The 144,179-nt window shown below is 43.8% G+C and overlaps 1 protein-coding gene across 3 annotated transcripts; it reads left to right on the top strand.

Annotated features, from left to right (window-relative positions):
• The first annotated feature begins 42,365 nt into the window (after positions 1-42,365).
• TRIM8 (tripartite motif containing 8) lies at positions 42,366-111,512 on the top strand. 3 transcript variants are annotated; one of them, XM_035134111.3, is made up of 7 exons: positions 42,366-42,518; positions 45,626-46,312; positions 101,142-101,237; positions 102,057-102,290; positions 104,844-104,875; positions 106,127-106,242; positions 110,102-111,512. In XM_035134111.3, exons 2-7 carry the CDS (start codon positions 45,743-45,745, stop codon positions 110,707-110,709), a joined length of 1,656 nt encoding a protein of 551 aa, XP_034990002.1. In that variant the 5' UTR covers positions 42,366-42,518; positions 45,626-45,742; the 3' UTR covers positions 110,710-111,512. The 3 variants fall into 3 exon arrangements, with proteins under 3 accessions (XP_034990002.1, XP_034990003.1, XP_034990000.1); XM_035134112.3 differs by lacking the exon at positions 42,366-42,518 and adding an exon at positions 42,701-42,785; XM_035134109.3 differs by lacking the exon at positions 42,366-42,518 and adding an exon at positions 42,913-45,427.
• The last annotated feature ends 32,667 nt before the right edge of the window (positions 111,513-144,179 follow it).

Raw genomic sequence — 144,179 nt, 5'->3', positions numbered from 1 at the left:
GTTTATCAAGGGAAGGGACGGAGGGGTATTCAGCTCTTTCAAGACAGGCAGAGTCAGGATGTTGTCAATTGCTGTGTCAGAGACCATGTTTTCCCACAAGTACAGTTCTTAATAATGCTCTACCTATCACTTCATCTGCTTGCTATGGTCTGTGATGATCTTTCCAGATGAGGTTTTCAGCGGTGCAGTTTTCCTGACTGTTGGTCCAAAGGCTTTCTTCACATTCAACGCTCTTCAAGCAGACTGTGTTGTTTTGCTTGCAGTTAAACATCCTAGAGTAGGCCTTTGAAACCTGCTGAGAATTCTGCCTTCTCCTCTTTGAAATGCCCTTCCTCCAGGGCCTGGAACCACTGCTAGAGGCTAATTCTATATAAAGGAAAGCTAATAACGGATACTTCCAGACCAACTATCAAATTGTGATACTGAAATGTACAATTGCAGCTGTGCATATTCCTATGCCCACTGTAAGTATATTGATCTTCAGCTGATGATTTTACAGTATTCATTTTGGTACCTTTTGGCCTGGTTTCCCCTCCTCCTCTTACGTTTTTAGTACCTCACTGCTGGCTTTGAACATTTAAATTGCAAGCAATGCTGGGGTGACCTGGAACACAGCTGGAGCCGCTCCGAAAGCATCAGTTTTGCATATGAAATGCACAATCTCTTTCTCTTCCTCTTTGCTCTGCTGCTTCTGAGGCTGTCTAACATTTTGTCAAGACGGATCAGCCCAAAAGCTATGTTGCTGTTTCAGATTCTCTGAACGTCTTTCATAGCAACGGTTGGGTGTCCAGCTTCTTTGTATTGCAGGAGAAGTCTCACCCACACCTCATAACTCTTCCCCACTTCCAATGCAGAGTCTAAGAACCCAGCAGCCAGGAACATCACCTGACCCTTATCAAGAACAGCTTGATGCAAACACTCAGAGAATGCAAAATCCGCCAGGGCAGCTAAGATAGATAGGGGTGCCAGTGTCAGATTTTGAATGGACGTTTATCTTTTAAGAGATACATAAAAAGGAAAGCTATACCTAGTGAAACTTCCCCTGTTACAGTACTAGGTTGCAGTGATGGGGGAAGTTGCACATCATAGAATTTCTCCTCCACCTTCTTATATGCAACTCTTAAAAGAACAGGATGTCCTGTGGTGAGACAAGGCCCAATCTGGGTATAAGACGAGGCAAGGTTAAGGATTGGAGACAGAGCTCTGAAGTTGCTTCTGCGGATAACAAACTGAATCGAGCCCTACTAGCAGGCATGGCCAAACTTGGCCCTCCATATGTTTTGGAACTACAACTCCCATCATCCCTAGTTAACAGGACCAGTGGTCAGGGATGATGGGAATTGTAGTCCCAAAACATATGGAGGGCCAAGTTTGGCCATGCCTGCCTTATAGAGTAGTAGTAGTAGTAGTAGCAGCAGCAGCAGCAGCAGCAGCAGCAGGTACAGCCCAATTGTTAGTCCCACCTGAACTACAAGGTGCTGGTTTACTGAAGAAGGCTGGATCCCTTTAAGTCAGGCTTCCCCAAACTGCAGCCCTCCAGATGTTTTGGCCTACAACTCCCATGATCCCTAGCTAACAGGACCAGTGGTCAGGGATGGTGGGAAATGTAGTCCAAAACATCTGGAGGGGTGAAATTTGGGGATGCCTGCTTTAAGTAATCTACTGTGATGGAGCAAGGAGCTTCAGTCTTGTGCAGGGGAATCCTCCAAATGTGTTAATAATGGACATGCACTCTTACCCTTGGACCAGGACAGCACTAGAGAAGAGCTTGCTGGATCAGGCCCATGGCCCATCTAATACATGATTCTCTTCTTACATTGGCCAACCAGATGCCCATGAGAGGACCAAAAGCAGGTCCCGAGTACATACAACAGCACCCTCTCCACCTGTGCTTCCTAGCTACCCATCATCCGGCAAAGAGGAATATTGACTGTTGACACAGGAGCTTTCTATGGGGCCCGGGTGATGACCTTTCCATGCGAAGGTCAGACAGGCATCTTCCAGTTTGGCTCCTTAAGTGAAGAAACTTCCTAAACAGCATTTGGGGGGGGGGGGTAACCAATGATATGTCCACCAGATGTTGTTGGATTCCATAGCCAGGAATGACAGGAGTTGTAGCTCAACCTCTGACGGGCACCATATTTGGCTACCCTTGCTAAAGAGGAGATAGGACAGGAGAGCAGACTGCAATGAAAGTGGATGGTAGAACACGAAAACAGTGCCTTGGGGATCATTGCCTTTGAGAGCCCAGGCCCACCATTCCAATCATCCCTGGTCTTTCATACTTTAGAAGTATACTAACTGTTTGCAAAATCATACAGACTTTCATACAGAATTTTCGCCGTGACTTCTAAAAGCACTCTCTAAGCTTCAGCTATTTTGAATTCTTAAGAGTGCTACAAGGTAAAGTGTATTTAAAACAGCACTGGCAGATGTGGGAGAGAGAGAGAGAGAGAGAGAGAGAGAGAGAGAGAGAGAGAGAGAGAGAGAGTATAGACCAAGGGTGGGGAACCTGTGGCTCTCCAGGTGTTGCTGAACTACACCTCCTATCATCCTTAATCGTTGGCTATGTGGACTGGGGCTGATGGGAGTTGAAGTCCAACAACATCTGAAGGGCCGCATTGAACCTGAGTGAATTGCACTGTCCCAACAGTGTTGCTTTTCTCCATCTAATACACACACAACTCAGGATTACGCTTCGTACGCTTCATTTTTCAATAAAGTGGACTCTATTCTACAAAAGCTTATGCCGTAATACATTTGTTAGTCTTTCAGATGCAGCAAATGTGAATGGTCCCTTCACATATTCTCATTCTAAACAGGATTCATTTGCTTCAGATGCGCATAATTTTGTAATTGCATACAGTATGTGACCCCTGATTGGCTGAGGATCCCTGAGGAGGAATGAAATTCGGGGTGGGGGAAGGAATGACCATTGAAGCAGCAGCAAGGGCAGAGGAGATTTTGAATAGTAGTGAACAGCCATGAAAAAAGGTTGGATTTGGGGCAACTGCAATCTGGGAAACAGTAAAACATTTGGTAAAAAGCTAATGGGGTCTTGCTTATCACCCTGTTATATCTACATCTATCTCCATTTCCTTCCTTTACTGTTGCTCATCAAACCTGACCCAGGACTCCTGTTGTTCCACCCCCAATTCATGCCCATCAATTATTTTTCAGCATGCATGAACCCTGGTCCACCTTTTGCAACGTCTTTTCCTTTTGAGGTTTTCAGCACTGCCAGATCAGTACTGAGACTGACCTTTCTTCTTCTTCAAGTACTTGTAGATTAGATGTTGGACCTGGACCACGGGATTACTATTTCTGTACATTTTGGAATTTTGTAAGCTGTGCAACTTCATTGCTTGGTTCATTTGTTTTTTAAAACATGATCTGCGATATTTTATGCATTGTGACTTTGCTGCTATTTTTATTCATTATAGTCTAGTAGTGATTTTGTGTAAAGATCATTGTGGGGAGTGATTTTCTGTTTAATTATTTGCTGATTTTAACAGTTGCTTTTATCATGTAATAGATTTCAAGCAGATTATTGAATATTACTTTAATTGATTGACTTGCTTATTTTTATTGACTTGTCATATTTTTCATTATGATTTATTATATGATCTGATGGTTTTAGGGTGTGTGATTTTGGTTGTATATTTTGTTGTTTCTGTGGCTTGTACACTGCCTTGTGTTCAGCAATGTAGAAAGGTGGTATACAAATTAAGAATAAAATGAAAAGAGTCTTTGTTGTCGTCTATAATATAGTGGTAGGACCTGTGGGCTTGAGCTGCATTGTGGTGCTTAGCACAAGGCTGTGTACAGAAGCGAAGAAGATGAAATCTTTGTTTCCTAAAATGTTCATTTTCATCATGTATCTGCCAAGGTCTAGTATGGTGATTGATGAGATGAAATAACCAAGAAGCATTTCTGCTTCTTATCAGTGAGGGTTCTGCAGTGTGTACTTTTTAAAAAGCCTGTGCCTCCAAATCAAGGATGGGGAAACCTGTGGCCCTTTGGTTTTTGTTTGGCTAAAGCTCCCATCAATCCCACACTAGAATGACAGTGTGATAGGAGTTGTAGTCCAGTGTGATGCAGCAGCTAAAAGAGCCAATGCAATTCTGGGCTGCATCAATAGGAGTATAGCATCTAGATCAGGCATCCCCAAACTTCGGCCCTCCAGATGTTTTGGACTACAATTCCCATCTTCCCTGACCACTGGTCCTCTTAGCTAGGGATCCTGGGAGTTGTAGGCCAAAACATCTGGAGGGCTGCAGTTTGGGGATGCCTGATCTAGATCAAGGGAAGTAATAGTACCACTGTATTCTGCTCTGGTCAGACCTCACCTGGAGTACTATGTCCAGTTCTGGGCACCACAGTTCAAGAAGGATATTGACAAGCTGGAACGTGTCCAGAGGAGGGCAACCAAAATGGTCAAAGGCCTGGAAACAATGCTTTACAAGGAACGGCTTAGGGAGCTGGGTATGTTTAGCCTGGAGAAGAGAAGGTTAAGGGGTGATATGATAGCCATGTTCAAATATATAAAATGATGTCATATAGAAGAGGGTGAAAGGTTGTTTTCTGCTGCTCCAGAGAAGCGGACACGGAGCAAGAGATTCAAGCTACAAGAAAGAAGATTCCACCTAAACATTAGGAAGAACTTCCTGACAGTAAGAGCTGTTCGACAGTGGAATTTGCTGCCAAGGAGTGTGGTGAAGTCTCCTTCTTTGGAGGTCTTTAAGCAGAGGCTTGTCAGCCATCTGTCAGGAATGCTTTGATGGTGTTTCCTGCTTGGCAGGGTTGGACTGGATGGCCCTTTTGGTCTCTTCCAACTCTATGATTCTATGAACATCTGGAGAGCCACTGGTTCCCCATCCCTGTTCTATACAGAGAAGCAGCCCAGAGAGATTAAGGTAACCAAGGAAGTGGCTCTGTGCCAAACAGCAAATGGGTGGCCCTCCCTTCCTCAGTTCCCTGGTAGTTAGAAAGAACAGAGTGGAGAGTTTAGTTGTGTGCAAGCTAGAATCAGGCTGGGAAGCCAGGGCGTCAGAGCCATGCCTGATTTCTGCTTGAATCCAAGCTATGTGGCTATGGGAGAAGCAAGGCCCGCTTCTTGGAGTGTTAATGCTGTCAACCCCTTCATCGTAGGCTCAGGTTGTATATATGTGTAAATAAACCACATATTATAAAGACACCACAGTCTCCGCTGTCTCTTGTTCTAAAGGAAACACAAACCCTGGGTAAGCGCTTGGAACCTCTGGAATTTCACACTGCTCAGAGATTGGGGTGGCATGCAACGTTACTATCCTATAGAAAGAAGCATCTTCAGAGACAAGCTGTCATTTACTCCTGTCGGTTAGTTTGCCAGCAGGGAAATATACAGGTAATATAGATTAAAACAAATGAATGTTTCATACCAGTTATTGTAAAATGTGCTTGTTTGCAACAAGCTGAAAATTACATTTGAGGCAATAATAAAATCCATTTAAATTATGCCCTTTTGGATACATCCCTCCCTGGGTTTGGAAGTACACAGAGGTATGGATAGATAGCTTTTTTTCTTTACATGCCTGCTTTTTTATTATTCTTTTCTGTAGCAAATCAGGTGGTGGCAATATCCAGGTGTTGATGTTTTGTTTTTTGTTTGTTCGATAACATTAGCATAAGCAATCAATTGTATGCAAAGAACTATGGGAGACAAGAGTCCTAAGAGGAGAGGCAGCAGGAGTTGGGTATATCTATTCGGGAGAAAAGATTAGTAAAAGGTGATGTCATAGCTATCTTCAAATATCTGAAGGGTTGTGACATAGAATATTTGTTTTCCACTGCTCCCGAGGGGAGGACCCAAACTAACAGATTCAAATTACAAGATGGGTAATTTTGATTATACATTAGGAAGAACTTCCCAACAGTAGGGGAACAGGAGGAGGGTGAAAGGTTGTTTTCTGCTGCTCCAGAGAAGCGGACACGGAGCAATGGATTCAAACTACAAGAAAGAAGATTCCACCTAAACATTAGGAAGAACTTCCTGACAGTAAGAGCTGTTCGGCAGTGGAATTTGCTACCAAGGAGTGTGGTGGAGTCTCCTTCTTTGGAGGTCTTTAAGCAGAGGCTTGACAGCCATCTGTCAGGAATGCTTTGATGGTGTTTCCTGCTTGGCAGGGGGTTGGACTGGATGGCCCTTGTGGTCTCTTCCAACTCTATGATTCTATGATTCTAGGCTGCCTTGGAAGGTGGTGGACTCTCTTGTTCGTTATAAGTTTTTAAAGCACTGGTTGGGTGAGCACCTATCAGGGATTCTACCGTCCAGAGGAAGTAGAACCATTTGGTGACATTTGTGGTCCCTTCCATCTCTCTCCATTCTGCAATGTCTTTTAATGAGGAGTCATCTAGTCAACTATCATGAGAAATAGCAGGAAGTTTGTATACATGCATAGGGATGGAAACACTTTACTTTCAATATATGTTCCAGCCAACATCAAATCTGTCTCCAACAATCACGGGCCGTGGGAAAATACGGCAACTCAAGGGCTTTGGGGAAATAGTTGAGGGGAGGGAATGCCAACCAGTACATTAAAGAAGCTGAGGTCAGAGTGGAGGTTTTCAGGCTGCTTGCTTGGTGATCAATGTCAGGGCTGGTGCTAGAGGCGAGCAAACAGGGTGACTGCACTCATTGCCACATCACAGCTTGCATCTGTGTGCTGAGATGACTTTGGTGTGTGCTGAACCTCTACAGCAGCCCTAGCTATTGGCATCAGCACTGATTTATCCTTAAAAGATTCCAAATCCTGAACAATCCTGCTGGATAGGGAGGCCACATGATTTTACTGGGGGCCTTGAAGAGAGAAGACAGATGTGCGATTCTAAACGTGGCAGAAGCAATCTAATGCTGTTTCCACTGCTGTGAGGGCTGATCCAGCATGCAGTTTGTTAATATGCAGATCTTTAATTAAAGCTGCAGAACTTCACTCGCACAACAGATCGTCACTACAGCTCCCCCCCCCCACCGCCCTCACTGCTGGTAACACTTTTTAATGCCTCCCACACCTGAATTTTCTGTTCCATTGCAGCAACTTGGCAAGTGGCTTTGAACAAATGACCTACCAAGCTGCAGTTAATATGTGAGAACGGTAATACTGAATTGAAAATGACCTATTGGCAATGTTCCATAGGTGTTTCTATTTTACATTGTTATATTTTACCATTGCAGCCTGTGACCCTCCAGATGTTGCTGGCCTACAGAAGGATCAGGCCAAAGGCTTATCTAGTCTAACATCCTGCTCCCACAGTGGTCAACTAGATGTCTATGAGAAACTTCAAGCAAGCAGGGCACGGGTGCAAGAGCACTCTCCTCACTTGCAATTTCCAACAACTGGTATTCAGAGGCATCCTACCTCAGACAGTCGAGGTAGAACATTTCCATCCTGCCATCCATTATTGTGTCTAATCCTAGCAATTTGGTGTTATGAGCAAACTTTGCTGCCTCACTGTTAACCCCTAACTCTATAACTCTTATGAACAAGTTTAAAAGTGCAGGTTCCGAAATTGATACTTAGGGGACTCCACTCTTTACATCCCTCCACTTCCTCTTCAAGAAGGTTTAGACCTAATCCTGACAATACTGGTCCACAAGAGAAGTTCTCCTCTCATGCCACAACTGCTAAGATTATTCAGGTGTCTTTGGTGAAGGGCAATATCAAAAGCTTTGTGAAAGTCTTAAGTACACAGTGTCAACTGGATCACCTCTGCCTATCTGCTTGTTGACACGCTCAAAGAACTCTAAAAGGTTAGCGAAAGAGGACTTACCCTTGCAAAAGTCATGCTGGTTCCGCTTCCGCAAAGCTCATTATTCTATATGCCTGGCATTTTTATCTTTTATAATGCTTTCCACCAGTTTTCACAGAACAGATGTTAAGGTAACCAGCCAATAATTTCCTGGGTCCCTCCCCCTGCACCCCCCAAAAAACTAGTGTTATGTCCAAGTGCCTCCCTAGGTGATCTCCAGCTTCTCATGTATCTAAAGATTTGTGGTGGTGGTCTTTGTTTTTAGCAGCGTGCTCTTCTACTTTTTAAAAAGATGTATCCTTCATTGTCCACTTGCATTCTTTTGCTAAAGTTTGTGTTTCTTTCCTTTCTCATTTGGACAAGGCTTCCATTTTCTGAAGGAAGTCTTCTTATATGGAGAACTAAGCTTCTATTTACCGCCGCTGATTCACCAGGTGGGTGGAGAGGTTCCTATTTTGTTCCCATTCCCACCATTGTACACACATTTCAAAACCTCCCACCTGCCGTCGCTGTGCATCTCTGCTCCGCTGGTTTACCAAAGCCTTAATCCGTAGTTGTGGTATTTTAGACATGGTACAAAACCAGCCAGACCTGCTTTATAAGTAAATATGGGTGACCAAGAATTTCTACCCAGCAAGCGGATCAGAAGTTAAATTGTAGAATCCTTTAACATGGCATAAAAAGAACCCAGCTCTTCTGAGATCAGTTTTATGCAACTAAGCAATTGACAGCCACGAAGGGATACTTAACTCTTCATATAACCTCACATACACAAATGAACTCTTATATGTTGAATATAAAACAAACACTGCCCCAGTAAACAAATTTTAAAATACGATTTCTCTACAGCCTCCAGCAGCTTTATTGATGTGGCTTGTTAATCGCACTAACATTTTATTGGGCTTGGTGGTACCTTTCCTGAGCTGCCATGTACAGTCCAGCTGATCTTCTGTTACTATCGTTTTGAACAAAATTATTTAAAATTTATTTTAAAGTATTTGAAACTCCAGCTCACCCATCTTGGTTCGGGGGCTTCTGGTATTAGTATTTAAACACTTGCACATGGTGCGTCTTTCCAAATGTCTTTGGCACAATACATTTTGCTTTATGGCGCTTTAGCTCCTTTTAATTGCTATTGTGTGCCCCTGGGCTCTCGGTTATCATCCTACACCCTCCCCTATTTGAACCCGGTGTCTATAGCCCTAACTATTGGCATCTATATCCCTAACAACATCTAAATCCCTATTACCCATGCTGTCTGGGGCTGTTGGGATTTGCAGTCCAACAATACCTGGAGAGGCACAGGTTATCCCCCTCCCCAAGCACAAAACATAATAGCCACCTTTCTGAACTTCTAATCTTTTTAACGAATGCTTGTGAACCAGTTGCGTTTCCCCCCACAAATCGCTTTCGAAACTGTCATCCAGCAAATATGCTTTGATCTAATGGCACTTGAGCAGCCAACATCAAAGTTAAATTAACACCTCCATCCCAAGAAACAGCAAAAGTGATTGAATTGCTTAGTTCAGGGCTGTAATTCCTCCCGCACCTCTGACCACAAATACTGTGGTGCCTCTGTGCACCCAGATGAAAGGTTTCAACCAAATACATGCTGGTTTGCATTGGGTGTGTGAGTGTGAATGTGTATATGGGAATGGATGCCGGTTAAACTTTATGATGCCATTTATATGAAACTGATTCTGCGATATTTCAGCAATATTCCATGAGTGCAAGTAATTAGCGCACTTACTTAAAGATGATGCTGCCTACATATGTAATATACTAAATACTGTATAGGAACGCTTCTGGACTCACTGACCGCACATGTCTTCTCAGAAATAAGTCCCAATTGAGTTTAATGGGGCTTAGCCCCATGTAAGCAGGTATAAAATTGCAATCTGAGTCATCCCAGATACTGGCCATAAAGCCTATTCGTATAGTGTGAACTTACCATTTAAAATGTTATAGCCACTGTTTGATCCAACATTTTTAAAAGCGAATTTGTAGCCAAATTTCCACACTAATGGTGGGTTGCTGCAGAATTGAGAAAAGCTCAGTGGCTGTAGTCAGTCCCCTTATGTACCCTCATCTTCCTCTAGCCCAGGGTTTCCCAAACTTGGGTGTCCAGCTGTTTTTTGACTACAATTCTCATCATCCCTGGTCACTGGTCCTGCTAGCTAGAGATGATGGGAGTTGTAGTCCAAAAAAAGCTGGAGACTCAAGTTTGGGAAACCCTGGACCAGCCAATGAATGTCAGAGTTATGAGCATGTGCACGGGGATAGTATGTTCATGGCATTTTATTTATTTAATACCTAGTATTCCAGAATTCTGATCTTTTGGAAGTAGAGGAGATGAGCAGAGGAACTATGAGTCTGCCTGAGCTATAGCAAACCTGGTTATTGTGATGAAACTTTGCCTTCAGCTAATGATTGCTGTCACGGGCAGGACTTTGGCTCAGTGCTATCGTCTCTTGCTGTTCTCTTTCTCCTCTGAACTGAGTTTGCAAACTGACAGCTCACAGCAGTCAGGGGGAAGTGGCACGGAACAGATGCCTCCCAAGCCACGCCCACCACGATGCTTGTACACATGCCACACAAATGAAAATAGTGAGGATCCCTTCCAGATCTTTCACAAAAGTCAGGCGTTTTGCAGGACAAGACAAAGCAGCTTTTGTGTACATTATTCTTGAATACTACCTGAATAATGACAATGTCATATGACAGCATGCAATTTTTTATTTTTATTTTTAAAAAACAACATCCCAGGAACTATACCACTATAAATGGTAAGTGGGGAAAGGCCCTCAGCCTTTGGTGTGTAGAGGTGTGAGATACCTATGCAACTACTGCACATCAGGGGATGCTCCTGTTAAGCACTTTTCAGAGAGATGAAAGAAGTAAAGGCAATGCCCCAGCTGCCACTGTGGGGGAAGCCAAGGTCTAATTTCTGTTGCCTGTCTGTACATGCATCTTTCCCTAGGCCCTTCTTCCTGGTGCCCATGGATTGCCTACTGGAAAGCTATTTCCCTCTGGGGATTCTTTTAAGATGCAGACTTGATTAGTACCACTGCATCTGTGGCAGCAGAGTAGACTATGCTCACTGGGAACCAAGAAGTAAACACAAGAGCCTGCAACTTCCTGTCTCAGTTGCGTCTGGGAGTTTGGTAATGAACAGGAAGCAACAGTGCCACTAGGGGCATCTTACCCATAGAGGTTAGTGGCACGGGCACCAGGGCGCTGAGTTCTGGAGGACGCCAGGGAAGAGGCGGAGGCTGGACACGGCGCCTCCCGGCATCAGCTCACCCCTCTCGCCTGCCTCCACCATGCCGCGCCGAAGCAGCACCTCCCTTTCCTCCTCTTCCTCAATTCTGGTGTCGGGGGGATGGGTCTTCGGTCTGACCGATTCCTGTCCTCTCTTTCCACCTCCCTCTCTCCCTGCCTATGGAGTAGGGGCTCTTGGATGTTGCCAGAGCCCTGGCACTCCCTTTCCATTTCCATTTCCAGAGCCTCCATCTGCCGTGGCCACCGCGGCAAGAAGCGGCCAGCTGAGCCAGGAGGTGCCGCATCCAGCCTCCACCTTTGCCCCACCGGAGGAGCCGCCTCCTCCAGCCCTGCCAGCAGCAGCATCCTCCCTAAAAAAAACCTCTGGGAAACGGGGGGGGGGCAGAGCGAGCTTTGTACCATGGCACCGGATATGCTTAAGACGGCCCTGTGTGCCACCCATGCACAGAAAACATTTTCCACCCTGCCTGGGTCACATGTGGCAGACCACACCATACATGTACTTCTCTGCCTCTAAAGAATGAGAGGGGGGTTTCCCCTAGCTGCATGTACCATTGAATTCATGGCGGCAATTTAAGGTCTGGCTTTATCAGTTCTGTGGTGCACCACAGAACTCTATGCTCCCATGATCAGTGCACATTCCTGCAATCTGTGCATGAGAGGCACTGTTTTTCTCAGAGAGGCATCCTCGTCATATCTGTAATTAGCTGTTGAGATGGCTTTTGCTTACACACACACACACACACACAGGGCCGTCTCTAGCAGGTCGGGCGCCCTGGCGCTGAGGTGCGGAGATCGCTCCGGCCCTCACAGCGCGTGGCACGGCTTCCGTGCGGCTTTGCCGCGCAGTGCCCCCCCTGTCGGCCCCGCGTCCTGGCGCCCCGTGCCACCGGGACTGCACCTAGAGCCGGACCTGCACACACACACACAGAACGAACATACTGCTGTCACTAGTCTGGAGCATTCTGCTAAGCACCTCATGTGTCTGCAACACAATCTTATGAATGCCTTTTCAAAAGGAAGCCTCTTAGTAGTTAAATGGCTGCAGTCCCAGGTAAGGATTGCAGCTTTAACAATCTGCTCCTACAGTGCTTGGGGTGTATGAGTGAAAACGGGAGTAGGGAATCAGGGGTGAATGGCTGTGAAATGCATGACACAATGATACTGCTGTAGTACTGGGAGGGTAATAGCTGGCTTTTCCTCTGGCATACGGAAATGAAATTAAGTACAGTGCCTTCCATTATGTCTGTCTTGGGGTGCAATAATTGATTTTGCCTATTGATGCTGCATCTCCCTGTTCCTCATACTGGGGAAAGCAGCCAAGCAAAGATGCCTTTAACCTGAGTTGGAGGATGGTTTGTTTGTGACATAATGAGAGCTACCAGGAACCACTGTGGGCAAATGCAGGGAGGCACCTGGTGGTACATCACCTAGAGCTCATTGGAGAAAAGTGGAATATATAGACAATAGTCATAAATAAAATAAATCCCTGGCTATTGGCCATGTTGGTTGGCGCTGATGGAATACAACCACACCTGCAGGGACAGAGGTTTTCCATCCCTGACTTAGATTATATGTAGGACCATGCCACTGGAGCAAGCAGCATAGCAGAACAAGGATAAGAATCTCATTTCTTTCTTTTTTCAACTCAACCAGGCAGATACGACCGTAGGTGCCACACCATCCATTCAGACTGAGAGCCATTTCACTCATTAAAAAAATATGATGAGTTTACTTTGTCACATAAAGCTGTGTATTTGGGAAAGAATTATGGTGGTTTGCTAGAAATCCTCCTGAAAAGTGGCACTGCTAATCTTTTGCTTCTGTGCCATAAGGATAACACTTTATGGTGTGTGTGTGTGTGTGTGTGTGTGTGTGTGTGTGTGTGTGTCTTTGTCTTTCTATGGAAATAAGGTTTTAGAGTTGCAGGAATGGTGTTTGGAGTTCAGACACTAATAAATGCTTCCAAACACCATTAACCACCCAGTGCAATGGATTGGCATACATTCCAAGGTATAGCTATATAATATTCAGTCCTTTTCCAGGGCAAAGTAAAATCCAGGTATATCTGGACAATATCTTTTGGGCAGAAAATACATGCAGAAAATATTGCTGTCACACGCTTACTGATTTTTGTCAGGATTTGGTCTGAGCCTGTATAGAGACAAGCGCTGTCTGAAGGAACAGGAATGTCTTTACTGCTAATTATGGTGCTAGTTCTGATTCTGGAGCAGTAGCTTGATAACTGGACATGCATATTAAAAGGAAATATGATATTGACTAGTCAGTTTTACACTTAAGGAAAGAGTGCTGCTTCTTGTTGTTTTAAAGGACAATATGATAAAGGATGTTGGTGGGTTCCAGTCCTTTTAACATACACTTTTTTGTATAAAATCAAGTAAAATGATTCCAAAAGTGATCTGGAAATGGGAGACAGAGGGATGTATTACTAATGGACATTAGCCACTCGACGCCTGCAAATGTCACACCAAAATGAACACACGCCTATTGTTAACAGTGCTGATCACATGTTTTAGAGAGACACAGCCTGTTAACAGAAACTTGCAAATGGCCTGGCAGAACACAAAATGTAGAAATGCCATTGCCAGTGGTATACAACACTGCTAGCAAATAACTGTGTGCAGAGGGGAAAATATTACTGTCTACATAGCCCTAGTTCATTTCCCCACATTCTTTAGATCTGGGAATTTTGAGTATGGGTCTCCTGCTTCCGAGACTGTATTTTAAAACAGGAAAAGCACTGCTATAGTTGAGCATGCAGGATCTGTGAATATTAGTTCAGTGTTTAAATTTAGACAGCAAGTTGCTTTTCTCCTTTACCTTGCTGCTTTGTTTTTAGACTTAGAAATGTACTTCCAAAGCAAATCCACCCATCTTTGCCTCTCAGCTTTGGGCTGCTGTGACACTCCCCAAATGGAGAGGTTGCCTGGAGAGGAAAGATGATTTAATAATAAATTGTTCCTAGTGTCGGAGGTTGGGATTCCCCGCCCCCACCCCTCTTTCCCCCTGAATGTGTATGTGGCTCTGACGCAGTTTCCTGAAAGTCCTGCCTGGTCCTGCCAGGGACTGAACGAATGTAGATCCCAGCTCACCCAAAGGGGAGTGGAGTGGAGGGGGAGAGAAGACTTTGCCAAACTGGCTTGACCAGAATGTGACACAAGAGCAGGAAATGAGTCACTCCTGGTAGGGCAGCTGCTCTCAGCCATTTGCATAAAGAGAAGCACCAGCAGAGGAGGGGGAAATGACACCAGGCCTCTCGGCCTGTCCTGAATAAAATCTGCGCCACGTTCAACTAGCTTGCAGGCTTCTGTCTTGATATGTTGTCCTCTTCTTCTTCCTCCTCCTTCCCCCCTCGCTGCTCCCACCCCTGCCCTTCAAACATCTCTCTGCTATATCTCACCCTGCAGAACCCCAAACATTCAGGGTCTGGATCTTTTTAAAGTGCTGCCTGTAAAGTCAACATGAAACCTCTGTTTAAAAGAAAGCACACACGCATGGCCCAGCCACCCAGCCTCCCTGGCACATTAGGATGGGTCGGGGCAAGGCCATTGGGGGGCCCTGGGTTATTTCCCAGGAGGAGCCCTGCTAAGCTGGCTGCACAAGGACAAAGCTCTGGCAAGGGGGATGATACAGGCATAAACTGCTCTAGCATCGCTTCCATTGTCTCAATCGATTCCTGCCTGCAAAGGGATTAATTTTCCTCCTGCACTGAGCTAACCCAAGTAGGTCGGTCGGTGGGGTCCAGGGCAGGCTGGGTGGGAGGCCCTTTTGTGCGTTGGGATTTTGACAGAGAGTGGATTGTTTTGGCAGCCTCCAAGTCCCCTTTTATTAATAATTAGGGATGGGAGCCTGTCCTTTGCAGTGGTGACGCTTGCTCTTAAAAGGGCAAATTCGCAAGCAGGCTCAGCTGCAGGTAGGAGAAAGCTGAAGGGGAAACCGCTGGGGAGAGGGTATTGCAGTCCGGGATCTAGGACCCTCTTGTTTCTCACTGGGTGCCAGCAGTTTGAGGGGCATACGGTAGTTGTATGTATGTATGCCACACAGGATTAAAGTTGGACCTTGCATTCTATTATTTTATTAACGGATGTCCCAAACGTGTGGTGTTGGATATTAGGCCTCTTTTGTGTTCTGTCGTGCTTTTTATCATTTTCATTTGCTCTATTTATTTTAAAAGCCGTCCCAGCGTAGTATACCAGGACCTTGTGGGTGACTTGGAAGCAGGTCATCAGTCTGCCTAAAAGTGGGTTTTCAGAGCAATGGTCAGAATTCAGAGAACTACATCTGCCTAGAGTAGCTTTTGACTTGCTCGTCCAGAACATTGCCAGCACACAAACTGTTGGGCACATCTAAAAGAGCTCTTTGGACAGAGACTCAAAAAGCTCTCTCTCTCTCTCTCTCTCTCTGTGTGTGTGTGTGTGTGTGTGTGTGTGTGTGTGTGTTAGTGAGTAGCTTTCCCCTTGTTTATATCTCCTTCCTACCATAGCAGCCCCTTGTCAGGAAGGAGTGCCCAAGGGTTACAGCTTAAAAAGTACACATTTAGAAATATATATAAGCAATGTCGAATCTTACAGGCAGCTGCGATGTACTCCCGGTGCAGAAGTCTAATAATTGTGTGTTTTGTGTAAATAACATTTGAATAGGCCTGTACTGTTCACAAAGCAATGGCTGCTCTGCTTCATCTTCTTCTAATGTAGATTATGCTTACCCACATGAATTGGTGTGTTGGCAGTTTAGCTTTAGGCCCACATACTCCGTTTTAATCTGATTGGAGGATGGTGCTATTTATACAGGTTTAGTGGGTGGTTTGTTAAAGTGGCAGAGCAACCTGATCTTGACCTTCCGGAGCACCCAAAGATGGCCAAAGATATAGAGTAACTCTACTACGACTTCTGCTTCCCCACTCTGCCCTTTATTGAGCAGATTTCAAAGAAGACATTGTTGTGAGCAGAGCCGGCCATGCCGTCAGGCAGAGTGAAGCAGCCAGCCACCTCATACAAGGCATGTGAAGGGAAATGGCAGCCTAGTGTTGGGGGACGGGGCGTACCCAGGATCAAAACTAGGGCAGGGACAAGAGCAGGGAAGAGAGAGGGAAGGAAGGGGGGAGGGAGGGAGGGAGGGAGGGAGGGAAGAGAGAGGAGGAAGGGAGGGAGGGAGGGAGGAAGGGAGGGGTGAGAGAGAAGGAAAATAGGAAGGAAGGAAGGAAGGAAGGAAGGAAGGAAGGAAGGAAGGAAGGAAGGAAGGAAGGAAGGAAGGAAGGGGTGAGAGAGAGAGAGAGAGAGAGAAGGGAGGGAGGGAGAGAGAGAGAAAAAAAAAGGAAGAAAGAAAGAGGGGGGAAGGAAGGATGGAGCTCCCGCCCGCCACCCCCCCCAGCTCAGGCTGCTCCTCCCCCCTCCCCCGTTCCTGTCACTGGCTGCAGCCGCGGAGGGGGCGAAAGCAGCCCGATTTCCATAACCCGCAGTGACTTTTCCCCTTCAGTTTTTGGAGGGAAAAAGTGCAGGTTATCGTCCGTAAAATATGGTTAAAAAATTGCTTCTAGGGGGGGGCAGCTGCCCCCCTGCCCCTCGCTGGGTACGCCAATGTTGGGGGACACAGCTATAAGTGCCACACAGTCTGCCCTGCACCCCCTAAGTTAATCTGCTGCTCTCGGCTACAATAGAAGGTACTTTTCCGCCACCAGCGTTGAAGAAAGTTTCAACTGTCAGTTTGGCTGGCTTCTGTATGTGGGATGCCATTTTGCCCTTTGCCTCAGACAACATAATTTCTTGTGCTGGCTCTGGTCATGCAGCATATGCATAAGTCCTGACCGCAGCTATTTGGATCTGGACAGCAACTAGCCCTGGCGTCTCCAGCCACAACCCAATCTATAAATCTTTAAAGTCTTTTGTAAAGCTTTGGTTTAAACTCACACCACCCTGGGGAGGAAGGGAGAGGAGGAGTGATGTTTACCCTCCAACATTCCCCTCAGGCCAAAAAAACCTTTAACCTCTTTTTAGATTTTAAAAATAGTTTAATCTGCGTTAAAACGTGAGAGTCAAACTTGGGGTGCTAGAAAGCACTTTGTTTTTGAAATGTGCACATTTTTTTTTATTTTATTCCCAAAGGAACGTTTTTAGATAAGTGAGAACAACTGTAAGGAAAGGGTCTTTGGTCAGTGACTGAATTTTAGGGGGTGAGGAGACAGGTCAAGATCAGCTCATAGGCAGCTCCGTTGCTTTAATGAACCATCTTGTAAACCACATCTTCCTCCACTCAGAGGAGTCTGTGAAATGGTGGACATGAACATTGCAGCATGAGCCAGTAATTTTTTGATGCAAACTGTTATGTACTGAGCTGAATCCTAGAACAATAGGATTCAGAATCAGCGGGAGCTACCCAATCCAACTCCAGGTGGAAGTGAATCCGCAACCTGATTGGCCTGCTGGAGCAGCCAATCAGGCGGCTGGCAGAAGTGAATCTGCTACCTGATTGGCCTGTAGGAGCAGCCAATCAGGCTGCAGGCAGGAGTCAATCCACAATATAATTGGCCCACAGGTGTAGCCCTGAAGTAGCCAATCACGCAAGGCCCATTGTGTAAATAATGTATATAAGCAGATGGTTTTGGGAAAAGAGCGATTCGTCTTCTCTTCTCCTCCTTGATGACTATGAGCTGAATAAAGAGCATGAAATTCACTCTCGACTCCGAGTATATTTCACTGGCGACGAGGATGGGATCCTGCTGAGCTGACCGCCACCACGCACTGCACCGCAGCACTGCCCTCACAGTATTTTCCCTGGGCATGAAACAGTTCCCCCCCCCAAAAAAAACAGGGTATGCAAGCATTTGCAGCATATAAAGGCACATTTCTGGGACAGAAATGACTCATGGGGATGACTAAGAGGCTACGGGGTCTTTTGAAGCTACAGTGCCAGTTTGTGTCCAGCCCTGGTGGTTGATAGCTGCTACCGGCCAGTGGCCTGTGTGACTACATGCGGAAGGAAGCTGCTGGCTCCAATGGCTGGTTCCTTGGGTAAAGAATCAATTTTTTTTTTACACTGACAGGGAGGACCAACATTTTATGGACAATGGCAGCTGAGCTCTTTCTTTGGTTTTGCCGGAGGTCTCTTCAGTAGGATTAGGAGCCCCCACTGCAGGATGCAAAAATACGATATATCCACTATGTGCCACAGACCTGTAATGCAATATTAGAAACGTATCCTTTTATAATAAGAGGTGGAGTCTGTGAGTTTAGGCAGGAAGGCAGGTATGTAGATGGTGGTGTGGCTGTGTATTCAGTACACTGAGGAAAAGATGGATAAATAGTGTAATGTCTAAAGCTTGAACACAGTAATGACATAGGAGCAGCCTTTGGCTGCAGTCCTACACACTTACCTGGGTAAGCAGCTCCGTTGGACACAGTAAACATGAATATTATTATTAGAATTATTTATTTATACCTTCTCTCTCCCCCCCCCCAGACAAGGACTCAAGGCGGCTTGCAGATAAAAAATAAGAACAGCTGAAAACATTGTTTTCCAGCTGTCTGTAACACTAGCTTTTCTGCCCATAGGCTGTTTTGACCTTTTTGGTCCAGGAGCAACTGCTATGAGACTTTTGGAAGAGGCAATCTGTGCTGGAGAAAAATGAGCAAGGAGGTGCGTAACTCGCCCCACTCTTTTCTCTGAGCTGTCTCCCCACCCGCATGGGGGGTTCCAGATGCAAGGTAAAACATGTATGGAATTGCATTAGGAGAAAAGCAGTTTGGAGCAGGGAAGTTGTGGGGGAGAAGGAGGGATACTGGGAAAGCTTAAACACCTCCATCCCAGTTCTTTGGGGAAAATTACCCTGCCAGAAGTGCCTTGGCCTCTTCAGGTAGCATGCTGATCATTCCATCAGAAAACCATTATGGGAGTCTGGAAAAATATTATCCATTATCTTCACTTACCACATTTGAGTTGAGGGGATGTGTTTGCTTATTTACCTTTCTTTGTAAAATAAATCTAAAGCAATTTACCAAAAAATGGCAATAAAACACATTGGAAAAAACGGTTAAAATTACAGTAATGTAAGAAAACCAAAAGCAGGGTAAAACAATTCAGCTTAAAAGCAGGGAGCTAGAAGTTTAAGCTACTGTATTGTAATATAAAGTCCAGTGGAAGCACCTCCAACCTCTGGGGTGAAAAAGTTTCATGGCTTCACAGTTCATGCTGGCCCCAGCATTAGGCAGAGTGAAGCAGCTGCCTCAGGCAACAGACGATGGTGGGTGGGAAGATCTTTGAGGGCAGAGAGGTAGGTATGTGCCATGTGACCTGCCCTGAGCCAGCTAAGAGAGTGTGCTGTCCCACTGCCAAAACTAAAGTAAAATTCCATTGTTTTAATGGATGGTTTATTTTACACGGAGTGGGTTGGGGTCATGAATGGGGTCCTTTGCCTTATGCAACAAAATGTCCATAGTCAGCCCTGAGTTCACATAACTGAATGAAACCATTTTTGGTGTGATGTTGGTTTTTATTCAACATTTAAAAAACTTTTTAAAAACTGACAAAAGATCTATGCTGCTGCCCTTAAAATATTTATTTTAGTGCTCTGTTATCCCTGATGGTCCCTGTTTTTCTGAAAAATGTGAAATTATTATTGATACAGTAACTTCTGTACTGAAGCAAAATTCCCCAAACTGATGTGCTCCGCAACTTCTGCTGCACAGGAAATGTGGTGTTGGTATGCATGGTTAGAAAAAGATTGGAAGAAACTGCAGCTGGTTGGCTTTACAACAGCACCACAAACCTAAATGAAAGGAAATGGGTGAGATCAACCCTGTCAATGTAGAAGATGAAAAGGCAGAATTGGCAGAATTTATTACAAGTCATTGAGAGAATTTTCTGTTGTGATTAGAATAGGATTCAATGTTTCTTTTTTTGGGGGGGGGGAAGAGATCTCTTTGGAATCTTCTGGGCCATAAAAAGAAGACCATACAGATTAAATCCTCATAGTTGAATCTGTGAGGGTTTATCTCTGTTTCTTGTTCTCCAATCTTAAATTCAGCTCAAATTTTCTGCATCAGTTTACATTAAAATATTAAAAAAATATCCTCACCAAATGTCATTGGTGTTTTAGTGCACATCTCTTCTAATGTATTCTTGTATGCAATTTTGTGTAATATACAGATTTCGATAAGCGATTTCCCCATACGTAATGCATTTTTGTATGCTATTTGCACTTACATATTGTATGTACCATATATGCATGTTTGTATACATCTGGTAGAGAACCATATCAGAAAATTCAAAAAAGTGGAATTTCAAAGTATACCGTACCTATATTTCAATTTGTATGTTGTTTCAGGAAGAGGAAGGAGGTTGGCATTAACCTGCAAACTGGACTGAATTTCTCCTCCATCCCTCCATGCAAAGTAAGAGTGGACAGGACTGCAGCCATGCTAGATTAAGGATGCAATTTAACTGCACATCTGGGAGTTAGTCCCATGGAACTCAGTGAGAATTGCTATCAACTAGTCATATGCAAGATTGTGCTGTAAGCAGTTGTAGGGCTTTGATTTCTTTCTTTCTTTAACATTGAAATAATTAATTGGTCGCAGTGGCTTAATTTAATCTGGATAATTGTTAGATCCCGTTTGTATATCAGAATCTGCTTTTTATTTGGGTTTGTTCTTATAAATCTGCATGCCTCTGAGTGGATGACCAAACTGACAATATATTTAATGTTTATTGGCAGATGTCCTTGGTATGACTAGCCTGGAAGTGCTCTCTCTCTCTCTCTCTCTCTCTCACACACACACACACACACACTGAACTGCAGCCTCTAAAAGCCATTCTGCCTGTCTCTTGCACGCTTCCACCCCCAGACCCAGTTGCAGCTGTTTGAAGCATGGCTGGACACTTGTTACTTCACCTGGCTTTCACATGTGCAGTTGGTGTGAAGCATTCGGATGTTAAACGTATGGAAGGCTCTGTTGCAGCACTGCTTGAACACTCTGACTTATAAACGCAGCTAGAGCTATTATATACTGCAGGAAAGGCCCTGTACTCAAGGACTTAAGAATCCTGCACCCCAGAACTGCAAACAGTGCAACATGGTGTGGTTCATTCGCATTAGCACTTTACTGTTGGTCTTGCCCTAATTCCTACTTGGCAGAGCCCTTCCTGTTGTAGGGTTTGGCTGTGATGAATCAGTATTATAGTTGTGATAATAATTAAAGCCCGTGCAGGCATTCCAAGCACTGAACAGAACAAGCATTGCCTATTGCCTCCTGGGAGTGATCTTACTCATTGTTCTCTGTCATAGTCTCCCTTCTTCATGGCAAGGAGCACCCGTTTTCATGAGAAAAGTGGGAAGGGAGAAAGCGGTTCTGATGGGGAGTTGAGAGTAACTGCATCCCGTGGAGAAAAAAGCAGCAGTGTATATTGTGCAGGACTTGGATATAATAATTCATTGGGGGCGGGGTGGATGATAGTTCAAATGCAACAGATTGTGTTATGCAATCATAGGATGCGGAGCCAAACAGCATAATTTATAGAGCTCGGGCCAAAGAAGATTAGTTCCTTGGTTGTGAAATTTGGAATTTCCAAAAAGGAATGGAGTCATGTTGCTGGGAAAAGCAGCATGGAGGAGAATGCAAGGGGGGGGGGTGAGTCTGATACTGGCTCGATGGATCTTTGATCTTGATTATTTTTTGTTGCCAAGGTATTGCAACAAAAACAGAGAACTTTGTATTGCCTTCAAAGACTCACAGTCACGAGTGACAAAAAGCATAACCCAGTGTTCAAATTCTGTAAAAATATCTTTGATTTGTTTGTTCTTATTATTTGCACTTATATCCCACCTTTCCTCCGTGGAGCTCAATGCGGCGCAGACAGTTCTCCCTCTCCTCTGTTTTATCCTCACTACAACCCTGCAATGTAGGTTAGGGTGGGAGACAGTGATTGGCTAAGGAACACGGAGTGAGCTTCGTGGCTGGGTGGGAACTAGAACTCCAGTCTCTCAGGTCTTAGTCAAACACTCTAACCACTACACCAAACTGGCTCATATCCTGCTTTTTCAAGAAGTAGCTCAATTTAGAGAACACAGTCCTTGTCCAGGCCTTTTTAAAATGTAGATTCAATAAGTGGAGGGAGGATCAGGAGTGAAATGTCGGACTTCACTCCTGACTGCATGTATTGACTCTGTGTGTACTATAGAGCCCACAGTCTGTGAATATACACAGTTGATCACATGTTGATCAGTGACTTGCTACCATAATCCCACCTCCACTCCAATAATGGGTCTGTTTATGATCTAAAATGGACCATTGCCACTTCATTTTGGTACATGAGGACTCTGAAGTACTTGTGCTTCACAACAAGAAAGTGCTTGGAACAAATAAGAGCTCATGCAGATATATCACAAAGTCCCTGCTCAATTAAGACATGTAAGAAATGAAGTTTTTTCACTGACTTTGCTAGAAAGTGAACTATACCTACTGTATATTGGTGCATCTATAACATTGTCCATCAGAGATGTGTAATGCTATTCTTAGCCACAGCGAAGTGCTTGGCCACAATCATTGTGTTGGTGGGGGGACTAGCTTAAAATAATATAAATTATTATTATTGACAGTGCCTTTAATTTTTGAAAACGTGCATGTCATAATTGGAGATATCTCAGGATTCACAGAGTCATGTTTGACATCACTAAAAGCTGGATGGAAATTAAGGCAGTAACTCTATGCATATGTACCTGGGAATGAGTTCCATGGACTCTCCCAGGTAAATATGATTAGGGTTGGGTTGTGCAGGGTGAATTTGGTTGATTAAAAGGAGGAAGAAAGAGACATGCTGGAGAAAGAGAAAAGCAAAGTGAAGAAAGCCCATGAATTAAGATAATGATGACACATGGGTGTGCAAGATGAGAAGGGGAAGAGGGATGAGTTAGCTATGTCGAAAAGTATTTCAGAAAGGATGCCACAATGCATCCACATTTCTACAGAACACCACAAGTCTTTCTTTATGACAGAGCAAGAGCTTTGTCCACAATCCAAGGAAGATCCATGCACTTATACCCCTTGAATTATGGATGTTAATTTTGTGCTTGATTATTACCCATTGCCTGTAGGCAGTGCTGTCTGCTTCTTCCAGATTCAGCCAAGTCCAATGTCTGGATGACCTGACTAAATCTGTTTCTGATTTTGACACTAAATATTGATAGGTTTTCTTGCCAGACCAATGATAAGTCCAGACTGCTGGCTGGTTTAGCTGATTCATACCTGGAAGTGCCCAATGGATTGTGTAGTAAGTACAGTGGTACCTTGGTTTACAACCATAATCCGTTCTGGAGGTCTGGTTGTGAACCAAAACAGGTTGTAACCCAAGGCGCGCTTTCGCCAAAGGGGCCTCTCAAAAAATATTGGTTGTAATAAAAAAAAAGGGTTGTAATAATTAAAAAAAAGGGCACGTACGTCCGGGTTTGACGTGGTTGTAATCCAAAACAGTTCTAATCCAAAATGGTTGCAAACCAAGGTACCACTGTACACACTTCATCATGCAACTTTCCCCAGTTAGTGGTCTGCCTTTGGGTTAGTAACTTGTTGTTCTTTAGTCGTTTAGTCGTGTCCGACACTTTGTGACCCCATGGACCAGAGCACACCAGGCACTCCTGTCTTCCACTGCCTCACGCAGTTTGGTCAAACTCATGTTGGTAGCTTTGAGAACACTGTCCAACCATCTTGTCCTCTCAGGGCAGTCTTGAGCAGGTCGGGCGCCCTGGCGCTGAGGGGCAGAGATTGCTCCGGCGCCCCCGCCCTCTCAGGGCGCAGCATGGCTTCTGTGCGGCTTTGTCGCGCAGTGCCCCGCCTTCTGGCCCAGCGCCCTGGCACCCCACGCCACGCCACCAGGACTCTACCTAGAGCCAGCCCTGTGTCCTCTGTTGTCCCCTTCTCCTAGTGCCCTCCATCTTTCCCAACATCAGGGTCTTTTTCAGGGAGTTAGGAACTAACCAATTGTAATTTTCCAGCATGCCACTTTGTTTATGTCTGAATAAGTTTCTCACTGTCTTCCCTGACATTGTCACTGTCCCACCATTTCCCCTTCATGATCAGGACATTTTTCATTAAAAAGTATAAGGTCATTTTAGACACATATCCCTTATCACCATAGACTCCATGCAGATTTACTCTGTTAATTATCTGCTAAGGAAAGGCAGAGTTGTTTCTGACTTTGCAAAGTCCCTGCCACTTTATAATGTCATAGAAAAGTCTCAAGGGCACATACCGTGTTTCTCATATTATAAGACACGTCTTATATTTATTTTTTCCTCAAAAAAACACACTATGGCTTATTTTCAAGGGATGTCTTATTTTTTTCCTCCTCCTCCTGCCGCGGCCGGCATTGCTGCTGCTCCTATCACTATGTCTTATTTTCGGGGTATGGCTTATATTCCTTGAATGCTTAAAAATCCTGCTATGGCTTATTTTATGGGGATGCCTTAAAATATGAGAAACAGGGTACACAAACATGTCCTTTGATTTTTATTTACTCACTGCATCACAACTAGTGCATATTTGGTAGAGTATGCATCTGCATTGCACATATATTGCCTTATTTAAGAAGAATGGGGTGCCCTTAAGTATAGCAAATGTATACGGACAAGTATGGGGAAAATGAAGGACAAACCAAAATGAAATCACAAGAACTGCTGAGACAACTACATACTGAGCAACATTTGCATGTTTACCCAAAATTATCCCCATTGCGTTCAATAGAGCGCACTCCCGAGTAAATGTGGTTTGGATCACAAGTAGCCTAAGCCTGCAATCCTAAGCACACTGAAAGGCAGAGAGCCCCAATGAACTCAATGAGATTTACTTCTGAGTGGTGCAACAGATACATTTCCTCATACTAATAATAATTTCATAACATTTTCATATGTTGATTTAAATGTGTAGATACAAATCTGGAAATAATTAGCCTGGAAATACAATACAGCTCATTGGGGGAGGGGAGAGGAAGAGAGATTGTGAGCAGGTGTGCCTGCTCAGTTTACTGTCCAGGTGCAACTTCAAGGCCCCTGTTCTTCCTTCTCTATCTTTAAACTGGACTTGGAGAGGCCTTCAGATAGAGGACTGTTCTCTGTAAAGTAGTACTGTACAGTAGGCTGGACTAGATGGACCAACAGCCTAGCTCAGTCCAAGGCAGATTCCTCTAACTCTTTAGATTTCACGGATCAGGGTCACGTCATCAGAATACCCTGTCGGGTTCTGGGCCCAGTGATTGCTGCTGCTTCTCCTTGTGATGCCATAACCTGCCTGCTGAAGGGGAGTGCAATCCTTGTGAGGGCAAAGAAACTGCCACGCACCTTCCAGCTGCTGAGTGGTGTGCTGCAAAACCAAAAGTGTGACTGTATGAAAGATTGCACCTAAGGTGCAAGGGCGGCCAAGAGTGGGACTGAGAGGAAGTGCTCCAAGGTCACATTTGCAAAGAACTTGCAAAAGTGTGAGAAGGCGGGTGAAGATGGGAAATAATAGCCAAAGGGTTCTGCAAGCCAACAAGAAGCAGCTTGCTCTCTCAGTGTGGGAGGGACTAGCCAGGGTGTTTTTGCTGCTCAGCATTTAGATGCTCTGGCGGGGCTCTCATGAAGGAAGTTCACCAAGGTTATCTGCTTAAGGCTGCCCTCTTAAGTGGTGTTCAGCAGACAAAGACTTGGCCCTGGGAAATGTGGGTGCAACTCCTCCCTGAGCCAGAAACTCACCAGGATTACTTTGGGCAGCTCGGGGTACATCGCATTACAAGTGTAAACTACTTTGGGATGGAAATTAAGACAGCATAATGGCCATCAAGGCTGCTCCCAGAGAAACCTAGGAATTGTATTAGCATTTCAAGGATTCTGAAGCCAAGAACCAAAATTCCCAAGATTCTTGGAGGAACTGTAGTTAAGTGGGGGAGAATGAGAAAGAAAGTATATCGTAGTTAGTCGAAATGCACTGTTGCCAAGTTTCCTTTCTTCAGCTGGTGACCTACCTCGTACGGTTGTTCTGAGAATGAGTGAGACATGGAAATATTACAAACTCTGAGGTTTATGGGGAATCTAGAAGGACAAATGTTCAGATGGTGCACCAATGCTAAATATTCACAATGCTCCTCCTGCAATAAACAGCCTTGGCTGACAGGACTAAAATAAAAAGCAGCAAGCTCCGTTAAATTGTCCCTGGCCCTGAAAGGCTAAGAAAACAGGGCCGTCGTTAGAGCAGGGTGGGTGGATAGGCAATGGGTAGAGATCTGGGACAAATCAGCTGTCTCTCACATGTTTAGAGCAACACCAAAAATCACGAGCTGTTTCATCAGTCTGAAGAGCAGAGGGCCTGGTGAATCTCTTAGATGGCCAAAGGCAGCACAAGTAATTGAATAGGCCTGCATCTCTCCCTTTGCCCTTCAGCCTGATGCAATGGAAGGAATGGAGTGTTTCATCCCAGCTGATCACTGTATGAACTTTGTAATTCTAAGAACTGTGGCCTAAGCTTGCTTTCTCCCCTCTACTTTCCTGATCATGCCATGTCTTCTAGATTGTTTCATTACAGTAAGCCGCTCTGGGAACCTTTTTAGCTAAGTGGGGTGAAAATGCTTTAAATAAATAAAATGTTTGGAAAGGAATTTTCCTTTCCTGAAAATATGTATGGCTGACGTATCCTCCCCTCTGCTTAGATCCTGATGAGGTCGAGCCTGGGGGTTCTCTGTGACACAAAAAAGAGTGTCTCTTTGTTGTTCAAATGAACTTTTGTCTCTTTCTCCTCCAGCAGCTTGTCTTTATCCTATGAAATCATTTGGAAAGCTTTAGAGGAATTAAAGAATGCTTTATTCCCAGGAGTCAAAGATGGGGCAACTTGCTCCAGGGTCAGTGTGAGCATCATGTGGATGCAAACTCATTATTGACCTACTGCAAGGGTAGCCGGTCCTGTGACAATAAAGCAGAAGGCTGAAAAAGTTCTCCACCCATTGCTGGAATGTACGCATCCTGGCAGCAACTATTTACCACCACTTTTGCAAGAACAGAGTACAGGAAGCATAGAAAAGATAAGAGGGGTGGGCAGGACAGATTGGCCAGAAGCTGGATCAACATAATAGAATCAAGAAGTAATTTATTAGGTCAGCAATGCTCTCCGTCCTTCTCATATACTTGTAAACAGAGTCCTGTAATATAATAACATACATCCAAGCATCTTCAACTGAGAGTTCTGTCCAATTTCTTGAAAATCTCCAATAAAGCTTTAATTATTGAGCTGCCCTTATAATTAATCATGTCCTCCCCCCAATATTTAATGTAAACCCACAGATTTTTATCCTGCCTTTAATCATTAAAAAAGACCCATTCTTTGAAACTGTCTCCAACCTCTCACCTTTTATTTGGGCAAAATACAGTGCGCATAGTTCTCCTCTGAATCACTTTCAACACTTCAACATGTGTTTGTTTGTTTAACATTTATATCCCACTTTTCCTCCATGGTGGAACTCAGCATGGTATTCATGAAGGTCCCCATAAGGCCTCCCATCCAGACCCAGACCTGCTTAGACTCAGCAAGGCTGCTGTAAAAAGGTAAAGGCAAAGGACCCCTGACAGTTAAGTCCAGTCGTGGACAACTCTGGGGTTGTGGCACTCATCTCGCTTTACAGGCCGAGGGAGATGGTGTTTGTCCGCAGACAGTTTTTCCGGGTCATGTGGCAAGCATGACTAAGCAGCTTCTGGCGAAACCAGAGCAGCACATGGAAACGCCGTTTATCTTCCCGCTGGAGCGGTACCAATTTATCTACTTGCACTTTTTGGCATGCTTTCGAACTGCTAGGTTGGCAGGAGCTGGGACCGAGCAAACAGGAGCTCGAGTCTTGCCTCTCTCCATCAGAACTATAGCCTCTCTCAGATAGTGTTGCATAGCAAATTGTTTCAAAATCTTATATTTGCTTCTCCTTTCCTTAGTTCATATTTTACAGTTGTCTGTTGAATTTCATGTTGTTGCTCTCTACTGGTTTCCCTTTAACATTAGCCCTTTCTCTAGTGTTGCAATCGTCCCCAGTTTTAGATCACCTGTGAATTTTATAGGTTTCTCATCTTTCCTTTCATCCAAGTCGTTGATGAAAATATTGAACAGTGCCAGACCCAGCATTGAACTCAGCAGAATGCCACTAAATACCCGCCTCAACCACTTTTCATTTATTACCTCCTTTTGTGTGCCGCTTTTCAACCAATTGTTGGCTGCCTTTTATTTAATAATGAATTGCACCTGCAAAGCAACCTGAAAGCCAGTGCAGACGTTAGAGATCAGGTTCAGTGTAACCATATTCTGTACCAGCCAAATGTTTTCAAATGGACCAAACAGCATGCCTCCAGGACAGGACAATAATCTGACACAGAAGCTGCCCAAGACAGGGACAACAGTCTTCAACCTACCTCTGAGAAGGAAGGCTGCAATTCTTCAGCAGTCCCATATTGTAAACCCCCCCTCCCCTTTTCTTTTGCTGGAAATCCACAAGATATACAAGAGCTCCCCAATGATGACACAATGGAAACAATAGAACCATTCACTGTCTATTGAGTCTCTTACAGTGCAGTCCTATGCATGTTTACTGAAAAGTCCTCATTGGCAAAACAAAGATGGGCAGCATTCTCCAAACAATGCATTTACGCTATTATACTAGGTATAGTTCTTATGAATAAAAAATACTCACATGGCTAGACAGACGCAGAAATACATTTGATATGGTTAGAATTTGAATGATATTCCTCACCATAAATTTGAATGCATGTGCACACATTGAAAGTTATGGTGCTATAAATGCTAACCTAAGAATCTACATTGATTGACGGGGGGGGGGGGAGCAAATCAGGCAACAATACACAGGGTTCTTTTGCTGGTTGGTGTGTAGCATCTGATTTCTACTTGCACTGGAGGGACTGATTCTTTGCAGTGTGTGCTGACTCACCACAGCCCAAGTACTATGCCAAATGTTAGTTCCACCTGGTGACTCACTTGAATGGTATGGCTAAAGAACTGGTCGACCCAGCACTCAATGAAATAGTCTGCTCCTTGTCCGGTCTGGCCTTGTGCTTGCTTAAGTGCAAGTAACATAAGCTTACTCTTCCACGTGAAGAGATTTCTATGCTCTGCTTTGTCCAGTTCGCAAAATGAGTCCGACTATTAATATCTTCCCCACAGGAATAACACACACACACACACACACACACACACACAAAATGGGTCTAGGGTTGGTGGCCCACAAGTCCACATTAAAGTTGCCATACCTCTCCACCTAGTCACATGAGCCTTTTCCCATCCCATTATAATTGGGTGCTGTGGATCCCAGATGAATGGCTCTGAGGGTCCCAAGAACCTACTTTTCTGTGTTGCTCTTGGCAACTGTGTTGCTCTAGTTGCCAAGCTTCCTTCTGGGGATACCAAAACACCCTCCTCTGTAGTAACACATGAAAATAGGGCTGATGGGCTGGAAGGCAATACACCAAAGCTGCCAAGTTTTCGCTTTTCTCACGAAGAAGCCTATTCAGCATAAGGGAAAATCCCTGTAAAAAAGGGATAACTTGGCAGCTATGCAATACACAACGACAGTAGATTAGGGCAGGTGTGGGGACATTCCCATCACAGTTGTCAGCCCTATGTGACTGATATAACTTTATCCCTTCATGCCCTATGTCTGGAATTTCCTGGATGTAGCCATCAGCAGCAGTGTCCAGGCGGGACTCAAAAACATTTGTGTCCGGTCAGTGGAAACTTTCTGTCTGCATACCTGTAGATTCTTGGGTACTTTATGCACAGACACACAAACACTCTTAAGAGGCAGCAAACCAAGCATGTGCATCTGTTTGCTTGTGGTTCTCCCTTGGCTCTCCCTTGTTCTGAACAATAATTTCTATAGCATTTTTACCTGTTGACCCAGGTGGCGCTGTGGGTTAAACCACTGAGCCTAGGGCTTGCTGATCAGAAGGTCAGTGGTTCGAATCCCTGTGACGGGGTGAGCTTCCGTTGCTCGGTCCCAGCTCCTGCCAACCTAGCAGTTCGAAACCACGTCAAAATGCAAGTAGATAAATAGGAACCACTACAGCGGGAAGGTAAACGGCGTTTCTGTGTGCTGCTCTGGTTCGCCAGAAGTGGCTTTGTCATGCTGGCCACATGACCTGGAAGCTATACACCGGCTCCCTCGGCCAATAATGCGAGATGAGCGCGCAATCCCAGAGTCGGTCACAACTGGACCTAATGGTCAGGGGTCCCTTTACCTTTACTTTTTACCTGTTAAAATGAGCTAGCAGTTGCCATCACACCAACAACTGAGTTAAGCTCAGGTTGAGAGACAGTAGCTTGTCCAAAGAGACCATAATGGCAAAACACACCGTTGAATCGGAGTTCTCTAGACTGAAACCCAACGTGCTTGACCACTGTGTGCATCATATTCTGGCCTTTCACCACTTAACACCAAATCCTTGCTCACGTTTAGCAGGAAGGATGGTCCATCACTTCTAGATGAAAGAACTGGGGTGCAGGGAAACGGGGCTTGTGAGATTTACCTGCCTCAGGTGATCTGCCTTTGCACATTGACATAAAGGGGAGCACCGTTTGCTGCTACACCTCAGGCAACCCTTGCTACTGGCAAGCTTTTCTGAGGTTGATACACAAGGATCTAACCCAGCATGTCCATAGGCTGTGCCTCTGGATAGTACCGGTTGGGATGCTCACCCTGCTATCGCTTGACATTATGACTTAATTCTTGTCAGATGCTTGTTGTTTAGTCGTTTAGTAGTGTCCGACTCTTCGTGACCCCATGGACCATAGCACGCCAGGCACTCCTGTCTTCCACTGCCTCCCGCAGTTTGGTCAAACTCATGTTCGTAGCTTCGAGAACACTGTCCAACCATCTTGTCCTCTGTCGTCCCCTTCTCCTAGTGCCCTCAATCTTTCCCAACATCAGGGTCTTTTCCAAGGATTCTTCTCTTCTCATGAGGTGGCCAAAGTATTGGAGCCTCAGCTTCACGATCTGTCCTTATTTATTCTTGTCATCTCATTTTTGACCACATCCAGCTTACCTCCACTCATGGTTCTTACATTCCAGGTTCCTATGCAATATTTTTCTTTACAGCATTGGACTTTCCTTTCGCTTCCAGGCATATCCGCAACTGAGCGTCCTTTCGGCTTTCGCCCAGCCGCTTCATCAGCTCTGAATCTACTTGTACTTGTCCTCCGCTCTTCCTCAGTAGCATGTTGGACGCCTTCCGACCTGAGGGGCTCATCTTCCAGCGTCATAACTTTTATATGCCTGTTGTCTTTGTCCATGGAGTTTTCTTGGCAGGGATACTGGAGTGGCTTGCCAGTTCCTTCTCCAGGTGGATCACGTTTAGTCAAAACTCTCCACTATGACCTGTCCATCTTGGGTGGCCCTGCATGGCATAGCTCATAGCTTCTCTGAGTTATTAAAGCCCCTTCGCCACGACAAGGCATTGATCCATGAAGGGGCTTGTCAGATGCACAGGCAACCAAATTGCACTTAAATGTGTACAACAAACACCCACTTGCCTGCCTTTGCTCATTTGTTCCTTTCCAGCCAGGGCAGGAAACAGCTCAGTCTTTATGGGCTAAAGTCAAAGAGCTACTTGAGCACAGACTCTAGGAAATGCAATTGCTTTGTTAGGTTATTTCCACACTTCCTCCTTTTCATAACCTCCTGTAAAACCTTGGTGTTTGTATAAGAATCCAGGGGAAACACATGGTGGTGATGGTCCCTTGCATGCTAGAAACAAAGAGCTTCTACCAGGCCCTTCTAGTTCTTCCTATCTGACAGGCTTGATAAAGGAAGTGGATCCCAGATTTACTGAGGCAATGATCAACGTTATTGTGCTAAGGCAGCAGCTGTATGCATAGGACTGGGCTCCAAATGAACCATCCTTGCTAATGTATGCCTTCATCCAGTCTTCTTCTTTTTCATTAGTCCACTTTTCTGCTGTTTTCTACTATCCCAGCCCTAACCAACCTAGTGCTCTCCAGATGTTTTGGATCACAACTCCCACCAGCCTGTGCTGACTGAGGTTGATGGCATTTGTAGTCCAAAACATGTGGGGGGCACATGTAGTTAAGGTTGCACTTGCCCTTAATTATTATTATTATGATTAACCCTCCCACATACCCAATTTGCTCTCATTACATTTGTGTAAATATAAATAAAAATATTTTTAAATATTATTTTATTTCACCCATTGGGCCACTATACCCTGCCATTGCAAATCTGTTTAAAGTTCAAAATACAGGTGGCGCTGTGGGTTAAACACACACACACTCCTCAGTAAGAAGAAAATGGAGACACGAATAGGGATGGAAAGGAAGATATGCCCACATATCTGGAAGCTGGAAGTTGTTCAAGCCCATCCTGTGGCTGAAGGATCCCTAGTCTGGAAATAAATTATCTATTTGCTTAGAGGCCAGTTTGAAAGAGAGTGACATTAATGCAAACTTTCCTGAGGCTTAACACTGAAGGAGCCATTCTTAGGCCTCAATCTTATTTCCTGCTTCCTGGAAGTAAGCTCCATTGAACTCACAGGGGCTTACTTTTGAACAGGCATGTGTAGGATTGTGCTACTACCGTAGCCTCCTTTCAACTCCTGCATTAAGGCTGCAATCCTGCCTACTTGCTTTGCTATAAGCCCTTTGTACTGAGACTTCCAAGTAGACATTCATTAATGGCATACCCCTTATTTACTACATATTCCATCTAACCTTCAAGGAGCTCAAGGTCGCATACATTAACACCATAGAGGAGGTGTAAAGGTAAAATGGAATAATGGGGCAGGGAGATGGGGTCAATAATGAGTTTGCATCCACATGATGCTCACACTGACCCTGGAGCAAGTTGCCCCATCCTGGGAATAAAGCCTTCTTTAATTCCTCTAAAGGAAAAGGACCTCTGAATGGTTAAGTCCAGTCAAAGGGGGCTATGGAGTTTGGCGCTCACCTTGCTTTTCAACTGAGGGAGCTTGCATTTGCCCACAGACAGCTTTCCGGGTCATGTGGCCGTCATGACTAAACCACTTCTGGCGCAACAGAACACCGTGACAGAAGCCAGAGTGCACAGAAACGCTGTTTACCTCCCCACCACAATGGTACCTATTTATCTACTTGCACTGGTGTGCTTTCGAACTGCTAGGTTGGCAGAGCAATGGGAGCTCACCCCGTTGCAGAGATTCAAACTGCCCACCTTCCATTTGGCTAGCCCAAGAGGCTCAGTGGATTAGAACACAGCGCCACCTGCATCCTGGGAAGTTTAGTCTGAGAGAGTGTGACTGGCCAAAGGTCACCCAGTGAGAGCTCAGCTGTAAAGTGGTGATTTGAATCTGGGTCTCTCCAGTCCTAGTCTGGTGCTCTAATCACCACCTCACACTGGCTAGGGGTGTGAAATATGCATAGGATGGGGCTGCATAAAAGGTAAAGGTAAAGGGACCCCTGACCATTAGGTCCAGTCGTGACCGACTCTGGGGTTGCGCGCTCATCTCGCATTATTGGCCGAGGGAGCCGGCGTATAGCTTCCAGGTCATGTGGCCAGCATGACAAAGCCGCTTCTGGCAAACCAGAGCAGCACATGGAAACGCTGTTTACCTTCCCGCTATAGCGGTTCCTATTTATCTACTTGCATTTTGATGCCGACTTGCTTTTGAACTGCTAGGTTGGCAGGAGCTGGGACCAAGCAACGGGAGCTCACCCCGTCTCAGGGATTCGAACCGCCGACCTTCTGATCAGCAAGCCCTAGGCTCAGTGGTTTAGCCCACAGCGCCACCTGGGTCCCAGTCTGGTGCTCTAATCACCACCTCACACTGGCTAGGGGTGTGGAATATGCATAGGATGGGGCTGCATATTAGGAATCAAATAGCTGGGCTGGGTGAGATCAGAAAAGTCAGTCTGGCTGTTCCACAGTTGCCTCACCCTTGTTGCCTGTCCAGTTTCGAGTGGGAGCCACTTGTAGACTCATTGCAGGCAGTCGGTCATGAGATTCATGCACACCACTTCAGGCTGGTTTGAACAGAGGAGCTTCAGTGAAAGGACCAGCTTGTTTAAGTGATTGTGTCCATAAGGAAAAACAGATGAGTAGTCTCCGAAATAACTGGGACTTTCCCATGGTAATATACACGCATAGATTGCATTCCTCTATAAATTCTGTTTCCGGAGCTCTGCATATCTTGTCAGTGTGTCAAGTTGTGCCATCATGTCAGCCTTGCTTTGGGGGGGGGTGTGCTTTGTGACAACCTGCTGGTGGGGAAAACATCCAGGTGTGGTCTGCAGCAATAGAGCAGAATTGTTACCTGCAGACCACCTGATCAGCAAGAGAGCAAACTTCAAGGGATAATGTCACAGTTTGTGCATTGCTAACAGACACGTCCCTACATGCATTTATTTGTTTTACCAAGTCTTCTTAAGCAGGCAGGCTTTTGAAAAAGCACAAACCCACACACAGAGGGGATATATTTTCAAGAAATCCCCAACTGGGATCATGACCTAGTTAATAAATTGTGAATTAGTAACTCGTTTCACTGTAAAAAGAAAGCTAACTCACTTGGTTGCAACTGAAGAAATAATATTACTAATCTCCCCACCACTGCCATTTAGAAAATATATATTGTATCTTTGGAGGTTTCAGCTCTTCAATGACATGTTGCTGAATTGTTCTAAGATCCAAACTATTATTTGTGCTCCTTTGGCATAATGTACCTTCACTCTTCCTACTCCTTGTGATATACTCAACATCATCAATTTAATCTAACCTTCTGCACCTCAAGTAGTGTAGTTGAAGTGCCTGCTACAACAACTGCTTCAGAAGAATGAAGCCTTCAAATAATGTTCTATATTCTTTGCCTCTAAGCAGGTACAGGTATACATTATTGGACCCCAAACTAGAACATATGGGCAAACTGAACCAGAATGACAACATCTATCTTTCTGGCTAGCAGGTGAGTATATAGCCTGACTTCTTCTCAACTTAGAAATTTCACTGTGATTGGTTCAACAGATGGCCGCTGGCATGATTACTTTTGCTTGTTTCTGATCCATCTTGCATAGAGCCTCACAATTCAGAGGATGCCTTTTCCATGGATCCTAGTATAGCTGTTGCCAGAATTCGTCAGTCAAGCAATCCTGGGACAAAGAGTAGATCAGCAGCACAATGTCCAGACTTAGAACTGACCTAACCCATAGGTTAGGAACTTGATGTTAGGAACTTGATGTCATTGGACTCCAACTCTCATCAGCCCCAGCCATACAGCCAATGGTCTGGGATGATGGGAGTTGTAGTCAAACAACATCTGGAGGGCTACATAATCCCCATCCCAGCATAGAAGCAAGGCTAGGCTTTGTACCATTTGGGGCTTGTGAGATCTTTGGGGGAGCATGGAAAGGTTGGAAAGTTTTCCTACCCTTGATGGCCATTATGATCCTAACTAAGCAAGAGTACAGGAAGATTTTAAAGAGGTCCATATAGCGATACCAAAAAGAATATGGCTTAGGCTTGATTCTTCAATAAACTCTAGATTTGAGGTGGGGACCTGTGGACCTCCAGATGTTGCAGGATCGCAAATCCCATAATCCTTGACTATTAGCTATATTGGCTGGGACTGATGGGAGTTGAGTCCAAGTCCAACAACATCTGGAGAACCACAGTTTCCCCACCTCTGATCTAGGTACCAGTTTGAAGTAAAATAATGGATGCATTGCTAAGAGCTGGAGATCAGCAGCTGCTTCTGAAAATGTCAGCCTTGCTTTCCTCACCTGTAAAACAGGAGTGATGATTACCTGCCTTCAGGGCATTCTAGGGCTTAATTTGCTGACATCAACAAAGTGCACTCAACTCCTGAGCTGGAAGATGCTATGGTAATATATAATATCATATGATTATAAATCAAAGGGAATTAGCCCATCTACTGATCAATCCTGCATTTGTGAATTGTGAACACCTTGGACAAGGGTTTAACTTTTAATTGGAAGGTTGCACCCAACATATTTGCTGCATTTCAAATATTTTTATATAAAAATCAAGTAAGTCAAGGTGGAGGGAAGCCTAATATATTTCTCTTGGATCACATAGGGTTGTCACAAATAATCTGCAAATAAACAACTTTTAATCATACGTATATGATTAGTATTAGCTATACTTTAGTATGCAGGTAGATCATTATTATTTTTATTAGTTGCAGATGGAAAGCAAGCGGATGAGAGCTCTACATGTGTCAGAGGTGGGGGACTTGTGGTCCTCCAGATGTTATTGGATTTCAGCTCCCATTAGCCCCAACCACATGAACTAAAGTCAGAGATTATGGGCACTGTTAGGAAATCTGCAGTTTGCATGCAAGCCTGCAATTGGAATCATAGAATTGTAGTGTCAGAATGGACCACAAGGGTCATCTAGTCCAACCCCATGCAGTGCAGGAATCTTTGTTCAATGTGGGGCCTGAACGCACAACCCTGAGATTAAGACTCATGCTGTACTGACTGAGCCTTTTTTGTGTGTGGGACAAAATTATCACATGTATTCTAACACTCAAGTCTAGGGATCTTTCGATGATGAGACCTGGACACACACTAGAATTTGGCACCCCAATAGTTAACACAGACAACAGAGAGAAATAAAAAGTAAATTTTATTAAATCCAAATTAGCTCGTTGCCTGAAAAGGGAATTAGCACATTTACTAAAAATATAGAACAAAATCAATAGCACACTAATGCTACTAGTCTAAGTTTAGGAGAGTTAAAACTAGTGCAAGAGTTATTTTTAGAAGCATTCATACGGGAAAGGGGGAATTGGATGAGGCCAGACAAGGCTGGGGTGGGGAGAGATTTGGCTAAAGGGTTGAAAGTGGTGCCAGGAGGGGAAAATGGGTGTTGTGTATTGCTGCTTGTTTTGTAGAGAGAGAATGGGAGGTTGTCAGGGAGGATTGGTTAGTGACTCTGGGATTTTGCGCCTGGTTTTAGGCCAGGGCAAGAATAAGGAGAAAGCAATTGGGTTTGGAGCATGGGCATGGCAAGGGGAATAAAGAGAGCAGGTCTCTCCCAGAAAGGGGGACCTGGTGGGAGTTGAACAGATGAGAGGGGCTTCCACAACTGATGGGTTGACTGGGGACGGGGGGACGGGGGGCGGCGGTGAGATTTAATACCTTTCCTTGTTCTGCAAGGCAGGGGCTTGGTGTGGTGGAGGTAAGAAAACCTCTTCAGTACCAGTACGGTAAGTAATATGGAAAGGAGAAGGAACGGTGGAGAAGTCCACACAGAGGAGTTCCTGTGCAGAGAGTTAAGGCCAAAGCTTTCCCATACTTGACGTAAATCCTCTCTTCCTGACCGTGAATGAGTGCCAATCAGGAAGAGTTTAGATTTTTTGCATAATGGCTATTAGAAATGTATATTATTCTGCTGTTCTGGTGAGATGGGGAAAAGGCTTAACACATCTTTTGAGCTCTTCTTGCAAGAGCCTTAGGCTGCTGAAAAATACTTGGTTAGTAATTGTCAGGGAGTAGGATGGAAGGAATGACATGTAGGTACCTATATTTTGGTTGAATACTGTACTTCTAGAAGGAGTGAGCCTAATGCTCTCTTGCTTATTTTTAAATTGACCAATGAGAAGGGAGGGATGGCAGAGATTTACAGTGACAACAAATTCATCAGCTGCTTTTGGAACATGTGAGTTTGGCTTTCTGCAATTGAGTTTCCCTTGAGGCCTCTCCAGGCCAAAATCAGAACTTCCTTCTGAGATGCAGGCTATCATAACAAAAAACTGGATATATTTAGGAGTGCTTCATAGCAGAAATGTAGTCCAATAACATATGGAGTGCCAAGGGTTCCACATCACTGATCTAAAGTCAGGTTCGGGGTACCTTTGGCCCTTCAGATGTTGCTGAACTACAACTCCCATCCGCCCCAGCAAGCATGGTCAATGGGAGTTGTAGTTCAGCAACATCTGAAGGGCCAAAGTTTCCCCACTTCTGGTCCAAATTAAGTCAGTAAGTTTCTTACTAGGCAGGGATTTAAATCAAGCTCCAGCAGATTTCTCATCAGATTAAATTTCTCTCTCTGAGCCCATTAAATGTGTTTCAAACATGAAAATTAATGAAGAGAAGTGGAATGGCAATTGGTTAAACTAATGTTGTCATCACACAGTCCAATTTTAGAATGGATTATTTATTAGTTTTTGGTTTTTTTAAGGTGGGTTGGTTAGCTGAGGAAGAACAACAGTGGAGGTGGAAGTTACATTAAGTACATCATAACAAATTGCTACTTTAGCTGCAAACAAGGATGATAAAAGAGCAAAGTTAAAACCCAATGCACACTTATACTAGAGGTAAGTGCTGTTGACCTAAGTTGAACTACCAAATAAAATCTTGCGCAGCATGTATTTGGAAAAGTTGTCGATCCTGCCTCTTCTTGGTCCAATATCTGCTATGAAAATCACTTACGTTCATGATATTTGATCTCCAGGAACTGGATTTCACAGGTTAGAGTTCTTATACTTTGGTCTGAATGTTAGACAATATCCTTTGTATTATACTAAATTAAGCAGTTGGTTTAGCACTGACTGGAAAGTGCTGAACTGAGACCTGTTGGCAGTCATGGGCTAGTAACACAGGTTTTATTTGGCACCCTTTTTAATTCAGTCAATATATAGCTGCATCAATGTTTAATATAACAGACAAAATTAGCAGTGAGAATTTAGATAAAACATGTAATTCAAAGGGTCCCTCTGTTCCAGGTGTGGGGAACCTCTGGCCCTCCAGATGTTGCTGAACTACAACTCCTATCTGCCCCAGCAAGCATAGCCGATGCCCAGGGATGATGGGCGTTGTAGTTCAGCAATTCTGGAAGGCTAAAGCTTCCCCACACCTGTTATATCCTGAAGGAGGCTTGGCTTACTGAATATACAAACTGTACCTACATGAGCCTTACTTTCTGGAAGTAACCTGACATTCAACCTCTATTCTTCTCTTAACTCAATCGGTAGGAGGAGGATCAGTAACCTTGGAGTATCCTGTTCCTTCTAGGTAAAAGTAAAGGGACCCCTGACCATTAGGTCCAGTCGTGACCAACTCTGGGGTTGCAGCGTTCATCTCGCATTATTGGCCGAGGGAGCTGGCATACAGCTTCCAGGTCATGTGGCCAGCATGACAAAGCCACTTCTGGCGAACCAGAGCAGCACACGGAAACACCATTTACCTTCCCGCTGTATCTTACCTTGCCTATTTATCTACTTGCACTTTGACGTGCTTTCAAACTGCTAGGTTGGCAGGAGCTGCGACCGAGCAACAGGAGCTCACCCCATTGCGGGGATTCGAACCACCGACCTGCTGATTGGCAAGCCCTAGGCTCTGTGGTTTAACCCACAGCGCCACCTGCATCCTCCTTCTAGGTACTATGTTCCTTCTAGGTACTATGTATTCATTAATTCTGCTCAATTAAAATCAGAAGTTTTGCCCATTTGTGCATTTTTCTTCTGGTCAACACATTAGAAAAGTATATTACACCCTGCATATTTTCCAGGATTTGGTCTCATAACCCTCTCCCCCACGTTGTGGGAAAAGTTGCTGCTGATAAGAAGATTGGCATCAAAGTTCTGATAACAGATATATCACTGTGTTCACTTCCAAAGGAGAGGCGGATTGCTCAATCTTCAGAAAACAGGAGAAAACAATAGGTGGCATTTATAGTTTAAGAAAAAAATCTTTTGAGATCATTTTTGAAAAAGCATGTTAAAACAACCTCAAGACGCACCTGTAGTATGTTGGAAATGTGGCCTTTGCCTTTAAGAGGGCTGGATTTAGGACCTAAAAGCTAAGCATTTCAAAATTAATTCTATTGAACCTGTTTCCTATCTAGAATGGTTGGTGGGAAAACAAAGGAAGGTAACCTGTAGCCTTCCAGATGTTGTTAGACTCCAACTTTCGTTAACCCCAGCTGGCATGACCAAAGGACTGAGATGATGGAAGCTGTAGTTCAGCAACATCGAGAACTACATTTCCCCCACTCTGTTATAAAACATTATCCGCTGCCTACTTTTTTCTATTTTTTCTAAAAATTCTATAATGACCTTATAGGAATTGCAAATCCTAAAGGAAGTGGGTTATGAGTTTGTTTTCAGTGCTCTTAATCTGCTAAGATCATCAAGTTGTCTAGTTGCCATACCCACATACACCCCACTTTGGCCTGTTTTGGGCCCCCATCCATCTACATTTCAGATAGAACTGATTGCAGGATCAATGCGGGTTGTGTATATATATACGGTAAGGGTAGGGTTCACAGTGTCCATTCGAGTATGACTTAAAAACAATGACCTATTACGTTATTTGAAGCTTGTCAAAACCATGGTGGCACTGGAATCTACTAGGTATTACACTTCCCACTAGGAAACCATTGCATCATGACTGCAAAAATCAGGACGCAGTGGAGGAAAGTTACTGGAATCTACCTCAAATCTGGACAATCTAGCAGCAGTGCCAAGTATTCCAGGAAAATATGTCTTAAAAGGATAGTGCAGGCTGTTTTGATATTTATAATACTATTCTCCCAAGCAGATGTAAATGGAAAGGCTACTTAAAAACAAAACAAAGCAAAGCAAAGCAAAACAAAACATATCCTCCCTTTTTTAAAAGTGTAGGGGACACCTATGAGATTTTCTTTACATAGATACTGATGTAAAACTGGAATACTTGATTAACAGCAATTAATGTGCCTGCAGCTGCTACCAATGCATTAAATTATCAGGATCTTTTTGCATATTACCTAGAAGTGATGACAGAACTGCGAGTCTCTCACACAAAGAAACTTGTGTGAGCATCCCCATGCCAAATGCATGTGGTGTGCCCACACTGGGAGCGCATAACACATGTTACCCCTTTCTCATGAGAACTAGAAATGTGGAGAGTGTCTGTCAGTTGTTTGCCACTGCTGGGTAATAGACAAAGTGATCCTCACAGAGCTTCAGTCCTTTAAGGAGAAGGGTAAATGCTCCTCTTAATCCTAGAGTGTTCCTATCCAACTCATTCTAAATGCACACTGAAAGCATTGCAAACTAGAGCTGGAGTCTCCAGCAGGGAACCTCACAGCATGCAACCTGCATGGAAGTTAACTAGTTAGTGAGGGAGCAGCAAGGGATTAGGTCTGGTCTAAACGGACCCAATTAGATTTATTCTGTAGTCTTCACTGCTTCCTTGGTTTACTTTCATATTGCCCTCGACACTATGCAGTTAACAATTCTAATGTATATGAATATATATGTATTAATATATGGGGGAAATGCCTTCTGATATTTGTTAGATGAAAATATGTCCTATATGTTCTCCCTTATATGATAAAGTAATTTCTTACTAAAGTCGAGAAGGAAGTTTAAGGTGGTATGAGAAACATTGTTTCCCAGGATGCACATACTATTTTATTTTTATTTTGGTATCCCATTGTGACATCTGTTCAGAAAGGCTTTGGAAGACTTACAAATACTGTATCTACAAAACCTCTAACTAGAGACTTTAATACAGTGGAATGTGTGTGCACACAGCATGGGTGACAATCATCCCAACTTAACTTCTCTAAATACTGTAAATTGTGTTCCCAGTCTGAAGCAGGCTAGAAACAATATGCTTCCATGGGGATTGGCATACTTAATTGAATTTTTTTTGGGAAGCTTTCCTTTCAAAACGTTCATATCCTAGTACCCACCTGGAAAACACCTACAGTCCATTTATTCTCCATCTATGCCAAATCTGTATATATTAATCTCTTGGCACTACATGCATAGAATGTCAGCTACTCCAGCTTCTTCGCAGCTCCTGTCAGGCATTCTTTAGCTCAGAGCGAGCGTAAATCATCTTGGCATTGGGATCACATCATTAAGACCTGTACAGCACCTGGCACTAGGCTGACACTAAATAATAGGAGCCTCTCATAAAAGATGATATATTCTACAGGCCAAATTAAGCAGGGGATAGGATAGGTCTGCGGAATTTAATAAACAATGGGTGCACTTAGGGGACCTCCAACTTTCATTGCTACGTGCAGAGGATGATTTTCTTGTTGCTTGCATAGACTAATAATACTACTAATAATTAATACTAATAATATGCTTAGATACTTCCTGCTCCCATCTTGCTGCATCTGTCAGCAGTCCCGTTTCGGATACTGAGGAAGGGTTGCAGTTCAGTTGTAGCGCGCACGTGCTCTGCCCGCAGAAACCCCTGGTTTGATCCCTGCCATTTCCCGCTAAGCCTTGGAAAGGCCCTGCTGCCTGAAGCCTTGGAGGAGGTGCTCCTCCTCCTCAGTGCAAATGCTGGAATGGATGGACCATTCGGCAGCAGCCAGCCAGCTTCCCCTTCTTCCCCTCGTGGCGCACAAGGTCTTATCTTTCACGTCTGTCGCTTCACTTCACCGAGCCCCGGTCTCCCTCGGCGAGGCAGCTGGTAGGTGTACCCAGTGCGGTTTGCCGCCGGTAATATGTTATACTGTATACATATGCATGCAGTACGCATTGTGAGAAAGCAGGTCCTGTGCTTATTAGATAGGTACACCTGGCCACATTTCTTACCCCCCCCCTTCCTGGCGTGTGTGTAGTGTGACCCACTGTGACTCACGCCCCCGACATCTGGCAAGCAGAGCAGGGGAAGCTCAGCAATGGCTGGCTCCCCTCCGGCAGGGCGGAGGCGCTCCTAGTGGCTCCCGACTCCCGAGTAAGTACGACCGCGGGCCCCGAGCGAGCGGCCTGCTTCGGGGCCCCTCTGTCGCCGTCGCCCCTTTAAGGGAGGCCGGACGCGCTGTGTTTAATGTATCAAATTGTGGCGGGTCACGTGAGGCCCCGGAGAAGGGGTTGAGCAGCGCCGCGGCGGTAGCCGCTGAGAGTCGACCGAGCCGGGCAGCGAGGGGCTGGCGGTAGCTGCGGCGGCTGGGGCTAGGCAGGGCTGGGCGCAGACCCGGCGGAGGGGAGGGGAGCAAGGCGAGGCGAGGCCCGGGACTGAGGCAGCGGCTCCCTCCGGATTGGACTCCCGATTCTCTCCCTCCTTCCTTCTTTTCCTCCCTCCCCCCTTTTTTGTCCTTGCTCTTCTGGAGGACTTCACGTTTCGTGATTTATCGGAACCAATTGATTGATCGATCGGTTGGCTTATTGATCGGTTAAAGGGGCCCTGCTGCTCGGGCGACGCGAAGCCGGGATCGGGTTGAGCCGCTGTTCCTTTAAAGTCGAGCCGGGGAGGGCGGGGGGGGGGAGGAGGAGAAGAAGAAGGGGAAATCCTGCGATGCGCCCTTGATCTTTAGTCATCCTTCCGCCCTTGAGTTCCTTCATACCCCCCCCTACCCAACCCCCAACCCCCAACCCCCTCCCCCCTTTCACACCGACCCTAATGCGCTTTCACCGCCCCTGGGAGAAGAAGAGGAGAGGAAGAGGCGGCGGCGGCGGCATCGCAACCTATTCCTATAGTCAACCCCCCTTCACCTTGATTGCCACCCTGTCGATCTACGCAAAATACCTCGATTAATTTTTATTGTGCCATCCGCTCTCTTTCTCTCTCTCGTTCTCTTTCTCTCTCTCTCTCTCACCCCGGCTCGTTCTCGCATTATTTTGCAAACCTTGAGGGGTGGGGGCTAATAGGGTTTTTTAAATGGGCTGTATGTATACTGGGGAAAGAGAGCTCTCCGCTTAGCTCCCCCATCCTGCGCCTTGCATCAGGAAAAGGTTTTTTTTTTGATAAAAAAAAATCTATATAGGCTTTTGTCGGGCGGGGGTGTATTGAATCTGAATAATCAGACATATAAACCTATTTTCCACCTCTGTCGCCCAGTTTACGTGATCAGGAACGTCTATATTATTCCCTGCTTTCGTTCTGCGTGATAGCGTGGCAATAAGATACCTCTCCTCTGCATCCGACCCCCCCCCCCTTTTCATTTTCGTGGTGTCTTTTTCTCTCGGGTTGAAATCGTGGGTCTATTCTATGTTGTTTGTTTCTCTTGCATGTGGCAAAGGTGAAAGATCGTCTGATCCATTGGTCTGCTAGTTAATTCTTGTTTGTGACTGAGGGAGCATTAGAACGAGGTGCGGAAGATAGAGGTGCGTGCCTGTGTGTATGTGTTTGTGTGTATATATAGATATATACAGTATATATTTATATTTATAAATAACACACACACACACAGTTTTTAAAATAGAATTTTATTTAAAAGTTGGGGGGAGACCCAAGATGGCTGGAGGTGGTTGTGAGGAGTATGTAGGGTTTTTTTGATCTGATGATAAAAGCTAAAAGGCACAGCAGCTGCGGCTGTATAAACTCAATTTAAAACCCTCCCCTTCCCTCCCTCTCTTCTCCCCCCCCCATCAGACGCACACTTTGCAGGGTGGTGCCATCCACCCCTCCTACCCCCTCCTGTTTTTAAAAAAACAGATTTGTTTCTACTTTCTAAAATAAAATTTAAAAATCTATCAATTAAAAAAAATCAGCTCAAAATGGCTGAGGACTGACTGTGTCCTCTTGGAATTGAACATTTCAGCAGTTCCCTTTAAGCTGGTGCTGTCTCTCCTCTCCTCTCTCTCCTCCCCCCTCCGTTTTTTTTTTTTTTTGCAGGCTGGTTCCAAAAGGAGAAATAGCTTTCATGTCAGAAGGAAAACAGAGAAGCAAAGGGGAAGAGGCGGGGGCTGGGCTCTTCATTAGTAGTTGAGAAATTCCTATTCAGTTTGATCAAGGCATACTTGTTTTCCTTCCAGCAAGAACAACCCATCACTTTCCAAAAGACCAAGGGTTTTTGGAGTGGAGGGAGGATTGTTTCCATTTCAGTCTTGCTAAAATAAAAATCGAGGCAGATTTTAAGAAGGCAGAAATCCCACGAGGTATTGTGAGCAGGTTGATTCTCTGGGTTGAATTTGTCTTCAGTGGTTTCCAGCCTCCTGGGTTGTCCTCCCCCTCTTCTCTTCATTCCTATTTGTGAAAGGAGCAAAGGATGGGAGGGTCCCTTTGGCTCTGGGCTGGAATTTCATCCGAATGATTGACCCGTCTTCCTACTGAGATTGCACTGTTCCAAAGCCAATGAAGAATATATATATATTTTGCGCCATTCAGCTGCATTAGAAGTTAGCTGGTCTTGCGTTTGGATTGTATCTCCCAACTTTTTTGTGGTTTAATTAAAGACTTGCATTTTGAACTCTTTGATCGGAGGACAAATAATTTGAAATGCGATTCTTTTGAGTTTGGTCAGGAGAGAGACAAGTTCTTTTAAAATATCAAATCTTGGGCAGAAAGTCACAATAATTTGGCAGTGTTTAACTTAGAAGGTTTATATGGCATTTGGACTCCATTCTGGATTTTGTATGGAATTTTTTCAGTTTTCGGTAAGTTTTTTGCTTTTGCTTTTTAGAATCAAATGTTAAAACTTTGAGTTAAAGATTGTTTTTTAAACCTTGCAAGCTTTTATTGTACCTATTGGATTGTGCTGCTGGGTTTTCCAGTGTGTCTCTCTGTTTGTGTTGTTTTACCTGGAATCTTAGGAGATAATTCTCAATTTTTGTTTTATTTTTTTTGTTCATTAGCAACTTAGTGGCCTTTCTGTTGCAAAAGTGGAAACTCATCACCATCTGCGTTAGTAGACCAAAAAACTGACTTTTTAAAGAGAGATTGCTGAAAATAAAAATCTGTTGGTGTGAGACATGGCTGAAAACTGGAAGAACTGTTTTGAAGAAGAACTTATATGCCCCATTTGCCTGCATGTCTTTGTGGAACCTGTCCAGCTTCCTTGTAAGCACAACTTCTGTAGAGGATGCATAGGAGAGGCATGGGCCAAAGAGACAGGGCTAGTGCGTTGTCCTGAATGTAATCAGGCCTACAACCAGAAGCCCAACCTCGAGAAGAACTTAAAGCTGACCAACATTGTGGAGAAGTTCAACTCTCTCAACCTGGAAAAGACTCCCTCCGTCTTACACTGTGTCTTCTGCCGTCGTGGGCCACCTTTGCCTGCCCAGAAGATCTGCCTGAGGTGCGAAGCGCCCTGCTGCCAGTCTCATGTTCAGACACACCTGCAGCAGCCCTCCACAGCACGTGGGCACCTCCTGGTGGAGGCGGATGACGTCAGGGCCTGGAGTTGCCCCCAGCACAATGCCTACCGGTTGTACCACTGCGAGGCTGAGCAGGTGGCGGTCTGCCAGTTTTGTTGCTACTACAGTGGGGCACACCAAGGGCATTCGGTGTGTGACGTGGAGATCCGGCGCAATGAGATCAGGGTAAGTGTGGAAAATTGCCTCCATGTTGTCGCTGGTTTTGGTCTGGAAGGTACTAGCAGTGTGTGTGGTGCCATGCAAGAGAAGCTCAAAAAGTAAATTCTCTGCCCCAGGGGGTATCCAGTTTATAAAAAAACCAACCCCCCCAAAAAAACCCATTAGATCTGTCAGGCCTGATCAGAGGCCCAAGAAGGTACTGCTGAGACAAGGTAAATAATAACTGGTGGTGTCCCCCTCCCCTCCAGTTTTCTCGATTGCACATCAACTGGATCAATATTGGCCCGGCAGCTCTTTTTAACCTCTAGTTCTGCCAGGAACAGTTTTATCCTTAATGAGAAAGGCTGCCCCTTCTGCTCAAATGTTGCCTTTTACAATAAGGAGCCATTCTGTCTAAAGGTGACCTTTCTATTTCTGTTTATTTCTTTATTTTTTTGCAAGGCCTACAGAAAATATTTTCCCATCAGTGCCAATAAGGGTTTTCTGTGGGTTGCTATGGGCAGTCTTGCTCCACCTTTACCAGTCCTTTTGCTGACATCTTAGATGTGCTGAAAACGAGGAAGTAAACAAAAGCTGACATGATCTTTTCAGGCCTCATTAGAAATGCATCAAGGGAAATAGACCCTCACTGAACAGGATGTGATGGGGGAAGGGAAGCGGTAAAGTCTCTCTGTGTGTGTGGTGCTTTCAATTTGAATGTGGCCATTCAAACAATAGTGGGGGGATGGGGTGTGTAGTGGTGGTCTCTGAGGTTGTTTGTCACCCTGGGAAAACAATAGGACCTTCAAATCTTCTAACTGCTCCGCAAACAATTGGGAGAATAGGAGGAAATCTGCTAAAGCTGCAGGTCATTTGTATATAGTTAGAGATAAGCACAGGCCTATTAGCAGGTATAAAAGGGTTCTCTCCCTGTGGATAATTCTTCTCAGTGGTCAGCCAGTGCTGCAAATGCTGCTTGGCAACTCCTGCCCCCACATTGCTTTCTTTATTATTATTTTAAATTAAATAAGCCTCCCTTTGCTCTCTGGCTTGCCCTGGGAACCTTTTCGGCAGGCCCAACCCCTCTGCTTCTCTCCCACAAGAGTGGAGCAGAGGGGGAATCCAATGGACTGGGCGGCTGAGTGCTCTGAAATCTGGTTTCGGGCAGCTTTTTCTCCCAGGGGTTGGGAGCCAGGCCTTGATTACAATGCAGCTCTCCTATTGTAAGGCTTGTCAATGTCAACTCTCCATCTTCCTCCCTCCTTTCCCTGTCCTTTCTGGGCCAAGCTGCTGAGAAGGGGGGAAATTCCATATGACCTCCGTCCTGCTCTCATCATTGCCTTGGCTTCATGCTCTGGAGGGGAGAGGTGGGAGGCCATTTCTCCTTTCTGAACCATCCAGATGGGAAGGCTTATCCCAGTGACAAGCCATTCTTTAGGGTCGGGAGAAAGGGAGTTTCATTGGCATGGCTGCCTAAATGCCCAGCAGGTTCAGGGTAGCATTATGTCCCATCAGTGGAACAGAGTTTGGGGCAGCGAGGGTGGGGTTTGTGTGTGTGGAGAAAGGCAAAGGAGATATTTGTAATTCAAATATCTGTGGCTTTTGGATATTAAGTCGAAACCTGAGATAATGGCATTATCGGTTGGTGTTGCACATGCAGAAATTGGGGGATTGGGACAGAATATCTCCATAAGGATCCATGAAGGTTGACTCAGGGATGCATCCTCAGGGTCATTCAATGTAGTTGCAGCAACATGGCCTGGCTAGTAGTGGAAAAAGGTGACTGAAGACTGTTAAATGAATAGATTTCACCCATAACCGCAGACACACACACCACTTCCATTTACACATGCTTATGGTTCTAATCTGCATTGGTGAAGGAGACCTTGGAAGTAGGGAGGGAGATTTTACGCACATTAATTCAGATTTACTTCAAGGATGTGAGCCTGAATATGTGGCATAAGTCAAAACAGGTAGGCAGGTGTCTTTCCCAAGCCTAGCTGCCTAGGCCTACCCCCCCCCCCCGCTCCTCTCCGCTTAGGCCCCTGCTTCTTCTTTCTGACCTGATCCTGTTGCCTTGAAACCTCAAAGCGGCGCAAACAGGCCCTCAGCTTCTCTTCAGGCATGGTTGTGTAGGATAAATATTTAACAACAAATGAACAGTGGCGGCTGTAAAACAGGGATAACTTCCTGTGTATTCTAACAGTGCCAAAATGACTCACGATTTAGCCATTAAATCGGAGTGGAGGGAGAGAGAGAAAGGAAAGAAAGAAAGAGAAAGAGGAGTTGTAAATAAAATTTGCTATCTCATTATTTTCCAATTGGACAGCCAGGTCCTTGTGGGGATTTTCGGGGCAGAAAGAGGAGCCTGTGAGATTGAACAGGAAAGCTTTTCCTCTCCCCCCCCCAGTTTTCGGGGGGGGGAGGGGAGCCAAAAGATCTCCTTGGAGGTGGCAGCCGCTCCACCACGCCCACACAGGAAGAAGGAAGATCTAGCTAGGCTGCTAGGAAGCTCAAAGGGTTGGCTTCTCCCTTCCCCCTCCTTTCTTTCTATTAATAGGCACCCATGAGGGAGAAGAGGGAGGAATGCTGGGTTAAGCAGAAAAGATGCCTTTTTTCCCCCAGATCTGGGAGAGGCCTGGTGATGACGTGACTGGTGAATTGAGACTGGCAAATCCCAGTGGCAATTCAGTTTAGAGAGAGCTTGTTCTTAATGAGTCAATTTTAAGGAATTTTTTAGCTGGGTCCACACCCATATTTCTGCTAGAAGTTTCTGTTTGGGGTTTCTTTCTTTTGCTGGAGGCTTTTTAATGTGGATGCTACGGCCAATCTCCTTTTATTCTCTCCCTGCTTTTAGTAGTTGGGCCGCATTCTGCTCGGGTTGCGCAAAAGTCCTTCCAGAATCTCTACTGGGGATTTGCCTGAATAATCAGAGACGGCGGCTGAACTCTGTGTCCTTGTTGTGTTGGGATGGGCAGATCTGGGTTCTGTTCTCTCTTCTGCTGGCAAAGAGCTTGTCCATTGTACAGTGTAGCTTGTGTGCTTCTCTTGGGTCTGCCAAACCTACCACCTTTTGGGTGGTAAGCTACTTTAATGCACGAAGGCTCACTTGTCTCCTATAGCTCTTTTTAAATACCCCTGAGCTTGTGTTTGCCACTTCCCACTGAAAGTAATGAGGTTTTTAAAGTTGAGGCTTCCCATGCAATAATATCTGAATAGAATATTTGCTTAAGCTCCGAAAGAGCTGAGCTACTACATCACTCTGCTGCTCCCTGAAAGAGCACTGCTAGCTTAGAGGTATGCCCATCCCAGTTGTCTTTTCACATAATATGCTTCTGAATGGAGCCAAAGTATACGTAGTCGCTCTTGCTCTTGCACATTCCTTTTCAAGAGTGTCCCTTTCCCCCTGCCCTTCCTTTGTTTTCCTCCACTGTTGAAATTTCAGCTGTAAATGAAGTGGGGGCAGGGACTGGATTCTCTTGCTTAGGCTGCTTCTTCCTAAAGCACCATGTGTGTTGTTGGTGATATAGCTGCCAGTATCTGATGCAGTCTGCACCTCTTCCTGTCTTGAGTGCTGCTACATTCCCAGTTTCCTTGCTTGAAGGTTAGCACTTTAACATTAAAGAAGCATCAGCCTTGCCACTGTGTCTCTCATGGCCACCTTTGACTAGCATCCTGAGATGTTCCTCCTCCTGACTGTTGTTCTGCTCTGCAAGAAAAGCTCTCTCTCTCCCCTTCCCTCTCTGTGTGTGTTTGTGTCACTCAAACACCCCCCCCCCTTTTTGAAAAATAAAAATCCCGTTCCTATATGCTCCTATGTGGCAATTTCCCTGGAAAACTCTCTTATTTTTTGGACATCCATGTGATTTTAGGCTGCACAGATTTCATTGTGCATATTAAGCAATCCCTATCATGCTTTTTTTTACAAAAGAAAAACCAATCCTGTCCTATGAGAATGAGGCATTATTAAATTATTTATATTATAACCCAGTTTTAGTATAAAACTGCCCCTTTATTCTGCCCCTTCCGCTTTCCCTTCCAGGCCATTTTCCATTTCAAGGGCTCCCCCCATGGACCTAACGTTCAGAAGTGAAATGAGGCGCACTGGTACAAGGGCCCCCTAAATTGTGAACTAGCATTAGGAGAGGTATGGGGAGCTGTAGTCCAGCAGCTCCCATAATCTCTGAGCAGTTGCCATTGTGGCTGTGGATGATGGATGTTGGGAGACTAGCAATGTTTGGAGGTTGGCAGGTTCTCCCATCCTGCTTTAGGAAAAGGCAGCTAAGATCTAAGGGAGTAGCAAAGATTAAAAACAAATGGTTGACCTTTAAACAATGGAATTCATGAGTGGTAAAGTTTAGGGTGCATCTTGTTGGAGTGTTTCTGCCAATACTGGAGGGCTATTTTAATGGCTTAATTTGGGGTAAAGAAGTGGCAGGTACAACAGCAGATGGGAGACACTTAGCTGGTGGGAGGAGAAATCAAATGCAAACTCCTGGATTGTTGCCAGGTATGTTAAAGGGCTTATATACACTGCTGAGCCTTTAGTCAAGCGTTGTGAGCAGGTTTGTCTCTTTTTAAATGAATGAGAGCCTAAGGAGAGCCTGTTGGATCAGGTCAAAGGTGCAAGCTAGCCCAGCACTGTGTATTCACGGGGACCAACCAGATTGGGGGGTTGCTGTGTCAAGATGCTTGCAGTACTTTACAGTTCTGCAAAAAATAAATATGGACTGCCCTGTTCCAAACATTTAGGAAGAGACATAGCATCCACCAGGCATGCAGATGGTCCCAGTTTCAATCCTTGGCCTCTCGGGGGAGTGTTGAGAATGTCCCCTGTTTGAAACCTTGAAGAGCTGCTCCCAGTCAGTCAGGCTACACCAGGGTGGCAACTTTAGCCCGAGGGATCGAAAGTGACCCTCCACACGCCTCTCTAGTTTCCTCACACCTGACCAGCCCTGCTCCGTGCCCCCTTCAAGTACTTGCTGGAATGTGTCCTAGAACTCTTGTGATGTGCCTTGCTTGGATGGAGAGAGGGGCATGTAGAAACCTTTTGACTTTTGTGCGGCTGGAATGTTGTGTACTGTAGAGATGAGCTGCCTCTGTTGCTCCACCCACTTGGCTTCCTGCCCAAAGCTCCCCTGGTGCAGAAGATGCTGAGCCAGGCAGGCCAGTGGTCTGTCTCTGTATTATGCAGCTTCCGATGCTCCTAGAAAACCAAGGGACATTTATTGTGCTTTAGTCAGGGGCTGCTTCGCGTAGCATTTGTGTGCGCTGCAGTAAATGTGTGAAATGTGTAAGGGAGATGCTGTCAGGGAATGGCAAAGCTGTGTTGCAAACATAAGGATGCTCCCTCCTGAGGCTCATCCAAGAGAAGGGGCCAGCGATTTATGGGGTTTTGTGCCCACCCGTGAAAGGACCAGGATTGGCTTAAAGAGGCTGGCACAGTGGCAACGTCTGTGCAGGAGAAGTCACAGGTTGCTTGGCCTGGGTGGGCGCAGGGCAGATGTGTTCTCCAAGCACACTGGGAGATGGTGTTTCCTGTGTCTGTCTGTACGTGTCTGGAAACCTGCACCTTTCACACTTTACCACAGCAAGCGGTGGTGTGTTGATGTTGCAAACAAGATTGTCATAGAATTGTAGAATTGAAAGGGACCATGAGGGTCATCTAGTCCAACAGCCTGCAATGCAGGAATCCTTTTACCCAATGTAGGGCTCAAACCCACATTCCTGAGATTGAGTGTTTCATAAGATAAGGTACGGTAAGAGAAATACTTTATTGTCATTGTACATAGTACAACGAAATTGAGTGCCATCCCATAAAACGAAACAAAAACACAATTACAGCCACACACAATTACAGCCAATGTGAAACAGTTTTTTCTAATTCCCTGCAGTTATTTTCCTTTTCGTTGGTGGCTTCGGGGCATCAAGAGAAATGGTGACAACCAGAATAATTTTTTTTTATAAAGCTAGTTAGCACCAGAATCGTGATAAAACTGCAGGGGCTTGTCCTCTTAGGAAGTAGCAGAGCTGATAGTAAAATACCGGGAGGTGGTACTTGTGTCAACCCTAAGCAAGGTGAAAAACAAGCATGCATATTTTAATTATGCACCCTCTTGCACACTGTCTGCTGGTAAACAGAACTCTGAGTTTTGCTTGTTTGATACACAGGTCTAATTTCAACACGTCAAATTCCTGCCTGCCCTTTACGAGAAACTGTGTTGTCTTTGCCTGGGGGAAGGCCTCTTACGGTACATACAGACTGGTATGGGCAATTTTCCCAAACAGACACAATAGAAACCTGTGACAAGCAGAAGCCTTTTAAAAAGTTGTGCAATAATTTTACATACTGTTGACATTGAGCATGATGTATAGGAATAGCTTGCACCTATAATGTGGATACTGTAGTGGGATTGCAACTTCCTCTCCCATTTTACCCTGTCAAAAAGGTTGTGATCAGATAAATTTGGACTTCATCTTTGCTTTTCGGTTTCCACAATTCTAGTTTATCCAGGAGAGTAAAAATATTCTAAGCAGGGGTACAGGACTCTAAAAAAGAAACCGACTGCTGCCTAGTTCTGTTCTTAGGCCTTCTTGAAAGATCAGACTTCTGGACTATTTCTGGTTGCTGGGAGTTAACTCTTGTAGAAAAGGCCTATAACCTATTTTGGCCTGTTGCTGAAAATGCAAGTAGGGGGGATCTCCATTTCACTGCTAATTTGAATGTTCAGTGTCATCACTAGTGGGTTAAATTGAGGCAAAGGATTTTTTATCAAACTACAAAATGTTAGTTCGCTTACTAATGCTAAGATATCCACGTTATCTGTGACTGTTTCTTGGTTCGCTACCCCACTACAGGTGTTAATACTCTCAACAATGTCACTACCCTGCTTTTGTAGAAGATGTGCCTATTTAACATACATTTAAGGTCTTAATTATTACTGCCTATAACTTTGTTTCTCATTGCCGTTCAGTTTTCTCCTTCATATACCTGCCAACTAAGATTTCAACTGACGAAGTGGGCTTCAGTCCACGAAAGCTTATGTTATAATTATAATACATTTGCTAGTCTTTGTTTTTGCTGCAGGAGACTAACACTTCTGTTAGTCTGGAAATTTTTGCATGTTTCTGTTGCTTTTGACTCTGATTTCTTATTGTGGCTTTTAAGTTCACCATGGATAAATCTGTTAATTAAATTGCATTTGTTGCAGGCACCATCCCAAGGTGCATCATTAGCAAAAAACTTTAGCAGTGTATCAACAACCATGATTCACAATTAAGATAATTTTTGTGCTGAACCAAACCTCACAAGAGTTCAGCTTCTTTGCCACTAAGAGTTCAACTTGCAGAGGAGCTGAACTCTTGTAAGGGCTTGGTTCAGTAGTCTACCTCATTGCAAAACAAATAAATCTTAATTGTGAATATGGCCCTTCATGAGACACTAATGAATAAACCAATTTGCTAGAACAATACCTCCCCCAAGCATGTCAGAACTATTAAGAATGAAAGTTTCTTGCTGCTAAAAGCTACTAACTGCCCTAAAAAGGGCTATGGAAAATATTTAAAATTCCAAGGCATCAGAATCAAAAGTTTTCATTAGCAGCATTGGAACTTTATGGTTGTGGAATACATCCAACCTTGACTTCTGGTGTAGGATTGGGCCAAAGTGGGAATCCTGCAGCCATTTCCATTAGCTTATAGGGTCCAATGCTGGAGCTTCTGACCTTTAGTCTTGGGTCCTTTATATCTTTTGGGCTAAGCACAGAACCTTTGTATCAGAGATGCTGGCTGCTTTGGGGCAGTTGCCTACTTTGGAAGCTCCTGGTTTGAAGCAATCAAAAACCATAGTTTGCCAATTTGGACACAAATTAAGCTTTAGTTTGCAGTTAAAACAGGAAGTAATGAATCCCCACATATGAGGGGTGGGAGGAGCCTTGGTTTGGAGGATCAACATTGAAGTCTGCAGAGTTTGCTTGTGGCTTGGCTTCTGTTGCCTTTACAAAATTTATTTCTTCATCTTTGAGCCATTTCCTTCTTGATGCCTTGCATTCATAGTGTTAAGGGAGCTACATCTTTACTGCGTATTTTGCTTGCTGACGCATTGTGCTGAGGCTGCATGCACACTATGAATTTAAAGCACAGTCGCTGCTCCCAAGAATTCTGGGAGCTGTAGTTTGTTCAGTTCAGGGTGCTTAGAATCGTAGATCTCTTATGGGTAAACTACAATTTCCAGAATTCTTCCTTCCTTTCTTTGTAGGTGAGGGGAAGCAAGGTGCTTTAAATGTATAGTGTGTGCACACAGCTCAATGTATGTGTTTCTTTAAAAGTCGGCCCTTGAAGTTGCCTACAATGATTTGCAGCACTGAACTGGTTTAGTTTTCTTTTTGCAAATTTGCAGCCATTGAAGTGTTTTGTTTTGTTTTAAAAAAAGAAAGACCTTTCTCAAGGCTTTTAAAAATGATCGGAAAGACTACAGTATGAAATAAACACACCTTTAAAAATTCCCAGTTCTCTTTAGGTGTGCCTATACTTTTACAGCAAATGCAGTAGACTTAATGATATGGTATAGGCACCATTTAAAATGCCATTCTTTAGCCACATGTAGTTCCTCTTAAACTTTGTCCTTTAAAAGAGGGGAAAGGAGCCCCTCAGGCTGAGGGGATATTGCCTTAAGGACTCTCTAGACCAGGGGTCCCCAGACTTACCGGGCTTTGGGCCAGTTCCCACCGCGCCGATCGCGCGGCGGGCCGGGGGAGTGCTTCCAGGTCGGAAAAAGCGCCGGAAATCGTTTGTGCGCATGCGTATGGGCCTCCCCCGACCCGGAAGTGCACCAGAAATGACCTCTTCTGGGTCGGGAGAGGCCCATACGCATGCACACAAAGGATTTTCGGCGTTTTTTTCCGACCTGGAAGAGTGCCGTCGCGCTGCGCGCCGTAAGAGCGGGCGGCGGCAGGGGTCGTCGCGGGCCGGATTGGGAGGCCAATTGGGCCGCATCTGGCCCCTGGGCCGTAGTTTGGGAACCCCTGCTCTAGACCACACCCCTTGCTAGCCCTGCTTCTTGCCCCTCTGTGCTTTTGCTTTACTCTGAATGTGTCTTTGAACTGTGATAGTGGAAAATAAAGAGATAATATGTGTTCCAGCCTTTTGCATGGCTGGAATGTAGTCTGCTCTCACATGCATTGCTTTGCCCACTTTGGTCTCTGGCTCTCCCTATCACCTGCATGCAGCCCACCCAAAGTTTCACCACGAGGGAATGCAGTCTTTGGCTAGAAAATGGTTCCTCACCCCTGCATCGCAGGGAAACACCCAACTTTAAAATTAGGTATGTGAAACATTTGGCCCTCCCAGATATTGCTAAACTACAACTCCCGTCTTCCCTGGTAATTGGCTAATCTTGCAGAGGCTGATGGGAGTTGAAAGTTCAGCAACACCAGGGAGGGAGGGGAGGCAAAGGTTTCCTAGGTAAAGGTAAAGGGAACCCTGACAGTTAGGTCCAGTCGCGGACGGCTATGGCCAAGGGAGCCGGTGTACAGCTTCCAGGTCATGTGGCCAGCATGACTAAGCCACTTCTGGCGAAACAGAGCAGCGCACAGAAACACCATTTACCTTCCCGCCGGAGCGGTACCTATTTATCTACTTGTACTTTGATGTGCTTTCGAACTGCTACCTTCTCCTGCCGCGGCCGGCATTGCTGCTGTGCCTATTACTATGTCTTATTTTCGGGGTATGGCTTATATTCCTTGAATGCTTAAAAATCCTGCTACAGCTTATTTTATGGCTACGTCTTATTTTCGGAGAAACAGGGTAGGTTGGCAGGAGCAGGGAGGAGCAACAGAGCTCACCCCATTGTGGGGATTCGAACCGCTGATCTTCCGATCGGCAAGCCCTAGGCTCTGTGGTTTAGACCACAGCGCCAGCCACGTCCCTACTCTCCCTACTCTGCCTCTAAAGCCATAATATTTGTAAGTTGTCTTTTAAAAGTAAAAAAAAATATTCTGTGCATGAAATCCCTTCCCCCTCTCAGGTTTATCACTTGTGTCTGGGAGTGTAAGCATTTTGTACACCAAAGCTTTTATGAAAGCTCAGTATTTGCCTCATAGAAGGGAAATTGTCTTGCTGCATCAGTTCTGCTGTGGGTAACATGCAGGAATGATGCTTCTGACTCTGAAATGCCCTATATACCTTGATGTATCTGTTCTGTAGGAGACAAAGCACCTTCCTTCACATTGAATGAAAGGGATGTGAAATTAACATGGGGATGGGGGCAATGGGTCTACCAGACAGAAATGCATTTTTGTGAGGGAAGCATGCCAAAAGGAGCCATCTTTGGGGAGAGATCTTGAACTGAATACTTCAGCATTGTAAATGAGTAGCAAGGAAGGGAGGGTGGGCAGAGAGAGAGAGACCGCCAGAAACCTCAGCATGAGCAAGCCTAGCATGTTTTGCCTATCTGGGCAGAGCAGGAGTTAGCTAACTCGCTGCAAACATCCTGTCCTCTCACCTATATCACTTGGAGCAACTGACCACTGCAAGCCCTACCACCACTGCTGGTGGCAGGATAACTCAGGTGGTCTTTTTTGCTTGAGTCCTGGCAGGAGTGCATTGTTGTTGTTGTTTAGTCGTTTCCGACTCTTCATGACCCCATGGACCAGAGCACGCTAGGCACTCCTGTCTTGTTGAAAAGGAGTCTTCTTCACTTTTGGTGTTTTAAAAATGCAGAGTTAGTCCAGCTCCACTCAAACTATAGGGCAGCCAAGCAGCGAGAGAGAAAACAGGATCCTTAACAAGAGACTGTCTCTAAGGGGCTCCTGAAGCCCAACCACTATACTTGAAGGGTGGTACTTAAAATCCCCTTAAAAAGCATAGATGGCGGTGTCATGTTCTCTGCATAGGCATAATCTTCCTCTTCCCCAGCCTTCCCTGTCTTTGTTTTTCTTTCTTTCTCTTTTTTTGTGAGCTAACATACTTGCACTCATGATTATAATCTTGCATGGGCGGTAGGAGCATAAGTTTCCTCCGGCTGGCCTGTAAACCTGCTGCCATCTGCTTTCCCAGCTCCCTTTGCTGCTATGCCTGTCACTTTAAATGTTAAGCTGCAGGCTTTCTCTTCCCTCTTCCCCAACGCAGCAGCAGAAGCTATTCCAGTCCTGCCTCTCCCTCCCTGAGAGAGGCCCAGCCCTGCTGCTGCTCTCAAGTCCCTTGGCCTGCAGCACCCTTGATGTTCCCCTGCTTGCGTTGCCAAAGGAGTGCTGTTGTATTCTGAGATTTTTCTCTACTGGGAATGCTGACCAAATGCTTTAAAAAAATTGCAATGACTTATTAGGCCTTGGGTGATCTCTGCAAATCTGCCATCAACCACCAAGCCCCTCCTCTCTTCTCCACCCCCTCCTCCCTCCTTCCTCCTCTCTTCTCCACCCCCTCCCTCTCTGACTGATTGGTCTGGACAGCTTCTAAATTCTTTAAGCTGGGTTTTTGTTTTCATGGAAATTTAGGGAGGCAGGAAATTAAATTTATGAGATAGCAGGAAGGACTGCTTCATAGGAATCTGAGAGATTATGGTCTCTTTTTAACTATTGCAGATACTGATGACATTGCAACCCAGGGTCTTAGTATGCCATAAGGATGTAAGTGCCCTGGGAATTCTGACCTCGGCTAAAAATAGATTTTGCATTTCTCCGGGGTTGCACTGGTTCTTCCCGTCTTTTTAGTTGTCATGGCCTTTTTTGTATGGTTTCATTTTAGATAACTAGCCTTTGCTTACCCCACCCTCACAGGGTTTTCTTTTTGTATTGAGTCACTAAGCAAAATAGCCAGGCTTCAGTGCATGCTAGGAAGGGAAGGTTTGTAACTACGGATGGAATCAAATGCAGAGAGTTTCATGAAACAAATAAGATGCGTGCACAGGTGAAGGGTGTTTGCATGTGGCAGGAGTTGGCGGAGGCAGCAGCTTCTGAATTTGGCAGTGCTATACAATATAGATGATTGTTTATCCCTGTAAGTTAGGCCCATGAGGTGTGTGTGTGTGTGTGTGTGTCCATATCTATCTATCTATCTATCTGTCTGCACTTTTTAAAAAAAACTTATCCCTTCATCATTATACCATCTGCGGGAGAGGGAGAGCATATGGGAGTAAAAGTGAGCACCCTCAAGTGACCTTGTGCGTAGATGGGGAGGACGGGGATTGTAGCTTGTGGCTTTCACTTTGTGTGCCCATTCTCATCAAGCCATGCTTGAATGGAGTGCAAAGCAGAGAGTGGTCGTCTACTGCCATCACTTAACATTTGCGTAGAGCTCAAAGATATGCTAGGCACTATTTGACAAGGTGACAATTTGGCCTTCCCCCTGGAATAACACTGGCTCCCTTTTGCTGTCTAGACCTACAGATCTACGCACAGCTCTGGAAGCCTATAGAAAATACCTTTGGCAGTGATAAATTTTGGTGCTGTGTCAGTCTGACCCTGGGTTGATCTATACCATTTAGTGCAACCGTTGGAGGAGCAAAGGCATGGACGAACCATTCTTTCCCCTGTATGAATCCTATTGAAAAGGCCAAAAGCACCTTAATTTAAAAGTCTAATTTCCTCCTCCTGAACAGAGGAACTCGATGGCAAAGCTTGACATTCTCGCTGACCTCCCACTAATTAAATGGACAGAAGACGCGCTTTTTAGTATAGGCTGCATTGTTTGGAAGGCTCATTCTTGTTTATTCCTTCTCTCGTCTTGCGAATTGTGCTTTCGTGTACAGTCCCTATGTGGAAAAATGATTTTTCCTGATTTCTCTCCGCTTGTGTTTCTGCGCTTTCCCCCTTCACTGCAATTGCTCTTGATCTGAACCTCTCGCAAAGGCCAGCGCACTGCTTTTTCATGCATTGAAACGAGATAGAGGGAGTTAAGGGGCTGCCTGATAGCAAACACAGTTGTGATTGGCTGTGAGCAAGAAGAAAAGGTGGTTGCTTCCCTAGAGCTTCACTGCTCCTGGCTCTTTCATCCTCCCCTGCCCCCATCTTGTGTGTCCTGATAGCTTGATGTCTGGTATAAGTAGGCAGTTGACCCATATGTTATGGGGGGGCGGGAAGCAAAGGGCTTTCCCTTGTGAACTGCCTTGCCACTCACTTGCTGATCCTCCCTCTTTAATTTGCAGTGTCCCACAGTGTTCTCTGTTTGTAGCATAATTCAGCCATGCAGGAAACCATCAAGATTCAGAGCCACTCCCCCCCCCCCCCGCATTCTGGACTGTACCATTGCATGGTGCAGGGAGAATATTTTTGAGTGCTTCCCCTTCCATCAAGTTTTCTCCATGACTTGCCTGTCAAGAAGACTATCCCAAGCCTATCTCTCTGATACGTTAGATTTCTACATGCAGTGTTGCTGTTGTTGTTTTACTGTGCAGAGTACTAAAATTCTCCCTTTTCTGCCATCCCCCTTGGTTTACAATCTAAGATGGTACAGTCTAGAATTCTGCCCCAGTCTGTCACATCATTCTTTGTAATGTGTAGATCAGATTTTGGTGGTTGTTGTGAAGATGATGCAGCCAGACAAAACAATCCTGATTTGGGTCTCTTTCAAGGCATGCTTCTAGTCCTCATAGCTGTAGAACGTTGTTTTTGGCTTAGCGGAAAGATGTGTTTGGATGTTGATAGCCTTTTTTAAAAATAATTTGAAGGTGATAGCAATGCTCTGCATAGTTGAAACAAACAGAAGTAGGAAGGAGGGAAAACATTGAAATGTCCTTTCCAAAAACCGTGCAAAGGAGAGCGCCATTGAGGCTGTCTGTTGAGTAATTTCAGTGTTGCTTAGCTTGCTGTGGGCATTGTGATTGGTGAAAGAATGCTTTGGATGACGAGCCTATCTGTCTGGATTAAAAACATGTATTTATGAACAGCTTTTAAAGTCAGCACTTGGGGGCAGGGAGGAGAGAGGAGGAGGATCCAGCTTGGCGGGCAGCTGCTTTTGCTGTGGCCTCAGAGATGAATGGGGCCCAGGGTGGTTTAGCTGCAGAATTGGTTTCTTTGGTGACTGTGTTAGCTTGGTGCTTCTTCTTGAGTTATAGGCTTAAGGAGAGAAGGCTCTGGGCAGTCCTAGGGGGACACGTGGCCAAAGTGCCCAGCCCTGAAATGAGCAGGAATTTGCTTCCTGTTGAGCTCAGGAAGGTTAAACAGCTGCTTTCTAGGCCTTAGAAGCCACCTGTGTACTTGAATGTAAAATAGTGAGGCTCTTCATTAAACACTGGGGTTTTTTTATTTCATTCTAAAGTGCTGGCTAAGTGAAAGCTTGGTATGAGTTCTGTATGGTATGAACACAGGCCCTCTTCTGTAAATTTTGCTTCCCTTTATTGTACGGGTTCCAAAACATTCAGCTGGATGCAGCATCTGTAGTGGAGGGTTTTCTAAGTGGCAGAGAAGATCCTTCCCACACGCTTTTGGTCTAAAGCGGTTTGGCTTTTTTCTAGGACAAATGACTGAAAGGTAGCACTAAGCACAACTATGCCTTCTCATAAATAATGTGCTCTCAGTCGCTGAAATCCTATATAATTCCCACTGCTCCTCTTTCCCTTCATGCTTGCATAAATGGTTTTAGAATAATCCAGTATTTGATTAACCAGTAGCGCTTTATTGACTTGCCAGATTTAGGATTTAGCCTGACCAGTCTCTGCAACCTTTTCTCTTCAGCCATGATTTCCTGAAACACAGCCTTCCTTTCCCCCCTTTTCTCTTTTGAATGTTACTAAAATAAATAAGCCAGCAACCTCTGGGGAATTAAGAAGAATGCTGCAACCTGTCAAAGCTTGCAAGAATCAGACACTCCTCTTGAGCAGTAGACAGAATGCTAGTGGCTATTAGTTAGTGTGTGGGGTTCCTAGGCTCCCATGGCAATCAAAATGGTGAGATGGAGGCAGTGTTTGTGCTGTTTGGGGAGGAAAGCTTTTTCCAGTAACCCAGAGGGAAAGACATCTATCTCAAGGAGTTAAAAGGTTCAGAGATTGGTTCCACAGAGCTACTGCAGTGGCTAAGAGATTGAGCGGTGAACCAGGAAATATCAGATTCAAATCTCACCATGAACTAAGTAGATGACTTCAAACAAGCCACTGTCCACCTTGGCCTGCTACCTTTTCTGCAATAAGGGGATGATTGTAGTGACCTACTCCACAGGGTTGCTGTGAATATTATTGAGAAGGTATAAGAAGTACTTTTATCGCTTTAAAGTACCGTACTATAAAAATGCATGGTATTCTCATGTAACTATAAAAAGGTGAATGTGTTCCTTTTGAACAAGAAAGCAACCTCCACATCTTTGTATGTGTCACTTATGTAGGTATATCTCCACATTGAATCTGAAAATTCTCTTTTCACTGTCTTTCTTAAATATCTTTACCAATTCTCTCTCTGGTCTATTTATCCCTTTCCCCTCTACCTTTTCTTCTGTTGTACCCCACTCTATCCCTCCCTCCTCCCTCTTCCCTCCCCCCCCCATCCCTACTTACCTTAGATATTTTCTTGATCACTTTTCTTCTTCCTTTTTATCTTCTTTCCCTGGTTCTTCATAACCAGGGTTTGGAACACACAGATTTTCAAGTTAGCTCAGTTATGTTAAACGGAATTTTGAATTGTTGTAAAGTGTGAATTTTTTACCTGTATTTCCTTTTTTGTATTTCTTTGAAATTTTAATAAACAATAAAGATTTTTCTTAAAAAAAAAAAAAAAAAAAAGAATCTGAAAGCTCTCCATAGCTACATGTGGCACGTATCTTTCTCAGCCTGTCTCCTTGTGGTAGTCTTCTGAAATAATGGTTTTAACCTACCTAGGTCAGGGGAAAATTTGCCCCTCCCCGTGTTTCAGAACCCAGCATTTCAATCATGGTCAATGGCTAGAGATGATGGGAGTTGTAGTTCAGAAACACCTAGCCGATATTCTGCTCTGTTGTGTTTATGAAATATTTATTTAAAGGCTAATGTGGCATAGTACTGTCCAGATTACCATGGCTTGGCAAGACCTCTGCTGGTAGAGCGTTGAAATTATTTGGAGTGCTAATTTGAGCAATTAATTTTGTTGAGCTATTTTAAATGGAATTTGCCAAAATCTACACTTCCGACATGGGTTGCCATACGTCTGGATTTTTGCAGACATTTATCTGCCTCAAGACGAGTAATCCAGACTGATGTCTTGACCCCTCCTCCTCAAGGGCAGAAGAGGTTCAAGATGCTTTGGGGAAGAGCTGTAGCTCAGTGGTAGAGCACAATGTTTTGTGCGTAGAGGTTCCAGGGGTCAATTGCTGGTGTGCCCAAGTAGGGTTGGGAATGTTCCTTGACTGAAACATTGGATAGCTGCTGCCTGTTAGTGTTGACAATATTGAGCTAGATGGACCTATGGTCTGACTTAGTTTGGTATAAGTACGGTAGCTTCCTATGTACCAGTCCAAGATCTCTGGTTTCACTTATTTGTACTATAACCCAACCCATCTTCATGCTCTTATGGTAGCAGATGTGCTCATGTCAAAATACCTCATTGCCTTTGTTACTCTCATCTAGTGGGAGAACAAATGTTGATTGCATGTTTTGAGTAGTCTGCACATAGAATCATACAATTTAGAGTTGGAAGGCACCCTGAGGACCAATCCCCTGTAATGCAGGAATATGCAGCTGTCCTATATGGGGATTGAACCTGTAACCTTGGTGTTACCAGCACCATACTCTAACCAACTGAGCTATCCCGACTGACTTGATACAACATGCATGTTTAACTACTCTAACAATACTATTTGTAGCAGAGATGGCTACCTGGGGGGCTTCTACAGGTTGCACTCCCAACTTCCATCAGCTTCATCCTCCATAGCCAATGTTCAGGAATGATGGGAGTTGAAGTCCAATAGCATTTCGAAGACCATAGCTATCAGAATTCCTTGGACTCCTTATTCCTGATTAACAGGAAACCATAATGATTAAGGACTCCTAATACAACATGGAGAACTTCTCTAGAATGATGGAAAGACAATGAATTATGATGTCCTAAAGTAAAAAATCAGCTAATTGGCAAATTCGCTGTGAACGCTAAACCCATTGCTCTTTAAACCAGAGACTGTACTGGCAAGTATTTTGTCATACTATTGAATATGGACTATTGAATGAAGCCATATACTGTATTATGTGCTACTTCAAGGCAAGGACTATTCTCGTGCTCCCATGGTCCACTGGTTTCCTTCTAGAAACAGAATGCAAGGACCAGCTTTAAACTAAGCAACCTTTCCTTGCCTCTTCGTCCAGTAACATGAACTTTTCTCATTGCCTTTATAATGGCTGGGTGAGTATCCTCTGGGGGCTTGCGCTTTTCAGTCTGATGTGTGTATTATACTTTGTTAAGCTTAGATGTACTTTAGACTTGCGGTTCAGAGCCTGTGGACCCCTTGGCAGAGGTGGGCGCCAAGCATGGCGTTTTCTCAAAGTGTCTACAAGCAATGTTCCTCCAACCAGCGCTTGACTTCTTCCTCCACACTCTTCATTTTCACAGTGGCATCTCCAGGAGAGCTGCATTAACATTGAGGAGCTTGTGATCATTGGAAATAACGGGAATGCAGGTCAGCAGCTTTGGCCTGTGCCTTCCTTGTTTTCCTTTGCTGGTGTGGTGTGAGGTGTACTTAGAAGAGCCTGCCCTCTCTGCTTTGTCTGCAGAGGTGTGTTGCACCTGTGGTTTTCTGGTCTCTTATATTGCACTACATGTAGGACACGTGGTGGAAGGTGGAATACATGGCACACGTGGTGGAAGGTGGAATACATGGCACAACAGCTGGAAGGCCCTTAATTTGAGTTTAGGGAGTTCTGTGGATTGGCAGAATTTCTGTTCTAATTACTTATTGCGCTTGAGTTCCTTAGTTTTAGCATTATTGGAGATTATTTCTGATGCTTTATTAGGATAAATCCTGTGCATGCAGGTTATTGGGGGGGGGGAGTTTCTGGCTTTTTCTGGCTTAGGCCATTTTGGGGGCAGATTTTTAGGGGCTGTTTGTCATTCCATGTTACTGTTGCTGCTCATGCGTGCAGGCTTCTGAAAAAAGGGAAAAATACAATAATAGCTTTATGTACAGGGATTTCATTAAAGTATACAATTGATAGTCCTCCTGATTCTATGTGTAGGAATACATTACATTAATAACAACAAATGTCTTCATTTTCATTATTTTGGGGATTACTTCAGTTGAGTTCCCTTGGAAATAAATACATTTGTATTTAGTTCAATTGGATTAGTTGGGTTGTTGGTCATTGGGTATACTGGGTATGTAAATGAATGAATTCATAATTATAAATACAGTCATATTTCATGGCTTTTTGAATTGATTAATTGCATCGGTCAGCGCCTATACTGGAGAAAAAAATAAATGAATTTATAATTTATGAATACATTTTATATTCAACAGCTTTTTGAATTGTTTGGTTTGTTGATTGATAGGTACATTGGAGAAATAAATGAATGAATTTTTGTTATCTTTGACTTCGGCAACTCATTTAAAAGCATTATTGAATTCATAATAGTTTTTTTGTCATTATGTATATTTTCAATTAATGGAGCCTAAAATTATAACAGTGAGTATGTTGGGATCTGTGATTTTTTTTTGAGATTGATAAGAGGTCCTTGTGCTCAAAAATATGGCAACAGCTCTTTTAGGCCATAGCTGAGCTTTCAAGCCCTAGTGACTACTTTTCAATGGGCAGTTTTGAACTAAGTTTTATTCAGAGTAGACCTGTTAAAATTAATGAATTAAAATTATTATTCATTAAATTTATATACCACTTTTCATCCTCCGTAGATCTCAGGGTAGTTCACAGCAAAAAACCCCACAAAATATATAATAAAAACAGGAACAAAAACAAAACAATACCCCTCCCCCTCCCCGGTGCTCCTACACCCCCTCACCTAGTTTATTCAGAAACAAATGGCTAGCACAGCATTCTTGGTTTGTGTGGTTCCAGGAGGTGGTATGGTGTTTGTGCAGACAGTCTCCAGTTAACTTGTTTGCCTCCTGGTGCCCTAGAGGAGTCTTGTTCATCTTGTGGAGTAGCAACTAAGAGAAGCAGTCAAGGGGGAAGTCCACAGGTGACTACTCAATTGAGTTCTGCATCAATCTAGCTTTATGCCACACTAAACCCCCTATTTCATATGAAGTGCCCATTCACATGTTAATTCCCAGGAAGCAAACTTGTTCTAGTAAGAATCTTGAGTTCTTATACAAGTCCTTTAGCCTGTCTCAGTATGAACAAAAACTGATCTGTGCATAACATTTAATTGACCACCATAGTATCTTATTGATCTACCCAATCCCATTCCTTCTAATCTATTTCTGGAAACAACTGTGTGTGGTGCACTGTGGTCACATGAATCCAGTATATCCTACTCCAGACATGGAGAACCTTTTGACCTTTCAGATGTTGCTGAACTCCAGCTCCCATCAGGCCCAGAAAGCGTGGCCAATGGCCAGAAATAACAGAAGCTGTAGTTCAGCAACATCTGGAGGACCAAGGTTTTCCCACAGCTGGCCTAGTCCATTCAGACTTTATTCTCTGCATACCGGTACATTTCTCCTTTCCACATGGGAAGAGCTAGAGGATCCTACATCTCTTCATTTTGAGTCTCATTTGCTGAGCAAGCACAGACTATAGTTTGCCACTTCCAGTGAAATGCTAAGCTAGTTTGCCTGAAATCATGGTAGGAGGAACACATTAGCTGCTTCAGGCACGTAATGCCAAACCACCATTTAAATACAGTGATTATGGTGGGCTTCTTGGACCTAGGGGCTATTAAGTTATTAGATGCTAAGATCCAGGAGACATCCTGCTTGCCACCATTTTGCAAATGGCTCCTGCCTGAGGGAGGTTGTCTTTCCACTGAAATATTTCTCTTTATCTGAACCTTCTTAAATGGTTCCTACAGCAGAATTCTTAGAAACAGGCCCCTCTAAGAATAAATTATTTAATCACCCTGTAGTGCCTTTTTCTTTAGATGTTTTTACTGTAAGATGCAGGAATCTCTCCAGTTGAATTAAAATATAAACAGAGAGCGTTCATAGGTGGTAGCCTTTTAGTTTAGTTTAGGTTTTAGGTGAAGTCAAAGAAAAGGCAGTGAGTCTAGATATACTTGGAAAAAAAGAAAGAAACCCTGTGGATCCCAGAAGGTTTTCATCATGAGCCCTAAAACTGTCGACACATTGTTGGGGTACTTGGCTGACACTCCTAGTAAAACAAAAACAACTTGCAAGAGGTGCGTGGAACACCTTAAGTTCTTTTGTGACCACGCAAAGCTCACCTGGCCTAGTGGCAGAGAGGGTGAGCTGTTGCTGGTTCATATTCCTCTTTGCCCATTGACAAAGGTGGGATCTGCTTTGGGTGAGCTGGCATGGCTCTTAGTCTGCAATATGGGCAGGATACTTGTAAGGATGACTGAGGGGGTGTCTGTAGAGGTCGAAGATTGTGGTATGCTGCTTGAATAAAAGGACTGGAGTTCCTGGCTAAGTTTGCGTGTAACATGGTGCACATTGCAAACACCTCCCAAAGACCAGGAGGCTTAAGTAATCTGGTTCTTGGCATTGACTCTGTGTGTAATCTTCTACAGCCTGACTCTCTCTGCCCCACCCATCTGCAGAGTGGAGGATGGTGGTGGTTTTTTTACGTGCACCCAGGCTGAGCTGAAAATACATCAGCTGTAGATGGATCCAGATGAAACAGTTGGCAGACAGGGAAGTTCTGGATGACTGTCTCTTCCCTCTCCCTCTCTGAAATATGAGTAAATGTTGGCAAGCCAACCTGCTTGTACATTCTGCTCCTTTTGGGGAGCCTTGTGGTTTGTAGTCCCCCTCCTCCCAATTCTAGCAATGCACATTTTTGGAACACCTTTTTCTTACTGTACACGGAGAAGCTGGTAGAGTGAATCAGAGCAAGAAGCTCTGCGCTATAGATTTGCTTGGGTAGCGCTGCCTCCGTTCAGTATTATTTAGCTTCCCTCTAATTAGCTGGCTTTAAAAGTCTGCCTCTTTCCAGAATGCATTTTTCACTTGTCCTACTTACTTCCTTATAGGTCTTTCTCCACTCCCCCTTGCTGGTTTCCCCCCCTTCTTCTTTTTTGCTGACACTGCAAACAAGCATGAGGTTAGATGCTCAACCACACACAAACGAATATTGATCTTTTTTCCCTTCTTTTTCCTTTTTTGTCTGGAGGTTGGGAGGGTTTCTTCTGCCTTTGTCAGGGAAGGGACTGCCTTTGTGCCTGGGAAGGAGAAACAGCATTAAGGAGGTTCTGGAAATGTTCAGTTGGGTCTTCAGAGGGGATGGCCCTAATCTGCAGAAACAGCAACCCAAGCTCACTGGAAGCAGGCAAGGATGGCCTATCCCAGACAAAGGGACTCTGTGTGTGAGTGTGTGTGTGCGCCCGCCTGCCTATCCCTTTGTTCTCTTGTACCATACGCTGACACTGAAAGCTGCTTTCCTATGGGCTGGGGGGTAGGGGGAGGAGACGGGGCAGGGTGTCTGGATTGCAAGCAAAATAAGATGAAAGCCAGAAGATCTCTGGCTCCATTGTGACCCTAGTGGTGGTGGAAAAACCGCAGGGATACTTTTGAATCTTCCTTGTCTCTTCCCAATCAGCTTATTAATGCACATTGCTTAAAAGAAATTCCCCTCTATCTGAGGGACCTGAAGTTAATCAGTATTCTCCCATGGAAGAAATGTTTTATCATGGAAAGGCAGGCCTATGTGAAGAGTCTTGTGTTGGTTAGCTAAATCATCATTGGGCTTGTGTTCCCCCCTTAAAAAACAAAACAAAAACACTGTCCAGTTTGTTTGTTGCGTTAATTTGATAATCACCCAGCTCCGGAAATTTAGATGCTTTTGTTGTTGTTTACCAGCCTTAAGGTCATGTTCTCCAACAAACAATCCTAGCAGCCCATATGACAGCTACCGCATGGCCTCTTATGGTAGCGGGCCTTTTTGCAAGGAAATATTAATTGAGAGACTGGTGCTTCTTCTGTACCCCCTGCTCTCTTACTACTACTTTCTTAAGACACCCTGAATTTCCCATGTCTCCAGAAGAAATTACTTTAAAGCTTCAGACGCCTTGGTGGATAAGTGCATAAGTTTGCATTTGTGCCTTGATTCCCAAGCTGGACCTAAATTACAATGGCACCTGCATTATACAGAGTTAGTCCTTTGATCCATCTAGCCTGGTGTTGTCTCCAGGCAGCAGCTCTCCAGGGCTTGGGGCAACGTTCTTTCCCATAGCACAGCACATTTATTCATACCTTATACCAGTGTTTCTCAAACGTGGGTCTCCAGCTGTTGTTGGGTTACAACTCCCATCATCCCTGACCATGGTCCCGCTAGATAGGGATGATGAGAGTTGTAGTCCAATAACAGCTGGAGACCCGTTTGAGAAACAGTGCCTTATACCCAAATTTGATTTAACAGAGAAATCAGAGCTAGTAGATTTTATTACAACATGTTAAATCAAATATTTATGTATTTTGCCTTTAGAATATGTTCCAAATTTGAATACTCTTACTCGTCTAGAGCTCATTCTGTTTGGCAACTGTCCCTTATTCTTACTAGGCTTATTAGCTTAATCATCTTCATTATTCGAGCATGTTTAATGCAGGCCACTATCAATTTTATGCTCTTTTGATTCTGGCCACAGTTAGATAAGTTTAATAACATTTCCACGTCAAGCTGCCCAAGACTCTGCTCCAAAGAGTGCTTTGTGAGGTTGGCCATCTAAAAAGCAGCATAAAGGTGCTTAAAATAAATACCCATGAAGTGGTAGCAGAGGATCCATGTGAAAAATAATTATTTGTACAGTCTGTCAAATCCTTTTTGATACCACACTGCCATCAGCACAATTTAGGAGGCTATATTTTATATCCTAAGAGTGCTGAGAACCTCAAGGCAGTTAATAGTTTACTTCACAAAAGTGAATAGTTCAGTTCACTAAATTCACTTCAGTGAATAGTTCACAAAAGGAAGCTTGCAATGCGTTAGATCTGGTGTATCTACTTTTGTCAGGGGAATCTCAGAGGCGTAACTTGACTAGGTGACAGTCTGTCCCATATTCTTGGAAGACCCTTACAGAAGTGCTAGATATGCTCATGGATATGGTGTCTGATAAGAGTGTCTGTTCAGCTGGTAGCCCGTTTCACATGATCAAAGAACTCACTAATAATAATGATAAAGGTCTGCCCTTGAACCTTGGTTCATGTGGATCGCCTAATGCTGAACTGGCAGTCCCAGCTAATTGGTGGCTAGGGAGACAGTTCTCTAACATATGAGCCATAAGTGAATTTGAACTACCACCAATTATGTGGTAGAAATTTGCTTCCCCTGCTTTAGTTTGTAACATGTCCATAGGATGATCTCTTGAGTAATGCATGTGTGAAAATGTATTGCATACTGTACTGTCTGGTTGCCTTGCACAGCAACAGTTATAGGAGACGGTTTGTATTAGTGCCAAAGGAGTTGGTGGGACATTTGGGTGAGATGGGCAATCTTCATTCCCTTTGTGTCTGTAGAATCAGTGCATGATGGATGAAGGAGATAAGGCTGCAACTGAATAGTTCTAGTTTATGTTAAAATTAAATTTTGAAATAATTAGTAGAACCACTAACTTTACACTGTGGCTGCCAACATAATTGTTAGTAGATTGCATGACTTTTGAATTTGAAGAACTTCACATGTGAGGTGGGGGTGACCTTACAGACAAATATTCGTACATTCCAAGATATCCACAGCCACAATTCCCAATGCCTTGCCTCTGGGCTGTTTCCCTTCTTAATATCCTATTCTATGCATTAACTCAATAGTTCTTTCTCTGTCCAGTTCTCTTTCACCCTCATCCATCTTCAGTTCCCTGCCTGGTTTGATATGGAATAGTTATAACCTCATGGAGAAGGTATTGGGCATAGAAACATTCCTGGGGGTGGGAGTTTGCATGTGTGTTGGCAATGGCAGTAGCTCACAAGGCAGCGTGCTTTTTTGATCCACTGCTTCACAATCACAGGGACTGATAGTAATAATAAGGTAAAGGTAAAGGGGCCCCTGACCATCAGGTCCAGTCGTGTCCGACTCTGGGGTTGCGGCGCTCATCTCGCTCTAGAGGCCGAGGGAGCCGGCGTTTGTCCACAGACAGCTTCCGGGTCATGTGGCCAGCATGACAAAGCTGCTTCTGGCGAACCAGAGCAGCGCACGGAAACGCCGTTTACCTTCCCGCCGGAGCGGTCCCTATTTATCTACTTGCACTTTGATGTGCTTTCGAACTGCTAGGTGGGCAGGAGCTGGGACCGAGCAACAGGAGCTCACCCCGTTGCAGGGATTCGAACTGCCGACCTTCTGATCAGCAAGCCCTAGACTCTGTGGTTTAACCCACAGCGCCACCTGGGTCCCTGATAGTAATAATAGGAGCCAGCAAAAATGGGGGCTGTCTTGTTGGGGTGCTTGCTGTATAATAATGCCAACTGCTTTCCTAATTCTCTAATTAGAAGCAACCTGACTTTGCCATTCCCAAGATAGGAAGGTCTGTGTGTGCATGTGTGTATGTGGTAGTTAAGAAATAGCCTATGTTGAAACCAAAAACCCCTTTCCTACAGCTTTAAGTGCTGGGAAATGTAGGAAGTTAAAAGGCCAAGAAACTGGAGGCATAGAAATAGCCCAGCATGGAGTAGCAGCTGGCTGGCTGACATGGGGGCCATGTGACAGAAGGGGAGGAGTGCCGGGTAGGGTGGAGGAGAGAGAAGAAGCAGTTTTCTCATAAGCAAGGCAGTGGCATTCAAGAAATCTGGGAATAAACCAAGTTCAGAGGAAACCTTGCAGCTGACTGGAATTGCCTGTGTAGCTGCAAAAGGAAACATGAGTATGGTGCAGTTAGCCATCATGGCACAGGATTTCTCTGTGTGTGTGTGTGCGCATACACACACACACACACATAGGCAGACAAACTGCAAACAGAGCATGGTAAAGGTGCAGTTAGGCACCTTGAGATGACTCACTTTTTGTTCAGTGCAGTTGTGCTGCTGAAATAAAGCTGAATTCAGCTTAATGTGAACCCTTACAAGGATGCCACGCATGTTCCTCTGAACTCTTTGTAAGACAAGGCACGATACAAGTGTAATAAAACAAAAGGCAGTGTTGGGAAGTGACTCAGCAGACTAGAACTCGAGAAACTGATCTTAGACTCCACAAAGATCAAAAACTGGGTGGAAATTGCTTCTGGGTGTTGAGATCAATGGTGTCAAAGTTGGTAATAAATCAAAGTAGATTGCATTCTCGGCTGTGATTGGTTTTCAGTGTTAAGGAGGAAAATAGTGTAATTAATATTTTGTGTTTCTCATGTCACGTAACCCTTCACAACAGTTGCACAAGGTTTGTACAATTCATAAAGTTTTCTAGATCATCATCGCTATAGAATTCTACATGCTGCAGATGGTTCTGATATGGCCACTACCTTTAACATGGTCTCTCTTGCACCATGCAACAGTGGCTGCTCTGAGAGGCATGAGAGTGGTAAATTTTCAGCAGACAAAATCCCTAAACAGGGATCTGTGGTGTAGTTAAGATAACTTACTCCTTGCTTGCTCGCTCACTCTTTTAAAAAGCGTAAGGTAAAGCATGCCAATGAATTGGTGTAACAAGGGCACAATCTAAATTGGAAATAAAATGCTTAGTTTTGTGTGATGAGCTGCACAAACCTCTGCATGTTTACTCAGTTCCACTGTTTCAGTGGCGCTTACTTTCTAATAAGTGTAATTAAGATTGCATTTGTGTGATAACAATAAATAAATAAATAAATGAGGCTGCAATCCCGTATACACTAGGGTACAGTGAGACTTTGCTTCTGAGTAAACCTGTTTAAGATCGAGTTTGGAAATGAGTTTGCTATTCCTTTGCCTTATCACAAAGGTTTTAGCCAAGTTAAGCTAACCTTGTTGGTTTGCAACAAACATGGAGTTGGGTGATGGTTCACAGATCTGGCAGTAGTTAATCCTGTGTTAAAAGGTGTATGAGAGCACCCAGAGTTCAAAGTACAGCATCCAGCCATTTGACAATACTGAGTGTATTTTGTCTATAGAAAGTAGGCTATTTTCCCTTGCCAACTCACAAAGGTCAAACAAGTTAGGCTTTCCCCCTTTGAGTCCCCTGTTACTAATGTAAGCCACTGTTTATGGAAGGTGCCCCAGGCTTGCCTGAGGAAAGCCCACCCCAGCCCAAGCTCAACTTGTGGGAAGTAATGCTTTGTGACATCATAATGAAGCTGTGACTTCCAGAGGAAGAGGGTATCCCCCTCTCTCAGTTAGAGCCCCAATAAGGGTAGCAATGCAGAAGAAGAAAATACTGCACAATAGAAGCCTCCGTTCCAGATTTGCCAAAGGTAGTGGCACAGGAGCTACTGAGCTCTGGTGGAGTTAAACCTTCTTAGTGCTTGGAACGAGTCCTTTCCAATTTGCTGAATTATCTTGGTTTACAAGCAAGCTGTATGCCAAGAACTTAATGGCTACGCCTTCTCGCATCCATGATAGGTTTCATTGTCTAGAACAGGCATCCCCAAACTTCGGCCTCCAGATGTTTTGGACTATAATTTCCATCATCCCTGACCACTGGTCCTGTTAGCTAGGGATCATGGGAGTTGTAGGCCGAAACATCTGGAGGGCTGCAGTTTGGGGTGCCTGGTCTAGAACCACACTAAGTGTTAGAAACTGAGATATGCAAGCTAGGAGCTAAATGGCACCTTAATCCTGGGTTATGGGCGTAACAACGGAATGTCTAGGCACGCTTTTTAAATAATGAATAAAAAGCTGAAAATGAATGAACTGCTGCTAAAATATTATGTTCATTTTTCACATGGTCTAGTCTAGTCCATCCTCTGGCCACCCCACTAATACTCTTAAGAGAGTCTCTTCTCCAGTCTTCAGAGAGTAGCTGTAAGTGGGGAGGCAGAAAAAGGTCCTCCTTTCCTTCCACTCTGCAGTTTTAATCTGAAATTTTAGGTACAGTACTGCAGAAACCGCTCATGTTAATGAAATTTGCTGTCACAAAATGCTGCTAGAACAATGGGAGTTCCGAACACTGATCACACTCCTTCCCTTTGTTCAGACTGTGGACTGAGTTTACACTGCATTTTTATCCACATAAAATGTACTCCATTTTAATAACCTTGTTTCGGAGAAGTTGCATGGTATTTTCAGTCCAGGGAAGCATTGGTACTTGGAGTGAGGGGTTGTTTGAGTTTATACAAGAAGGCTTCTGGTAAGAGTCCACACTATGTACATTCTCTTCTAGACCAGTCAGCTAAAATTATATGGACAATTGGCTGTGTATTCCAATGGCTAACCATGTTGGGTGTGATTAGGATGGTCGAATCAGATATTTGTATCCTTCAGCCTCCTAACTTCTATAAAACAAGAAAAAGTATTCCTTAAAGCAAGGGCGGGGAACCTGTTTTGAGAGGGCTGCATTCCCTCTGTCTTCCTTCCAGGGACAACATGTCATCATCGATGGGTGGGGACAGAGGCAGAAGTGGACAGAGCAATGAATGCAACTCTTTGCTTTTGTATGGTAAACTCCAATCCACATCCAGCTTCTGGCCCTGAGGTTCCCCACACTTGGCATTACAAGGTGGCTGGGAGCAAAAAATAAAACAAGAATGTTAAAACCCTGTGTTGTTTTCAGTACTGTACAAATTGCACTATAGTAGCTATACTTTAAACTGAATTTAGAATAGTCTTCCTCTGAAAGTGGAAGTGCTTCCAGGTTCTGCTGTTAACATTTTCTCTGCTGGGACAGGTAAAGGGTCTGCTTGTGTCAACAAAAATGCTGAGAATTCATTCCTGGCTCCTACTGAAAAGCCTGATCTCGGTAAGGCCTACTCTACTTACTGTAGAGGCTGTGCTGCCTACTGAAGGTTTAAGATTGTCTACTTACTAGACAATGGTAAGTAATGGTTTGCCCCTTAGAGATGTATATAACCTTGCTCTTTTTGTGCTGTATGTGATAATAACAAGAAATAGGTACTTGTGCATAGTTATTTGCTGCAAGTGGACTGTGTCCTTTGGTGCATCTTAAGCGTTGCCTACTTTTCCAGAACCCACTCCCCAAAGTTGTGTGGTGGTGCTGTGGATATACTGCACAGCTTGCCTCTAATGCTTAGCAGTCCAGTTTGCTTCTTTCCTACTTTCTGCCTTTGTATACAATATTAGAAGACATCTGAAGGCAGCCCTGTTCCTTTTTTTTTGTTTCTGTTTTTAATGTTTGATGGTTCTTTACAGTGGCAAAGCTTGCCGCTTTGCTGCCCAGGGCGGCAAAGGTGGAGGTGCCCCCTGGGGGTGGGGCGTCACAACGCATGCGCAACGCATGCACAACACAGCAGCCCGTAATGGGCTGCCACACTCCATACGCGCCGGGATGCTGCACAGGCGCAGTCAGTGCGCGCTGCTGCTGGTGCATGGCGACCCCACGGGTTGCTGCTCGCACACAGCGGCCTGTAACGGGCTGTCGCGGGGAGGGGAGGTGCGCCCCAAGTGGAGCTCACCACCGAGTGGAGCCCGAGGGCCCCCCCCCCGCTACGCTACTGGTTCTTTATGTTTTAATATATGCTTTAAGCTGCCCAGAGGGGCTGGGGAAACCCAGTCAGATGGGTGATGTATAAATAATAAAATTATTATTATTATTATTATTATTATTATTATTATTATTATTTACTTCCCCTTCCAAACTCTTAATAAGGAGAGCAGACTCCTGATTAAGTTTATTTCCCCCCTCAGTTGGTAGGTATCTAGGCTGAACATTTGACCCTCCTGTGCACAGTATGCTTAGCAAAACTTCCCTTTGTACTTTTAACCTGTGGATTTTAGATCCTCCTATGCAGGAGAGCCTCTAAAGCAAAAGCAACCATTTTACAAACAAAAACTAAACATATCATGGTTGAAAGTCCTATTCCTTTATGGTGGTTTCCCTGAATTAAAGCATCCATATCAGGCATAGGCAAACTCGGCCCTCCAGTTGTTTTGAGACTACAATTCCCATCATCCCTGACCACTGGTCCTGTTAGTTAAGGATGATGGGAGTTGTAGTCCCAAAATACCTGACGGGCCGAGTTTGCCTATGCCTGATGCATATAGTTGCTGCCGTGATGGGCAGGTGTGCATGGTGGAGCAAACACCCTCTACAACTAGCATGTTCAGTTCGCTGCAGTTGTGCTGTGTGGAAAGTAGTGCACAAATATAATGAGTGTTATTTGGACAGTCCTTGTGACCGCACTAAGTGTTGCACTGCTCTTACTTTCTTAAAATGTAATAATTTTTATCGCCTTATGAGATTTCCATATTGCACATTGGGTGGGGGGGAGTGCAAATGCTCATATAGTCATGAATTGGCAAATTGACTTTTAACTTGGCAAACAAATGCAATGCTGGACCCTTGCTCTGCTGTTTGGTAGATCTCCTGCTTTCAAAAATATTTGGCAGTTTAGTGAGTGTTAGTGTTTCTAAAAGCTGTAAGTAGCACCCTCTACTCTTCCTGCATCCACTCTCCCAGCCTGCAGCAAGGCATTTCCCCTTCTACTCCTATATGGAGAAAGAAGATACAGTATAATGGTTGTGTTAGATAGTGCTAGCACAAGCATAGCACTAGCTGTCGAAAAGGGCAAAGCGTTGGAAAATTGTAGTGCAATTTGAAGTAGCTTATCTGGCATGATTTCAGTGAAGAGTAAAACCTGCAGGTGGAATTCCAGTTTTGGTTCTCTTCCCCACCCCCCAGCCTTTAGCAATGGATTTCCATGGAAAACATAATCGCCTTCTTGAATTTTGATGGGTTGTGCTGGAGTTCTGCTGTTCCTTCAATGTTGTCAGCTGCTTGTTTCATCTAAGGCCCACAAGTGCAATTGTGCATTCTGTCTTGAGATAGGCTATATGGTTTGGTACAAAACTGTTCAAAATGCCATGCAGAGAGGTTGAAATGTTTTTGCAAGAATGCAAAGTGTTGGCTTATGAGTAAAGTATTGTAAGAATGCACAACACTTGCATGAATGGTGAACAAAGTTAACTAAAGGATCAGATGTTGGCAAGTGATATGAAAGGGTCAGTACCTGAGAGAGCTGTTGCCAATCAGAGTAGACAGCACTGGCCTATACAGATAAAATAGACTTTACATGTCCATTATTGGAGAGTGCATAGTTATGGGGTCAGAAGATGGACCAAGATTGTGTTGTAGAACTCCTGCTGTGGATAGGACTACCTCTGCATTTTTCTCAGTGAGGCCGTAATCTGCTGTGGTGGGCAAGCATGCATGCCACAAGGAGTTGTCTACAGAGCAAATAGCCAGATGGTTAAAACAATCCAAGCCACATAATTGGGTAAAGCCATCTCACTCTCAGAAAAAAACAAAACAAAAACCTGCCTATGGGTCATTATCCAGAGAGGGGGTGCACCAACCTGTCCACAAATCTGGAAGCCATTCGGAACCAGAGTGTAAATGTCTTTTATCTGCTCAGTTCGCCAAAATTCACATGCTGCCTTCTAAAGAAATAAAAGAAAATGCCATCTGTTTACTTGACTTAGAAAACATGTTAAGCATGATGATTCTAGTCTATCCAGTTAACTTTACTCAGGCAGTATGAAGGCCCCAATGTTGTTTTGTGCTGCTTTTTCATTTCCCCTGGCTTGTACTGACAGGCCTAGAAAGGAGTTCTCCCTACTCTGGAGAAACTTGGTCTGTTCTCTGCCCTCAGGAAGGGGCCCAGAGAGTTGGCGAAACAAGAGGTTCTCCCCACTTCTGCCAATCCCTGTAGATGAGCAGCACTCCTCTTTGCTTCGATCAGTATTGTAAAACCTTAGTTGCGTGCTTGTTTAGAAATATATAGATCTCTATCATTTTGCTTTTTTAAAATTAACAGCACAAAATCCCGCGCTGCAAGCTGCAGCCAGCTGCTGGTTGGCAGCTTTGCTGGAACATCTGGTGTTCCTGGGCTGTTCTAACGATAGGATACATAAAAGATTATAATTCAGGCCTTTAGAATTCTGAACAACCACCCCCTCAAAAAAGTAAAATCCAAGCTGATTTTTTTTATTGCATTTTTTAAAAAAGGAGACAGCTGGAGGGTGTGTTAGCAAAATAGTCAGGATGCTTCAGCAACTTTGTAATTAGCACTGCTACAGGGAGGTTGAATGGAAAATCTGTCCTGATGTGGAAATCTCCCTTCTAAAAATTGCTGTGGGCCCTGCCTGTGGGCTGCTCTATCAGAGGTCCTACCCCAGAAATTAAGTGTTCTTGTTTCTGATTTATGGAGGGGAGCAGGCATGTCTTTTAACATAGCATTGGGAGGCAAAGATCAAAGGTTCCCAGGCTACTTCATGGAGGAGTTTTAATGCATACTTCATGCAGCAAATCTTTTAATAAAATTATATAGGAGGGCTTCCTTTATATGTGAGGGGGGCACACAAACACTCCTCATTGTATGGTAGTTGCAGTATCATGCTTGCTAATTGAAACATAACATTCCCAACAAAACAAAACAAAAAACCACACCGCTCTGGTATATCTTGCTTGATCTTTGCCCAATCCATAGACTTTAAAAAAGATGCCTGGATATCTGGATTCTCTTTTAGCAGTTGCTTTATAAATGCAGGGCAGAAAGCAGGGGTTTTTTAAATGAAAAGAATGAATAGCTAGAAGCTTGAAGATGTGGACACAAACACCATATATGCATACAGGTCCCTATGTTCAATGCCAGTTTTTCACCCTAGGTGGAAAAATATTTCTAAAAAGCATTCATCCAAGGAGCTAGTGTTCAGGTTTTTAAGAGGCAGTGTTTTAAATTCCTTGGTACTAACTGCATATTTTGAAGCTGCCTAGGTAGTCAGGTGCCTGGGATTTTTCCAGCCATGCCTATATTCAACCCAAATTCCCAAATGAGTTTTCAAGTCAGATGACAGATCAAATGCATGTTGCAAGTGCCTCAAAGGTAGTACAAGCCTGTAGGGTTTTTTTTCTATTTAAAACTCAGTCCACAAAGCCCCACCCTCCCCCACTCTGGGTATAACAAATGGAATCTCTCTTGGTTACAGGAAGTGTTGACCCGGCTGGGCATTGACATATTGATGCTTAGGGCTACAAATCCACTGCTGAGTGCTTTCTGGATATGTAGCTTCTGACGGCTGAAATGTGAGGCCTGGTAATTGGTGAGGCTGGGGTGACATCTTACCAGTGTTCGAAACTTCCATTGTTCTAGGCGCATTATGCGACCGGGAATTTCATAAGCGCAAGCAGTTTCTGAGCTCTGGGTGCAATACTGCGCCTAAGATTTCAGATGAAAACTGCAGAGTGGAAGGAAATGAGGATCTTTTTCTGCTTCCCCACTTCTAGTTACTCTCTGAAGACTGGAGAAGATCTTAAGAGTATTACTGGGGCGGCCAGAGGATGGACTAGACTAGACCATGTGAAAAGTGAACATTTTAGCAGCAGTTCATTCATTTTCAGCTTTTTATTCTTGTTATAAAGAAAGTGTTCCTGGACATTCTGTTGTTGCGCCCATAACCTTGGGTTAAGGTGCCATTTAGCTCCTAGCTTGCATATCTTGGTTTCTTTTTCTTTTTAAAAAATTTTATTAAAGATTTTCTTGATTTACAAAGATATATGCAATGCCTCTTGTAACATTTTTACAAATCAGTTTCATTTGTTGAGACATTGGGAAGAAAGGGGAAAAGAGGTAGATGGGGGGGGGCATATCTTGGTTTCTAACACCACGTCTAAAGATAAAGCATGACTGCAGCTAAGCAGGAACCTGATAATAATAATAATAATAATAATAATAATAATAATAATAATAATAATAATAATAATTTATTATTTATACCCCGCCCATCTGGCCGGGTTCCCCAGCCACTCTGGGCGGCTTCCAAAAAAACAGAAATTCTAAAATACAGAAATCCATCAAACATTAAAAGCTTCCCTAAACAGGGCTGCCTTGAGATGCCTTCTAAAGGTCTGGTAATTGTTGTTCTCTTTGACCTCTAGTGGGAGGGCATTCCACAGGGTGGGTGCCACTACCGAGAAGGCCCTCTGCCTGGTTCCCTGTAACTTGGCTTCTCGTAATGAGGGAACCGCCAGAAGGCCCTCGGAGCTGGACCTCAGTGTCCGGGCAGAACGATGGGGGTGGAGACGCTCCTTCAGGTATACCGGACCGAGGCCGTTTAGGGCTTTAAAGGTCAACACCAACACTTGAATTGTGCTCGGAAACGTACTGGGAGCCAATGTAGGTCTTTTAGGACCGGTGTTATGTGATCTCGGCGGCCGCTCCCAGTCACCAGTCTAGCTGCCGCATTCTGGATTAGTTGTAGTTTCCGGGTCACCTTCAAAGGTAGCCCCACGTAGAGCGCATTGCAGTAGTCCAAGCGAGAGATAACTAGAGCATGCACCACTCTGGAGAGACAGTCACTGGGCAGGTAGGGACTCAGCCTGCGTACCAGATGGAGCTGATAAACAGCTGCCCTGGACACGGAGTTGACCTGTGCCTCCATGGACAGCTGTGAGTCTAAAATGATCAGTCCCTTGGGTGGGGGACTACTGAGATACCTAACATGCCATGATAAGATACAAGTGAGTGTGTGCGTGTTTAAAATCTATAATCAAGCAGCTAGTTTGACCTAGTTTCTTAGCAATGCTAAGGAAGTGATGGGCATATGCTTGTTCAGAAGCCCTTGTATGTTTTGCTTAGCAGGTGGCTCTTTCAGAAATGGGTTCTCAAACGTTCTCTGTGTGAGATAGTGACAGGATCTCAAAACCAGAGACTGCTCATTCCAGCCTGTGCCATTCTAGCTGGCACATTTGCTGTGCCCTTCACCCATGCTCCTTATCAGCTGACCCAGTGCTTTTCTTTGCCAACCTGTTGATGCACGGAGCTTTCAGGTTCTGGCAACATGAAAAAATAAAATATAGTCAGAGGCAGTGTTTTAAAATTCCTCGGTACTAACTGCATATTTTGAAGCTGCCTAGGTAGTCAGGTGCCTGGGATTTTCCCAGCCATGCCTATATTCAACACAAATTCCCAAATGTATAATCCTCAGCAAATTAATGCCATTTATTTAAGTGGGGTTTAGAATTGGAGTCTCAGTGCACAACCTTCCAAAAACAGTTGCAATGAGGTTTGCCTGGTTTTCTAAGTATACGTGCTCTGGAAATATGAAGCTCAGCTGGTGAGGAAGGGACACAGAGCAGACCTAGGAGTTGTACCCATCCGGTCAACAGATGCAGGAAGTCTGATAGGGGACCCGGTCTGCCTCAGGAGCAACAAGGCCTCTGACTGCAGCTGCCCTGACCCTGAGGGCTCCAAGAAGAGAATCTGAGGAGCAGAAACAAAAAGAGGCAGGAAGCTGAACCTCCATACATGCATATTTTCCTTTCCTGAGCTTGGCAGTACTGCACATCCAGCCTCTGGGTTAATGCAACACCATGTATTGAATGCTTTAAATATTTATTTTCATTGTATGTAGTTCTTGTTTTATAGATGATGCCAACACTTGTGATTTGATCGCTTTCTTTTCAAAGAAGAAGGCAAGTTGCTGGGAAACCACAGGAGGAGAGAGTGCTCTTGTGTTTGCGTCTTGCTTGAGTTTTCCAGAGGCATTTGGTTGGCTACCACGAGAACAGGATGCTGGACTAGATAGACTATTGGCCTGATCCAGCAGGACTTCTTGTGTACAGGTTATTCTCTCAAACACAATGTCAGAAGTTTTCTGCCATTTTGAAGCCCAAGTGTTCATAGGCACAGGGCTGAGCCTGGATGCTGATAATTCTATTATCTTCTACTTCCCTTGTGCAGGGAGTTTTCTCTCGCTGTCAGAGTAGTATTCAGACATGCAATCACCACTTGCATCCTAAAGTGGTATAAGTGTGACCTATTGGTTCTTTAAATCCTGTAAATGCCCTTGGTTTCTGTGGAACCAAGAACATAATTTGTTGTGCTTATGATTTTGGATTAAGGAGTTTTTTAAAAAAACTCTGAATTTAGCTTCCGTTGGAAGACAAAAAAACTAGTTGCTAGTCATTGAGTGAAGAGCTTGTAAGAAATGAAAATGTCCACACAGTGATCCAAGGAAGAATACCACACTAAATTACCGGCACTTCCTTCCTTTTGATATGAGTAAGCATAAACAATACAGGAAGTTCGAACACTACCAGTGTTGATTGATACAAGGTGTGCACTTAGATTGCTCACATTCAGAAGATAAGAAAGATAATTGCATTTTGGGGCTTTCAGTGGGTCAGTTAGTCAAGGTTAAAGGGAGACTTCCTCTTTTGCAAGTCACATTTACTGTATATGCAATATCTGGGCCAGATCTTTGAGCTGTTTAAATAACTGTAGCTCTGTCAATGTTGATAGAACTGCAGTGGCATCTGCACCCCGGGAATCTGGCTCACTTCTGAAAGTTAGGCAGACTTACAAACAAACTTTTACATGGCTAAGCCACGTAGCATATAGCATGTAGTCTACATGTAGATTGTCACAAACACACTAGCTCTTGATTCTCTAGTTGTGTGGCACCAGTTCTTCATTTCAGGGTTACTTTAAGATAACTGAACCTCTGCACAGGCCTTTATTTCCCGCTTTATTACCCGCTTCTGCCTATAAATTATAGATGGCAGGCTGCTTGCTTTGAAGTGCAAACTGGTGGACATTTAGGAGCAAACCTTTGAAAAGTTCAGGTTAAAACTAGCAGGGCTTAATTAGTGGAAATAAGAGTGCCCAGTTCAATAGTAAGAAAGTAGATTAGCTGTTCTTGCAAGGGCCTTTTGTATTGTTCAGTTGTAATAATGGTAACCCTAAGAGGAGAATCTAATTGCGTTCTGCCCTTGGGGAGGGGAGCATTCATATGTGCAGTTGCCACTTCCTTTCCTACTGGTTTCTTATGAATTATCCCCTCCCTGTATATCTATCATCTGCACCAGTGTTCTGGGTTTGTGAGTTTAGCTGAAGTCTATATGTACTGTGTGCATGTCCGCACACACACTGCAGATTTACTTAATTTAAATTGGATTTTCTTCCAAGTAAGTGTGCTTGGGATTTCATCCTTGCAGCTCTGACCTAGGCCCGTTTACTCTATAGTTAATGGGGCTTACTTCTAGGTTAGTGTGCATATAGACTAGCAGCCTAAATTTCTCTAGATTCCCTTCCTCCTCCTCCTCCTCCTCCATCATCATATTTGGTTCTCAATGGTTTCCCCTCATTCTCTTTCTTAGTGGCCCCAACCTGCCTTCTGCTTCTCTCTCTGCCTGTGTGTACTGTACTGTGTGTACATGTGTGCCTGCACTCTCCCTCTCCCTCTCCCTCTCCCTCTCCCTCTCCCTCTCCCTCTCTCCCTCTCCCTCTCCCTCTCCCTCTCCCTCTCCCTCTCCTCCAGCTTTCACACACACCAGCAAGGGAACCTTTGAACAGCAAGTGCAGGAAAAGATTTTATTCCTTCACCCCGGAGTTAGAGGGAGTGCCTGTGCATGCCATCCTGCCAGTGGGATATCTTTGCACCGTTTCATGGCCACATCGTAACCTCAGCTCCTGATCCAGCAAGTGGGCAAGGAGTGACTGCTTGATTTGTTTTCCTCCTCTGATCTCTCTGAGCTGCTTTTCGGCAGAGCAGATTCTATTCCTTACTTAGCAGAGGGTAATGTGTGCTCTTTTAGCCACTTATCTGCTTACTTGGCCACCAGCCTAATGTTGCTGTGATTGACAAGGGGCCATACCGCTGACCTCATTCCCGATGCACATGGTGGCGCCCTCCTGTTGCCATGGTGACTGGGGCCAGAGCAAGTCCTGTTCCCACATTGCCTTAGGATAGATGTGTTGCAGTTTGATGCAGGCCTTTGCATTAGGGTTTTTTTTAATGGTTGGCAACATTCCACTCTTTTGCTGAGTGAGGGAGTGTAATCTAATTACAATCCAAGAGACAAGGTCCTCAGTGGTCAGTATCATTTTTTCCTGGGCTGCCCTGACTCCCAAAGTGGGGGAGGAAGCAATAGCTATTGTGCAGAACTGCAGTTAATGCTAAGCAGAACTTCACTCATGGACAGGAGCTGAAATGGGCAAGGAAATGTTTGTCGTTCAAAGTTGTCCTCATTGGATAAGGGTTGTCCTACTTGTACAGTAAAGTAATGTGATTAGCCAGGACTGTGCCACTTCAGATTTGATGAGTGCATTTTGAAATGGGCCCTCATATTTTGCCAGATATATACATGTATAGAGAGAAATCCATTAGCACATAATGGAGGGGAAGAGAGTCCAGCCTGGCTGTCTGTCTCCCTTGTATGTTAGTTATCTGTGTTCAGGGAGTGGGGGTGTGTGTGGACATTCCAAAATGACTAAAGTGATGTGTGATTGTATTGCATGACTCTAGATTCTTCATAAGAATTGTGGTATGTAAGATTACTATGCAAAATTGTGAGAATGATGGAGATCCAGGAACTGCTTGCAGATGGTTCTGCTAACAAAGGATGGACTGTGCATTCTTGGGATTTTTTTAACAAAATAAAAAACATTCCTTCCAGCAGCACCTTAGAGACCAACTAAGTTTGTCATTGGTATGCGCTTTGGTGTGCATGCACACTTCTTCAGAAGCGTGTGTATCTGAAGAAGTGTGCATGCACACGAAAGCTCATACCAATGACAAACTTAGTTGGTCTCTAAGGTGCTGCTGGAAGGAATTTTTTTTATTTTGTTTAGACTACGTCAGGCCAACACGGCTACCTACCGGTAATTGGGATTTTAATTAGTCAATCCTGAGTTTATGCTTTTCCCGTAACAGATTTGCAGATTTGCATAGGAACCTTGCCTGCCACTCTTCCTGTCCTCCATAAGCCCCACCCATGCAATCATCTATCAGGGGTGGCCAACTCCCAAGAGACTGTGATCTACTTTCAGAATCAAAATCTGGCGGCGAGCTACCCCCATTTTGGGGAGTTCAGCTCAAGGTTGTTGAGCTTTTTTAGGGAGAAGGAAAGGGGGGGGTAACCAGATTTGGTAACCTTTTTGGGGGGAGCACTGCCCAAATATTTTTCTTACGGGGGACAACAGAAACTTTTAGAGATTTCTTGGGAGAGAATTGCATAAAAGCACTCACAAAACTGTACACCGCACAAACTCCTTTACCTACTCCATTAACCTACCTATCAAGATTTCTTAAAAAATACATAGAATCATAGAATCATAGAATCATAGAGTTGGAAGAGACCACAAGGGCCATCCAGTCCAACCCCCTGCCAAGCAGGAAACACCATCAAAGCATTCCTGACAGATGGCTGTCAAGCCTCTGCTTAAAGACCTCCAAAGAAGGAGACTCCACCACACTCCTTGGCAGCAAATTCCACTGCCGAACAGCTCTTACTGTCAGGAAGTTCTTCCTAATGTTTAGGTGGAATTTTCTTTCTTGTAGTTTGAATCCGTTGCTCCGTGTCCGCTTCTCTGGAGCAGCAGAAAACAACCTTTCTCCCTCCTCTATATGACATCCTTTTATATATTTGAACATGGTTATCATATCACCCCTTAACCTTCTCTTCTCCAAGCTAAACATACCCAGCTCCCTAAGCCGTTCCTCATAAGGCATCGTTTCCAGGCCTTTGACCATTTTGGTTGCCCTCTTCTGGACACGTTCCAGCTTATCAGTATCCTTCTTGAACTGTGGTGCCCAGAACTGGACACAGTACTCCAGGTGAGGTCTGACCAGAGCAGAATACAGTGGTACTATTACTTCCCTTGATCTAGATGCTATACTCCTATTGATGCAGCCCAGAATTGCATTGGCTTTTTTAGCTGCTGCATCACACTGCTGACTCATGTCAAGTTTGTGGTCTACCAAGACTCCTAGATCCTTTTCACATGTACTGCTCTCAAGCCAGGTGTCTCCCATCCTGTATTTGTGCCTTTCATTTTTTTTGCCCATTGTTAGTGTGACACCTGCATCACCATTTTGGTAACCAACTGTTCAATATCAGACGAGTACTGTGTCAGGGCCAGCTTCAGGGAATCCTTAAGGTGCTCATCTGTCATGTTTGAACATTGCTCTCTCTCTCTCTTTCTCCTCCACCCCCTCAGCTAGGGGCACCCATCCACCTCCCTCTCTTCCCCCCCACCCCCTCAGCTACGGGCACCCATCCACCTCCCCCCCCCTCTCTCTCTCTCTCTCTCTATCTATCTATCTATATCTATATATATATATAGATAATCTCTGGCTCCCAGTGGCTCAATGAGACAGGGACAGGGGGGAAATCCCTCTGTGAGTGGAGGCTCCTGCTTTCCTCCCACGAACGCAAACTCTCACACACCCCTCCCTCTCTGCCGGCATGAGGGAGGAGGAGCCGGGGAGCTCTAGGCAGGCAAGAGGGACAGGGAGCAATCCAGCCCTTCTGTGCAACGCACTAACACAGTCACACACATACTGATAAGTTCAGTATCGGGAAGAAGCTCTCCCTGCAGTTGCTCACGGTTATTGAGCTTTTTTGTGGGGGAGAGACAAGAGTTCTTGAGGTGTTTTTTTTAGGGGGAGAGCTCTTTCTTTTCTTTTATGCTGGTGATCACTAAGGAACCCACAATCTACCCGCGATCTACCAGAAACGTCCTGGGGATCTACCGGTAGATCCCGATCTACCTGTTGGCCATGCCCTGATCTAATGTGATCAGGGCCACATCATACCAAAAAGCAGAAAGCAAGCCTTGGCAGAGCCTCAAGCAAACGCACTAAGCCACAACAGCTTAGTTTCCTCAGTTTGGCTAATAAATCTGACATAGGTACTAAGGCCATAGGGTGCGCTGGCAAGGTAATTAGCCAAACCCAGGGGAGGCTTGGATGTATACAATTCCCTGCCTGTCCACAACTGGACAATGGTTATTTCTCAATGCACCAGAGTAGACCTGGGAGAAAAAGGAGCCAGGAGGAGGAATTGGGGGCCCCTCCAGTGTTTTTTCTTCCTGAAGACTCAAACATGTTGACCTGTTCCTGCTAAATCTTTTGTCTGTATTAGGAAGCACATCACTTGCTGCGGCACTCACCATTAATATTCAAGGTGTTACTTTTTAAATAATCCTGCTGGTGCAAAAAAAGAAGAAGTGTCAATTACAAATAGAAAAACCAACCTGCTGGAAAAGAAATGCAGATCTCTTCCATGGCAACGTACAAAAATATCCAATCTTCCAAGGTCTCGGTGGGCTGAAACCACCTCCCTCTGCATTATTTCAAACTGAGATAAGAAGACAATTGGGCTGCAGCCTCTGCAGATTCACTAATTCCTTTCCTGTGCCTTTGAGAAGGGAAACGAGTAAGGTCACTCAATAAGTTAGTAAGCAGAGGTGAAGAATGGCATCCAGGTATCGGAACCCTTTTGATACCCACTATCACTCTTGTTCTATCTACTACTATCATCATACATTGTAGTGTAAGTTATCTAGTCTGGTAGATTTGCATCTGCAATGCTGCAGCCTAGTGCAAGCAACTGTGTACTATTTATAAGCACTCATCCTAAGATTAAAATATTCTGAGAACCTGTGTTGGACCCTACTGGTCATATAATTGATTGGATGATTGAAGGCTGCCCAGAGCTCACCTGAATCATATAAGATGTGAGATTCTGCTAATATGATAGAGAGCAAATAATCTTGTTACCCCGTTCGTATGAAACAGATAGGCAATGTGGTGCTCTCCAGATGCTGTTTGACTCCAGTTCCCATCAGCCTAAGCCAGCATGGCCAATGATCAGGGATGATGGGAGTTGTAGTCAAACAATATATTGAGGGCACCATGTTGGCTGCCCCGATGAAAATAAGTTCTGCCTTGGGATGCTATAGCAATGTGATGAAAAACCTGACCCACTACTTCGGACATTAGTTGTCCTGGAAACCACCAAACACCCCAAAATCCTTGCAATAGAAGACCCTCCTTACACACAAATACCAGGCATAGGCAAACTCGGCCCTCCAGATGTTTTGGGACTACAACTCCCATCATCCCTAGCTAACAGGACCAGTGGTCAGGGATGATAGGAGTTATAGTCCCAAAACATCTGGAGGGCCGAGTTTGCCTATGCTTGCAAATACCCACACCCACACACCGTGATGAGCATTTGGGTGGTTGTTAATATGACCCAGTTGAATTACTCCATTATCTTTGCACCAGGGTTCATCACATGAGACCTGTTTCTCCCTCAGAGCAGGGCTCAGATTTTCATGAGGATTAAAACCTGTGAAAAGTTTGATCCACCTTCAGGAATTCATTGGGAATCTTGCATATGTGTTTTCCTATCAAAGTTTATTTTTATTTCTGCTTCGCCATTATTGTCTGCTGCAGGAAAGGAAAGGTAGATAGAATAGCTAGGCTCCAGGCTTCATCATGCACCCCCTGTTCTATTAACTTCATAAATACATACTTTTTCCTACACTTTCTCTCTCCTCTCCAAAAAATCTGGTTTATTTCTTTGACTTTATTTTGGACATCCAGAATTTGGGGCAGTCTGAATGGGGATACAGCTGCAGGACAAGAGAGAACAATAGTGGATCTAAACCTTCTATCTGAGTGTCAGGAGAGTTTCTATGGCAGACACTGTAAATTTTACTGCAGTGTGAATGCTTTTCAGTGTGCAGTCTCCATGACCACCAGCATTCAAGAAGCTACAAGAGGTGTCTTTGGATTAGTGTTTGGAAAAATAAGAGGGAAAGATGAATGATCTTTATACAGTGACTATTTCTCCACCATGACTTCCTCCATAGGAATGAGATGTCCAGACACAACTACTGGTATTGGGCTTTTTCTTTTGGAATTGGCTAGGATTTTTGAAGAGGAGTCTGCAGTTGACTGGGTGGCACAATGTACAAATGAAAGGATCTGGGAAAGCCTTCCTGACCTTGGATTTTTGAAGCATGAAATTTAATTGTGATCTTACAATGCATGACTTGAAAGTTATGGAGCATAAAATTATCTCGTCTGCACACTTGACTCTATTACATCTCCATGGTGTCATCTCACTTGGGTTGGCTTTGTGCCACGAGACTAAGAGAAAGGAAGTTCCTAGGCTTGTTCTAGCCAGGTCTAGCTCCTTGTCCTTGTTTTTCATATATTATGTAGGGACTCGCTTGTTCCATGAGAGCTCCAACAGATGAGCTCCTTCTGCAGAAATGAATGAAATCTGTGATTCATTGTAGGGGTGAGCATCTTTGTTGACATTGTGTCCTATCAGAGGTATTTGAGGTAGCAAGCAATTCTTAGTTACATGTAATTACGGTAATGCAGTTTATGTGTCATGTTTTTGAACATGGCAGATGCCACAGATGCAAAGCATGTTGCATTTATTCCACTGTATGACGCTTTCGTTTGCCTGACCAACAATAAAACATGTTTCTCCCATAACGGTCTCCACAGCCACAGCAGGCGCTGTAACTCTTGCCTTGAAAGGCACACTCTCCCATTGTCTCCTGAGACAGATGCCAACAGCAATTGTGTGGTGGTTATAGCATGTTTAACTGGGGAGACCCATAAAGCTCACTGGCTCACGTTGGCCGGTTGCTTATCTCACTGCCTAACTTACATCACAAGGTTATTGCAAGGATAAAATAGAGAGGGGTAAGTGTACTCCCAATGTGTTGGAGGAAAGGCAGGACAAAAATTTAACTTTTTCAGAGAGGAGGAAATGTCTGGCCATTTCGAACTTCTGGGTAACCAAATCTGCTTATTATACCACAGTGTGTGTTTATGACAGCAAGCAGTTCCCTGTAGAAACATAATTCAGTCTGGCTTTCTTTGCAGCAAATGCTGTTGTAGGTTTGTGGCTGCAAAGGTTGTTTGTCTCAAGTGCTGCTCATTAATGGGCAAGTGACCTGATTGGCAGCTGCAACAGTACAAAATGCTTCCCTTATGCCAAATATATCAGATGATTATCTTTGTTTTGGAGGGGAAAGCTTTATGCTTCTGTGATCCATTGGCATCTGATTCTGGGAATACACAGCACCCTGCCTATCCCTATTGAAAGTAGGTGGAGCTCTGTTTGTTTTGTTATAATGAGAACATGACTGTAGGTTTGTGCTACAGTTTCGAATAACAAGAGTTGTTGAAAGGAAACTTTTAAAAGTAATGCCTTGAACTGCAAAATAATACAGTAATAGGATTAATTTCTACATTGGTGATACTTTTTATAAGCAGAGCCTAGTTTTGTTTGGCATTTCACTTTTTTATGTTTCACAGATAGCAAACAGTTTTCTCCAAGATGAACGCTCTATGCACCCAACTGTTGCTCTCTGCGAGTTCTTGATGAAGAATAGTTGTGTCAGAATGAGTGCCTCTGTGGTTTTCAAAACTATGACCCATAGGGTTGCCAGACTCAACAGAGGATAAATAATAATAATAATAATAATAATAATAATAATAATTTATTATTATTATTATTATTATTATTATTATTATTATCCTGAGCTTGTGAAAAATAATTTATGATTATGTATTTTCTTTTTTCTAAAAAAGCAAGGCATCTTTGGAAGTTTTTATTTGTTTATTGATTTTTAAAAGTGTAAATAAATCTGCATAGACTTATAAAGTTGGTTTGCAGATGAATATATAACTTACAACAATTAAACTAAACAGTCAAAGTAATATGAGGGAATGAATGCCAGAGTAATTGCAATTACTGTACATTATTTTTTTCATTTGTTACATGTATCAAAATTTAATAGGGAAATGATAGGGAATCTTTGGGAGTTTTAAAGCAGCCCTGTGAATATGTTTTAGCGAAACAAGTATTATGGTAGTGACAATATGCAGTATTGATTCATCATAAATGAATAGTGGTCTGTACAAAGCAAGTAAGCGATCTGTTCTGCCCCATTTTCCAGAAACCATTATGCTGTGCCATTGATTTCAGATTTAGGATTTATCTAAGTGCAGGAGAGAGGCTTTCAACACTTTATTTCACAACACTTGTGAACTTGTGAGGCACAGCTGTGTTGCCACCTTGAGCTTGAGGTAAATCCTTGTGTTAGTATGTGGGGATGAGTTTTCCCTTCCTGGCGCAAGGATGGTTTCGTTTTGATCTTCTGCAAGCTTCTATGATTTGAGGGGATGTGGGTTCAAATCACCACCCAGCCTTGAAGCTTATAGGATGATATTGTGCAAGTCACATGGTCTCTCAAGCCTACCTCACAGGGCTTTTGTGAGGATAAAAGGAGTGGGGTGGGGGTAACCATTTGTGCTATGAGTTCTTTGGAAGGGCGGGATAAAATGTGGTTTATGTAATCATCTCATAGGCCTGAATCATCCTATTTCCACATCTCTCAAACATTTGTGAAAAGAAAAGTGATAACTAAGACACTAGCAACATGAATTTAACTTTTGTGAAGCAAGTATGAAACAATTGTTAATTTCACAAAAACGTGAGCTAATTTCAGTCAGAATTAAGACTTCTTACACTGCTAGGGCTATGCTTCCCTTTGTGTTTTTGCTAGAACAAATTTAATTCTGTTCCAGCTTGAATAGTATATACGGTATGTATGCATGCAGTGATGGAGTCAGGTCATTCTGGTGGACAAGATTGTCCTGTTGTAAGCGATAGAATTTGTACGGAAAGGCTACCATTTCAAAAGTCCATGTCAGTTTTGGACTGGAATCTCCAATAGCGAAAGCTTGTCGGAGGAAGTAGAATGCTACTTCCCCTCATTCAGAAATCTATTGTGTTTAGACACTAGAATTGCGTCTGCTTTCTTCCTGTTCACTATTGTATCATTGGTTGCTAGGGGGAACCAGCTATGGTAACTTAAGAAGGGAGATTTCACCCAGTACAGCAATGGGACTGATGCTGACGGGTGCACAATGTCATCCTTCCGTTGCACTTAGGAAGCTTGTTTTGTGCAGGGCTGGGCTGGGGTGGGGCAACCAATAGTGTATATACTGCATGAGCACCCCACCCCAAAACCACCGCAATTTTGTGCTGGCACAGTCCAGGGGGCTCTTATTAACCGCTGATAATTCCAGCTTTTCCTTCGTTAAAATAAGTATCTGGCTCTCAATTTGGCAAGATAAATTAGAAGATACCACATTTCTGAGGCCTAAAGCTGATGTAACATAACATTAAGAGCATCTGGTAGAAATCTCAGCCAAGCCTTAGGCAAACCCACTTGTTTCTTAAGCCTGTTCTGAAGCACTCCACTTACATAGACCTTTCCCCAAAGTTTACTGTTTGTCTAAGGAACATACAGACTGATAAAAAGAAGTTTCACTACCATTATTTCCAGACTTAACCTGATTCACAGATCCAAAATAAGGTTGTGGGCAATGTATGCACCAGCTGTGGCTTGCTGTACTTTGTGTTAATTAAATTATATGCAAATTAAGTTACATTTGGTGATGTGCAGGTTGTCCAAGCTGCCCCTCATCTAGCTTATTTTTCCTATAGGGTTGGCAGTGCTAGGCTGATTGGCTGGTATAGCAGTAAAGGGGAAATTACCACAATTCTGTGGTATAAAAAGACAACACACACACACAGTGGTAATAGCTGATTACCATTGTATAATAATAATAATCTGTGGTCTGGTTCTGAGTTTTTGAATGCTAATAAATGTCAACGAAACAAAAAGTAGGAATGCATATTAAATTATATAAATGGTAGTATGTGGAAGGTGCCTGTCTTTACCCAGGAGCAAGTGTCCTTTAAATCAGAGAACTGATTCTCCCTGCTAAGTTGCAGTTTTCTTGTGCTACATTTTAGTCTGTGTCCTTGTTACCTTATAAGATGCCAACATTGCCAGTTCACGGTATATTATTCAAATCTGATGGACTGCAAAATGGGGGGGCAATTCTGTAGACCCCCATTGTTTTCTTTTTAAATTATTAATCAATACAGTGTATGAGCAAAGGGTTAAAGGTAAAGAACCCCTGGATGGTTAAGTCCAGGCAAAAGTAACTATGGGGTGCGGCACTCATCTCACTTCAGGCAGAGGGAGCTGGTGTTTGTCCACAGCTAGCTTTCTGGGTCATGTGGCCAGCATGACTAAACTGCTTCTGGTGCAACGGAACACCATGATGGAAACCAGAGTACATGGAAACGCCATTTACCTTCCTGTTGCAGTCAATATGAGCACTTCGACTATTGATACATGAAAACAGTGCATCATAAAGTAAGCAAACTCCTGACTCTTCCAGTGACATGTGAGGAGGGAGTGGGAAAAAGGAAAAGGACGAAAATAGAAAGCCGCATTGCACAAGCAGAAGTTCTTGCACAGGGCTTCCTCTGGCAGGGGCCCCATAGGTGAATCCGGCCCCTAGGTTCCCATCTGCCTCTTGGACTACTTTTTAAAGTTGCCACTCACAAGAGGGTTTAACAGAATGAATGGGATAGCATTTGATGCTAGAATAAAGCTATATAAATTAAATGGCAATTAAGAAGACAATTACCATAGTTGTCCCAAGGCCCTGGAATTACCCTCCTATGGAAAGCATGAAGCTGCTTCTCTCATTTCTTTCCAGAATAATAATAAAAGCAAACACAAAACTTTCTTATTCCAGAGAACATTTGTCTATTGAATTGTGCTGTGCTGTTGCTATTACATTTTTCCAGTTCTGATTTATGTTATCTGTTATAATGAATTTTCTGTTTTAATGTGATTGTTGGATGTTAGGTATATGTGTTAATGTCTTGAGCTGAGGATATTTGGGATAAAAATATGAATTTTAAATTGAGTAAATAGAAGTGGAATACTGGCCCAGAAATACCAAGATTGGACTATTGAGAACAGTCAGCTAAAACTATTCATTACACACAGACTGTGAGAGTAGAAGCTGTCCTGAGAAAACAAAACATCTCTTATTCATGTCATTATACCCCTTATGTGGAAGCGTGATCTATTTTTACCTGAGGTAAAAGAGTAAAAAGGGACTTGAAGGTGTGAAAGGAGTTTCTGACATAACACTGTTCATGTAGTCCCTCCACCCCATAATAATTTGTATGTTCAAATGCACATTCACAGATCTTTTAAAAACCACTCATGCAGAAGTACTCTTGAAGCCTTTCAGCACAGTGAAGCCCCATCCAGACCATATATTTAAGGCACTATTGTACTACCTTAACAGTCATGACTTTATAGTTTGTTGAGGGTTTTGTTCGGAGACCCCCCTATCCCTGTCACAATCAATCCCTCTTCACAGGGAAGTGGGAATTGTAGCTCTGTGAGGGGAGTAACAACTCACCGCACCCTTAACAAACTAGAGTTCCCAGGATTCCTTATGGGAAGCCATGGCTTAAAATAGTGATTTAAATGCATGGTGTAGGGGTGACCTAAGTGTATTTTATCGCCCACAGTTCATGTATCTTCCTTGGAGTTTGTGCTTCATATGCAACAACAGTATTTTCCCGAGCTGTCAAAACACTTTGGGTGGTATTCAGCAAAGTTTTACTGAGAGTAGACCTGTTGAAATTAATGTGTTGGGTCCATTCATTTCAGTGGGTGCACGCTAAGTGAAGCTTAGTTGAATACCACCTAATAATGTACCTGTGGGAATGTGTGGGGATGCCATTGGTAATACAGTGTTTCTTGTGATATTAGTGATCAGCAATGCCGCTTCTCCTTCCCATGCCCTGCTTACCCTATTTTCTGAACTTCCTTCTTTATCATGTTTAATTATTTTCTTTAATGGAAGCTATCTGATTTCAGGCTGTGTAATTTTCTCCTCTGCAATGCTTTTCCAGTAATACTGATTAAAATAGAAAAGCAGAGCAAGGCTTTTCTCCCCTTTCCCATCTCACACATTAGGTGAGCCTTTTTATTATTATTACTGTATTTAAAGGATTTGGTACAGGCTGGATCCTGGCTTGGATCCTGAGTCATTTCTCCATCTCTCCCCTCCTCTTCCATCTGCAGTTCCCCACCCTATTCCAAAGGGTCCCTCGCCCCAGAAGCAGATTTTCAGGATATACAAGGGGCTGAAGTGAAAGGTTCATTTCATTCATGAAAAGAAAATCGGGTCTCAGACCACTCTCAGCTTTTTTCTCATAGGCAAGTGCACATCTCTAGGAAGACTGTGTAAGGGATTGGGCAAAACAGTCACACAACTATTGTCCCTGTAGCAAAATCTCCTCCTCCCCGGCATCACATGTGGATGCAATATTATCACTGGAATAAGGGACCTCCAAAATGCAGAGGACCATTTGTTCCCTGGTAAATGAGACACTACATTGCAAAACATTCTCCCTCTTCTATCTATGGCCTCCAACATTAGGGGCAGGGATGCCTGAAGAGTGGTGCCTGGAATAGACTCCCCAAGTGCTGCAGATTTGTACCTCTCAACATTTGCCTTTTCTATTTTAAATCTTCTCTCATTTTCTATTTTAAAGCTTCTTCTCTCCTGAGTGTCACAAATGCTGCGAGTACTTACACAAAGCACCAGTCTCTTAAAACTGAGAGAGAACCAGGGACTTCTCCGGACATGGGATGCCCCCTCATAATAAGGAACAGTTGAGGTGGATGCGAAAGTACGGTATCACCTCTCGCCCCTGTGCTTGACAGGAAAGTGAATGAAGCGTGGCTAGGGATTTTTTTTACATTTGCCTTTCTCAGCTCACATTTCCAGAAAGGTGTTAAAAATTCAAATGTGCTCAAAAATGTTAAAAGTGGAGGTATGTGCCCATTTCAAGTTGCCACCATATTTTATAGCCAGACAGCATCCATCTAATCCCTTTGTTCCTTTATTTATGTAACATTTTTGCTCCCTGTGTGTGTGTGTGTGTGTGTGTGTGTGTGTGTGTGTGTGTGTGTGTGTGTTACAAGTCTTAACTGATTCATAGCTCAGCTTTTGCAGAGCTTATCTTAATTAACTAGCCAAGTAGCTGAGCTCTTGAAAACAGCTGTGGTTGCACGGAGCAACTTTGCTCAGGCAGAATGCATCTCTCATTTCTAACTAGCCAATGATATTGCCTGAGAATCCCTCGGTGCACAAATGCAGCAGCACTTTAGATAAAACATTCCAGAAGAAAATAGGGTGGGGGAAGCAGCAACCTCAAAAGCACTGGAGTAGGCAGATCTCCTCCTTCCTTAAGAAATTGAGCCTGTGAGTGTGCCTATTGTAGGGCAATGAAACAATCAAAAGCCCACCCAACTCCCATATACCATGCTGCAGCCTCCCAGCCATTTACCGCTCCCAGGAAGGTGCTCTGAAGTTCCCTAGACCTTGAGGTAAAAGCAAAGGAAACCAGAGGGAAAACACCAAATTCTTTCTCACTGCCTAAAGAGAAGATGGTGGCCTTCCTCTGCAGTGCAATTAATCCCCCTCCCACCTCCCCCTGCCTAGACCCAGAATTAATTACTTGATTATAAACCCCAAGTGGTAGTTAATAATAATCCCCTCAAAATTGGTCTTTGCTGTCATTCCCCCCCCCACAATCTCTCTTGCCTGCTCCTAACCAGTTAACATTTCCTCCTGTTCTGTCATTCCCCTGTTTTCATTAAAGGTTTGAAACTAGGCAGATATTTTTTTTCCTGAGGGGGATTAGGTGCATAAAGAGAATTAAGGGCAAATGTCTGTGGATTTTCTCTCTCTCTCTGTGGTGGGCAGCGTGCCCTTGATGCAGCATCTGGAGGTGCCCAGTACCGATCTTGTACTAGCAGCTCTTGGCTGGAGACCAGCTTCTCCAAGCCAAGCTGTTGAGCAGATGAATCAAACTGAGTAGCCATTTTGGGATTGGTCAGTTAGGTTCAGCTTTCTGCCCTTCTCTCTTTTACAGGAACTCGGTATTTGAGGGCAGAGTATGCTTTCCCCATCTGATAATGGTTTTGAATGCACACACAACAACACACAAATTCAAATGCCCTCCCCCAAAAGCATGGGCAGAGAGATTTTTGCATGCCAATAAATCGGCATCAGTTCTACTGTCGTTTGCATAGAGTAAGGCTTGCTACCACAGAGAAGAGAGAGAGAGAGAGCATTTTGGAGGGTTGGTTCTAAAAGGCTTTGCCTTCTTCTGTATCTCTAGGTCTATGTATGCTTGGGTCTGTATAAATACTCTGCTGCGGCCTCTGAACTAGTTTGGGTGGGCAATGTCTCTGTCCGTCCTTCATTTGTTCCCCAACCCTAAAAATTAAGCAAATATTTATCAGATCCGGCAGAAGTTATCTAATTAGGGAAAATGTGTTCTGCATGAAAATAAATCCAAATTCCTACCCTAAATAATCTAAACTGCCCATTGAAAATTGGGCTGCAACACATTGGAGTAATCCTATTCCCATTGGGGAGCAGCAAGGTGTGCTTCTCCAACAAAGTGTAAACTATGCAGTGTCCTAACTGCCTCCTCAACCATTGATACGGGAGATGCTCTGTTGGTTAATCTTTAGATTAACCATTAGATGAACCTTTTTTAAAAAAAGAGCTTCCCCAACTGATTAGGCAGGTAGATTTTTTTAATATAAAAAAGCTAATTAATTTAAAGATTAGTACCCAAAAAAGTCATATGTGGTAGGTGCCATCTTAGGAGAGGCATTTCCCCATCTTTCTCCCAGTGGAGGGAATGTCATCCTGTGCCCTGAAGAAATCAAGCAGATCTTATCACCCACCCTCATGTTTTATAAAGCACCTCAAATTCTTCTGTGTGCTGTTCAATGAAAATTTTAAGAAGATGATTCTTGGCCATTTTAGGCTCACACTCTGAATTTGGCCGATACAATGTGATGGCTAAAAGGGTAGGTAGATGGACAGGAGGGGAGGGGAGGAAACAAAATATATAGATGTTTATTTTGGAAAAAAAAGACTCTTGATTGCTTCAGAGTCACCTGAAAGCACATGATGCGGCTCCACAGCTGAAAGCTTGTGGAAGGCCTGGCTCTGCCTGGCTAAGAGCTCTCTTGGGAAGTATGTGTAAGATGCTGCGACTAATGTGGAGGTGGAGTGGGCTTCAAGTTTAATAAATAGATTGTTCTTTCCCCCTGTTTTATGGAAGACAGAGCCTCCTACCTGCCTCATATATATTCCAATGCCCACATGTTTCCAGGATTCCAAGTTCTGTGTGTTCAGTAGTCACAGCACATGGAACAAATCTGGCCTTGATTTTACTGTACATGCTGTCTGAAGAACAGCTGTCAGATGTGGTTGTTGTTTTCTCATCAATGGATAGGAGCTGATCCATACAGCCATGTTAATCAACATTATCTCCTCATATGACAGCCAATGTGGCACGCAGGATAAAGTGTCGGATCTCTTTAATCTTGCCCTGCTTTCTCTTTGTCTTTGGAATTGGGAAGAGGTTTTTCACAAGGCAGGCTGAATTGTACAGCGTGGCTTGCTTATTTAAGCTACGTGGGATCTGTGCCACAAATCTTATTTATTACCTGTGATGTGCCTTGATCTTTCATTGTTGCCTAATTAACCTAGTGAGTCATCATACTATGATTATGGGAGCCTCTGTGATGTAACGGGTTGGATGTTTGGCTTGAACCAGGGAGACCTAGATTCAAATCCCTGCTCTGACAAGAATCTCATTGAGTGGCCTTGGGCACATTGCTGTCTTTTTAATCTGGCTTGCCCCACAGGGCAGTTGCAAGGATAAAATGTCCTTGGCTGTTTGGAAGAAGGGCAGGTGCAAATTTAACAAACATGTACCGGTAAACTGCAATTATCCACATGATAGTTGATCAGCAATAGCCACAGCAATTGGATAGAGCTTAATCATCATGTGAAATAATTGTTGATCGGTACCATAGCCGAACAGTGTTATCTGGGACAAAGGTGTGCATTTTACTGTTAAGATTATACACCAAACACATTTGTTGATGCAGAAGGCAAAGACTGCAAGACTGGTTTATCTGGATCTTTTATTATCACAAAAAGCTCATTTGCCAAAATGAGATCAACTTCCCCTGCTGTATAAAGTCAACCAGAAAGCTTTCTCATCCAAAAACATGTTTGCCTAAAGTCTCTTAGTCTTCCAAACCAGTGAAGATCCATTATAAATAATGTCCTTCCCCCACTCTTCAGAAAGTACTGAAAATGGCTATGTCTGAATTAATTTCTGCCCCATGCATTAATTGTGCCATTGTCAAAAGTGCCGCTTTATTCCTCCCACCTCGGTCATTTCTCCAGATCTGATATCTGGGGCCCAGAAAAGGACCCAGAAAAGCCAACCTGGTGAATGCAGTTAACTAAAACTTGGGCACAGCATGGAAGTTGATACCTTCAGTTGATATTACACTAGAGCAGGCTTGCACAACTTGTGACCTACCAAGCATGTATACTGATTCATGTTTTTTTCTGTAGAAAAGATGTTGAGTACCAGTTAGGCTAAATGGGTCACAAGCTGTGGAGGCCTGAACTGGGGGATATAAGCATTTCAATATTATTGGTCTCTTTGGTTGCTGTACTGTCAGTAGTATATATTCCTTCCACCACTTAATCTTCCATGTTGCTTCGTAGTGTGCTCCTTCCTTCCTTCCCTTTTGCCAGATAAATTTAAAATGTTTTACTTTCTTGGCATTTCCTAAATCGTGCTGTTGATAACCAGAGTCAAACTCTTCTGTTATTTACAATGTCTGTCTTCTTAGGTGTGTCAGTAGTACATTTTTTTAAAAAATGTACTTAAAAATGGCAATCAACTATATGGTTTATTGCTATAAGAATTAAGACAATAATAAAAAATATCAAAAATTAAATACAAGGTAAAACTGAGAAAATTATATAAGCCTCAAACAGGACTGAGTCAAGCAAAATTTCCATCATTTAATGAAAGCCGAACTCTTGTTTATATTTCAGTGTTGCCCATTGTGTTAATAATAACCTTGAAATAATTAACTGAGAGAGCATGAGACTGGTTTTTTAAAAATGTTTTAGATATGGGTTTGTTTTATTTTTAAGTGTATTGGCTTCTGTTCAACATAGTGCTAAGATTATGGTTTCCTCAGCGCAAGCATTTTCCTTATACCACAATAATTTATTTCCATCTCCTCCACCAATGCGCTCCACAATCTGTTTTAGGGGTTCTTCCAACCTTCCAGAACAGACTCGGAGGACTGTGGGGAGCACATGCAGTGGGAGTAGAGGAGGAAGTTCCCATTGGATTAGTGGGAATTCTTGTAAGGGCTTCTGCCACTGCAACTATTTAGTTGATTAAGGCCCATTATTTTGCTAATTTGTTGCCCGTTACCCTGGCTTCAAGGGATCAGAGATGCCTTTTTAAGGGAACGGGCTAATGGTTAGAACAGTGTTTCTCAACCAGTGTGCCTCCAGATGTTTTGGGACTACAACTCCCATCATTCCTGACCACTGGTCTTGCTAGCTAGGGGTGATGGGAGTTGTAGTCCCAAAACATCTGGAGGCACACTGGTTGAGAAACACTGGGTTAGAATATGCCTTCAGTCTGATCCAGCATGGTATCCAAAACCAAAAGGGAGATCTCCCAAGTGGGGAGTGCAGGCCCTCCATCCTCTCCAAACTGGCTACACCATTGGCCATCACTGTTTTTCCTAGGTTATTTTTGTGGCTAACAATAAAATTGTTGCCAACAAGAAAACAAGTTTTTGAGGGGCTTGAGGGGATGGGGACTTCTCGATCAAGAAGTCTCGTAGTTCTCCTCATGACATTGTAGCTCTCTGGGTATGTTTTTGAAAGCTCATGTAGGGAACTAGCCAGAAAACGATGGATGCTGCATATTTATAACACAGGATGGTCCTGAAAAGGCAGCTCCTGTGTCCTCTTGAAACTTTATTCTTTTTTTTTTTTGGAGCTTGGGGAGGGAGACTGCTTTCCTTGTTCTTGTAATGTCACAGTGGCTATGTGTGGGCATCCCGATGCACCATAGTTTCTGCTTTAGCATGGACATGCAGGTGTCAGGAGCCAGAGTCAGACGTAGGTCAGCGATCAAAGAACACAGTGTTGGCCATGTTAACTCTTTAAAAAAGAAACCAAAACAGCACAGGCTTAGTGATCCCAGCAATTCTTCCCAGTAGGTCTTGACACCCAATGAGGCAGTTGCAAGGACTGAAGGTTCGCACCGTCCCACAGCTGCCTAAGCCCCTCCTCTCCAGGGTTTTTTCCAAGCAATCAGGGACAGTGTCTGCATGCAACAATCTCTCCTCTTTTCATTTCTGTGTGTGTTCTGAGAGACGGGGTGGGCGGGCTAGCTGCAGCCTCCTCTCTGTCTCCTGGCCCTCCTCCTCTCCAGCCTCTGAATCAGGACTGCTCTCTGCCCCAGGCTCTTCCTGCTCACTAAACCCTGTTGCCTTTAGACACCTTCTTCCTTCCTTCTGCTCCCTTCCCCCCCCCCCCCGTCTGACCACTCATAGTCATCCCACCCCCAGTCCCCTGGCTCTGAGCCTTCTTCCCTTGGGGGTTTTCCAGCTGGTGCCTCCCACTACTCCTCTGCCTCCAGCCAATCCATGATAGCGAATGACTCTCGTTTCACCGTTTCACCCAGCAGGAGAAACAAACAACCAAGCCAGACTTCACACTCTGTTCAAAGTGGTTTATTTTGCTACAAGCAAGTCATATTGTGAAGCCAAGCTTTTGCTCTTCGCCCTCCTTTCATAGTTTGAGGGTTTCCTGGCATGGACATTAATGCTAAACCTGGGCATCATTATTTGTTGTTCCCACTTGCACAAGAAGAGGAGCAAAGCAGTAGTGATAGTCAATGGGTTTCTGTGAAGAGTGAGAGCTAAGAGTTCTAGAAGACATTTGTGACTTAAGGCTCTCAACTGTAGGTGTGAGATGCAAACTCCATTTGATACATTTACATCAAAAGCAGTAATGCATAAGTCATTTTAAAATTACCCTGCTTCCAGGTAACTTGTAAACCAGTTCTGGAGCACACTTTTTCTGACTATGATTGTCTTTCCTCTGTTTGTCCCTTTTCTTGCAGAAGATGCTAGTGAAGCAGCAGGACCGCCTGGAGGAACGCGAACAAGACATTGAGGAGCAGCTCTACAAGTTGGAGTCTGACAAGCGGCTGGTTGAAGTAACTTGGATTCCTCTCTTCTTCCCTGCCCTCCCCGGTGTTAGACGCAAGAAGGATGCTGGGCTGCAATTACCCACCAGTCAAGGAAATACCTTGATAGAGGAACTGGGAAGGGATAAAGTTTCAGCCAGCATAGCAATAATGGAATCCTAGATTATGAGACCTTATTCCACCAGAATGACCTTATAAGGAGCTTGCCTGCTGTAGCTCCTAAGCAAACCCAGTAGCCAAAGTTGAAAGGACACAAGGGTGTGAAGTCTTTGGCAGAAAGAGCAAAAATGGCCGACTGTGCAAGCATCTCTCCATACAGCTGTAAATCTTAAGACCTTGTTTTGTTGAGCAGGGACGGACCTCTCAAGGTTTGGTTCCCATCATCCTATCCCTCCTGGTGCCTTACTTAAGTAACCTCACTTTCTTCTTCTGTGACAAAGACCATGAGTCCTCACTCACAGCCTCCTTCAAATTATTATATACCCCATTCTCTTCCTGGTTGCCTGGTGTTCCCTCTGCAATGGCTACTAGTCTAGTTTCCTCGAAACGAGATAGCCACTCTATCCTGTTCCTTTATTGAACAACTCTGTATTCTTGTGGCTCGCTCCTAGTCTGATCAAAGCAAAGTCAGTAACCTATGCTTTTTTGTTCTTCAAAAAAAATTGAGAGCCTGGGTAGGTGCCCTAGGCAGAGCTACTGCATAAAGGAACACCAGTCATTTAGTTTCAGAGTGCATCCTCCCCACCCAGCCTCAATCACAAAAGATACAGCATGTAGGTATGAAGGAAGGCTAACAAGAGGCAATTTCTTCCCCCTCCATACCACCAGGAGAAGGTGAACCAGCTGAAGGACGAGGTCCGCCTGCAGTATGAGAAGATGCACCAAATCCTTGAGGAGGATCTGCGCAAGACTATGGAGATCCTAGACAAGGCCCAGGCAAAATTCTGCAACGAGAATGCTGCCCAGGTGCTGCACCTCAGCGAGCGGATGCAGGAGGCCAAGAAGCTGCTCAGCTCCGTTCAGGTCATGTATGACAAGACCGAGGACATCAACTTCATGAAGGTGAATGAAGTGGGGGGTGTTTGGGGAAGGGGAGGGTCTGGTGGGTCACTTGGCAGCAGGAATAAGGGAAGGAGTTGGAGCTTAAGTGACAACCCCAACCCCCAAAATGGCCGGTTTAAGCTGCCATATGCCTCAGCTTGACACATCTTCACTTTCATCCACAGAAATGGAAGTTTCTGCATTCCCCTTCTACCTTCCATGAATTAATTAACTGTTTGGCACAACTTGGGAGTCCCACTCATTCCCTACACTGAGCTACTTACTTGCCTAAAGAGCATCATGAATGTTGTCTCTTGTGTGGCTAAATTGAGCTCATAAAGGTGACCAAGCTTCAGAGGGAAGAGCTCAACCCAGGGTAGTTTCATCTTCCGAAAGGTCTCAGAGATACGGAGTAATGTTTATTTGTCAGGGTTACTTCTTGTTTTCTACTATTGTGTAGATACTCAAGAACATCATGCAAAATGTGTATGCCTTCTAACATTTTAAATTGTCATACTTAAATTGTGGAAGAACTGATCAGAGGGGTGTTGAACATATAGCGGGGAGACTCAAGTTCAGATCCTCCCTTGGCCTTGAGCTGTTCACCATCTCTGAGTGTAACCCACTTCACAGAGTTGTTCTGAAGAGAAGATAGGAAAACTCAGTGTAGGCTACCCTGTGCTCTTTGGAGGAAGTGGTGGCAAGTAGCACATTATCAGAAATGTGGAGCTGGCGGAGATCTCAGGGCATAGCCTTGAATGCATATTATGAGGCATTCAGGCTGAAGCTAAGGCAGCCTGGCCAGGCAGTGCCTGGAGCCCTAAGCCTAATCTACCTCACAGGAATGTTATTTAGAATAAGGAGCATCTGGCAACCCAAAGTTAAGGATTAAACTAGGAAGGTGTGCTAGCTGCCATAAGAAACACCAAGCATTTAAGGCTGGGGGAGGGGGATGATATAGATATGGATGGTTACTACTTTGGAGTAAAGTTCTGTCAGGAAAAAGCTCAACATTTCTTAGGTTCAGGAAGATGGAATATGCCATTTTAGGTGCTGCTTTGTCATACTAGGAGATTTCTCTTGCAGCTGGTGGGGCACCGACATGTCCCCAAGAGGTTTCCCTTTCTGGATTCTTATACCGAATCTTGTCATGTCATACAGCAGGCTAATGAATACAAGGGGCATCTCAACTTGTGCTCTGGTGTAAGATATTGCTGAGCAACCCCCTCTTGGGTTAATCTCCCCATCACATAGACCAGATGGCCCATTCCTCATTTTAGAAAGACGACATGCCCTTGACCCCTTGAACAGTGCTGTCTGTCAAAAAGAGGCTTTCTAAGTAAATCTCAGCAGCTGATTGGCAGGGTATTTACACCCTACTGGAGTATATCCCTTTAGCTGAGCTGATCCACCAATGTTGGCCTAATTGTGCTTCAATAAATATCCAGAACCTGGAGTGGTAGCCTGTAGCAAATGGATTATTATTATTTTTGTCAGGGTGCAAATATATCTATATAAAATGGCCTTTGAACTGGAGGACAGAGTTTTTTTGTTGGCATTGTTCTGACAGTAGGGAGATGACATGAGGCTAGGGTGGTGGAGGAAAATGAAAGCAATAGCCTCTGTATTCTTGTGCTTCAGAGTTAGTGGTTTGTTCTGGACTGTAGCTAAAGTGACACGTTAAAGTCTAGAATCAAGATGCTGATAATTGTGGGGGGGAGCTGAAGTTCCAATAATAATAATAATAATAATCATCATCATCATCATCTGAATTAAAGACTTACAAGGCAGTTTCTGCCTGGCACACCTGGCTGCCTTAGAGAGCATACTCACAAGACTAATGAAAATGGCCCTTCTAGTTCCTCCTTTATTATCCTGGAGGACTGGAGCCAAGCCATAAATTACTCAGAAGAATTCCTCAAAGTGGCAGCATTTATTTTGCTTTTGTTAAGGTGTTGTGCACTGCTAAGGACTGAGCTTGAAATCTGGTGGCAGATGCTTCCATTCAACAGAGGGATGCAAAGGTGTTGTTTGAATCTCAAATAATAGACCTTTGGTATAGTAACAGCAGCTTAGCATTACGTAGTACTTCAAAGTGGATTACATATATTATCATTACAACATTTTTACAACAGACCTGTAAAGTAGCTCAGCTTTATCTACCTTTAGTTCATTATAAGGAACTGCATAGTTCCGAGGCTAGTGACCTACATGGCTCAGTACTGCAGCCCTGGCTGGCATTGGAATCCAGGGCCTTGGCTTTGTCAGCCTTAGCCTTGTTACCCAAGATCCTTCTGGTGCAGATGCAGGGGCTGAATCTGGGATCTCTACCTGTGTGCTTTGCTCTGAGCTGTGGCCTCTCTCAGACAGTGCTGCTGTATCTGGGAAGTACAGTGTATGGCTGTTTGTGTGGATGGGTGGTTGAGTAAGAGGAATGCCCTTCACATGAAATCAATGAGGGTGCAGGGGAGATGACAGAAAAATCTACAGAAATGGGAAAAGGTGCTGCTGCTGTGCCACAAGAGGTCTGCATGACTTGCAGCTTCTGATCCCATTTTCTCTATTGCCTCCTAGAATACCAAGTCGGTGAAAATCTTAATGGACAGGTAAGAAATCGATTTCCTGGCAGTCTGGGGTTGGGTGAAAGAGGGTGTATGTCTATGATACAGCTAATCTATAGGATCTTTTTTGGGGAGAGCTATAGGTATCAAAAGGAGTGTTTTGTAGACATCTTAAGCTACTGTTCCTCCCATGGCATTTGGGAAACCTTCCGATAAGAGTTCCACCAGACTGTGGTCTACTTCATCCAGGTGGTCCCCAGCATGTCTTAAAAACAAACAAACAGGTAAAGGTTGTGTTACGCAGGTGGTCTGTGGACAAATGCCAGCTCCCTCAGCTTGAAGTGAGGTGAGCGCCACACTCCATAGTCACCTTTGACTAGACTTAACTGTCCTTTACCTTTTACCTTACCTTAAAAATAACAATTAAAAATCATACAGCGTCTAGCATTACAATTGCTACAACAGACAGAAAAGTCATCACGTGGGGGAGGAGTTTGGGAACTGCTGCTTTATTGGGGCATTACAGTCTTGCTAGAAATAGGGATGAGGTACTACTGCTGAATTCTAGTGGTTATATCTTAAGGAGGATGTTGGCCAGAGCTCAGCACAGTGCTGAGAAAACAAGAAGAAAAGAAGCCTTTTTTACTGTGAAAGAATTAGGATGCACATTCTGTTCAGCTTTCCTGAAAGAAGGATGAGAGAGAAATAGATTATAATGCCTAGCCACTTCCACAGGGAGAAAATACTTGGTACTAAAGGTATATTTTCATGAATTGGAGGGAGATTAAATGAGAACTGAAATCCAGTTGAAAATCAGCACAACATTTTCAGGGACAATTCTAACCTGCAAGACGGGTTATTCACACTTTGTAAGAATCTAGTTGACCAAATCCCACCTCTAAACGAGTGTATCTTCTTGAACTGCACTCAAGTCATGTTTCTGTCTTATCTGTGGGTCCTGTGTTACTTAGCTGTAGGCTAAGTGTGTATGTGAAGTGGGGGGGGGACTCTAATAGCATTGGGTTCTGCTCTGTAGCCCCACCCACAATGCAAAATAAAAATAAAATAAAACTGTGTTGGTGAAACTAGGTAATTTTGATCAGTATTTATGACAGGAAAATGTTGAAAGAGAATATGGTAGTGGTGGATGGAATCAAAGCGAGTAATGTGGCACGACACAAAGTCAAGGAAAGAACCAGTTGGCCCAACTCAGAAGGGAATTACAATCTGCAGAAGGAGGAAAGTCAGTACAGTACTTCAGTCTGTAATGTAGTATAATGTCCCCTTTTTTTTAAGGACCCAAAACTGCACAGGAGGCAGCCTGCCCCCTCCCAAGATTGGCCACCTCAATTCCAAGCTCTTCCTGAATGAGATTGCCAAGAAGGAAAAACAGTTGCGGAAGCTTCTGGAAGGTGAGTGATGCCTCTCTTGACCCTTCCATCTTCTAGGCACATCTGAACCCAGGAGGGAATGCTCTAATCTGTCTTTGTATACGATACACAGCCTTGATGTTGCTGGTCAAAGTCGTGCTTTGAACTAGAAATCCAAATATCATTGAAAGGGTGAGGGTGGGAAAGGTAGGGATGTTCCATGCAATGGTTTTCTCAGGGGCCAAGTTTGTTTTTGCTGTATGTTATTGTTTAAGATCAGTCTCTTTGGATTTGATCATTACTTGTCACCAGTTAGCTACCCTGAGACTAAGGCAAATTCTAAAAAAAAACCATACAATTCTGCAGTCACATGTAATTTCTTCTATATATATAAAAGTGAAGTAGAAAGTAGCAGTTCTGGAATAAATCAGACTGTCTTGAGCCTCCCCAGCCCCTAGGCACATGGCTTTCAAAGCAGAGGAGAGTGATCCTAAAAAGAAAGGGCAGTTTGTTAAGGGTAATTCTTCTTATTCCTGCAGTGCGGTTGATCCCAGAGTAACCATGGGGCAATTTATGGTCTCAGAATAGGAAGGAAGGTTTTTCTTTTTCTTTGTCTTGTTTTTGATACCTGTCTTTCAAATAAGTAACAGTTGGGTGTTACACTTGGAAATACTTGGATGATGTGTTTTCATGACTTAGGGAAACACATGATGTCCAGGTTTGCAACCTTTAACTCTTGATATTTCAGGCTAGACGCCTCTTCTTCTCTTCCTCCTGCCCCAATAGACAGTGTTGCCTCTGACTTCTCACTGTCCCTTGCAGCCCTGCTCTACTTGGAAGTACTGTCCACTAAATCTTTGGGAAGGACTTACTTTCAATTGACAAATTGTACAGGGTCTGCAACTTTTTAGTCTGATTCTTAAGCGTATTTGCTTGCGGCATTTTCAGGGGCTCACTCATATGTAACATGGCATAGGTTTTCAGCCACAGCCATCGTCTTTTGGTCTCTGTATTTCCTCTGTATTTCTTTCTGTGTGTCCAGATACAATCCCAGTGCCTGTCAGGAAAGCTCTTATTACTCTCTGTAAGAAACCTTAAATGTACATGCTATGTTTTCAGAGTGACTATGACTCAGCAAAGATAGTACTCCTGTCAACCCCCCTCTTAAAAACACTTTCACTTTGGGGTTGCAGTAACTGGCAACACATGGGAGGGGAAAACATTGCTCTATAAGTTGGCTGTAGTTTGGCTTCAGCTGGAGTGCTTTTCCATTTTCGAAAGGGATTCGGAGTGTGTGTGTGTCCGTGTCCGTGGGTTAAGCATGCAAAGAAAAGATAACGCAGCTGAGCTTGACACAAAGAAGGCTTCGGATAGGGAACTAGATTTGACACCCAAAATAGTGGCTGTTGTGAAGAAGGAGGTGAATAGGCTGTATGCCAGGATCACAATCCTCAGGGGTGGGAAACCTTAGGCTCAGGGGGCTAGATGTGGCCCTCCAGACCTTTCTAATGGCACTTGGGATTCTGCCCCCACCCATAGCCCTCCCTCCCTCCACATTTTATTTTAGTGTTTCTGCTTAGGTAGAGTATATACTTGAAGTGCAAAAATGCCTCTTGCTGGCCCGGAGGGAGAGAGGTGTGGCTGGGCATATAAAGTGTTTTATTTGTAGAGAAAGCTCTGGCTTTTGTGTGGCTGTAATGTAGACAGTCACACCCATTGCTCTGCCCACTTTTGCCTTTGGTGCCGCCTACCCCTGGCATGCCGTGCCCCTCCCCACTGAAAGAATGCCCAAGGACGAATGCAGCAGCAGCAGCCCCCTGGCTATACACAGTTCCATGGAGGTAAGTCCCACTGAGTTCAACGGGACTTACTTCTGAGCAGGCATGTATAGGATTGCAGTGTGAGGCTAGGATAAGAAGCAGGGGGTTCAAATTGCAGCCTTCCAAATCTAGGATAAATATTGAAAGTGGGGGTGGAGGGTGAAGAACCCTCCTGAATTCTAAAAGCAGTTTGGCAGTAAATCTATTTACCTTTGGCAGAGATGGAGCTTCCTTCTCTGGGAATTTTGAAGAATAAGCCGAATGGAAATCTGTCAAAGGTGGTTTAAATCTAGGGATATCGGGGAATTGAAGTCAGCTCCCTGATTCTCTGAGTCTGCAAAGAGAATAGGCTATGCTGAAAATGTCTTATATTCCAAGTTGATGATCAAGAAGCCTTCGAGAAGCTACTAAATATGAGCATTGATCTGCAACTAGTTTTGCCGAAGGGTGTAAAAGTGCAGGGCAAGCACAAGGCTGGACAGCAGAAAAACCAAGAATAGGGTGGAAATATTGCTAACTATTGCAGGAGGTTCAAAAAGAGAGAGAAAAGAACGACTATTGCGGAACAAGAAGTTACAGTGGTTTAATGAAACTTTCCCCAACCCAAAGCACTCCAGATGTTTGGCAGTTCAGTGCCATTAGCCCTAGACAGGACAGCAGCTGTAATCAAAAATATCATTAGGACACAAGGTTGAGGAGAGATTGCTTGATGGGTCAAAAAGGTAATGATCTTCCAGGCAGAGGGAGCAAGCAACATCTCAGAAGGTATGAATATGAGATTGGGAAAACAAATGGCAGAGCTCATAGAACACTAGTTGGCTCTAGAGGTTTCTTGGTGTTTGCTTGGCTGACATCACCACCAGAGTACCTTAAAATCCTGGTCTGGATTTTCAGCCATATGTGGATTTGAAAAATTGAATTGCACATTAAGCATCACCTGGCAAAGAAACTGCAGTGAGAATCCATCTCAGCTTTGTCGTCTCCAAGTGTTGTAGTTCTCTCCACCCCCTTATCCCTTGGTTTCTTAGCCCCTGGACTCTGCTAAATTATTCCCCTAATGATACAGAGCATCCCAAGTCTGGACTTGCCTAGCAAGCAGGGTGTGAGATAATTCTTGGTTGGCACAGGACACTTAATACAACCAGACATTCACCTTATACCTTGTGTGGCTGGAATAGGCCAGGGGGTGGGAAAATTAGGGAAATGGTTAAAGCAGGCACCCCCAAACTTTGGCCCTCCAGATGTTTTGGACTACAATCCCCATCATCCCTGACCACTGGTCCTATTATCTAGGGATCATGGGAGTTGTAGGCTAAAACATCTGGGGGGCTGCAGTTTGGGGATGCCTGGGTTAAAGGGTTGTGGCTATAAAGCGTAACCTTTGAGCTCCTGGGATATTTCCCCAAAAGCCAGATTCTGCATCAAAAACACTTCCAACTCAATTATGCGAATACAAGAAGCAATGCATATTAGCACCATCTTCAGATTTTTGGCACTAGACTGTGGATATGCCATTTTGTGAAACTTGTATTTTCTGTTTATTTGTTTAGTGTAAGAACTGAAGACTGGCAGGCAGTTCTGAGTTCTAAAACAGGAAAGGTCTAGAATGTTGCCTTTTTCTGTAGTGTTTGGCCCTATGCAGGTCTTGTCTGCCAGATTACTGTATAGAGGACATTATGTGGTCACAGATTTGCTGGTTCCACATGCCTCCGAAGATCATTCTCTTACTTTTAGTACTTGGTGAGTTTATCCTCAAACAAAACCCCTTAACTTACTTCCATGTCGGGTTTGTTTACATAGTGGAAGAACTAAGAGAACAGTGAGCAAAATGCCAGGGAAATCTGTAAATGATTGGCGACTCTTTCCCCCAGCTTGTGTTCTTGTGCTTTTTAATATGTGGTTGTGAGGTCAGACCTTCCTTTGACATTCTTTGCCGGGGCCTATATTGTTGCATGGAAAACTGGGCAATTGGATCTCTGCTGGGGTGGTGGTGGTTGCTTCTAGTTGGCTCACGGAACTTGGAAAAGAGGGCTGCCTTCTTGTTCAAGGTGTCAGCACTTTGTCTTCTCTGTTTCCTTCAGGTCCCTTCAGCACCTCGGTGCCGTTCCTGCAGAGCATCCCTATGTACCCTTGCAGTGTCAGTAACTCAGGAGCCGAGAAGCGCAAGCACTCCACAGCTTTCCCGGAAGCCAGCTTCTTGGAGCCCTCCTCGGGACCTGTGGCCAGCCAGTATGTGAGCCAGGGGGCTTCGGCTGGTGAAGGCCAGTCAGCACAACCCATGGTGCCTTGTAGCTCCACCCAGCACATAGTAGGACTTCCCAGTGGCCCCCAACCAGTTCACTCTGGCTCGATGTTCAACCCTTCTCACTACCCCAACAGCACATCATCTCAGCAGTCTGTGCTGTCTCAGTATGGTGGGCGCAAAATCCTTGTCTGCTCGGTGGACAACTGTTACTGTTCCTCAGTATCCAATCACAGCGGGCATCAACCGTACCCACGGTCAGGCCACTTTCCATGGACAGTGTCGTCGCAGGAATATTCCCACCCCCTCCCACCTGCTCCCTCCGTACCTCAGTCGCTTCCGGGATTGGCAGTGAGAGAATGGATTGATGCATCTCAGCAACATGGACGCCAGGATTTCTATAGAGTTTATGGTCAGCCTTCCACCAAACACTATGTCACCAGTTAACCATCTGGTTTGGATAGAATCTTTACTGATTTTTTGAAAGGTTTTTTTTTTTTTAAATCTAGCTTTTGTTGTCGTCGTTTTTAAATCAAACCCATTTCCATTATTCCCTACCACTTGCCAGAATCTGAGAGGGGCATTGCTGTCATCTCTGTCTTTAATTTAATTTTTTTTTAAATCTTCCTTTGTATCAGGATGGGCGGGAGGGTGGGGGAAGCTGTGGGGAGAAATTAACAAGGATATCAATCAAGCATCTATTTCTGGATCATGTGACATTGCTACTTTCCGGTTTGGAAAACTTTTAAAGGGACAGATGATCCTTTTCTATTTCAAAGTCTCTGGGCTCTTTTGGTTTTGCTTTTTAAAATTCTTTTTCGCCTCCCATTTTTTTAAGAGGAGAAAATTTCTATCATTGATTCATTAAGAAATGACATTTGTAGATTTTTTTTAAAAAAGGCTGATTTTTTTTGTGTTAAAAGACCACGTATTGTGCATATTGGCATTTTTTTTCCTTCTTCTTTCAGAGATTTGTAAATACACAATGGCAGGAAATGAAATGCACAAAAAAAGGGAAAAGAAACTTTTAAAAAATGAAATAAAAAAAAAAATCTGTTTTAGTTTCCAGGAGGGAAGTGTGTGTCAAGATGCGCACATTCCTTCCTGTGTTTCGTTGATGCAACTTCCTCTAACAAGCACTTTGTATTAAAAAAAAGTGGACTTCCTGTTATAAGGTGCAGGTATTTATTCTGTAACCAATTTTAGAACACACACAAAAAATATTCAAATAAATGTGATCACTTAGTGCACATGCTTTGTTCTGCTTTGCCTCCGTGGGCACTATTTCAACCAACGCCTCATCTGGGAACAGGAAAACGTTACTCAAACAGAAAACTGACAGCATTTAAAAATAGTTCGCACTCTGCTTCATGTGCTCCCTTTGGAATAATCTCGATTAGAAATGCAAGTCTCAGGTAACTGTTAAAGAAGGCTAGTCAAATATGCTGCGCATTATCCTGCACCTTCTGGAGTAAATCAGCAATATAGTTTGGATATAATCATTGAATTGAACATGAATTGGTGTAAAAAGGTATATGTAACTTACAGGTATTTAGAAATAAGATGCACAGCACGTGACAAATGCGTTCTTATGCTCCTCACCTGCTAGGCCTTGATTAAAAATGTGAGACTCGATTAAATTAAGAAAGATGTAACTCTTCATACAGGATATTTTGGCCAGTGCATTGCAGTGCAGTATATGTCACACTCTTTGGCTTCCCAAACATCTCTTCTTTCATTTAAAATACCATTTTCTAATTCATTTGGTAGCATTGTTTGCAAGAGTTCATGACTATACTAGAGATGCAGTTTTTAAACCATTAGTGAACATTAATGTATAGCTCTGTTGTACGACATGTAGGATACAGTCTAATGTACCCTGTCATCAAACGCAGTGAGTCTTGCCTCTGAGTGTATTTGCACTGGGTTGCACTATTGGTCAGTCCTTTTTTTTTACCTGGAGTTTAAATTCACCATCCCTTTGAACTCCAAGTATAAAACAACTCCTTTTCACCCCTGCTTTTGCTTCTGTCTTTTTGTAAAAGACAAATGATTGGGGCTGAGAGAGAAGTGATTCACACAAGGCCATAAATAGTAAGCATGGGTAAGTAAATAGGTATTGATGGGGACTGGAGCTTAAACCTCAAATGCTATAATCATCTACATCATCCCCGCAAACCCAATTCCCCTTCCAAAGCTTCATCCTCACTTTCATTTTCCCCTCTGCTTTCTCTACACGAAAGAAAGAAAATCATCCGTTTTTTTTCTCTCTCATGCAGGTCCATTTCCCCATCAGCAGCCAGATCCTATGCATTAATGCCTGGGCCTCTGTTATCTTCCTTCCATCTGCAGTGTAAAAGAGTAGGAAAATAAAGACAATAAAAATTCAAAATATGTGCAGCCAATGAATTTGCAGTCACACCAGTGCCAGCATCAACCAGCCTGTCTGCCTGACTCAACAATGGAAGCACCATGTGGCACTCATGGTTTGTAGAAATAGGCAAAGAGAGTGAACCAATTTTATGCACTGAGTTTCAAGCATCCTGTTTTTATTTAGGTTTTGTGCATGCACATGGACTTTTAATGGTTTGGTTCACCCTAAAGAACAGGGCCAAATCACAGCCTCATTTTTTGTTTGTTTTTTGCTCTCAAGATGGCACTTGAGTATGCCACTTTTGAATCAAATTGCCTCAACATATAGTGATATATTATTATTATTATTATTATTATTATTATTATATTATTATTATTATATTATTATTATTATTATTATTATTATTACTACACTTATGCTGTTTGACTGTACTAAAATCTAAGTGCTTTACAAGAAATATTAAAAGGCTATAAATAAAAACAGCTAAACAAAATTTTTAAGATAATTAAAATTAACAGTAAGAGATATTAAAACGTGGCTAGATCTGCCTAAACTAAATTATTCTATTCAGGGGATGAAAAGAGCACAGTGAAGGTGCCTGACTGGTGTCAATAGGCAGGGATTTGTAGTTGTTTCCATATTCTCATCCATCTGGTATGTCTGGAAAAGTTTGAAGAGGCAATGATTAGTCTATCAATTTCTAGCAATCTGTGGTTTAGCTTTCTTTGGCCATGATTCCTAATCCCCTGAAGTTCATCCCATTAATATCTTAAGAGACTTGTGGATAGTAAGGGAATATCCAGCTTCTGCCCATCTCCACAGCCATTTATGTGCACATGGCTGGACTAACCATCTCAATATCTGTCCTAGACAAGTGGTTCTATTTGATTCATTACTTTTTGTCAACTTTGATCAAATTTGGCTTTCCAAAATGCTAGGGTGGTGATGGTGCTGAGTAGTGGCTTGCAGTTACAGAGCTTCCATCCTTCTCTTGATGCAGTGCAATTAGTCGGAATAAGGAATGTGACCAGTCAGGTATATGGGATGAGTTTGGGCTGTGGCCTCTTACATAAGTTTCTATCTTTCTTGATCCGGCAGGGGAAAAGGCAACCATGATTACTCCCAAATGGCACACCTAGAGACCTGCTTTCTTTGGCATGTGTGGGAGAGAAGGGGGATGACAGGATCAGATAGTTAACCTGTGAAGGATATGCTCCTTCCTTATCTCCTGATCCACTGCGAAATTTAAAGGTACATGGGACAAGCGACAATCAGAGGGGCAAAGGTAGATAAAACAGCCGGTTGTCTCTCTGCACCAAATACGCAGTGTTTCCCTCCAACAACACAATTTCCCCCTCAGCTGGACCTGGCTGGAGAAAAGGCCCATGAGAGAACAGTGTTGGGAATGATTGGCAGGCAAAATGATTTTTTGTGTGGATTTATTTCATTTTTTTTATTAAAATGCATGTACAGCAGAAGTATTACAAGATGAACACATATAAGAAATACACACATTCATTCTCTCTCAAATTGCAGTAGGCATGGCTGGGATCCACCCTGTGGGAAGGCAAAGCTTGTCTCAGGTGTGGTGAGTGAACCTTTGTACCTCCAGATGTTGCTGAACTTGACCCATCACCCCTGCTTGCTAGAGTTGTAGTTCAGCAACATCTGGAGGGCCAAAAGTGCACTACACCGAGCCCCTCCAAATAAAAACATTTTCAGTAAGTGTGGCACCATCAGAAGAACCTACCTGCCATGATGACAGCGGTGACTGACCCAGAGTATGGGGAAGGAGGCAATTCCTAATCCCAAGTTATTAACCACTTTAAATGCTAGCACCAAAACCCTAAATGTGGTTTTGTAGCATATTGCCAGCCTGTGCAGGTGTGTGTTGCCTGCTGACTGCCGGCCATGCCAATTTGCTGCAGCTTTTGGACCAGCCTTAAGGGCAGTCCCACACAGAGCTCATCACAGTAACTTGAGTCTTAAGGTTGCCATTTTAGAAGGAGGTGTGCTGCTATTGCAGCTACTGCTTTCAAAGTGCAATTGTGTACGTGGGGTTTAATGGCGCTTATTCCCAAGGAAGCATATAGGATTGCTTCTGCTTCTGAGATGACGATGTCAGGGCCTTCACATGTTGGATCATGTATGATCAGGCACCCCCAAACTGCGGCCCTCCAGATGTTTTGGCCTACAACTCCCATGATCCCTAGCTAACAGGACTAGTGGTTGGGGAAGATGGGAATTGTAGTCCAAAACATCTGGAGGGCCGAAGTTTGGGGATGCCTGTGTAAGATGATGCAGTCGAGAGAGGTGTATTGTAATGGGATAGTTGGGAGCAGATTTGTGCATCACAAGCATAGAAACTGAACACAGGGTGACCGTGTATAATAATGGCAATGTATGTGTCCAAAACCCAACAATAAAAACAGCCATTTGTTTTTTTAATACATTTCTAGAAAGAAAATTGGCGTAAGCCACTTCTAAACACTGAACAGAGGGAACAGCTTAGTCACAATGGCTATGTTGTTCTTCCCTCATCAGAGGCAGTGTGCCACTGAAGTATCGTTGCTGGGAATCACAAGTGAGGGGACATGCAGGGGATTCTGTATTTAAGCCTGTAATGCCATTTCAAAGGGAACAGGAGTTACTCCCTTTCCCACAACTTAATGGAAAAGGCCCGACCTCCAGATCTCTGTTAATCCAAGGGCTGGTTTGAATCTGACCCAAGCGCTAGTCTCTTTCCAGATTATGTGCTTTATGGCTGCCTCTGCTGTGGTGCAGTGGTTGGAAAACCACATAGCAGTAATTTGAACTTTCCAGGCTCTTTCCCTGATCAACAAATCAGGGAATGAATGGATCTTGGTATGATTCCAAAATGATAGGTCCCATATAGTGTTGCCAACTCCCCTTTGTCTTGGACAACTGCCAGGTTGTGACAAATTCCAAAGCAGCTGCCTTCCCTCTTCACCGCTACCTCCCTTTGAGAAAAACGAGACTTCTCACTAAGGTGTCTGTTAAAAGCAGGTGAGAGTCTCTTGACTGGCTATCATAGAAGCTAGACATGGCAAACCACAGGACTGTGTGTAGTTTCAGTTGTTAACAGGTAGGTTTGCAGACCTAGGGCATTCTGGCACCTTTAAAGAAGTATATAATTCTGTATGATGCCACATTTCTTCATTCACAATTCACCTTTGCACTTAAGCCTTTGCACAACTTTCTAGTGCCCATTCCGTGCTTGTAACTCATCCCATAACTAAGGCTGTATACACAAAATACATTTAAAGTGGATTTGAAGCGCATTATTTCCCTCAAAGAATTCTGGCCACTGTGCCACAATTCCCGTAAACCCCTCACAAACTACAGTGTGCAGAATTCTTTGAAGGAAATAATGTGCTTCAAGCCCACTTTAAATGTATTTTGTGTACACAGCCTAAGCCCATGTAACTCAAAACAGTTGCATTTTCTTCCCCTATTTACATATTCTGTTGTCAAATTTTAGATATTAAGCTCCTTGGAGAAGGGACCTCTGCTCTTGTAAGGCAGCTTGTACACTGATAGTTGTATAAACATTTGTAAACAAACAATAAACAGAGAAAACAGAATTTCCCCAGGTGCAGCTCTTTTAACCAGACCTACAAATATGAAAGAAGCTGCACCTGGTGCAATTTAGCCGGCTATGCACCTGGTAAAGGTACAGGAACCTTCTCAAGGTCTCTAGACCAACAAACTCAAGTTGAAAACAGCTCTGAGGAAGTTTATTCAATTGCTGGAACGGAAGGGTGTCTGAATCTGTTAATTGATTGGAATGTCAAATAGGAGAGGCTTTACGGAGACCCCAGCTGAAAAGGGCCTGTTTTTTAGGGATGGACTAAGTAGCCCGGAAGATAGAAAGTGAATATGATCTTAACAGAAACATTAAAGGGTTAAAGGAGTGTGAGAGAGGAAGTAGGAAGCCCTTTCTACAGCCAGTAGCTAATAACTTCCCTAAAACTAGGATACTTTCCAGCAAGATCCTGGGGCTCCTGATTGGTGAGTGCTATGGTTTTATTTCTAAATCAGTGTTCAAAACTCCCATTGTTCTAGGGCGCATTTTGCAACAGGGAATTTCATTAGTGTGAGCAGTTTCTGAGCTCTGGGCGCAGTACTAAGATTTCAGATTAAAACTGCAGAGTGGAAGGAAAGGAGGACCCTTTTCTGCCTCCCCACTTCCAGCTACTCTCCAAAGACTGGAGAAGAGACCCTATTAGGGGGGTGGGCAGGGTAAGGACTAGACCGCGTGACAAATGAACATAATATTTTAACTGCAGTTCATTCATTTTCAGCTTTGTATTCTAGTTATGAAAAACCTGGACACTCCATTGTTGCACCTCGGCTTAAGGTGCATTTAGCTCCTAGCTTGCATATCTCAGTTTCTAACACGGTTCTAAGTTGATAGTTTTTCTACATGGCACAATGGGGGGCAGGGGCAAAGTGTTTGACATGTTGACTGCTCTGTTTGACTTTTCAGAAGCAATTTGATACCAGTAGCTTGTTTTAGATTTAGAGGCAGTGCAGTGCTACAACCATCTAAACCCAGGGTCTTTTAGCTCTAATTTAGCACTGCATAACAAAAAAGGCTGAGCTAGCTGAACCTAGAGGTCTTCATACATGATTTGTTGTTCTCAACCAAAGCTGATACTCTCCTCTCTCAAATCTACAGCAGAGGTACTGGGCAAGTGTTACTGACATGCTTATTTATTTAAAAGTTTTCTATCCTGCTCTTTTGCTAATGGTGTAAGCAATTACAAAACCAACATATTAAAATTATATCAATGCAGGGTTTCCCAAATAGGTCTCAAGTTGTTGTTGGACCACAACTCCCATCATCCCTAGCTAGCAAGACCAGGAGTCAGGGATGATGGGAACAGCTTGAGACCCAAGTTTGGGATATCCTGCTCCAATGCAACACACAATAGGAAATTCATATAGAAACAGCAACAGAATTGTGCACTGAGAACTTGAATAATGATAATAATAAATAATAACAATAATTTATTATTTGTATCCCACTCATCTGGCTGGGTTTCCCCAGCCACTCTGGGCAGCTTTCAACAGAACATTAAAAACCAAATAAAACTTCAAACATTAAAAACTTCCCTAACCAAGGCTGCCTTCAGATGTCTTCTAAAAGCCAGATAGCTTATTTCCTTGACATCTGATGAGAGGGCGTTCCATAGGGCAGGTGCCACCGAGAAGGCCCTCTGCCTGGTTCCCTGTAACCTCACTTTTCGCAGTGTGGGAACCGCCAGAAGGCCCTCGGCACTGGACCTCAGTGTCCAGGCTGAACAAAATGAAAGAATGCTCTTCTATTGGTCATCCATACAGGCCCTCACCTGAAGAGTAAGGACTCTTCATCCATTTCTTCTGTAACTGAAGCAAAGCATGTGAAGTGTATGGGGAATGGAGAAAAGTACAGGATTATCTGAATAAAGAAATAGGATGGCGTTTGGCTACTAGCAAGGCATTTGTTTACTGTGCCTCAAGCAACTGGCTCTTCCAGAATTTGTGGTTTAGAGCACCCAGTGATTTCTTTCTCGCATAAATATGTCTGAAGAATTGAAGTTGTGTAGAGTGTCCAAATATGGTCCTGCCTGAACAAATGTCTTTTTTCAGTGAACTTGCCATGTTTGTAATTTTATGTAACCTGTTGTAATTGACCCAAAGCTTAACATGCACACAGGCAAGAAACAAACGAACAACCTCACAGGCCGCTGGTATTCTCTTGCCCCTTCTGAAATGGAAAAGATGGGAAAGTTGATGATGTTTGTAACTGATAGCTCTTCTCATTCAGCCTTAATAATTTTAAAAATGACATTCCAGGGAATTGAAATTGGACCAGTAGTACAGTAGGAAATCCTTATACTGTACCAAACTTTCAGCAACAATTTCTTACTTTCAACTATATGAGTTTCTTTACCAGGTCCAGCTGGTAAAGAGATGGAAGCAAAAGCTTCAGGGAAAGAGATTAAGTTTTGTCTTTGCTAGAGTCTACCTTTTTAAAGAGTACAACATGTGAACCATTCTTTTCTTTCTGTCGTCATGTGAACTTAAAGAAAAAAATGTCAAATTTAAAACATCCTGTTTTGAGCTGGGGGAAGAGATGAACCTGGAATCTCCTGGGGATATTGATCCATCGTGGCCTACTCTGCCTGATTTAGAAGCACTAACTTTGGCAATATATTGGTAGTGCTTAGTTTGACCAACAAGGCCCAGGCAAGATGGTGGAAGAAGGTGCCAAGGGTGGTTCTCTTCCAAGTAATGGGAAAAGGACAGCCAGTGAGTGAAATGGCCAAGGTATGGCAACTCGCATGCCCACATTAGGAAATGATGTTGTGTGATGCTGACATAAAAAGTCAACATAAACTAGAAATAAAATTAAGGTAAAGTATGTAAGTTAAGAACTCGGGGGAAGTGGCAGTTGAAGAGTGTCTTTTAACTAGATTAATGGCTTCAGATCAGGGAATGGAATTGCATTATTTAAGCCAGTATAGATCTGAAGAAAAGCGATGAACACAGCTCTCGTGTACACCTGACAGAAAGAAGCAACCCTATATTCAAAAAGTAATGGAAAACCTTGGGTCATGATTCCACTGTGTTATTCATCACTGTCAGAACATTCAGAAAGTATATGGAGGGAGGAGAGTAGCCATGTGATGACCAAGGAAATATTGAGCATTAAAGCTGTGGTGAATATTTGCAAGCGTTTTTGGCATGGAAAGAAGAGTTTAGGATGTTTTTTACACACACACACACACACACACATTCACCTTGTTTGTGTGTCTTCACACAAGAAGAGCAGGCCTAATAGGTAGTTTCCTTGCTCCCATTTTTTAAAATGAATGGAACAGTGATGTCATCACTTAGATGGTGCCACCAAACCTTAATTCACTGCTTTGAAATCCTTGATATTAAGCAACACATAAATATATGAAATAAATAAATCTGAATGAGTTGGTTCTGCTTGCTTTCAGGCTCACTGCGTTACGTTTGCTTGCTTTCAGTAGTGTCATAAATAGCTAAATCTGATTGGGTAGTTGCTGGCATCAAAGACCAATTGGGGATTGAAATAATAAATAAGGTAGGAAATGTGGGTGTGGGTGTATGTATTGCCCAATTCACCCTTATGACAACTCTATGGTTCGATTATTGATTTAATTGTACGGTCAGGAAGTCAAAATTGCAGTAGTGCCTACAGAAATTCACCCTCTTGCAGAAATTTGGCTGTTTGACAAGATGCACACCCATTTGTTTATGCGATGTGTGCACATGTACAATTGATCAAAATAATTGGTGCCTACATGTTCACACGTGTGTGGAAGAATTTAAATAAATTAATGAGCATGAGTGCACATTTGTTTTGTTCGATAATATTCTGCCCTGCCTTTCAGTGTTGCTGATCCCAGGATGAGTTACAAAACATAACATGATAATTGATCATAATGCAATGAAACAGGAACATATAAGAACCTATCAGGTAAGACAGCAATTATAAGATTCATACTCCATCATACACAAAGCAGATCGTTCTGATAAAACATATATCACATCAGTGCCTGGGAAAACAGGTGCATTTTAAGTTGGCACTGAAAAGCAAAGGCAGCAGGTGCCAAGCATACCTCAGAGGAGAAGGCATTCCATAAGCCAGGCACCAATCCCAAAGAGGCCCAATTTTCTGTTGTTTCTAAGCACTGCACACTCATTGTGCATGTGTACAGTTATGTAAACTCTTAACGATTTGGCAACTTCTTATGCATCTATGCAATTGTTCTCTAACCTACAGAGCTAGCAATGTAGAATGGTGCGATTTGTCTACCATCTTACATATGTTGTTGAATTTGTGTTTTGTAGTGTATTCTCCATGGCTGTTTCCTAACCTCATCCCTACAGTGATACTGTCGGGATCTTGCTTCCAGTCTTCTTTCTTCTTTGGCGATCACTTGTAGCCGAGTAAGATTGTCTTCCAAAACACGGTTTTAATGAGTCCGTAAGTGACTCTGGAGGCCAGTTCTGGATCCACACATTCTTCCACAGTGGGGACACAGTGGTTTTTGGGTGTGAGTTGATCCCGGTGTGGATTTGCCAAGCGTGCCTTCCTCTTAGCATGTTTCTCCCTTGCGTCCTGAGTTTGAGTGTCTTCAAAGCCCATGACACCTTTGGTAGAGTCTGTTCTCCAATTAAAGCGCTCGCAGGCAAGTGATAAGAGATAAGATATCTTTATTGTCATTGTCCCCTTGCGGGAACAACGAAATTACTCGGTTGCTACATCTTAATTGTTGTTTCCCAAAAAGTGTTTCCCAATTGTTGGTGTTTATACTACATTTTTAAAAAATTGCATTGAGACAGTCTTTAAACCTCTCTTGTTGACCACCAGCATTACACTTTCCATTTTTAAGTTCAGAATAGAGTAGTTGTTTTGGAATACGATAATCAGGCATCCGCACAACATGACCAGTCCAACGAAGTTGATGTTGAAGAATCATTGCTTCAACACTGGTGATCTGTGCTTCTTCTAGTACACTAGTACCGGTATTAGTTTGCCTGTCTTCCCAAGTGATGTGTAAAAAAAATTGGAGACACCGTTGATGGAATCTTTCGAGGAGTTGGAGATGGCGTTTATAAGTGGTCCATGTTTCACAAGCATACAGTAAGGTTGGTAGTACAATAGCTTTGTAAACAAGCATTTTGGTTTCCCTGCAAATGTCCCAGTCCTCAAACACTCTGCACTTCAATTGGGAGAATGCCGCACTGTAGACAAATGTACACATTGTATGTGCATGGTTAATGTACACCGTCTGAAAATAGCTAATATTTTACTGCTGAAGTCCTGTGCCTACTGTCTTGTGCTGTGTGTAAGACCCATGGAACACAGTGGGGCAAACTTCCCAGCAAACATAAGAGGATTGTGCTCCAAGTCATTAGCAAAGGCTGAGCTGGCCCTTAAGGCCACTGGCGTCTGAAAACCTGGATCAAGCACAGAGGTCAGAGAGGAAAACAAATATGAAGTGAGAGTTCCAGGCATACATTCCTGTGCTGAGGAGGTAAAATGACAAAAGGGGGGACTGCAGGGGGATGTTTGACAGCACCTTTATTAGTCTGTCTTAAAATATTAGCTTTCAACTGATGGGCTGGAGACTGTGCTAGATAAATTGATTCTCTTTCCCCCCTCCAGCAATCAATTCTTCCTTTTGAGTGGGGAATTGGACATGGTTTTTATTGTTGTAAGCAAGCAGCTCCTCCCTCATATGAAGAACAAGCAGGAATTGGTTTTCCCCGATCTTGCACTAGATCCATGAGTATCAGCCATGCAGTGAAGGGGAAAGAGGGCCGTTCCTTCCTTGGGTTGGGTGACCATGGGAAGAGGTTGCTGGAACAGATCCTGGTTTGAGCAGTAGTGTAATTGAATGACATGTTCCTGGGGTAACTAAAAGGATGGAAATTGCTATGTTATGTGGGAGAAAAGTCTCTGTTCTCAGTGGGAACATTTTAAGTATGTCAGGCCAGGTAGTGAGCGGCCCAGGGAATGCAGCGCCCTAGAGAATGACTCCATGCAAGAAACAGTTAAGGCCCCAAAGTAGCTTGAAGCCGAGTGTGCCTCCCTAGAGAAGGGTGCGTGGGATGCTGCTTGTTTTTCTCAGGAGGTGCAGATGTGCCAAAACATACAGCTGTGCACATCGAGGATGCAGAGCTGAGAATGAGAGGCTTTGTGTTTCATCAGTATTTTCTTGCTGTCTTTGTGAGGCAACATGCTTCCAGCTTCTTCCTTCTCCTCCCCCAGCACCAGTATCCCAGCCAAAATAACACACTATCAGCAGCCAAAGATTCTCTGCAGCATGCAGTATTTCCTGCTGTTTTAGAAATGGGGGCCACAGGAGGGGCAGAATCAAAACTGATGTGTTGTCCATGCTGTTTCAGAAAAATTAAGAGTGTGTGTGTGTGTGTGCGCGTGCATGGATAAGCAGTTGCCTAAAAAACCCCAACTAGCTTAAAATCATGGATGCTGAAATGTTGGATTTTAAATCTTCATTTGCATTTCAGAACCTACATTTTTGCATTCAGACACTGTCCTACCATTGTGGGCTACTAACGACTTATTTTGACATGTGTAGGTTTTTTTTGTTTTTTTAAAAGAAACAATAAGGCTATAGCGTATTGTTGCTGAGAAGATAAATAGTGCTGTGGCAATTTGCAAAATAAATTGTTTTATTAATCCCTCAACTTTCTGGTGAGGTAAACTTTTGTTTATAAATTAACCCTTCTAAGGCACAGTTACACTACAAATTTAGATAAATATGAAAGGGAGGGCAAGGAGAATATTGTGAAATAAAGGTCCTGTTTTATTGTAGAATGAAAATTCCCACGGGGTCCTTGGGAAAAGGCCAGTAACATTATAAACTGATCTCAAACTCCATTACAGCTAGAGCACAGGCCACTGCCGTGGTGTTTCTCTGTCCTTCAGGCTCATCTTTTAGAATTTGGCTCCATTTGTTACGTTCATCTGTCTCTATCTCCATCAACTCCCTTCCAACTGTGATCAGCTCAGCCAAGATGGCAGGTGGGGGCTAAAATGGATCCTGTGAATCAAGTGGCTTAACATTTATCTAAGAACTAAACTCAACAGGGCAAGGCCACCTCCATACCACAGGTGCTTGAGTGTGCCAAGTGAAGCCAGAAGGCAAAGTACTATCTTCCAGAGGGACCCATGGAATCATAGAATTGTAGGGTTGGAAGGGACCTGAAGGGTCATCTAGTCCAACCTCCTGCAATGCAGGAATCTCAGCTAAAGCATCCATGGCAGATGGCTATTCACCTCTGCTTAAAAACCTCAAAGGAAAGAGGGTCCACAACCTCCTGAGGGAGACGGTTCCAATGTTGAACAGCTCTTACTATCAGAAAGTTCTTCCTGATGTTTTGTTGGAATCTTCTTTATTGTAACTTGAAGCCATTGGTTGAATTCCTGCCCCCCCCCCAAGAGCAGGAGAAAACAGGCCTGTTCCTTCTTCCATAAGACAGCCCTTGAGATATTTGAAGATAACTATCGTATCTCCTCTCAGTCTCTTCTTTTCCAAGCTAAACATACCCTGCTCCTTCAATTGCTCCTCAGAAGGCTTGGTTTCCAAACCTTTGATCAACTTGGTTACCCTCCTCTGCATATGTTCCAGCTTGTCAACATGCTTCTTCAGTTGTGGTGCCCAGAATTGGACACAGTATTCCAGGTGTGATCTGACCATGGCAGAATAGAGTGGTACTATTACTTCCTTTGATCTGAACACTATACTTCTGTTGATGCAGCTTAGAATAGCATTAGCATTTGATTGGAGAAAGAACAGTACAAAAGCCACCACTACTGTTCACTTGGATGTTGGCTTTATTCACGAGATACTTCTGATCATTATCAGGTGCACTTTTTCACCAGCCATGTGTTCACACCTACATTAATCATCAGAAAGGCTCCATACTATTCTCCAGGCCATCTCAGTGAAGACTGAACTATTGCCACTTGAAAAGGAAAGCTCTCTAGTCACTTACCCATATCTGGCTGATGACCCTTTTACCTCAACAGTAGCCTATAACAGCCATAGAGGTGGGGAGTAAAGGTAAAGGACCCCTGGATGGTTAAGTCCAGTCAAAGGTGACTATGGGGTTGCGGCGCTCATCTCGCTTTCAGGCCAAGGGAGCCGGTGTTTGTCCACAGACAGCTTTCTGGGTCATGTGGTCAGCATGACTAAACCACTTGTGGTGCAACAGAACACCGTGATGGAAACCAGAGGGCACGGAAACGCCGTTTACCTTTCCGCCATAGTGGTACCTATTTATCTACTTGTACTGGCGTGCTTTCAAACTGCTAGGGAGGCAGGAGGTGGGACAGAGCAACAGGTACTCACCCCGTTGTGCGGATTTGAAGCAAGCTCAAGAGGGCTTCTGATTGGCAAGCCCAAGAGGCTCAGTGGTTTAGACCACAGCGCCACCTGCATCCAAGGTGGGGAGTGTGAGCTTCTACGTGCAGTGTGTATGTATATATAGTATATATATATATATATATATATATATATATATATATATATATATATATATATATATTCAACTGATGCTGTAGAACAGGCATCCCCAAACGTCGGCCCTCCAGATGTTTTGGAGTACAATTCCCATCATGCCCCACCACTGGTCCTGTTAGCTAGGGATCATGGGAGTTGTAGGCCAAAACATCTGGAGGGCAGCAGTTTGGGCATGCCTGCTGTAGAAGATGTTAATCAAAGGACAGAAGGTTTTGATTTTGCTCCATGTCTGCCAGCCACCTAGACATTAGGCCCCATCCCAGTAACAGCTGCCAAACATCTGCAAGGTTCATAACAGCCCCATAAAATGTGCCCGTAAAACACCTCCCAACATGCCTGATCCTAGCTCAGATATACACAAGTGCTTATAACAGGAGCTCTTAGTTCCTCAGGGGACAATATACTTCAGCCATCTCCTACTTGACTCTAGCAGTATAACTGCCACCTAGGAAACAGAGCAGGAGAGGGGATCCCCCAATTAGTTCTGATCCTATATCTGACAAAAAAGAAAGAAAAGAAGGACATGCCATGGCATTCAAGGACAGCTTGGTTGTGTTGAGGAGTGGGATGCAAGCAGCAAAGGACTGCCAATGGATATAGGCCAGCTTGTGTGGGGAACCTGAAGTGCCAAGCTGATGATAAAAGACAGAGTAGCCATTTCAGATTTCACTGAGGATGTGAGTCACATTCAACAAGCATCGAGGCCCACTTAACTCTTTTAAGTACCAATAGCTACTCAGCATGTAGAACCAAGTGTTCCAAAGGAACCATATTGGGAGAGCTTTGCTCAATAAGGCACCATATTATTATTTTTTAAAGAAACTGAATATATCCTGAAATTCTGGTGTTGGGGAGGCAGTGCAGGCACTGCAGTTAAAGCGGGTAACAGCGGCAAGCAAAAACTCTACTTTGAAAGAGAACAGTTTGGGAGAGAAGAGAGGCACACAATGTTCATTTGATTCCTTGAAATGTGGTAAAAAGAAGAACCGTCAATGAACGGGAGGGAAAGCAGGCTGAGCTAAGAGGCAAATGTAGTGACCAGGTTGGGAGCAGCAGCAGCAACACCAGGAGGGACCATGTGAAAGGGCTTTGGTATTTGAGAGAGCGAGCAAAGGAGAGGCTCCAGGATACTTTGCCAGAGGGGGATTTTTGGTTAAGAACACTGGTGGTAGTTGTTGTGACGGGAACCACATCTGCACACAGGATTTTAAGGCAGATAAGCGCCTTCATTTCTCACTATAATGAGTTATATAAGTGCCTACAACAAATGCTCTGAAAATGCTTTGGTGGTTGTTGTTTCAACTCAAACCTCAATATAGGCGAAATTAGGTTTTAAATCATTCTGTGAAACGAGTGGAATCTCTTTGACCTCTGCAAATGTGACCCAAAATGCCCCCTCCTTTGGCTTTGTCCACTCTGAACAGGACTGTGATTTATCATTGTGGCCTGTGAGCAGAGATGGCATAAGAACAGGGTGGGGGAATGTGTGGTCTGCCTGTTGGCCATGCTGGCATGGGCTGCTGGGAGTTGGAATCCAACAAAGTCTGGGAGACCACAGGTTCCCCACCCCTGCACTGAAACACTCATCTAAAAGGGAGCGAATGGCTAATTCCAACCCCAACCTCTCTCCTGCCATCATCTCCTCGCTGGGCTTCTTCTCCCCTTTGTTCTCATCCTCCTGCCTGCCTTTCGAAATCCCGGGTGAAAAGTATGTCAATTAGATCATCTCCGTAACTTGCTCATACGCACATCTACTTGTGAACAAATGCTGATTCTCTGCCAGCTTTTCCTTTCTCTCTGTTACTAAGGGAAGGGGCAGGGGAGCCTTGTGCATTCCTCCAGGGGGTTTGTTTAGGCCAAGCCTTGGGATGTCAAAGCCTCTCCCTTTAAGAATTCCTTGTGGGCAAAAGCAGGGGCCGAATGTCTTCTCCATTAGATGATAGCTCTCAAAGATTTTGACATATGCCGTAACGATTGACGTACTATGTCAGGATTAGGGAAGGCTTAAGTATTTGGAACTCTGTAAGGAATAAGAAATGTTTGTACAGTATTCTTGGGAAAGGCTAGAACATACATGACTGAACAAAGAGTCACTAGGTGACAAGGTGAACATTTTCTCTCCCTCTCTCCTTCTCTCCCTCTCCTTTTTTAAAACAAGAATATGCCATACCTTTAAATAAAGTTTGTGACATAGCGGCACTGAAAACAAGAATAAAGTATGCTGGGTAGGAGAGGGCTGCCTTTACTTGGTGAGTTGCTCCATCAGACAGTTGGCGTTTTCTAGGCTGGCCTTGGTCTGAGCACCATTCAGATACAGAGGCTTCACTCCAGTGTTGACCTTCGAAACATAGCAGCTGTGTTTAATAGGATGGGCAGGAATATCCCTTCCTCTTTAGCAAGCCTAAAGTTCACCTACAGTAACCAGCAAGTTTAGGACTGATTTGTTCAGGACCAAGTGGTATATTGTGAGGAGCATGTTTGTGTAGCCCACAACTACTAGCTTGTCCTACCTGAAGCAGCACTGTGCTTCTGTTCCAAATCTATCTCAAAACGGTACTAAGTATACAATGATGGCCCCCAAGCTTGTTGATTTGGTGAAACATTTTTTCAAACTCCTTTATTCTGGCCTTTGTCGTGCCCACACTCTTGTGCCATTTCTGGTCCCCTCCCCCTTATAAATCTGACACATTTATATAACATATATTCATATACACAACATCAAAGAACAGTAGATTGCAATACCTTATGGGCTCTAGTTATTAGGCAACACAATATAATCTGTCGTCCTCCCATGCTGTTGGGTAGGGAACAGTCTCTGGCCTACAGGGCTTTCTTATGGTTGCCTCATGTATGAGTGGGTGGGCAGGCACTTGCCTGTGTTAAGCGTGACTATGCAGTCTGGGAAGGGTAAAGCACAAATATAAATTGGGAAGAGGTCACAGCCCACAGACTCACTTCAAGGGACTCACCTCCATGTGTTTTGTCTAGGAATAACTATGGGAAGGAACCTCCAGATAAAGTATATTAGCAATATATCATTTGGCAGCACTCCTGCCTAAAAAAGGTACCAATGATAGCTGCACTGTGCAAGAGCTTTCCCAATTACTTGGTCTATAATATTGGGCCCTCTGTGTGCCAGGGTGACCTTTGACTAGGTCATTGTTTCTTTCCTTTCTTCTTCTTTTCTTTCTAAATATTTGTATATCACCCCTCATCTGAAGACCCCAGGGTGGTAACAGAAAAAACTGTGGTGACATTTCTCTTGTGGAAACATCTCGGCTAAGGAAGGTGATATTCCCAGCACCTTGGAAGGATCAAGCTCCTTGCAGGTTTGGCATCTAAAAGAAGAGGTGCATAAATTGTAGAATGCTGAAGTCATGCCTGAACTTTCCATTGCCACTGACACAGAAAGAGAGACTCTGGATGCTCTTGCCTCTAAAATCAGAACAGTGCAATGCCAGATGTCCAGTACTAATGCCACTTGGGGCTCAACACAGATGCCAGCACCATGTTCACAACAGTGGATGCCACGAAATCCCTTGGCTTGGGTGTGTGCTGACTTGTAACCAATCTATAATCAACCCATGGCACAGCAGACCTTAGGAAAATCAGGTTTTGCATCAGTATGCAGTCAGTGTTAGGCAGGCTCAGTGTTAGGCAGGCTCAGTGCTTCTCCCTCACTGTGTCCTTGCCATGTGCAAGAAAGAGTATATTTTATTTTTGCTAAACATTTTCTTGCTCTTCCTTCACTGCTGATTAGGGTGTCCTAAACATAGAACAGTACAGTGGTACCTTGGTTCTCAAACTTAATCCGTTCTGGAAGTCAATTCCCAAACCAACGTGTTCCAAAACCAAGGCGTGCTTTCTCATAGAAAGTAATGCAAAATAATGATAATAATAATAATAATAATAATAATAATAATAATAATAAATTTATTATTTATAAATAATAATAATAATTTATTATTTATACCCCATAAGAAAGCCCTGTAGGCCAGAGACTGTTCCCTACCCAAAATGGATTAATCTTTTCCAGACTTTTAAAAACAACCCCTAAAACAGCAATTTAAAATGAATTTTACTATCTAACGAGACCATCATAGCTGCCAAGTCCTCCCTTTTTTTAAGGGAAATTCCCTTATGCTGAATAGGCTTCCTCACGAGAAAAGGGAAAACTTGGCAGCTATGGAGACCATTGATACATAAAATGAAAGCAATATACCTGCAGCTACACAATCAATCAATCAATCAATCAGTAGCTGAACTGGGTTCCGCACAGTCACAAAAACAAAACAAAAAGAACCGCAAAAACAAAAACGCAAAATAAATAGCAAAAAAAGGCAGACCTCAGTGTAACACTCAAAACGGAAGTGTGACACTCAAATCGGAAGCATAACACTCAAAACGGAGCATGTTCAGCTTCTGAAAAACATTCACACTTCCAGGTTTGCAGTGTTTGGGTTCCAATTTGTTTGATTACCAAGGCGTTTGAGAACCAAGGTACCACCATACTCAATTTGAAGGGCTGTCAGACAGCAGTCCTCTATTTCAGGCATGGCCAACAGGTAGATCGGGATCTACCGGTAGATCCCCAGGACGTTTCTGGTAGATCCCGGGTAGATTGTGGGTTCCTTAGTGATAGTCAGCCTAAAAGAAAAGAAAGAGCTCTCCCCCTTAAAAAACCCTCAAGAACTCTTGTCTCCCCCCCACAAAAAAGCTCAATAACCGTGAGCAATTGCAGGGAGAGCTCCTTCCCTCTTCCCGATACTGAGCTTACCAGTTTGTGTGTGACTGTGTTAGTGCGTTGCACAGAATGGCTACATTGCTCCTCCTCCTCCCTCATGCCGGCAGAGAGGGAGGGGGGGGTGAGTTTGCGTTCGTGGGAGGAAAGCAGGAGCCTCCACTCACAGAGGGATTTTCCCCCTGTCCCTGTCTCTTTGAGTTACTGGGAGCCAGCTAGCGAGAGAGAGAGAGAGGTGGGTGGGTGGGTGCCCCTAGCTGAGGGGGTGGGGGAGAAAGAAAGAGAGGGGGTGGATGGGTGCCCCTAGCTGAGGGGGTGGGGGAGGGGGGGGTGGGGGAGAAAGAGAGAGAGAGAGAGCAACGTTCAAACACAGTACTCGTCTGATATTGAACAGTTGGTTACCAAAATGGTGATGCAGGTGTCACACTAACAATGAATGAAGGCATGTATTTTTTAAGAAATCTTGATAGGTAGGTTAATGGAGTGGGTAAAGGAGTTTGTGCGTACAGTTTTGTGAGTGCTTTTATGCAATTCTCTCCCAAGAAATCTCTAAAAGTTTCTGTTGTCCTTTGTAAGAAAAGTATTTCGGCAGTGCTCCCCCCAAAAAGGTTACCAAATCTGGTCACCCCCCTTTCCTTCTCCCTAAAAAAAGCTCAACAACTTTGAACTGAACCCCCAAAAATGGGGGTAGATCACCGCCAGATTTTAATTCTGAAAGTAGATCACAGTCTCTTGGGAGTTGGCCACCCCTGCTCTATTTGAAGAGCAGATTCTGTTGAAAGGGAAGCCTTGAAATTGCGCATCAAGAGATAGCACCTGGTCAGGTTACCTGGTCAGTCTTCCTCATGATGATGCAATGGATTGTAGTTCTAGTTACATTCTAGCAAGCGTTTCCAAATCTGCACCAACGCAGATAAATGCAAATGTAAAGCAAATCTGTGCCTTCTTTGGTCTTTTTCCCCCCTGAGTGAGGCATTTCTTATTTTTTAAGCAGTCCAAAAGTGGCCACCCTAAATTGACCAGAGCTAAGATGAAACTCCAACTGGAATTTATGGTAGTGAATCTGTGCAATTTTATTTGCATGCTGAGCACTTTGAGGTGCTTTTGATATGACAACTTCACTCCTTGTTCTACAGTAGCTAACTGGGGCATGTCTAGCAGCCAATGCAGAAAGACAGCAGAGAGCCTGACTTGATTTATGTAGCCCAAAGGAGCTAACTTCTAGGCCCTCCCAATAAAATATTCAAGGGGGCTTCCCCACCCACAAAGTTGATGGGCATTGCCATTCAAATGGTGTGCTTGCACCATGTCTTGTGATCTAATTATGTGGGGTGGTGCTTCCCTGCCCCCCATATTTTATTCAAGATGAGACCCCTGATCTGGCCCTTCTCGGGATAGCCACCTTGACTATCATCAAAATCGCCTCCTCCTCCACCACATTTGTGCAGTGCTCAGTGAGCAAAATGTTGAATGCACTTTATCTCAGTACAGTGGAACCTCGGTTGTCAAACGTAATCCATTCCGGAAGACTATTTGACTTCCGAAACGTTTGACAACTGAGGCACAATGGGCAGTTGGCAATTTCAATGGAAAAAATGGAGAAATGTGCCTCGGAAGCCATTCGACTTACGAGGTGTGTTTGAAAACGGAAGCATTCACTTCCAGGTTTTTGGTGTTTGGGTTCCGAATCATTCAGCTTCCGAGACGCTCGAAAATCGAGGTTCCACTGTAACTTCTACAACGGCCTTGTAATATGAATCAGCGTCATTGCTTCTGCATTTGCATAAGGCTTCCACTGTGGGTTAAACCACAGAGTCTAGAGCTTGCTGATCAGAAGGTCGGCGGTTCGAATCCCTGCAACGGGGTGAGCTCCCGTTGTTCGGTCCCAGCTCCTGCCCACCTAGCAGCTTGAAAGCACATCAAAGTGCAAGTAGATAAATAGGGACCGCTCTGGCGGGAAGGTAAATGGCGTTTCCGTGCGCTGCTCTGGTTCGCCAGAAGCAGCTTTGTCATGCTGGCCACATGACCCGGAAGCTGTCTGCGGACAAACGCCGGCTCCCTCGGCTGATAGAGCGAGATGAGCGCCGCAACCCCAGAGTCAGACACGACTGGACCTGATAGTCAGGGGCCCCTTTACCTTTTCCCACATACAGGAAACTCCCAACTTATGAGGTGATTACGTTCAAAGGCACTGTGCCTTTAAGTGAAATTGTGTATACTTAAAGGCCATTCCTGGCTCAGAGTGCATACTCTTTGTCCCTGCACTGCATACAGCATCTTTAATGGGCCCTTTCTCTCCACCCCACCCCCACCCCAAATCTAGCAGCAAACATGCCAAATTGCAAAGCATATGAACTGCATTTGCACCAAAACATTGCTGTCTAAAAGCTCGTGGTTGACTTTAAAATCACAAGATTTAAAAATAATGCAATGACAACTTTTCATTTGCCTTCTGGTTCATTGTGAGCGGGCAGAACTGTACAATTCAGTACATCACATGAACAGATGTGACACTTTCCCCTGGGAACAGAATCGGCTTCATAGCAGGAATAGCCAGCTGTCCTGTGGCAGCACTGGAGGCAAGCCGACCATCAGCTCTGTCGAGGATGAGAGGCGGGTTAGTCAAGCCAACTTGTTTCCTTCACTAAGGCCCAGTCCTGAGGTGATACTCTTAGGTCACAAGACAGGAATTGGCTCTCCAACATTTCAACACTGACATCTAAACATGGTGCTTTTTTGACACCACATAATTTGCAAGTTTCAAGCCAGGTAAGTAACTATAGCAGAAGCCAAATGATAAGTACTTAGATCTTGCATACAGCTAATATTCCTTGCTTGATCTTTTGGAGCTTTCCAACCTTATTCATTGACCATTTATGGACCACAAGCCAGTGACCCAAAAAAAATAAAATAGTAGTTTTAGGTCAGAGTATACAGAAACCCCAAAGCAAAACTCAGTAATTTTCTCAGAGGAAAGCTTCTGGTTTTTGGTAAATCAAGTAAGCTCCGACATATAAGAAAATATACACAAAATTGCATGCTGATTAACATTGCCCTACTCTAGATGGGAACAAGCTACAAAACAGGGCAAAAGCCTTGCAGTTGCATTACCACAACATTTACTGCCTGTGATGTAGATCCTTCTATCTCTGAGAGAAGCAAAGCAAATGCCGTATATTCCGGCATATAAGACGACTGGGCGTATAAGACGACCCCCAACTTTTCCAGTTAAAATATAGAATTTGGGATATACTTGCTGTATAAGAAATACGACCTGGCATATAAGACGACCCCCGACTTTTAAGAAGATTTTCCTGGGATAAAAAGTAGTCTTATACGCAGTATGTTAGCAAATACGTTAGCATGGACGTATGCTGAATTTCCCACACAGGTAAAGAGCTTGGAACCAGAGTAAATTGGTTGCACTTAGTTCCCATTGAAAACAGTGGGACTTCATGCCTAACTTGTTTTCATTCCCAGAAAGTGAAATCTGCTTTGATTCATAATTCTGAAATAGGGCCTGGAGGGCTGGAACAGAAATGGATAGAAGCCTGTCTAAAAATAAAACTGCGCTGTTGCGGTGGTGGTGATGATGATGATTTTATTTATTAACTGCATGGTTACATATAGTGAATAACAGATTAAATAGTGGGAAGGCGATCATATCTTCCTGTTTGCTTTACAACCTGTGGCCAGTACTTTGCTTTGAAAAGATGTCATTCGTATGGCTTGAGTTAATCATTGTTACAAAGTGCATTTTTCATAAGAAGTTAATTATCTTTCCAAGCCCAGCCTTGCCTTATTTTGGACTCTGGTCTTGCACAGATGATAAGTGTAAATTCATATTGTTTCTGGCACACTTGAGTGGCCTGTGGATCGGTAGGGTCTTTCTGCACTGTGCTTTTGTAGGCCCAAACTGCATTCTAACATTTGTGTACTGCACCTGCAAGTCCCCTTTCAACAGCAGGATCCACCCCCCCCCCACATAACTGAGGGGAGAAGAGACTTGCTGGGAATGGGGTATGGGATAAGTGCATTGCTGCCCTTTGAACCTTCTTTAAATAATAAAAAATCTGGTTACTTGGGCCTTCCAGCCCATGTGGGGAGAAGAGCATGACTTCAAATTAGTTAAAACTGAATGTTAACAAAGGATGCCGAGGATAAACTTGTTGGTGTTACCTCCTTTTAAAGAGGAGGGGTAAGGGCTGCTGTGCTAAAAGAACTCCATGGCTCCTAAAGGATGATTTTAAAAAGAAAAGGAGTGACCATAGAAGGATAAATATGTCTCCAGTTGAGTGGTGATTAACTTGTGGCTCTTCAGATGCTGTTTAATTACAGCTCTCATCATCCCTCCCCATTGGTCATACTGGTCTGGGGCTGAGAGGAGTTGGAGTTCAACAACACCTAGAGGGCCACAGTTTACCCACACCTCCTTCTGCCATTCTACCAACTCCAGTGCAAATGTTGGAGGCACAGACGGATGGAAGAATTACGCTGAGCACAAAATAGGTTTCCTATGTAACCATGACACAGGCCAGCATAACTTAAAAGGAGTCAAATCTCTCGAGACGCTGCACTATTTCTGCCTGGACTTGATAAATTTGTTCTGCTCCTCCCCAATTCCTTGAGGGAACCTAGCCACTTTTGTCCTCACAATGCAATAGTGTAATGTTGATTTAGCCATTAGCCCCCTCCCCAGCTGTTTTTAGGCACACTGTCATTTTGCTGTTTGTTTGTTTGTTTGTCTAAAGTGTCACTTTACAGTTAAAGTTCATAATTGAAAGCTCGTTCCAGAGATGGACATGAATTTGAGATTTGGAAGCCATAGCCAGATGTTAAAAGGATGCACATGAGAATAAAAAGAGGAGGTAGCATGTTCACTGGCCCCGGCCCCCAATGTCTGCATCTGGACCAGCTTCACCCCTTCCCCCTTCTCATGTTGACATTAAAAGTCTGAAGCTGAGTTCTTAGTGCATTTGGGTGAAAGTGCTTAGAATCTTTGCAATCAGGGTTCCTGGAAGTTGGGAGTGGGCCTCTTCTTCACTTCATTCCCAAAACATTCTTTGAATTCTTCAACAGGGCTACTGTCACCAGCCAATCAGAACTATGCACAGTTGACATCAGTTGCTAGCTAGCAGAACTCAGTTCAACCTTGGGGGTAAATTAATAGTTTGTTTAAACAGACCCTGGTCAGTGCACTTCCAGAGTGAAGATCTGCAGCATGTTGCATAATCTGTAAATCACTAGAAAGGATTCATACCGGTAGGATACCAAAATTACAACAATGTCTCAAAAACCAACAACATGCAAAGGTTGAACTTACTTTTGGCAAGAATGGAAAGATCACTAAATCAAGATCAGAGCTTAAAAATCCAAGTTACTACAGGTAGATGATTGCCTATGGTAAAATTTTGCACATCAAACAAGATGTATGATCATCGCCTTTATCACATTCCAACATCACACCAAGAAATGGAACCCAGGGCAGGAATATGCACGCGAGAGGGCTGAGATAGCAGCTGGTTCAGTTTTAAAATGCTCCCTATTGGGTTCCATGGGACAAAGTAAATAGGTTACATTCAGGCAGGAAGCCTTTCCCAGCCCCACCTAGATGCTGAGCTTGAGAGCCACTGTCACTGAGCTACAGCCCTTTCTTGTATTTCTGCCCTCCAGAAGCACCACTATTGCTACCCACATGCCCCCCCCCGGCACCATTATCCCACTCACTCTGTGGTGGTCTAACAAAGATGGCACATCATTCTGTGCTAACAAAGAAAGAATATGATTGGCTAGTTGCAGTTACCAAATACCCAGATGTATGTTAAATTTATTGTTTTTCATTGAGCTCACTTTTACTTTTTTAGATTATTTTAAATAATCTTACACCCTTTCCTCCCATGTTTTAGAACCATGTATTTTTGTAACCTGAAAGGGGCAGGGGAGACTTAAGAGGCTGTTTCTATAACTCCAGGTCAGCTAAAGGAAAAGACACAATGCGAAAGAGTAGACCCACTGAAATTCATGGGCTTAAAAGTCCATTGATTTCAATGGGCCTACTCGGAATGTGATTGATGTTGGCTATCACTCAGTGTATTTATACAATGACAGCCAAACAAGCATTGCATCCTATACTTAGTAAGGTGAGGGATAGGATGGGATCTTAGGAATGGCATGAGAAGTAGCTGTGCCCTTTTACCAGAACTGGGACCATAATCCTATGTGAAGCTTGGGGGACGTGTGTATGAAAACTTGTCTGTAAAACAGTTAGAAGCATAGAATTGTAGACTTGTTTGTGTTCCATAAAGGACAGATAGTGGTAAAGAAAAGAAAACTCAGTTCTTAAAAAAAAATTAAAAACAGTAACCCCTAAAATATGACTTAAATAGAATAAGCTTAGTGCCTACATCATTCTGCTTGATGAGGTCTAGTTGTGGCCCAAATAGTCTTCTCTTCCCGAGCAACAATTCTAATGGAATATTATCCCACTCCCCATCCAGACAGTTCCTTCTATGGTATCTGTAGCTGTTTTTCATGCCTCAAAGTTGGCATGAGACCAGACACCAAACCAAACGCCTTTGGTTTCCTGATTCTTCCTCTGGGGCCTCTTTTATAGCTCAATCTTTAAAAGAAACTAACTGCAAGAGAGACAGATTTGTCCCCAGGAGGCTGCATTTTTATGACAGCAATATTGCCACTTGGAAAGCCCACAAAAGGGATATCTTCTTTCTCATGTCACAAATGATAAAAGCAGGTTAATCAGGCGGAGACCATGCCTCACAAAAAGTGTTTCCCCTAGCCAGGGTGGTCTTGCCTTGGGCTCACCTGCCAGTCAAAAGCATGGCGTGGGGTGTTTCACACATTTCTGCAGCATCTGATGCAGACCACCACTAGAGGCAGGAGACTGGGTGGAAGAGGCTGTTGCATAGATCCCAAAATGGAGCTGTAACGTAAACCAGCAGAAAGTTTTTTTAAAAAAATAAGAAGTCTCGATAATCACCAAAGTGGATGAAAGGATTTTGACCCTTCGGCAGTTTCTGATCTCTTTTGCCTGTCTCAAGTTTGGTTAACTATTTATAGAGTGAAAGAATGTCTCCAACTCATAAACAGCCGTTTCCATAACTACTTCCCACATCCAGCACAGCCGCAGCAGAGCAGATTCATACAAACATCCTGCTTCATCTGGATTTGGGGTGGGTGGGGGTCATGGTGGGTTGTTTATTAGTATTTCAGTTTTCACAATCAGCAGTTTCAGGGAGGGTGTTGAAAGGCAGCTGAAAGTTTAACATGAGAATGCTGACGAAGCTGATGGGAAGGAATGATGGGTGTAAGTGTGGTATGTGAGAGGCAGAAGGGATTAATGAACAAAATCTGAAAGGGCAGCTAGCCAAACTGGAGGTGACTCGAAACTGGACATGAAAGCAATTAATGTAAATGTCTTCTATTATGTAAACAGCAGCCCTGGGAATCCTTTTTTTAATAAAATAATAATAATTTTTATTGGTTTTACAACAAAAAACAGCAAAAACAAACAGCACAATAAAACACAATAAAACAGAATAACATAACAATAAAAAAGAAACACAAAAATCCAAATACACAATCCTTTTCTTTTAACATTGTATGAAGGGACTTCCTCGAGTTCCCTCCATCTGCGGTTCATTTCTCCTTTATCTTTAGCAATTTCCAATCCATTGTTAAAAATTCCTTACAATTTCAAATCTCTCATACATCTATTTACTTCACATAATTCCCAAATCCGCAGTTTCTAAATCTAATCTCAATATACAATTTTACCATATTTTTTTAAAGTAAATTTTAAAATCTTTCCACTCTTCTTATGTCGCTTCTTCTTCCCGGTCGCAAATTCTCCCGGTCATCTCAGCCAGTTCCATATACTCCATCATCTTCATTTGCCAATCATCCTCTGTTGGTAGCAGCCCTGGGAATCCTGACCAGCTCACTGGGACCACAGGCAGCAGGTCTGGAAAAAAATACCCACTGCCAGCATTGGCATTAACAGAAGATTCTCTCTCACTGCGAAGAACAGCTTGCTCAGGAGCAATTTTCATGGGGACCACAGTAGCACAGAGTGGATGGGATTCTAACCTAAAGTATTATCTTCTCTCATACCCGGTACATACCCAGCCAATCCCTGCACTCTGCTGGAGAGGGCATCCTACAGATAGCATTTTATCAGGAGGTCCTTCGGCATAATGCCTGAACTGGATTTTTAGGCTAGTGAGATGTACCCTTTTGGAACAGCTTGCCATGGTATAACGGACAGGTGCTGTCTCTACTCTACTCTACTCTACTCTACTCTACTCTACTCTACTCTACTCTACCCTACCCATCTTTTAAAGGTGCTGTCTCTATTCTAGTGTTCCTGTTAAATACTTTCTTCTTTCCATAAGCCACTTAAGTGGAGATGTATGTTTTGGATTTGAAATTGACTTTTTAATATGTATTTTTTTAATTGTATTTTATTATATGCAATTGTTTTAACAGTTTTTATAGATATGAATATATATACATATAGTTCAGCTCTAACTGAGCCAGAATGTTGGTGTGCATCCTGCTGAAGGAGATGCATAATGTATGGGCAACATTTTCACTCTAACTGAAATCTGAAAGTGCCTCTGCTCTCCATCTGGGTTCCTGATCTAGAGAAGACCTGCTTGTGCAAGCCCTGCTTCCGGGGGCAGATCATTTTATTTGGGCTGGTGCACAGGATTCAGTTTCAGGAAAGAGAGAAACAAACAAGAGCCAAGACTCTAGTCTACAGGAACTGTGGTGGATGAGGAGAAAAACGAAGGCAGCATCATTTGCCTTTTCACCCAATTATGCTTTCATGCAGTACATGTAGTTATTACTGTATATTTGTGGTGTGATATTCAGATGCCTCTTTCCAAAGCAGTGCTTCTATTGCAGATGACTTGGTTTCCCCCTGCACTCAGTCCCTGCTTTCACACCACTGCTCACCTGTTTGGAAGGGAGAGCTGGCTCAAAGCCAGCCCTCCTTTTCTCCCTCCAATCTCCACCCTTTCCCCATTGTAACAAGCCGTCTTTTTTGTGGGTACGCGGGGGTACGCATACCCCTAAACATTTTGTGAATCTAAGTTTGGCCTCATTGAGGGGAAGTATATCAATATGAATAGGAAAATGAGAGTACCCCTAAACATTTTTTAAGAAAAAAAAAGCACTGGTAACAAGTACATTTGCAGCACTGAGGGATTGTTGCTGAGATTAATCGCCTGGAACTATGTGCTCAGCAGCCCCACCCTTGAATTTGTATATCTGTGTTTAAGGGAGGGGGGGTCTAACAGGGACTGGATTTATGATACCTGAGGATTGCTTCATAAGCAGATAACTTGATTTCTATCTACTTGATTGCACTTGACAGTTGGCTGCTTAATGCATAATGCTTAATGCATAAAGTGGCACCGCTGAAAAACATTTTGCTTGAGGAGCTGTGTGATGCAATATTAAAGGTACCCCTATAGCAATGGATTGGCAATGGCTCCTTCACAGATAGAAGTTGTCACTTCACCTCATACGTGTGTGTGTGGCAGCCCAAGTTTTCCACACTATATAGTTTCCCCGTACAGCTTGTTCTAACAGGTCTCTGGGAAAGCTAGCACACTGGGTGGATCATTTACTGTACTACATTACCAGATAGTATACTGTATATAATGCATATATCATATTGTTGGTGTCTGCCAGTCTCGAGAGACAATGGAGTGCGCCTTCAGGGGTGAAGACAAAGGGCTGTATTAGCAGCACCGATGTGACCTCCCTGGGGCACAAACCTGGGCAGTGAGTATGGATGTCCTGGTCTGCCCAGATGACAAGACCCCCCTCTTGGCCTCACTGATGTGGTCCAAAGATAAGCAGAGCGATATGTTTCGCACCAGCTTGGCTGTAGGTGTTACCGGAAGGAGATGTACAAAGCGCCATCTAGCCCTCTTAAGGACTCCACTCCAAATTGGCGTTGGGTTTATTCTTTAGCCTTTTCCTTTCCTGAAGATGTCCCACAAGGCAGCAGAGGTTGAGGATTGGAGTTTTCCTTCTACTAGAATCCTAGATGGACTACCTTCCTAGGTTGACAAGCCCCATCTGCTCCTCACTTCCCTCTAAATGTGCAGAAACTGCCGCCTTGACCATTGGACCTACGATTGATCTTGTCTCCTCAATCCACTGTTGCCTGTCCTCACATGCAGGGGAAGTCCTTAACTCACTGTGGGTTTAAAACCCATCAGTTGCCCCTCACTTGGTTTAGCTGGCCAGTTGAAGCCGTTCAAGGAGAAGGGGACGACAGAAGACGAGATGGTTGGACAGTGTTCTCAAAGCTACGAACATGAGTTTGACCAATCTGCGGGAGGCAGTGCAAGACAGGAGTGCCTGGCGTGCTATGGTCCATGGGGTCACGAAGAGTCGGACACGACTAAACGACTAAACAACAACAACAAAATCTGGTCACCATGAAGAAGAAGAGAGAGGTTTAGAATTGCACAGCATGTAATTGCAGAACATGGCGCATGAATGTAGACAAAATAGTTCCAGAATAATAGGTGGGCGGCAGCTACAAAAGGTCTTGGGAATAACGGTGCTGAGATAGTTCTACAACATCCTCAGAACAGGCCTTGTTCACTGCCATTTTGTATTTTGCGCTTTGTCTCCTTCAGACTGTTTCTTCTGGTGCTACTTACTACTGCAAGTTTAGGACTAGGGAATGTTGTGTTCCCATTAAGTGCAGGCATGTTGCCTTCCAGTTCAAAGGTCATCTTGCAGTGAATTTAAGAATGAGATTCAGCAGGCCCCATTTCTCATTTTCTTTAACTATCTAATCCCCAGTGCATTCATTGAAATTAATCGACATGTGAAGTGTGGCTGATGATGTCGACAACATCTGGAGGGCCACAGATTTCACATCCCGCCGTAACTGTTCATTCATTTAACACAATATTTAAGGATCGCAGGCAAATTGCTCATTTTTCTTGAGGAATTTATATCTTCTGGATCCTGGCTGTATTCCGATTTCTACCTCCCTCTCATTGTTCCCAATGATGGGAAAGTTTTACCATCTGATATCTGCCGAGTTATTAAATCTGCTGTATTTAAGCACCTGTATAAAAACCCCTTGCCTGCCATGCTCCGAAATCTATTCTTTTTTACATTGTTGTTTATTATTTATTTATTATAATTATAACAGCATACATAATTATAACACAAAACGAATGAGAATATAACCTAATAACATAAGAAGTGCCTGCTGGATCAGGCCAATGGCCCATTCAGTCCAGCATCCTGTTCTCACAGTGGCCAGCCCATGGGAAACCAGCAAGCAGGCCCTGAGCCCAAGACCCTCTCCCCTTCTGTGGCTTCCTGCACCTGGTATTCAGAAGCATAACTTCCTCCAACTGTGGAGGCCAAGCATAAGCATCACAGCTAGTAGCTGGTAATAGCTGTACAGTGGTGCCTCGCTTAACGAATGCCCTGCTTAACGAAATTTCCGCTTAACGAAAGGATTTTTCGAGCGGAGGTTGCCTCGCTAGACGAATGTGTTTTACGAAAAATTCGTCTAGCGAATCGCGGTTTCCCATAGGAATGCATTGAAATTCAATTAAATGTGTTCCTATGGGCAAAAAAAAAAGTCAAAAAAAATTCAATGCATTCCTATGGGATTCGCCTGACGAATTTTTTCGCTATAAGAAAAGACCCGTGGAACGAATTAATTTCGTCTAGCGAGGCACCACTGTATCACCCATGAATTTGTCCAATCCTCTTTCAAAGCCACTCAATCATAATTGAATAAACAACAAAACCATGATCTCCCCAAAAGTCAGTTTTACTTGCAAGTTCACCCTCACAGATACACAAAATAGTTCGGTGGCTTACCGGCTTTTTTTCCAGCTGAAACACACCGGAACTCAGTTCTGGCACCTCTCAGGTAGGTGCCATTATAAGAGAACAAGAGAGGCCTTCATGGTGAATTCTGGCACCTCTTTTTCTAGAAAAATAGCACTGGGCTTAACCATTCTTGCCTCATAGCAGAATTTTTGACAAGTGCCAGCTAGATTGCTGAACCTTCTTTTGGCTTCTGCCACAGTTCACATGGAACGAGCAAAAAATCTGTAAGCATATTCGCACTTAATTGAGAATTTATGTATGAAGTAGACATTTAATCACATAAATCCTACCCAGAGGAACGGTTCCTGCTATTCCTAATATCCCTGTTTGTTATGACCTTTGCCCATCCCACTTGCCTATGTGTAAGGAACTCGGGGACTGCTAGTTCTCGACAGAGCATGTCCCATGCAGAAGCAGAAATCTCTCTGCTGCTCAAACCACACATCCTAGTGGCACAAGCACACACTCCCTCTTCTAGAGAAGGGCTTGGACCAGCAACTCACTGTTCAGAATGTCCTGCTAATTCTGCTTCGGAATGGCTCCAGCAAATCTCACAAGATCTTGGCAGAGAAATAAGTTGCCATAACCTACAATTCCGCTTCAATTCCCCCCCCCCATGGTAATGGTCTTCCCTTGATCTCAGTAAAGTGTACCCCTCCCCACCCACTTGGGTCTGCACCCAATTCCACCTTTTCAGTGGTGAGGGTCTTATTAAAACCAAACAAACCTGGCAACCCAGTTATTCACAATTGCCCTTTGCCCATGTGTTCCTCAGCTACTGTATAATGATTTCGCAACACGTTGGCAGAGGGGAAGGAGGACTTGGAGGGTATGATGGAAGGCTGACATTTCGTGTTTTATCGATGGAGTACTTTTTCCCTGATGGGTGAGGGCTAGTGGGGTTGGGGTTGGGGCCGGGGGAAGGAGAAGGCTTGGAGGAAAGCATTAATATACAGCTCAAGTAAATGGCAGGAGATGGATTAGGAGCTGGTTGAAAATGTGTCAGAATGCAAGAAGAAAAATGAACAGCTGCCTGAAGAAAAATGGGCATCTGATGAAGGACATAAGGCCTGGTGGAAGAGAGATACACAGAGCTGGTGACACTGTTTGGGAAAGCCTGATAAAGAACAGCTGGATCGTAGAGCTGGAAAGGGGGAATAAGGTGGGAGGAGGGATGTGAGGGGCTCAGAGACTGGTTCCTTCTTTATTTTTTATTTGTCTCTGACCCTCTCACAAATTAAAACTGCAAAATGTAATCCAGCCTCTTTCTCTAATGTTCTTCTTACCTCTGAGGGTTGCCATCTTTCTAAATTCTGGTGGGTATTACATACCAATGGCAGGAGTGAGCTTCCCAGCTATCAGGAAAATATCCTGATATCCTAATATAATTAAGCATTGATGTTCTGCTCCCTGGCTGCACACCCTGGTTGGGTGGGGGAGAAAAAACACTTATCAACTGGCTACACATGGGTGAACACTTTCTGTGTTCATTTATTATTTTATCTGATTAACTTGTGTGTGCTTTTTTTATTTTAAGCTTGTAAGTCACACTGTGACTGTAAAAAGCAATGTATAAATGAGCAAAAATAATGAAATAATAATAATTTAATACAAATAAATCTTAAGGGTTGCCGCAATCACCTCTGTGAACTTCTTAAAAATGTAATTGGTGCTTGGCATCTGTGGTAATCATTCTTAGAGGCACTGAGTATTAGGACAGTTAATAATAATAATAATAATAATAATAATAATAATAATAATAATAAACAGTTTAAAATAATAAAAAGAATAATAATAATAATAATAATAATAATAATAATAATAATAATAATCAGGACGTTATCTCAGATCCAAGCCCTTTCTTTGAATCATGTAAACTCCCTTTCAGTCCTCATACATACACCTCATATACAGTACTTACACATGTTTCTTTCCTTAATCCCTTTGTCCCCATTCAGCAATACACATGTGCAGAAGTGGGCAATTCCTGGAGTTCTTGGTTTATCTCTATACAATGCTATTGTTCACCAGGGCCAGCCCTACCAGTAGGCAGAATGAGGCAGCCACCTCTCCCGTTCCTGAGAGTGTGATGTGGCAGTGGCACATTGATGGCCACATTTGTGCCATGCAGTGTGTCCCACACAAAGCCAGGCTGCTGGCCTCAGGTGTGATCAGTGCAGGCTGGTCCAATAGGGCAGATGGGGCAGTGTGGCACCAACCTCAATCTTCATTCCTCCAAGCCCTCCTGCCTCCTTAACCAAAGGTGTGGCCCTTGCAGATTGCTTTCTCCGCCTTAGTCTCAGTTTTGCCCATGTATTAGGGAGGAAGATGGGGACAAAATCAGAATTACTTGGATCTGTCTGTCCTTGGTTCTGGCTACACCTACTGTTGGCCTTCTTGCTTTTTGCCTCACTGATCCCAGCATGCACCAGGCACCATTGGGTGGGGTGGAGGAGGCTATCCTGTTGCCAGGGTCGATGTAAGATTCAACTGCCGGTCCATTCATGGTTCTATACATGGGACAGTTATGGCAGAAGGCAAGGTGCCATCCTTCATTTCAGACAACAAAATGTATTGGGCCGTCCCTATTGTTTGCTGTAACAGAACTGATCAGCTATCTGAAGGTAAAAGAAGGCTGAATTCTTCCCACCCATTTAATAGGGTGGGAATAAAGAATGTATCCCAGATTTAGTTTTCCTCCCTAGACAGGAACTTGGTGCAGTCAAAGCAGATACTGCCCCCAGCCACATGTTTGCCACTGCATGCACAGTGCCCAACCCAATGCCAGAAACTTCTTGTC

Source organism: Zootoca vivipara, chromosome 5, assembly GCF_965207765.1.
Source record: "Zootoca vivipara chromosome 5, rZooViv2.hap1.1, whole genome shotgun sequence".
NCBI classification, from domain to species: Eukaryota; Metazoa; Chordata; class Lepidosauria; order Squamata; family Lacertidae; genus Zootoca; species Zootoca vivipara.
This window is presented reverse-complemented; position numbering and strand designations above follow the sequence as displayed.

Excerpts from the sequence above, each read along its gene's own strand:
- TRIM8 (XM_035134111.3), top strand. The coding sequence starts at position 45,743 with ATGGCTGAAAACTGGAAGAACTGTTTTGAAGAAGAACTTATATGCCCC. Across the intron at positions 101,238-102,056 it reads CTGACAAGCGGCTGGTTGAA|GAGAAGGTGAACCAGCTGAA; the intron begins GTAACTTGGATT and ends CCATACCACCAG. Across the intron at positions 102,291-104,843 it reads AGGACATCAACTTCATGAAG|AATACCAAGTCGGTGAAAAT; the intron begins GTGAATGAAGTG and ends ATTGCCTCCTAG.